The 127,768-nt window shown below is 39.7% G+C and overlaps 9 protein-coding genes across 13 annotated transcripts; 6 read left to right on the forward strand and 3 right to left on the reverse strand.

The window, feature by feature from the left end:
• Window positions 1–22,230: 22,230 nt before the first annotated feature.
• Window positions 22,231–37,199, forward strand: sncb (synuclein, beta). Of its 2 annotated transcripts, XM_014993666.2 has the most exons (6): window positions 22,231–22,492; window positions 23,546–23,678; window positions 28,558–28,587; window positions 29,924–30,009; window positions 33,862–33,948; window positions 36,299–37,199. In XM_014993666.2, the coding sequence occupies exons 2-6, from the start codon at window positions 23,558–23,560 to the stop codon at window positions 36,326–36,328; spliced, it is 354 nt and encodes a 117-aa protein (XP_014849152.1). In that variant the 5' UTR covers window positions 22,231–22,492; window positions 23,546–23,557; the 3' UTR covers window positions 36,329–37,199. The 2 variants fall into 2 exon arrangements, with proteins under 2 accessions (XP_014849152.1, XP_087865843.1); XM_088009717.1 differs by having other exon boundaries at window positions 22,231–23,678.
• Window positions 37,200–37,380: 181 nt separating this feature from the next.
• On the forward strand, window positions 37,381–38,819 carry adirf (adipogenesis regulatory factor). Its single transcript, XM_088009718.1, has 3 exons — window positions 37,381–37,629; window positions 37,740–37,802; window positions 38,445–38,819. Exons 1-3 carry the CDS (start codon window positions 37,551–37,553, stop codon window positions 38,546–38,548), a joined length of 246 nt encoding a protein of 81 aa, XP_087865844.1. The 5' UTR covers window positions 37,381–37,550; the 3' UTR covers window positions 38,549–38,819.
• Window positions 38,820–38,840: 21 nt separating this feature from the next.
• gprin1 (G protein regulated inducer of neurite outgrowth 1) lies at window positions 38,841–43,385 on the forward strand. Its single transcript, XM_088009716.1, has one exon. It carries the CDS (start codon window positions 40,577–40,579, stop codon window positions 42,710–42,712), a length of 2,136 nt encoding a protein of 711 aa, XP_087865842.1. The 5' UTR covers window positions 38,841–40,576; the 3' UTR covers window positions 42,713–43,385.
• Window positions 43,386–43,467: 82 nt separating this feature from the next.
• On the reverse strand, window positions 43,468–56,660 carry cdhr2 (cadherin related family member 2). The gene is made up of 30 exons (XM_014993663.2): window positions 56,337–56,660; window positions 56,084–56,143; window positions 55,848–55,987; window positions 55,712–55,762; window positions 55,540–55,629; window positions 55,296–55,385; window positions 55,087–55,209; window positions 54,075–54,224; window positions 53,840–53,915; window positions 53,656–53,765; window positions 52,696–52,905; window positions 52,472–52,621; window positions 52,219–52,380; window positions 52,073–52,134; window positions 51,716–51,959; window positions 50,349–50,588; window positions 49,611–49,680; window positions 48,935–49,519; window positions 48,731–48,802; window positions 48,190–48,239; window positions 47,939–48,093; window positions 47,696–47,792; window positions 47,493–47,581; window positions 47,321–47,389; window positions 46,961–47,096; window positions 46,694–46,815; window positions 46,505–46,618; window positions 44,882–44,971; window positions 44,558–44,621; window positions 43,468–44,471 (listed from the first exon to the last, which is right to left on the reverse strand). The coding sequence occupies exons 1-30, from the start codon at window positions 56,425–56,427 to the stop codon at window positions 44,316–44,318; spliced, it is 3,918 nt and encodes a 1,305-aa protein (XP_014849149.2). The 5' UTR covers window positions 56,428–56,660; the 3' UTR covers window positions 43,468–44,315.
• A 5,182-nt stretch (window positions 56,661–61,842) lies between these two features.
• On the forward strand, window positions 61,843–76,313 carry rnf44 (ring finger protein 44). 4 transcript variants are annotated; one of them, XM_014993660.2, is made up of 11 exons: window positions 61,843–62,856; window positions 65,962–66,154; window positions 66,728–66,950; window positions 67,038–67,205; window positions 68,209–68,382; window positions 68,496–68,657; window positions 69,750–69,865; window positions 70,147–70,234; window positions 71,654–71,775; window positions 71,849–71,948; window positions 72,048–76,313. In XM_014993660.2, exons 2-11 carry the CDS (start codon window positions 66,048–66,050, stop codon window positions 72,108–72,110), a joined length of 1,323 nt encoding a protein of 440 aa, XP_014849146.1. In that variant the 5' UTR covers window positions 61,843–62,856; window positions 65,962–66,047; the 3' UTR covers window positions 72,111–76,313. The 4 variants fall into 4 exon arrangements, with proteins under 4 accessions (XP_014849146.1, XP_014849145.1, XP_014849147.1 ...); XM_014993659.2 differs by lacking the exon at window positions 61,843–62,856 and adding an exon at window positions 62,887–64,588; XM_014993661.2 differs by lacking the exon at window positions 61,843–62,856 and adding an exon at window positions 62,890–64,588 and having other exon boundaries at window positions 67,038–67,157.
• A 1,792-nt stretch (window positions 76,314–78,105) lies between these two features.
• faf2 (Fas associated factor family member 2) lies at window positions 78,106–85,096 on the reverse strand. The gene is made up of 11 exons (XM_014993657.2): window positions 84,986–85,096; window positions 82,945–83,013; window positions 82,691–82,825; window positions 82,517–82,593; window positions 82,299–82,437; window positions 82,130–82,215; window positions 81,924–82,015; window positions 80,859–81,036; window positions 79,734–79,905; window positions 79,511–79,654; window positions 78,106–79,395 (listed from the first exon to the last, which is right to left on the reverse strand). The coding sequence occupies exons 1-11, from the start codon at window positions 85,046–85,048 to the stop codon at window positions 79,213–79,215; spliced, it is 1,338 nt and encodes a 445-aa protein (XP_014849143.1). The 5' UTR covers window positions 85,049–85,096; the 3' UTR covers window positions 78,106–79,212.
• Window positions 85,097–86,735: 1,639 nt separating this feature from the next.
• pin4 (protein (peptidylprolyl cis/trans isomerase) NIMA-interacting, 4 (parvulin)) lies at window positions 86,736–89,169 on the reverse strand. The gene is made up of 4 exons (XM_014993658.2): window positions 89,014–89,169; window positions 88,755–88,822; window positions 87,708–87,827; window positions 86,736–87,120 (listed from the first exon to the last, which is right to left on the reverse strand). Exons 1-4 carry the CDS (start codon window positions 89,048–89,050, stop codon window positions 86,962–86,964), a joined length of 384 nt encoding a protein of 127 aa, XP_014849144.2. The 5' UTR covers window positions 89,051–89,169; the 3' UTR covers window positions 86,736–86,961.
• Window positions 89,170–98,065: 8,896 nt separating this feature from the next.
• Window positions 98,066–99,614, forward strand: LOC148157131 (uncharacterized). The gene is made up of 4 exons (XM_088009254.1): window positions 98,066–98,765; window positions 98,872–98,916; window positions 99,043–99,171; window positions 99,275–99,614. Exons 1-4 carry the CDS (start codon window positions 98,613–98,615, stop codon window positions 99,362–99,364), a joined length of 417 nt encoding a protein of 138 aa, XP_087865380.1. The 5' UTR covers window positions 98,066–98,612; the 3' UTR covers window positions 99,365–99,614.
• A 7,760-nt stretch (window positions 99,615–107,374) lies between these two features.
• LOC106921771 (D(1) dopamine receptor-like) lies at window positions 107,375–112,029 on the forward strand. The gene has a single exon (XM_088009720.1). The coding sequence runs from the start codon at window positions 108,056–108,058 to the stop codon at window positions 109,172–109,174; it is 1,119 nt and encodes a 372-aa protein (XP_087865846.1). The 5' UTR covers window positions 107,375–108,055; the 3' UTR covers window positions 109,175–112,029.
• Window positions 112,030–127,768: the final 15,739 nt, after the last annotated feature.

Raw genomic sequence — 127,768 nt, forward strand, 5'->3', positions numbered from 1 at the left:
CTTTATAGATTTCTCCCTCTTCTTCCTCACACCGTGTCTTTAGGAAACTTTCAAAACAAAAACGGAAGATTTAGGATGTATCTTACTTTTGACAGAGTGAAAGAATATAAATAATAGTCTTTACCACCTGTGTAAACTTTGCCGGTGAATGTTATAACACATAATATAAGTTTTATAATATGTGTTATATTGTTTCATTTCTAATATAGGCCCTTGTGTCAGATAATCTAAGCCAATGTTAGAGAATAATTATTTTTTTTTAGATTTACAGAATCTCAGTTAGCCTTCATAGCGGGGCTGAACCCGTATTACACCAAGCACTGTAGCTAATATTAGCTGGTATCTCGCCGGTGGACATAAATACAGTAAAGTAATATTCTAATCACAATATATACACAATAATATGTCCATCTTACTTGTGAAATGTTGTCTGTGGAGCCCTCACATCAATAATCCATCGACCAGAACAACAATATCCCTCAGTGCTGAGGCATCTTCTGCTGTTTTGATTGAGCAAAGTAGGAGGGTATACCGCTCCAAGATGGCCGCCGTATTTCCTGCGCCGGAGCGGTCCATGAGGCGTCTATGCTTATATTATGTCTATGGTCGTAGCGCTCATGTTGCGTTTAAAGGCGGCTCGGAAAAACAGGTTACAACATGTTAACAACGGATTAAACAGTTTTAACTGCTGATAAAAGTGACAGAGGACACAAATATGGGAAGTGTGGAAGCCTCTACAGTAGGGCTGAAACGATTCCTCGAATGATTCGAGTACCTCGATTACTAAAATTCCTCGAGGAAAATTTACCTGCCTCGAAGCTTCGTTAATTTATGTTTTATTAGTTAGCGCACTGTGTTCCGGCCGGGACTTCATTTGCGTTGTGCGGAGCTCTCACTTCCGCCTCTGAGTTGTTGACAAAAGCTAAGTCTCAGCGGCATAAAGTCCAATCTTCAAGATTGGCCCGTGGGGATTTTATTGATTGATGATAATGCCCGACTTTTTATCGTTTTTGGGGAACCAATAAGCATCCTTAAAATGACTGGGGGAATGCCTGGAGTACGGCAGCATTTCTCCTCCGGGGCTGCTGGTTGAAAGCGAACGGCGGGAAGAGCGCTGAGGTGAGTGGATCGACTGAACAGGGCGGGCGGCTGAGTAGCTGATGCTTACCGTGGAAATGTAGCTTTACCGACGAACCGCACAATAAATTTCATATCCCGGTCTGAAGAAACGGGTGGCGGAGCGCATCGTACATGGCTGGTAGATGAGTTTCTGAGTGTGACCAGTGAAGGTGTCGTAAATATCCCGTATTGCTTCCCCCCGTGTTCGTCCCCCGGTCTAACGGTTCGTCAGTCCGCTGGTCTATTTCCTCCCCTCCACCCCATGTTCGTTCATTCGCCCTCTCCTCCCATTTGGGAAATGCCAAATCCAGGTGGCATTTCCCGTATTTTCAAACCCAAAGCGTGACAGGTTAGGTGGCAAGGTGAGTTTAATTAATCTATTAAACTCAGTGAAGATGAATACATAAACTAAAAGCTGGATTGTAGACATTTTTTATAAGCATATTTGTGAGCCTGCCTCTTTGTTATTACATTCAATATAATTTCAGATTTTTCTATAACTTTTCTTCTGGTTAACTTAGAAAGTGAGCTATTATTGTTACAGGTTAGTTTTCTAAACTACAAAAGAGCAACTGTTAGGGATGCTCAAATATGAAAAATTGGACTGATATTGATATCTGATTGTAACACCAGTATTATGCCACATTTACCAATATTTCATTTTATAATTTTTTTTTATCCGATTACTCGATTAATCGTAAGAATAATCGATAGATTACTCGATTACTAAAATATTCGTTTACAACAGCCCTACTCTACAGTATCAAATTGACATAGGAATAACAGAGTTGGCTATTCTAAGGTAAAAACCCAAAACCCAGCGCATACAGTGTTCATGTTTTTTTTTTTTTTCATCCAGACGGCTTCCCGCGCCCCCCACCCCCCACCCCCCACCCCCCAATGACACGGCGCCCCCCCTAGGGGGCGCGCCCCACAGTTTGGGAACCTCTGCTTTATATAATGAACTGTTGTGGATGTGATGTCTAGCTAACATGGAAAACAAATAACTGCTGTCTTCAAACCATTCATTAAATTAGATGGTTGCTGCTTTGTGGGACTAGTGGCCTTTATACAGTTTTCAGACAGGAAAGCAGACAGAGAGCGAGCCAGATGGTGGAAGATCTGTGGCCAAGTATCCTGAAGTTGTCGATCTCTGGACTCATAAAACATGAACCATTATCCAGCATGCTGGTCACCCTGGACAAACATTTGTTCACAGCTGTCTAGTAATTTCTGCATTCATCCTTTTATCCATCCAGATTAGTCTTCCAGACCAGAAAAGCTTTCCGGCAAAACCAGATTACCCTAACAGTGTGTGACGACGACATTAATGGGGTGATCTGGCTTTCCTTAAAGCTTTGTGTTAAGATTGGAGATGGTTGGATCAGTTTTGCTTTGATTGAAAGACATCCAAGAGCCAAGTTGGAGACCAAGAAAATCTGTCACAGACTTCACTGTTGAAATGATGGAGGCTTTTGTACTTTGACCACCTTGAATTGTTTTAATATTCATCTTCAAATTGTTTGAAAGGTTTAAGCATTTCGAACTCAACTGAAAAGACACAATCATGAACGTTCATGCGTAATGGTGGGTGTAGTATTATGGTTTGGCCTGGCTTTACTGCTTCAAGAAAACATCTGGCCAGCATTTCATGACTTTAACCTCAAGCCCTCTTGGACTTTAATGTCCAAAGCACATCGTTCCATCTTTGGATGGTTTAAAAACGCAAAATGTCCACGTCTGGACCTCATCCTGGTTGAGATATTGATGCACGATTTACACAGACTATTTATGCTCGTAAACCCTCCAATGTGAGTCCAACTGGAATAGCTCCTCTGAGCACGCCGAGCCAAAAGAAGAAACACAGGTAACAGCTATCTAGGGCCCAATCAGCTGACACAGGAAAGAATCGCCTTCGTCACAAGAAGCGATCATAGTGTCATGTTTAAAACCGGAGTTCAGATTTTGACTAAAACTGTGTATTCAATGAGAATACAATGTTGAATAGAGTCGTAAGCTGACCGTCTCTTCATGCTGCCGTCTACTCACCTTACACAGTTTAAATAGGTCAATGTGCCGCTTACGTCCACAAATATTTCCCACCAAGTCCGATCTTCACCACTGTTGGTTTTATTAATATCACAAAATGGAGTTAATAATCTTGCTCTAGAAATTCTTTTGGTGACTTCTGTCGAGCTATAGAATCACCAAGAGGATTGCAATGCTATCTAAAGATATCCCAATTAGGACTTTTTTTTTGTCCAGAATCATTATAGAAATAGTATTTCCTGATAAAGAGCTGTCTATTCAACACCACATTGAACCCAATGCTATGCTCCAAAACTTAGTGGTTTTTAAGAGTGATAAAATAACACACTGTTTTCGTCAGAATGACACGATCTACATTACTACTGTGATTGTCTCCGGCTTAACTCAATCACTAATAATGTTGATGCTGCAGGCTCCATTTTCGCTGACGGTCACAGATATTTTGTCTCTACCCTGGTTTTGACAGGACAGACTTTTGTTTCTAAAGACATTTCTGATGGAGCAACAGCCTTCAGTGAAACTATGCCTACTTAGCTCCATTGTCAACTTTAACATGACATTATTGCGTTGCTGATAATTCTGCAGCTTGTAGCCAAGATATGCTCATTATTTTCGAAAACCCCAACTCTTTTGCACGCAAAATACAGACAGAGATCGAGCTGCAACAGCCAATCCAGTCTCTTTTTATCTGAGAATATTGTAAAGGTAGAAAAGCATGCAGATTGTCATTCTGACAGAAAAGACTAGACTGCAAAGTCAACCTAATTTTGCAAATCATGGATACAGAAAGGTCATGATTTATTTATTTTTATATATATTTATTTATTTATATATATATATATATATATATATATATATATATATATATATATATATATATATATATATATATATATATATATATATATATATATATATATATATAGCACAGTGGGTAAGACACCAGTCTACCACCCGGGAGACCGGGGTTCGAATCCAGGCTGGGGCAAGTTACAACAGTGCAATTGAGCTATGCAGTGTGGGTCCTTAGGCAAGACCCTTGGAGCTATATAGCCTACCTCATACCATGAGAGACATTGATATGCATAACATGCCGGCTCAGACGTCGCCTGGCCAAACAAGGTCTGCGTCAGGTGCTGGGGAACCAGAGCACCTTGATGAAAAATGGGCTACTGGAACAAGACGGAAATGGGCGAGAGACGAAAACATGGATCTGTTGGAATGCTACTACTCAAGTAACCCTAGTCAGAGGGGCTACATGCAAAGACTGAGGGTGGAATGGTTACTTCGACACCCACAGTCTACAATGACTGCCAAACAACTAGTAGCTCAGTGTTCCAACATCCGCAAACGTCAACTGCTATCACAACTTGAGATTGACGAGGTACAACACAAATGCTACGGCCCGAATGAACACCAGGTAACACCGACGCCAATTACAACGGCTGAGTGAAGTACTCAGTGAGAGTACTTCACTCTGTACAAGGAAAGGAGCCACAGCCAAATACCTCCAACGAATAAGGACTAGTGAGTGTGAGAGCCACTGTCCTGGATGAACCATCATGATACCTCCAACGAATAAGGACTAGTGAGTGTGAGAGCCACTGTCCTGGATGAACCATCATGGGAAGACAAGCCCCTACATGGGATGTACCACCGACAAATAACTGAAGTGGCTGATATCAGGAAATCCTACCAATGGCTGGAGAAAGCTGGACTCAAGGACACCAGAGCAATAGAGGCTCAGATCTAGGTTGTGCTCAGGTTGTGCAAGGAGGCCTCTGAGACAGTCCAGCACATAACAGCAGGGTGCAAGAACGACATAACCAAGTGGCGGGCATAGTGTACAGGAACATCTGTGCCGAAAATGGACTGGAAGCCCCAAGGTCAAAGTGGGGAACACCCCCAAAGGTGGTGGAGAATGACCGAGCTAAGATCCTGTGGGACTCCCACAGATCCAACCGGACATTATGGTGGTGGATAAAGAACAGAGGAAAGCCGTTGTGGTGGATGTAGCAATACCAAGTGACCACAACATCAGGAAAAAGGAGCATGAGAAACTGGAGAAATACCAGGGCCTCAGAGAGGAACTGGAGAAGGCCTGGAAGGTGAAGACCACAGTGGTGCCTGTGGTTATCGGGGCCCTCGGGGCAGTCACCCCCAAACTGGAGCAGTGGCTCAAACAGATCCCAGGAACAACATCAGACATCTCAGTCCAGAAATGCGCAGTTCTAGGCACAGCCAAGATACTGCGCAGAACCCTCAAGCTCCCAGGCCTCTGGTAGAGGACCCGAGCTCAGAGGATGAAAGAGACCACCCGCGGAGGGTGAGAAGGGATTTTTTTTTTTATATATATATATCAGGGTATCAACAGTTAAGTGAATTATTTTCTTATATTTGTATATTATTATGTGTCTAATGTCAATACGTCTCTCGTTGCTGCACATCTGGTCTCCTTGGTGCTTCTTGTGTTTCCCGTGTTTCTGGATACCTGTGCTGGATTAGTCATTAAATATCTTCTAAAATGTCTGCCTGGGCCTCCGAGCGTCTTTCTCACTGCCTACAACCCCACATCATGACAGAGAGAAGCTAGTATTCTTTTAAAAATTGTTTGCCAGTTGGTTTAATAGTTAAAATACAAGAAAAGTGAAAAACCAACGGACTCATAACCAGTTTACAGGAAAGCATAGAAATGGACTCGTTTACCTCCTTCCCGGCTATCAGCAATGTGGGCTGCTGACGCTGTGCTGCTGTTAGTCTCAAGCTCTCAGTTACACAGAAAAAGCTGGAAGACATGACGTTCTGTCTATTGTTTATGTTTCCGCACCGTACAGAACAAATGTGTTCGGCAGCACCATTTCTTTGGGATCATTCTTTATTCTATTTTTATGCTAACATGTAAAATTATTAAACCAAAATTATTTCTTTGTAGCTCTTCTCCAAGCAGGCAAAATTTATTGTCGCAATTTACAGCAACAGCAAATGTTTGTAAGTTACATTTAATTTTACTTTTAAATTATTTTTAAGTCAAGTATAATTCATAATTTTAAACCTGATAGAGTGATGAAAAATCCCACTTAAATGAATGGTTTTAATATACCATCTTCAATCTAAACTTAATATTTAACCATTAAAATCCCTGTTTTAATCCCTAGCCTCCTGAAATATACTCTTCTGAAGTCCGTCATGGCGCCTCGAATGATTAAGTGACGCAGTTGCAAAGGGTTAATAGTTTGAGTCATGCAGAACTGACTTGACCGTTTCCATAGCAACGATCAGAAGCAAGACATTCCCCCAGAACTACAGTGACTCATAGTAGCTATGACCTCATCTATGACATAGATCAAAGAACATCTGAGGTTATGAATGCTTGGATCTCAAAACAGGAGGTTGTATCCAAGCATCTCTTTGGTTCGTAGCTGTGTGTTTTTTAGCAATTTTACATATGGAACAGATCGTAGCCACTGTGTTTTTCCCCCTAACTTTTAGTGCTGGATATTTGATCACCACAGGGGTAAGGACAATTTTTAATAAGATACTTCCTGGCGTAACATTTGACACCGCTAATTACAAGGACGAGTCCATTGAGTATGATGAGTTCGATGCCTATCTCTTCAACCCTTCCCCGATTGTTAAACAAACTTCCCCAAAAAGCCAAAACTCTCAGCAAACTTCCCCGGCTGGGAAAGTTTGCTGTGGCCCATCAGGCCACTGTGGGAGTTTAAAGTCAGATGGTTCTGTAAACTCACAGCAAACTTCCCCGGCTGGGCAAGTTTGCGGTGAGTCAGACCATTGTGGGAGTTTTCAGACCGATCACTCAGATCGGTCTGAAAACTCATTTCAGACAGCTCTGTCTGAAACCTCATATCGGACGACTCTGTCTGAAATGAGTTTTCAGACAGATCTGTCCCCGGCTGGGGAAGTTAGCGGTGCAAAGGAGGCCGTTGAGACTAAAAGCTCAACCTCCGCACTGTCAAAAGCGGCATTGGAAGACCGGGCCCCAGAGCAAACGTCCCCGGCTGAGGACGTTTGCTCTGGAAAGAGGAGGCCCGATTACCAAACTTTAACATCTGTGCTGCAAAAAAGGGCGAAGGAAGAAGATATTTATGGTGTTCGAGCTCTGAATAAATCTAAATATGCCGCCTGCAGTACTTGTGAGGCCAGGGCTAAATATCAGCCTAAGCGTCATGATAGAAATTATTGTTGCTCATTATCTTAACTTGATAACTTGAGCAAGATTCAGACAGACAGGCCCTCTGCCATTCCTCGACTGATATATTACATTTTAGATCTTCAGACTATGCCTTTCTGTTGGGTTCTGAGGATGTCTGGGAGCGGGCAGTTGGTAGAGCTGTTGCCTTGCAGCAAGAAGGTTCTGTGTTTGATTCCCAGTCCCGGTCTTTCTGCAAGGAGTTTGCATGTTCTCTCTGTGCATGCATGGGTTTTCTCCGGGTACTCCGGTTTCCTCCCACAGTCCAAAAACATGACTGTCAGGTTAATTGGCCTCTCCAAATTGTCCCTAGGTGTGAGTGTGTGTGTGTGGTTGTTTGTTTGTCCTGTCTGTCTCTGTGTGGCCCTGCGACAGACTGGCAACCTGTCCAGGGTGTACCCTGCCTCTCGCCTGGAACGTTAGCTGGAGATCGGCACCAGCACCCCTCCTGGCCCCTCTAAGGGACAAGGGTGTAAAGAAAATGGATGGATTTCTGGGAGCTCTCTTTGATGCTATTATCGAAGTGTGATGTTAAGCACATCTTCAAATGATAATTCGTTGCCAATTTTTCTACAGAAGTAAGAGTAGGTAATGTTAGAGATTTTTGAATACTCAAGACAAAACTTCTAATTTGCAGAAATTAAAAAAATATATATTTGGGATGTTGAATTTCTGTTTCAAATCTTTAATGCTGATCCCAATCCCTTTATCAAATAAGTCTGCGATTTTGCATAAGCCTTTAACATGTCATGTTTTAAAACCCATATCTTTCCTGCCTGGTTCAAATGACATATTGCCCCAGATCGGGGAAAATTGGGATAATATTGGTTTTTCATTTTTGAATTTATGTACATCGTACCATACTCGGATAGTGTTTTTAACAAATGGGTTTGAAGTGTTTTTTAGTAACTCTTTGTATTTCCTTGAGTATAGATATAAGTTTAGGGGCAAGAGAGTGGTGTTTATATTTTCTATATTTACCCACAACAGAACAGTTGGTGAAAACCAGCAGGATGCATTAAGAGCTGAGTTTAGTCTGTTGTTCCAAATGAAGTTGTTAAGGTTTTTTTTAATTTTAGTTTAAAAAAAAAAAAACCGTCAGGAGGATTAAGGGCTATAGCCTGCAAAAGATATAGGAATTTAGGAAGTACATTCATTTTAAGTATATTTATACGGCCAATCATAGATATAGGTAAGGTAGACCATCTATCAAGTGATTCCATTATTTAATTAATCACTGGTGTGTAGTTAGTACGAACCAGGTCATCTATTTTTGGAGTAATTTTAATGGCCAAGTACTTAAGGCTGTCTTTTGCCCCTTGAAATGCAGTGTGAATTGGCGGATTGCGTCTTTCAGCCTGATTTAAAAATAGGATGGCGGATTTAGCTTCGTTAAGTTTATAACCGGAAATATAACCAAACTTATTGATAGTTTTAAGTAGTTGAGGGATTGAGCACTTCAGTAGACAGCATTAAAATAATGTCATCTGCAAATAGTCCAATTTTAGATTCAATGCTTTTTATTCTGACACCCTGTTTTGATTGTTCCTTATGGCAATAGCCAATGGTTCAATTGCCAGAACAAAGAGGAGGGATGAGAGGGGACACCCTTGACGTGTTCTCCCAGCTAGATTAAATGAATCAGATACAATATTATTTGTTATAACTGAGGCTGTGGGTTTATTATAAATTATTTTAATCTAGGTTATGAAATAACTACCCAAGCCAAATTGAGATAAAACATTGTATAGATCAGTGGTTCACAAACTTTTTCTTCTGCGCCCCCCCAGTGGTTTCCAAACATTTTCTGCGCCCCCCCTATGGATTACAAATGGCTGTCTGGTTGAAACGACACGCATGTGTGTGTGTGTGTGGGGGGGGGGGGGTCGACTTTTTTGGGGGCAAAATGAATGTAGGTAGCTGAAAATAGACACCAACATCGGTAGCCTACAAGGTACTTGTTAAGCTAAAGGTTCTGTATTGATATTAGCTAGTCATCTTTTAGCTAACATTACCTGCATCCACCAGCTTTACTCAACTCAGTCGGTTAGTTTGGAGGGAAAAACTGTGAAAAATTCTTTGTGTTTTGCTGGTTTGCTGCCGTGATTCTAACACAAACCTACGTAGCTCCGCACAGCAGCAGCAGGTCTCCTTCACAGGTGTAAACCCAGAGCGAGCATCGTAGCGCTCATGTTGTGTTTAAAGGCGGCTCGGAAAAACAGGTTACAACATGTTAACAACGGATTAAATAGTTTTAACTGCTGATAAAAGTGACAGAGGACACAAATATGGGAAGTGTGGAAGCCTCTACTGCAGAGGTTCCCAAACTGTGGGGCGTGCCCCCTAGAGGGGGCGCCGTGTCATTGCAGGGGGGGCGCGGGAAGCCGTCTGGATGAAAAAAAAAAAAAAAACATGAACACTGTATGCGCTGGGTTTTTACCTTAGAATAGCCAACTCTGTTATTCCTATGTCAATTTGATACAGTAGAGGCTTCCACACTTCCCATATTTGTGTCCTCTGTCACTTTCATCAGCAGTTAAAACTGTTTAATCCGTTGTTAACATGTTGTAACCTGTTTTTCCGAACCGCCTTTAAACGCAACATGAGCGCTACGACGCTTGCGCTGGGTTTCCACCTGTGAAGGAGACCTGCTGCTGCTGTGCGGAGCTACGTAGGTTTGTGTTAGAATCACGGCAGCAAACCAGCAAAACGCAAAGAACTTTTCACTTTTCACAGTTTTTCCCTCCAAACTAACCGACTGAGTTGAGTAAAGCTGTTGGATGCAGGTAATGTTAGCTAAAAGATGACTAGCTAATATCAATACAGAACCTTTAGCTTAACAAGTACCTTGTAGGCTACCGATGTTGGTGTCTATTTTCAGCTACGTACATTCATTTTGCCCCCCAAAAAGTCGATCCCTCCCCCCCCCACTCACACGTGTCGTTTCAACCAGACAGCCACTTGTAATCCATATGAGGGGCGCAGAAAATGTTTGGAAACCACTGGGGGGGCGCAGAAGAAAAGGTTTGGGAACCACTGCTCTACTGTATCAAATTGACATTGGAATAACAGAGAGTTGGCCATTCTAAGGTAAAAACCCAGCGCCTACAGTGTTCATGTTTTTTTGTTTTTTTTCATCCAGACGGCTTCCCGCGCCCCCCCTGCAATGACACGGCGCCCCCCCTAGGGGGCGCGCCCCACAGTTTGGGAACCTCTGCTTTACTTTTATTTGAAATGAGGATTTTGAACCACTAAGCTACAGTCCAGTTCTTTTTTTTCCCATAGTCCAGATAAGATGCTTCTGATGTTGCCTCTGGTTCAAGAGTTGACATGATCATAATGCAATATTTGTGGCCCATGTATAGAATTCATCTATGCATATTTGGTCTTTATGTTCTGACTCCAACCTCAGTTTGCTCATTACGATCCTCAATTTTTGGAATCAGTTTTGCTGGTGCATCGTTTCCTAACACACTGTGGTGGCTTACCCTCATAGTGAAGGGTGTCAGTGACAGTCAGCAGTCTTATCCATATTGTGTAGCCTTCTGACCCAGACTGAGAGGTCATTTAGAGGCTCAGAAAACCTATGCAGGTGTTCTGAAGTAATAAGCCGATTAGAATGTGACACCAGGAGCTTCCGATGTTGAACTTTTTCCACAGCATTCACATTTTCTGAGGCACGATCATCAAAATTGCGATAAAGACTTGAAATATTTAACCTGATGTGTAATGAATTTAATATACAATTTTAATATACGAGTTTCACTTTGTCAAAGAGTGACAACAAAATCTTGAACTGTTTCGGAAACTTTGCAGTTTTTGAGATGTACCTGTAAATATAACATCACATCAACTCTAATATCACAGGAGCACAAGATATACGTGAACCACTGCAATGGGAGTTCGGTATTAGCATGTGGTTAACAAAGACAGAGAGCGGGACATGAGGGAAATAATCACATAATCACAGCCCCAATTCTACATCTGTTGTACTGAGTGAAACTCTAATATACACATTATACAAGGAACTTCATATCATAGTTAATACAGATGGTTATTGCCTGCAAGAATGCACGAGTTCAATCTGTGAGGATGACGTGAGGAGTGAGTGAAAAAGTAATGAGCAATATGCTTTTAGAAGTCTTTAAAATGAGCTGCTTACAACAGATTGCAGCTCAGATGCAATTGTGAAACATCCTGCCCTCTGAGCCTTTTTAAGATTGTATTCCTTTTGTTCTTTATGAATTTAATTTCACTGCAGTAATATCTATAATTCAGAACAAATTCTCCTGATCTCCTTGTCTTTCCCCATGTGGGAGAGAAAAAAAAAGAAAATATAGATGGGCTCTGCTTAATTTTTATGAAAAAAAATGCCATATTCTCAGGCGAACAATGGGAACACTATTACAGGCCATGGCACAGAAAAGCCTCAAAGGCCTTGGCACAAAAGCCTGTACAAATTGAGAAGATAGAAGTGCAAACTCATTAGCTCACCAGGTTTCAAATCATAGCATTTTTTTTTACATGCTGGATGTCTCAGTCTGCAGAGCTCTCATCTGATGAGGGCTGTTTTGCATGACTTCAAAGGATACTGATTTGCTTTAGAACTTGTGGCTGATGTTTTTTGGTCTGATATGTTTGGTCAGAACCTAGGCTGTGATGTCTTTAACTGCAGAAACGCTTTCATAATTGTTAAAGAGTTTGGCGTAAACACTCATCTTAAAGTTTCTTAGTGAGATGTGGTGCAGTGCATGGCCGCTTGTTTCACTGCATATTATTTTGTGTTTTTGGATAGTGTTCCAGTCGGCCCAACACTGTTTCTTCAAGGACCTTTGAGAGAGCAAAGTTATCTGATGGAAAGCACCACGGCAGATAGGTAAAGCTTGGCTTCTGTGTTTGGGTGCAAAGTCAATCATCATCTCTCCAGTTTGATCTCGCTTCAGCGTGCTCTTCCTTTGAGACGAGCCTAAAAGAAGGCCAAATCTAACAAAAAAAGGAAAGTTTCTTTTCTTCATACTCGACCTCAGAGTTTCTGTGATACCGTGCCTCCACTATGCCTAACAAAAGGCGATGTTTGATGACACTAAAGCTATAAATCCTATTGCAGCACAAAAAAAGAAGTTGCAAAGCAAATAAAGCCCCTGCAGACACTTCTAACTTCTCACATCTGAGCAAACTTGCATATTTGCTCTGATCCTTGTTTGCTCTCGGCTTGTGCTGTACCAAGTATTTAATCTGCAGTTAGAATATTATCATAGCACTTATTGCCGGATTCAATTTTGAAAGTGACTCAAGTCTGAGCTGCAGAAGCACGCACATTCCCTGCACCTCGACAATCGGCGTGCTCCACTTCTAATGGTCCCCTTGGGTGCACCGGATAGGTTGTGCTGAAAGATATACTGCTGTCATTCATAATTTCCCTTCCATTTTTTTTTCTTTAAAATGTTCTGTCTTGCACAAAGAGGATGTAGGTAAGATATTGCCCTATTATCCCATTAAGATCTCGTACTTCAGAATCTGCAGCAGTCATTTTTAGATGGCTTCTCTTCTGCACCATTTTCGTCCTGCTGCACAGGAAGCTGTTCGGTGATGCTGCACTACCATCTGCTGGGAAACCTACATGTGGAATCCATTGCAGCAAATGCCCAGCTGTCTTTCTTCATCTATGCCGCTGTGTAACAGAGATTGACTTCTCCGTCTGTCACTGATGACATTGTACGACTGCTGTGTTTAAATTAGCCGCGGCCCGATAAGAGAATATAAATTACTCCAAATCTGCCCGGCCTTAGAATCTGACAATTCATTGGGAAAATATATTGAGGCGCCGTGGATAAGTCTGCCACTGATGTGGCTTAAAATTGACAGTGCCCTGCTACGACTCCCCTTTATGATGAAACTGTTTGCCTAGCAGAGCAGCCAAGACGAAAAGCCCAAACAATGCTTGCAGCAGAACAACCAATAGCCACAGCTGTTTGACTCTCCTATGAAGTAGCATAACACATTATGTAATACAATTATGCACTAAAATTAATAGCAGGGCAATTGTGCAGGCAACCAGCCAGCTGTGATGGCTTTATGTAACTGTTAAAAACCACAAAAATAAAGAGGCAACAAGGACGGGCTTTTTTTCTCTTTTTTTTTTTTCAAGCAATCAATTTTGTGACAAAAATCTTACACGTCATACTTCTATCTTGAAACAGTTTAACACATTATTTGGCATAAAATACTCTTAATATTTCTTCCAGCTTGTAGGAATTTAACTATAAATTGCTCTGTAAAAAGATGACGGTGTATTTGTCTCCATTTTATGTGTTAAAAGACTCCAGAAAGACACGAAGAGACGAATATCCTAGAGCATGTGTCACTAGTTTCATGTGATATAGACAATAAAGATTGCCTATAAAAAGTTTATATCTGCTCTGCAATTTTTGCTACAAATTGCGTCTGCTGTAGCTGCAGTAGATAGTGAAGACTTTTGTCTTTTTGACAGAAAACTCCAGAGAATGTGACTTCTGAGTACAAATAAAATGCATCATAAATATCTGATAGTTGTGAAAGGTTAAATATAAAAAAAAAATTTAAAACATGTTTTTTATTATCTTTGGGGGGAAAAAAAGGTACTAAGTTTATTATCTCAGAGGACTTCTCTGATGTGCTCTGGTGGTAAGCTGTTATCCCCTGCTTTTAGTTAGAAGTAAACAAAACCTTGATTTTCTGATGGACAATATTTTCAAATTTTGCTGAATAAAACCCCAAGATGCATCATATTTACATATAAATACACTGTAATATTGCATCCAGTACGTCACATTGCTGTTGGGTAACTTAGCAATACATGAATATAACAATTATTTCTCTACATTTTACGGGTTTTGACACTAAAGGAACATGTTCACAACAAATAATCTACTATGTGTTTCAATAATTTAAGGTGATACAACAATTACTGCAATTGTGCTGATTAATAGATCATATCTGCAACTTTTTAAATGTTTCGTACACATGGCAGGGATGTTGGATGCTGAATTTGGGGCAGGTGAACATTTCTTGGATTTCCAACTACTAAGAGAACTCCTCTTCATTGTATTAAGTGTAAAAATCACAAAAGAGGAAAAAAAGTAATTAAAAAATAAACACTAATTTATCCCTGTTGTTTTTAAATTGCTACTTCTATAACTCCCTGCAGTGGCCAGAAATGCAGCTATGCTACAAAACAGCATAGCACATTTCTGCAGCACACAGAGCTACTGTAATATTTTCTCCAATGTTATTTTATTACATTGTGACACTATGTGAATTCGAAATTTTCACTATGTCGTATGTTCAGCAGCAATACCTCATACCAAATTCGAGGCAGCTCAGGGTGCTCCAAATGTTGGATTTCTGACTGGGACATTTAAACTCTTGACTATAAACGGATATTTTCTATCCAGTGTTTGCAAAAACAAAGAAAAGTTGGTTCAACTGAAACATATTTGTCTTTTCTCTGACAAAGTTTTAAGCTATTACTTTTCTAACTTCCCAAAGTGACGAGCTGCGCCGCATGGCCACTAAATGGACAGCCTTTTCATCAGTGCAGCAAATTTGCAGACGCAAGCCTACAAGTCACGCTTCTGTCTCAAAGCAGTTTAACAAATTGCCATGACATAATGTACTGTAATATTACTTCCAGTATGTCGCATTGTTAATCTGTGCAGCTTGGCTTTTATTCAGGTGCTGCCTATCGAGCTCCATCGCTGCTGAAAGTGCCTTCGCAAAGATTCATTGAATTAAGCCTGCGTGCATAAAGAAGATGGAGAATAGCTGGGAGCACTTGTTCAATTTACATAATGCCTTTAATTTTACTACTTTTGCTAGTAGACCCCAAGGACAGTTCAATCAGCTTACTGTATACAGAGAGTTCAATGTACAGAATCATTAAAACAAACAGATCAACAACAAATGTTACATAAATTAACGCTCATTATCAGAATATACTGTAGAGATTATGTTTCTCAAAAGACGCGTTTGAACAAAACGATAATCACGCATGCGTAACAGTAACAGAAACCCTCAGAGAGCATCAGTCATCTACAGGTGCATTTATGGTCAGGGGTTTCACCAGGCTAGGTGATGGATCTGTTCTATTTTCCTTCTGTCTTGGTTGTGCGGCAGGAGTTCATCTCAAGCCATTTTGGATGTCGGAGGTAAGCTTGCCACTCCGCCGCCGAACGCATAGAGCTCAGAGCTTTCAAGGAGGCGGCGGCGGCATCCTGCAGCGTGCGATAACGTCGACGCACTTGAGCTCCGCAGGAGGAGGGTCACACACAGGAGAACACTGCATCCTGTACAAGCCTGGTTATACATTAAAGTACATTGATCCATGTATGTCTTCACTTAATGTGCTCCCTGGTTAGTGCTGTGAATGGCGATCACAGCCTTTATGAAGATAAACAGTCTCTGCTGCCACCTAGAGGTATCAAAAGCCCCTCCCCACCCCGTCCTACTGAGCTATTCATCAGTGCTAAAAATATCAAAGATGGGTTTTTTTGTTGTTGTTGTTGTTTTTTATTGAAAGACCTGCAGCAAGCACTCCCGTTTTCCCTTTTCCCATTTACGGTAGACTAAATGCAGTCTGATGCAGTGTGTGTAACCAATCATTCATGCCCGCTTCGGAGAAGGAGTAAAACTCTCGTTTGAAGTCCTCCCCAGGCAAGGTTTTTATTTGCACTTAGCTCCAAAGGCAGATGCAGTATGTATGCACACGCCACGGGGAAATGACTTGCAGTCTAAACAGCTGTAAATTTCTGCTGTGTGGCGGCCTCAGCTTATGTCAAGATTTTATAACACAAATTGATTGGAATTATATAATGCTTGCTTTGACTGACTGAATCCACTCAATGGATCTGTTGAGGAGAAAGGCCTCGCGCGAGCGCCGGTTGTAAAAAAAAAAAAAAAAAAAGAGGGCATGATAAATAAAGACGGGTTCACTGGGGGCTGCGGGGACCTCTGCCAACCGAGGCTGAGATTCCGGCTGTGCTTGCGATTTAGGAACTGCGCGCAGAGAACATTTTATTGCACAATTTATTTCCGAGATCATAACGCACAGTGAATCACCTTTATTTTTGGCCTGCCGGCTCAGTGGAGTTCTGCTCAGCCTCCTTCAGATGTTCACGTCACTCATTTACATGAACCAGCGGGCACAAACCTGTGCAAATGCAATGTTCAGCTGTGCACCAGTGAGCATGTCTTAGCAGTTTGGGGGTTAATGGGCAGACGTTATTCCAATCCACCGAGCCTCAATTCAAAGGGACTGCAAGGATGAAAGTTGTTTACACAGGAGTTGTGCAATTTAGTGTAGTAAAGGGATATTTATTAAATGGACTGGAAAACTAAATCCTCGAAGGATGCACGCTGGACCCTTATTAGCAGCAAGCTCCTTTAATTTGAATAAAAGTAATCCTACTGAGAGCTGATTTTAGGCCATGCTGATCATTAAAACACTGTCAAGAAGAAAACGTTTTTACTGAGAGAGGGGCCCAATCAGAACCAAATCCAACTGTGATGCATCCACTGGAATGATTCTTAAGTAGAACGGATCACAAACCAGGTGAAGCAGACAAGAACTCCTGAAGCTCCAACATTAAGGGACAGCGTCATGTAAAATCAACTTTTTTGAACTTTATACCATGTTATGATGCCCTTCCTTCATCAAAAACATACCGGGAGAGTTGCTTTGATTCTATCATGCATGTTTGAGAAATCCTTTAATCTCCACCTGGTAGTTACTCTGAGTGCAGAAACGTGCGGTCTCACCGGGCGCTGCCTTCTCTCCTCGGAGCTGCAGTCTCCAGCCGAGCTTCCGCCTCACAGAGCAGGCCTCCCTCGTGTCGCGACTCCCCCGCTCGGCGCCTTCAGATGAGCGGCGGCAGCAATTAGCAAACACCTGGTGGAGCCGTGCATCTGCTGAGCTCATTATATGAGCTATTTCTCAGTGCAACGCTGGTAAAGTGTTGTTAAAATCTTAGTAGAGGGACGTTGTTGCGATGACGGGGTGAAGGGAGAGTGTCACTGATGTGCAGGAGCTTCTTAAAGAGACAGAGGCCCAATTTCAAGGCGTCAAATTGCAAAATCAAATTGTTTTCAAGTCATGTTTGATTATAAGGCAACAACTCAAGGTAACATAGTTACTTGATTGGGCTATAAAGTGGCACTTTGCCCAGAAGATATATAATACTGCTCCTTGAGCAGTTTTTTTTTTTCTCAAAGTCCCTTTTGTGTGATTAATTTGTTTGACTGCAAAATTGTAAGGAATCTTTATGAAATCCTCAGTCCTTCTCAGAATTAGGCATTATTGTTTTTACTATCTAACATCTGTAAGAGCTTTGTGCAACAATAGATTAATAACTCAATGCATCACCTGAGTATTAGGAAAATTAGGCAAATTGGTTAGTTTCAGTTGTTGCTCATAAATACTTGCCTGCTAATGTTCAGGTATTAAAATAACAACAGATGAAGCGATAAGTCCAGCACTGACATTTTCGGACAGCAAGGAACTGTGCATATGGAATAAACGCTGCTTCTTTTCAATGTAAACCTTCCTGTAAAAACATACAAATAAGAACAGAACTGATAAAATTATGCCATGATGTCACAGTTCAGTATGAGTCATTGAGAAGTGAGACCAAGATAGTTTTCAACCAGTTCAGATCTGGTTGCGCCAATTTTGAGATGCCATGTTGGCTCCAAGTCTACCAACAAGGCAGACTTGGAGAGGTTTTGCCCCTCGCAACATGGTGGCTTAAATGGAGCTGCAATAGCTAGTGTGCAATTTTAAACAATTTCTTTTAAGTCTGACATGTATTTTAAACACCTGAAATAGCAATAAAAAAAATTCACAAACAGTCATAAAAGTCAGAGAACTGCTCTGATAATCCTAAAAAGATTAGGATATAAAATAATAACTTAAATTGTGAATAAATTATGGTGCACTTGGGTTTGGAAAAGTTATATCTGGATACAACTTTTAGAATTTTGGAAGACATTAAAATGTTTGTCCCATTTATCCAGTACGGTGAAAACATATTCCTACATTAGTATAAAAACCTGATACCAGCTGTCAAGAATGGATGGTGGAGCGATGAGGAACAGAAGACCCTGTCCAGAAGATCTGCTGGATCTGGAGGGGCTAAAATAAATCTGAAAACCAGGGTGGGCTAAGACCAATAGGAGTCTCAAACAGGAGAAGAAGCGCTCTAAAATAAATTATAAGACAGATGGGTAGCCAATGCAGAAAGTATAAAATTGTTGTGATGTGAGCTCGCTTCTGATTATTATCAGCATTTGTCTAGTTCTGAAGTAACTGTAATAGAGCTATTGATCTATTGGGAAAACCAGAAAGCAGAGCATTACTGTAATCTATCCTACGAATTAAAATCATTGGACAGAGAGAGAAAACGTGTCGCCTCTTTCTGCTGTTTGGGTCAAAGACTCTTCTGTACACTTATGTTTATAAGGCAAGTTTTTGGATATAATAAACTGGCATAAAACATAATGAAATATGTAAAATAAAATAATCAGAATATGTTGTAACTAAGAACTATTTGTGTGTGTGTATATATGTATAAACCAATATTTTAAATAAAAAAGTTATTTGAAAATTGACCCAATGTAAACACACTCAAATTTAGACTCCATACACCCACGTGCACTCCCCACTGAACTCTGTACTCCCAGGTACAGGTAACTCCTTCAAAAGGGGTAACCCGTCCGCTGACCCCTGATGAGGGGCAGGCATCACCCGAGTGACTGGGCCCAGACGCTGACCTCGTCCAGAGACGGCGTCAGAAAGAGTCCATACACTCCAGATGAGCCAGGCAGCTGGAGCAGCCCCCAGAATAAACAGCCCCAACCTCCCAGGGAGTTCTTACCCCATCTAACCCCAACTCCACAGACCTCCCACCGCCCATAAGCTCCGACATGAGTTCACCCACAGAACCACCCCCAACCAGCACACAAACATCGAACATATGCCCCCAAGCAGAGACGCCACGAATCTCGCATCCACAGTGGGCACCCCAGTTCCATGATTAATTAACCTTTTCATTCACCACAAAAGCTGATGAGAGCACAGCACGAGCTGAACACACAGCCCCACTCCCCATTCCCCCCACCACATCCAGCCCCTCACCTCTCAGCACGCCGCAACAGCAAGATAAAGCAACAGAGCAGATGACACCGAGCCACCAAACCACACCGGATCCCAGACCCAACATCAGATGGCCCGATCCTCCTGCCGGAACCAGACCCCAAATGACAGACAGAAAACAGGGGTGTGAAAAGACCCCACACTGAAGATGACTTTCTTTACCATCCTTTTTTCATAATGGCCAGATTTGTAGATCACAACATATTTTGCATGTTAATGTTTTCTTCTTTTTCTATTAGTTAAGGTAGAAAGCCAGGAATTAGAGTCCAGTTGGACTCAATTCATTAGCTAGAAAAGTGTAGCACTAGATGTTGAAAGAAAAGGGATTCAATACAACTGTTCATCAAGTTTCAGAGTTACACTGCTGAAATAATGTGCATAAAATCCCCATAAAATATTTTAAAGTAGTGAGTATTTTTGCAAAGCACTCTATATGCAGAGTAATGATGGAGTGAGGAGAGTGAATTTCAGAGTTTTGTCCAGTGTTTTTTTTTTTTATGTGGATTTTGCACTTGAGTTAATTGTGTGAAAGGCATAATGAATCCATGTTTAGATTGTCTCTATGCAATTCTTTAAGAAAGAGCTGATTCAAGGAGGGTACAGAAACATTTTATTTAAAATCTTAATTTTCTTAAGACACTTGCACTTGTGTTTATCTCTTTGTAGTTAAGTGGCCATCAACAATGAATGTTTAATGTGAACTATATCTGTTCAAAGTTGCTTGGAAGAATTACCAGCTGTTTAAAGCTGCCTATTAAAAAGTAGTATAGTTATTAGGGTTTTTTTTTTAATTTTGTTTGTTTGTTTAGAGCTTCGTGGCCTCACGAAGACTTTCTTTTAACCCCAAAGAACGCAATTGAAAAATGATCAGCGTGTCGTTTTCACATAAAACCACAAGAGGGCAGAGTACGCTCACAAGAAAACAAGCCGTTACAGGACAAACCAAAGGAGCACCACTGAACACGCTTAATGCCCTTTTATGCGACAAGTAAATGTATTTTAGTTGATTAAATACTAACTAAAAAAAATACTGTCTTATTTAAAGATGTTGATTGAAAAATTGACTGCGGTTAATTGTGTTTTGTTTTCATGTTGCCCAACACGTACTCCACCGGACATGGCGGATCAGCACCACGGACAGTGACTCATTTCAGTACCAAGAAAAGCTCGCTGAAATCTGTGACTGTGATTATCAAGGGAATTTTATTTTATTTTCTTTAACTAAATTTCAATCTTTTTGGGGTGATTTCGCGAATCTGTGGCGGTGTGGTTTCAGAAATAAAATCTACACCTTTTCTTCAACCCTCCTCTTTCCTTTCTAGGTCACCTTGTTGCAGAATGTGGCACATTCTGGTCAGATCCACGCAACTGGATGAAAACTGTAGGCTGCCCACTCATGTCTGGGATTTCCTCAAACTGGGAAGGGGGGCGCTGGGGGTATTTAAAAAAAAAAGAAAAAAGGCAGGATTTCGTTTCACATGGAGGATATCGTCACTGGGCGTATACGTCAGAGATTGAGGGTTTAAAAAAAGGGGGAAGATTAGAATGGGGGTGGGGGGAATTTAACCCTTTTTCATCAACGTAGTAACATGGGATGGCAATCAGCAGGACTGACACATGTAATGGGAACTGGTCTGACTAATCTGAATAAAACCTTGTTGAATACTGCCTGTTGTACCAGATGTACTTTTTCCATTTGTATTTCATTTTAATCGATATGCTGTGTTTACCCAATTAAGGGATGCATCTGATGTGCCATCAAGTAGAATGGCTCTAAAATTGGTGTCCCAAACCATATCTTTATTTAAGAGCTAGCCCAATAGCCACCAGCATTAATCCTCTTTGGTATCCCCACATTGTGCATTTAAGAGATGTACTGGAGTTAATTAGTAAGTCAACACTGAAATCTTTCAGTTTAAAAGTATGACAAACATGAACTAGTTTGCATTATTTATTAGACAAACAGGTTGGACAACCAACTGTATTGGTAATTTTCTTAGAAAGTGAAAACTGCCAATACATGGTGCTGGTTTGGATTATGTCTCCGAGAAGAGAAACATTTCAAATATTTTTTGATCATTTTTGCATCATCACAGCAACTTGTTTTACAATTCCCTATCCATTCATCAAAATGTCTAAACTGCAGATTGTGTTTCAAGATTGTGTTCAGTCAACCCTAATTATTATTTACCCCCCCCAAAAAATAAAAGCTATTTTAACTTCTACATAAAGATCAGACAGAATTATCACCCATTTGCTCGTTTGAATGTAAAATAAATGATCGTTGTCTATTGCTCTGAATTACTTGCAGCCAGTTTACAAGGTGCATCATGTTTTTTTAGTTCAAATAGCAAGAGCAGAAAAATATTCAGTCGTTGACACAATTTTCAAACTGTGAAGTAGTGCATTTGTCCTGTGGGCATTCTGTCAAATGAGCAACTCAGAACGCTGAAAATCCCAATATTTTGTTTTGTTTTGTTTTGTTGGCTATAAGTTCAAAAATGTAAAGTTATAACTGAATCTAGAAAACACAAATGTGCGCCGCCTTCACGCTACATTTATCTACTGTGTTTGACGTGTGTGTGTATGGGGGGGGGAAGCAGACGATGAGACGGGCTTAGTTAAATTGATTTCCTGTGCAGTAACATCTGGACTGATCGATAAAGAAGGGAACCGGTGAGGGAAGAGAGATGAAACTGAAGAGGGAGGAGGAGGGGGGGAGGGCAGCGTGAGGAAGAGGAGGAGGAGGGCGGCATACGTGATATTCTGAGCCGCACTGTAAAGGGGGCCGTCCCTGTTTAGTGGAGATCTGCCCGAGGAAGGCCCACCTAGAGATCATCTGAAGATATCTCCGATTCAGACGATAGTTTCGCGTGCGGGTGTGACGGGACCATAAGGGGACAAGTCGAAGGCGATCTGCAAACGAGGTAAGGGACGACTCTCCATGTGCCCGTCTCATCGTTCATGTTGACGGCTAAGCGTATAGAGGTCACCACCATTTGATGGCCATGCCTGGGAGCGTCGTCGTACATAGTAAGGAAACCGGTTTGCGTCGTGCATTAAGCAACCCGGAGCTGGGTGAAGAAAGTGGACGTATGTAAATTTATAGACCGCGATGGATTTGGAGCACGGCGGGGGGAAAATAAAATTAAATAAAAAAAAAAAAGGGGCTCGTATGTGTGTAAAGACGGATGGAGACGTGATGCGAGGTGGACGTGGTGTAACTTGATGCATATAATTTAGGCTGCAGATGCTGGATGAAGAATGCTTGACCTGCACCATCCAGAGAGAGTCTCTGAAGGGATTGGCGCCTAATATTAGTCCAAGCTGTTAATCTGAGGCTTTACGCATGTTTTCGTTTAATAGTAGACCGTTTCTTGTATTGGTGATTTAATCGTGCCTCCCTTCGCACAGCAACGTGGCCCTTAAAATATAAATTAAGTCCAACCTCCTGATATAATGTAATATAGTATACCGTGTAGTCCCTTATGTGTAAAACGGGCCAGGTGGAGTCCTCTGTCTTCTCGCTGCCACTTGGAGTAACATTTAATTCGAGCAATAATTAATGAGCGCTTCCATGATTAGCCCTTCCATTCAAATATATTTTTCCCTATAAATATTTCATGCACTGACATGATTTTGAAAAAAGGGGGTTGAATGCATGAGTGAGCAGAGAGGCTTTTTTTTCTTTTCTTTTTTTTTTCTTTTTTTTACCACTGGCAGCTGACTGAACTGCAGCCGTCACGATCTACCACAGGAGGCGGTGCTGCCTGTTTCACCACCTCCAACTGGTGTTCCACTAAATTACATCAAGGCTTCATAAAAAAACACAGCTACAATGCAGTTAGCCAAGCACTAGGATGCAAAAAAATACACATGAGCGATAAGGATTTAAATACATGTGGAGCTGGAGCTTATTTTGTACGTGTCATTTAGTCTGTGATTGTCACTGACTGCTCATATGGTCCATCTATCCACAGTACTCGGCCAAGATGGATGTGTTTATGAAGGGTTTGTCTAAAGCAAAGGAGGGGATGGCTGTGGCCGCAGAAAAGACCAAGGAAGGAGTTGCAGTGGCGGCGGAAAAGACCAAGGAAGGAGTCATGTTTGTAGGTGAGGTGCTCTCAGAGTGATGTTTGCTGCTTAATTTCATGCAAGTGCATCTAAATGTGCTGTGAGACTGTCCTTCTACGACCAATACAAGAAAGACATGTTTCTGCATTTCGACCCTTCTTCAATATTTTTGCACAAAAAAATAAATAAATAAATACAGTAACCTTTCTTACTGAATGGGTGGAAGTCCTGTTTCTTGCACAAAGTAATCAGGAGAAAGAAGAACCCGCATGGGTTTAATATTCGGTCAAATTTGTATTCCAGCAGGAGGACATTTCCACAGCTCTTTGCGACTAATTCATCATCAGACGGGGAGATTCATCATATTCCTTATAACAGAAATATGATGAATCACCCAATCAATGCCTACGTTTAACTAATGTCTGCAGAGCAAAAATGAGTTGGAATATATTCCAGTTTCACATGAGATCAAACGCAGCAGCCCAGCACTTGCTCTAAGTTTTTAGCTGTGCCATAGTCGTAAATAATGCATCAGGTATAGGAGAGGTTTCATGTGTTTTTTTTTTTTTCTTGCATCATTTGCGTGTTTAAATGTTATGAGCAGGAGGTGGAAACAGGGTTGGGGTGGTGGATGTCAAGGGGGAGCTCTTCACCCCGCACAGCAGCAGATTACAAAAGGCTGAGCCTGCGGTCAAACCACCTAAACAGACAAAATATATATATATATATATATATATATATATATATATATATATTTTTTTTTTTTTTTTTTTTTTTTTAGTACAGGCTGATTTTCTTTAACCTTGCTCGTATTTACTTGCCCAAGTATTTGCATCTCTTTTTTTGAAATGTAGCTTACAAATTTGTAGCTAAAGTCTAATGCAATCCAAAATATTAAATAAGCATGCAAAATATATTGAAGGGAAAGTAAATTAGAAATTGATATTAGTAAAAAAAAGAAAAAAAAGAAGCTTTTATTAAGATTTTGGTGCAAGAACAATTATTTCTGCATAATATGATATGTTTTGTAGCATACAGCTTCAGTAATGTTCTTAGTGTCATATGCTGCTATGTAGTAAATACCGTATTTTCTGGACTATAGAGTGTTCCGTACTATAAGCCGCACCTACAATTAAAAAAAATAAAAAATGAAAATGTATATAAGCCTCATCGGGCTATAAGCCGCTGATATCTCCGCCGCTCTCGGTTTTTCACAAGAACACAGAAATATTAAGGACTTTATTAATATGCATGGTTCAAAGCTTGGGAAAAAAGTAGCAGCTTATAGTCCGAAAAACATGGTTCTTTCATATAGAACTATGGTAAGAAAGACTTGATCCTCTCTTTATTTTAAGATCTGTTTCTTTGAGTCATTTTTTTTTTGTTTCGGTGTTTCACTCTGCCACTTTTGAATCCAAAGAGTTGATGTTTAAAATTACATTTAAAACACAACATCATAGAGGAAACAAAAACTGATGCATATCTCTATGTAATGACTAGTTATATTAATTTTAAATACTCTGGGGATTATTAAATACATGTAAAAAGTCACAATTTTAGGGAACTGTTTTGGCTGTTTCTGCAGAGGTTTTACTCGTTCTGGAACTTTTTCACATTTTGTCACATCATAGCCAGAGACTTCAACATATTACATCAGAATTTTATGAGCTAGACCAATACCAGGAAGTGCATAATTGCTGATTGGAAGAAGAAAGATAAGTAAAAATATGCCAGGCATATTTCTTCTTATGCCTGGCATGAGAAAAAATATAATATAGGTGAACTATTTAGAAACCTCTAAACCTCTAAATAGTTCACCCATTTCACTTCAGAAGTCACCTAGCTAGTAAATAGAGTCCACATGTGTTTAAGGACAAGGACAGCATTTATAAACGAAGGAGCAAAAGGGACCCATGGTGTCTCTGGGGGAGCTGCAGACCCACAGCTCAAGAGGGATAATCTTTTGACAGGACAACTATCCATCCACAATTTTCTGCTTATCAATGACTGGATTATAGTCCAGGATCAGAGAGACACTCTCCAACTCACTCTGGGGATTCCCAAGGCGTTCTTTGGCTAGGAGGGCTATACAGCCCTGAAAAACCTCCAGAGTGAGGCGCGCCGGGATTAAAGAACAGCAGCTCTAATCTAAGCCTTCCCCGGACGACGGAGCTCGTCTCCCGATCTCTAAATCTGAGCTTGCTTCCATTTTGCAACTGTGCTCTACTTTGTGTTGGGCTGTGACATGAAATCCCTCTAAAACACATTGAGATTTCTGGCTGTAATGTGACACATTATGATGAAGTTCAGGGAGTAAGAATAGCAGTGAACCCCTCGCCCCTCTGAATTCATCAGCTTGTTCTGGTTATTCTGCAATGGTTAGCACTTTTTGTTGCATTCAGAGAACCTTGCCTATTTTTAGCCAACGTTGTCAGATTTGCCAGTCTATAGATGACATCCTACTACCCAGCACATTTAGCACAGTGCCCCCCGACTTTCAACAGGACTCCAAATATGTCAGACTGCAGTCACAACATGGGCAGACTCATTTCTATTGTGCCCACACTGAGCAGCAAGGGGGGGAAAAAAGGGGCAATTTTTGCTTCTTCTCTGTTGCTGCATGTTGGGCCTGGTGGTGCCCTGGAAAACTGCTTATGTGTTTGCTCGGAGGCTCCTCTTGGAGGAGGGGTAGCAGCGATTTGATTCATCCGAGACCTTCCTTTTGACAGCTGCTGCTACTGAAGACCACCCACCCAGCTGAGCAAAATGAGAGAGGCAAGGAGGAGGAAGCAGCATGCAATTCACGTTGCAGTAAACAGGCAAATTCACTGATTCATATACCACATATCTAACGTAAGAGTAGAAAAACTTACGTATCGCTTCTCTGGATCATAGCTGTTACATCAACGCTTGGCAATTCTTTTCTGTGCTTAAATATTGATGATACTAATTATATTTTTAGTCACAGAAGTCATAAAGTAAAAAAAAAAAAAGTACTTGCTAAAGATGTGCAAAATCCCTTAGATATAATTAAACTTTTATTGTGGCAGTATATTCTCACTCTGAAAGAATGGTCTGCCATCCTCCGCTGATGGGCTTTTAAGATTTTCTTGCCACGCTACTTTATTTGTGTGGCGGTAAGATAAACTTAAGTTCTTGTCTCGCCACATTTGTCAGAGTTCCAGTCGTTTTGAACACTTATCTTACTTAGACATTAGTAAGTTTAGGGAATTGTTTTTTTTTTGTTTTTTTTGTAGCTATTTTGAAAAGTAGCTATGAGAAATTATCCACTGAGCAATATTTTACGTTTAATTCAGGAAGACAGAGAGTCTTAGATTACTTCTCAAAAGTCCCTAGGCTTTCTGATCAACAGAAGCACTTATAATTTGCATTATAAGATGTTTTAGATGCAATTATTTTAGGTTCTTGGCATGTTTTTCTGCATATGGCTCTTGAGATTTTTATTTATTTTTTTTGTGGAAAGCAAATGTTTCTTGAAATCCAGCATTCAAGAGTTTGTGGCCGATTTCTCATCAACTCTGATTTCCAAAAGGTTGCCAATATTTTCAAATCCAAAGTTTAAAAGATTTCAACAGAGTAACTTCCTGTAATGATCTATATCTCTCTCTCCTCCTCCTCATTTTCTTCCAGCCTAAACAAGACAGATCTGTTTCCTCTCAAGATTTTTACATATCTCTGGTTCCTCACACTTCATTTAAAACCCCTCAGTGACTGGAAAAAGCCAAATTAAAATTGTCTTCACTCAGTAAGAGCATTCACACCGAAGGTGTTATCAGTGTAACCTGGCATGACTGACACATGTTATATCAGAAAAAGATATATATATATATTTGCATTAACGAATGGCGAGCCACTAATAAAATCTCATTGTGGCTTATTTTTGTTGTTAGCATGTGCAGCTGTGACTTTTAAAGACTTTTTAAGCATCTCTATCAGGAATAATAATAATTTTGGGGGAGATTACAACACATATTTAAATACAATAGTAATATATTGCAGGTTACTAAAAATGATTAGCCCTTCCATTCAAATATATTTTTCCCTATAAATATAAATAGAACTTTATTTATTTGGCCTTTGCTCAAGGCTGAAAAGCCAAATAGAAGGAGTCACTCCCATTTCTTTATTGCATTTCTTTCTAGACTTAATATTTTGTTTCAGGGTGTTTTATATAACTCTGTATTTCACATGTGTTTCCATGCATGTCGGTATCATCTTGATATTCCAATCACAGCTATGGTATGTTTGCACCACTCTGATATGTTTTCTTTCAGGGTTCAACTCTGCACTTCATCCACATTTGTCTTTTCTCAGCCCTCAGTAGCCAAAAGAAGGGTGTGCTGAGCACCACGTAGGATGACAGGCACTGAGTGATCAGTAGGCACACAGTAGATTGCCTTAATAGCTTGATGGAGTTCAGCGTAGATGAATGAGGTCTACCAAAGGTCAGAGACTTGAACAATGGCTGCGTCGTAGTTTAAACTGGCTATAAAGTTTTATAACCTGTCCCGGTATAACCACTGAGAAACCTGAAAGGTTAATGCTTCTCGTTTATATCATGCGGTCAGTGATGAAAAGTTGCACTGTTTTACTTCATTTTAAGCTAATTCTGTTTGGTAGTGACACTTCAGATGTAATCAGAATAAGTACATGACCATCATGGAAGAACCTCAGAAGTAAATACTGGAAAGCGTTCAATTAGTCAGGCTACGCGTCTTGACGACAACTGGACGTAAATTGAAATGCAGACTGAACCGGACGACTTTCAGTTCAGTTTACTGAGACAAAGTTTAGCAAATATGTTTGTTTTTTTTACCCAAGCAGACACGAGCAAAGAGTTTCCGGAGGAGTCGAGTTCATTTTCTGAACAATTTTCTTCCCTCTTTCCGTATTTCAGGTACCAAGGCCAAAGACAGCGTGGGCACAGGTGAGGTTTCCGTCTGTCAATAGCATGTTAATAGGAGATGCACAGACGAGAGGTTTTGTGGACAGTGTCTGATTGTGTGCAGCTCACCCCCTTTGTGTGGGCTAATAGCAATAAAACAATGGCTTTCACAGAAACAGTTGGACGCCACAGAGCTGCTTCTTTCTGAATCAATGAAAATGTACAAACACAGCAAAATTCATCAGGTTATGAAACAGAGGTTTCAAAGCAGCTCAGAAAGAATTATGCTGCATTTCTTTACATGAAAGATTATATCTTTGTAACTTTTCTCTTTCTGTTTTGCACATCTTGAAATGTTAAGAGCCATTTCACAGAATACTCAGTGAAATGTCTCTTTGTACTACTTTTTTTTTTTTTTTTTACAGAATCCACTCAAAATCAATATCAGCCAATTCCAACCAAATGTTTGAGAAAAAAGCTCCAATTTCTGATCAACTGTTAAGCTGATAAATCTTTTTTTGAATACATTGATCCTAAAAGGAGCAGGCTTTCTGTGAACAATCATAAATCTTTTTACCTCCTAGAGGTGGAGGTAGCAACACAATGTGCGTAAGGAGGAGCGGTCATTACACAGCTTCGCAGTTTAACAGGATTTCACCTTCAACAAAATTATCCCAGAGGTGACACCCTAAACTGTCTTTAGCGGTTTATACTTGCATTTAGCGTGGTTAGCAGGGTTAGCATTGCTAGCTGCTAGCTGTGTGTATTCCCTCTAAATAGACCCTGATACTAACTATGGGGTTTACAATTTTCTAATTCGATGTCCTCCAAGAGACATAAAACTGGACTGTTGCAGTAACATGTTCAACTTATGCTGTCTGGAAAGGTCTCACCTCTTGTTGTTACTGCAGGAGGAGTCAACATGCCAATTTAAAAAATATATAATTTACAGTTTTTCTTGATCATTGACTTAATTTCTCAGAAAGTAGCTAAATCGTCATTCTTCTGTTACAACTTCCCCACCAAAGAGTGTTGTTTCTAGCACCGCATATGAAGGCTTAGGTGTGGTGTGTTCACTGACTCGACAAAAGATTGGATTTTTTTTTTTGGTTTTCAATCGGCAGTCAAGTGTAAAATCAGCAGACTCCAGATGAGTCCCTGCTTATCTTTCATTTTAAAAATGTCATTCTTACACTAAGAAATAATCATTTCCTTATTGTAGCAAAACCTAAATCGTTTAAAAGCTCTCTCATTACGAGGCTAAGTGAAGGTCAATTATGAAACACAAGAGGACAGCATTTTGCTTTTAGTGTATCTGTAGGGTTTAGCATGATAGAGTTACATTTGTGTGTGTGTGCGTGTGTGTGTGTGTCTGCAGTGGCTGAGAAGACCACCGGAGCGATGGGGAACATCGTTGCTGCCACTGGTCTGGTGAAGAAGGACGAGTTCCCGACTGACATGAACGTGAGTGCAGCGGGTCTGTCTAAAAATCCCCCATCATATGAGACATGGATTTTTAATTTTTTTATTTATTTTTTTGCTGAATTGCCGTAACCATAGATGCTAATGGTGACCAGCATCCAGAGTCTAAAATCCTGTTATGGTTAGTTTATGGGTCGAAAAGAATCTAAGCGCAGATCTATTACCCGAGGCCGGCGTCTCTTAAGAAGTAAATTTAATTTCACAAAAACGCTAAGAGTTTGTTCAATTTTAATCCAAAATCAGAACAAGGCCTGTTGTTTGACTAGACATCACAAGACAATGAAGAAAAAAAAGTATTTGAAACACAAAGAATAAAACAAAACCGTGGATCTTAAAGGGACAGTAACACATACTGAAAAGCAAGTTAAAAAGCATGCAACCGAAGTGAAAATAAACTTAAAATAACAAAAACATAAAATGTCTGCTCTACACAAACTACTTTGTGTTCTTCCATTCAATGAAATTAATTAATTAATCAAATAAAATCATACTTGTGTTGTCTTACATTTCAGTCACACAGTTAAGCAGGAAGAATCTGTTGCCAGCAACTAAAATGGTAACCTAACCTATTATCACTGTGATGAAACCAATGAGCCAATAAAATGATACAATCGGTGAAGATGGGTTACTTTAAATTATTCCACTCTACATATTTAGTTCTCAATGTTCTAATTGTGACTGAAATTTGAGTCAATTATATTTAATGGTTTCTTCACCTGGTACACAAACTGGTCTTCCACTGTTATCAAAGTCACATTTGGCCTAACTATTCAGATTGTCTGTGAAAAGGTAAACGCTGGTCTTTTCTCCACTGTTTCACTAACATAATAAATCTGACAGCTTGTTCTCTTTGCCCACTCAGTGGCTCGATGCATACGAGTGATAAAACAGCAGACTGTTACACTGTTCACGCTGTATTGAGCAATTTACTCGCACTGACACACCAATCACTCAATACATTAAAACAACCCCGCCAGACATTTGAAAATTAACAAACTATAGAAGAGTGCCTTATTGTCAGAACGGAGTCTGAACATTTCTGTCAAAGCTAGTTATGTTTTTTTTCTCCTTAAATGTGGTTCAGGAAATATTAGTAAGTCATACTAGCTGCAGGATGGATATTGAGACGTCGCGCTACAAATTTTACAAAAACCTTTTCACATAAACAGACTTAAAAAAGTGTTTTTCACACGTTTTAAAAGCTTCAGGAATGTTTTGAGGCGCATAGCAAAGAGTAAGAAGAGATGAATGAGTTCAAAGCACCTCTAATCTCAGTCTAATCTAATCCATCTCTGAGATTTGCTGACTAACTCTTCTCAGAGGATATCCTGCTAATGTCTTGCTGGCTTATGGACACCTTAAAAGGTTTTGAGGAGTTCATACAGTTTCAGTAACAGTGAGGGACGTGGTTGGCTACATAGCTAGAAAAATGAAACGTAGAATCTTCTATTTATACCTTGAGAGCGCGAAGAAGAACTTTTTTAAATATTACGATATGAACATTTTTGTGAGCGCCTGAATGAAATGTTTCTACTGTGTCTACGTAAAGACATACAACCAATCGTAAAATGTTATCAAAATCAGTTTATATCTCGTTCACTTTTTCACAATCGGTGATCCATCTGATTAGGTGTGTCTTTGTGGTGGTATCCCATGGTGCATCCTCTAAGGCCATGTTAATCTCATTGGTGGATTTGCAGCAAAGACACTATCTTGCCAGAGCACAAAGGATTACAGCCTGTTCTTCCTCTGTGGCCTAATTGACTTGATTAGTGCTGGGTTTAAAAATAAATGACGTGTGACCCACTAGCTTTGTTTTCAGGGCCAGCCAAAGCAGGTGGGGCAAAAGCTGATGCATATTGTGAACAGTGTCCTTTTTCACAACATGCATCAGCTGCTCAGGCCAAACCTGGCAGCGCTGCAGTAATGAAGTAACACAAAAACCCTTTGAAATTATTTTCCCTCTCAATTCAAAGACAGATATTTAAAATCTTCTTTGTTTTAAAGCTACAGTGTCATTGCATTAACACAAATGTCTAAAACAAACATTGGATATGATGATTGATCCATTTATTTTATTTTGATAGGTGAAACGCAGACTTTATGGGTTGACCATGTCAACAAGTAATGCCTGTGGATATGATGAACTTTGTTCTTTTTACTCATTTTTACACAAACACTGGGTAAATTTGTGGTTGGTCAATTATTTGTTTGTATTAGCAAACAAGTAGCTGTTTGCTACTACAAACTACTACTGCGGCAGAGTTGAAAAAGTTGGTGGTTGAAGTGTTTTCGCAGCGCAACACACAAGTCAGCCAGTGTGGTTGACAAGCTGTGGTTGAGGCGAGCAGGCAGTCCATTTCGTCATCTCCAACTCACATCATGGAGGACTTCTTCGTAAAAAAAAAAAAAAAAAAACTGCAACAAATTGGATGTTATCACCTTAGAAGATAATGTTTGGTTCCTAAGAGAGGAGAAATGTGATTGCGACTGGTTGCAGAGTTTAATCTTGGGATCTTTCTGCATTACGGTAAACTCCTGTGATCACAAGTTTTGTATTTCCACTGAGGCCTTCAACACAAGCAAAGATGATTTGCATGCAATCCACATAATCAAGACTGCTGCTCAACCCATGAATGAATTGTCCTTACAAATGTGGTTTAAAAGGAAATAAAGAGGCTTTTCAATGGATTCATTCAGACTAAAGTGGTAGGCTGAGCACCTGCTTTCATAATCAACGTGACAAAATTCACTTGCTGGTGTTCATATGTTTGCTTTTCATATGCTTGACCACCCATCTTGACTTTAGGCAAATACAAGTACTGTAAAATTGAACTGTTGTCATGAAGTACAACATGGAGCTACATCTCTATTAACATCTTTTACAGCTTCTTAACTAATTGACCAAGTGTTTGTAAGTGACGCAAATTTCTAGCTAATTGAAACAGAAGCTACGGTTAAAACCATATCTGAATGTTAGATGAGAAACAGCCCAATATTAACCAATTAAAATTATATAAAAACACTTCCAGTAATATTTATGCACAGCATCAGCATGAGCACATCCTGAAAAAAAATAAGCATTGTTCTCAGTCTTCAGTCTGATATTATCATTGTGGCATTCGCTTTTTTCTTGTAAAGTGGGAACTTGGATCTGCTTGCCAACGGCTGATGGTGTCGTCCTGGACATGCATGTCATGGCAGTCATGATACTGTCCTGTCATATAGCAACCGTTTCTTCAGTCAGAGGCTTTTTTTTTTTAGATTTGTTGCAAGCCTGACTGCTTCTGGAGCTCATTCCTGCCCACAGCAATTACATCCACAACATTTAATTTCCCTTTCAAATAAAGCATTGAAACTGGAACACAGGGTCACGTGTGAGACTTTCCTAATGCAAACTGACAGAAGTGCTGAAATAAATTTCTGCAACTGTTTTAATATTTTAGGCACGAGGCAGCCATGTTGGATTTTGAGAGCAGGTTTGGTTCTTCCCAAAGCTATCTGACTTTTCATTGGGTTTGATCTGAAATTGGAGCTGACTTGTACAACTAAGTGAAATACAACATGCCACAAGCCAAATGTAGAGATTTTCATGGGTTTAGAGCTTTCCGTTGTTTTTTAGAGCCAAATGGTTGCATGTCTGTACTTTACTTTTCTTATCCCAAAGAGAAACCGAAATCGATCTCACAACGAGAGACACGGGGCTTTATGAAGAAAACATTTTACTATTTAAACACATGTCAAAGCACGTATCTTCATAAGCCAATATGTTTAATTTCTGCTGCTTCTGTGAATCTGTTCCCGCCTCATTTTCATCTCTCACCTTTCCTGCAGCCTGAGGAGTACGGGCAGGAGGCCATGGAGGGCCAAGGAGAGGCGATGCTGGAGCCAGAGGGGGAAGCATATGATGAGTCCCAGCAGGTAACCGGCACAACATAAGCCACGAATGTCTCCTTCATGTCTATTCTTTCGAAAGTCACACGTCACCGTGCTCGCATGAACCAGTGACTGTACCACAGAGAGCATTTTTTGTGTGTTATGTAAAACACTGGGTCGCAGGCGGGGACGAGTCCATTCACTTACAGTAGATGGAGGCGCATCGGTATTCACATGCGTTGCATTCAAGCTGGATTGTATTTCAACAGCCCTCCACATTTGCCCTCCACTTGTCTTCCTCTCAAGCACTGAGGTCGCAGTTCTTTTTTTTTTCTTTTCTTTTTCTAGGAATAATATCGGAAGACTTTCCCAGCCATTTGTCACAAAGGGTACATGGAGTACACTGACTATACCACCACCTACCAGCAACAGAGTGTGTGTGTGTGCGTGTGTGTGCGCGTCGTCGTTCTGTTCATAGATACAGGCAGGATGTGAGTCCGACACAGATGGTTATTTTTGGAATTTGACTGTCAGGGGCAAGACAAACTGTGCAGAGTCAATGGCTTTGAAAGCAGATTTTAAATAGCCTCAGTAGTAAATACCCCACAACACAGATTATATGGATAGTGTTACAAGTAAATAAGTCATGATTTTCTGGGAGTTTTAGTTAAGATAAAAAAAAAAGAATAAGGAAAATTAGATAAGACTTGAAGACCTTACAGTGCAGTTACTTACAGCTGTTTTTTAATTTTATTTTCTGCTAGGGCTAATATATGAATAATATTAATAAATTCTAATTGAATCCTAGAACAGGCTCCTGCAGGCATTAGCATGCATCATCCTTGCTCTCCTCTGTCTCGTCTTTCTCCCACTCCTCTGCATCTCTTTCCCCTCCCCCATTTTCTGCTACACAAGCGATGTGCGAGCTCTGTCTCAATGGGTGTGGCGATGACGCTCTGTGCCTTCGTGCATTGTGGGTAATGTCAGGGTCTCCCTGTGTTGTTGTAAATGTGAATTCTTACTGCTGCACAGTGAAAGTCGCCTTAAAACACTTTTTCAAGGCATCATCTTTTTCGTGTTGCATTAATTTTAAACCAGCAGAACTCATGTGCATTTACCGTTTGTTTTTTTTTCTTTTGCGCTAAATAGAGCAGTGTACATTACAAGCAAATAGGGAATGTGCACACAACTCTCCCACCATGCTCATGCAGGATTGTGCTGCCCTCTGTTGGCTGGATCACTGAAGCTCAGTTACAATAGAGTGACATCACTCTTGGCAATGAGCCTGTAATATATATCCCCATCTACATTTTAAGATCCCCCTCAAAGTAATGCTCCTTTCTCATCACGGGGTTTCAGTTGTGCAAATGAAACCCTAATCCGTCCATCCATCCACCATCAGTTGTGAACAAAACACCAAGGTACTTATGGGGTAGTATACAAAGTCGACTTTTTTGTGCTTTATGTGTCTCTTGTGCTATATGCGCTTGTTGTAATATTATTCCCTCATCAGAAACATACCTGGAGTGCTGTTTTTGATCCTTTCATTCGTGTTTGCGAAACCCTTTGAATCTCCCCATGGCAGCCACTGGGGGATGCCAGAAAAGCTTGCTCCTCCTTGGCACTTCAGTCTGTATTTTCCCCACTCAGCTCCACTAGACCAGCGGCGGTAGAAATTTCCAAACACCTGATGGAGCTGAGAGTCTGCTGAGCTTATCATGCAAACGCTCCTACAACTCATCCTAAATGGCATAGCGGAGAAGTACTGTTGTGACGACGGGCTTCTTAAAGAGAAAAGAGGCTAACTTCATGGTGTCAGATGCAAAGTCAAAATGTTGTTTAAGTCATGCTTGATATAAATCACATTTTCATAGCAACTTAAGGCAACAGCTCCTTGACTGTCCTATGAAATGGCACTATTTGGCTGGAAATCACTGCTTCAGACAGCGTCTGACCTCCAATCCAGAGGGGGCGGTGTGCCTTTTTTCAGTCGAGAACCATGGACTCAAACTTGAAGTGTATATGTGTACATATATATAATAATAATATATACACCTATTTGTATGTATATATTTGATTTAGACTGGCTCCACAATCCCATCTAAATTGCAAACATATAATCCTTAATTTGTTCTTTTATATTTTACTTCCATGCAGTCTAACTTTCCTATCATCATATAAAATGGATCTTTATGCGTTTTACCATTGAATCGTCAGATAAGTTTGTTGAAATTTGACCAGCTTCTTTTTTTTTTCTTTTCACACATTACGTACTCTCTCAGACACTCTTCTCAGTAAAAGCAGCTTGGCAATACCACCAGTTAAAGTCTTTATGTGCAACAAATGTGACCCGTCTATCTCTCACATTCGTCTCCTTTTTCTTCTTTTCCACCAGGAGAGCCAGGACTACGAGCCAGAGGCATAAATGCAAACGTCCAAACCACCATCCAACCAGCAGCACAATAACATTTCTAATAATAAAAGGACAAATGCTGAAACTATTACAATTATATCCCTGTTGCAAAAAAAAAAAAAATCCAACAAAAATGACAAGCATTCCCAGTGAAAAATGTTCTTCCTTCAAGACAAATCTTTTAATATTATTATATATTGTAAATGTCATGTTATTAATGTAATGTGTTGGGTGTAGGTATTTATTGAAATGTAGGATTCGTCTTCTCGGTCTCATTTCCTTGATTCCCTCCCAATGAAATGAGACCAGAGCCGGGACTTGTGACTTTGTACACGTGCGTATCTGTATCTAGAAATGTGCAATAGATGTTCATCAACTTCCAATGAGACATTGGGAGTGGGAAAAAAAATAACAATAAATGAGTAAATATGACCTGTTGCAAGCAGATATGAGAACAATAATATCTTAAATGTCGATGATGCCTGTTTGTGTTTTCTTTTTTTTTTCGTTTTCTTCTTTTGGATTTCTTTGGAGATGAGCTTGTTTTTGAAGTAAGAGTTTTTTACATCGTATCTTTATAGTTACTCGTGAAATCATTCCGCTACACTATCTGTTAGAAGCCAACAGAGTGTACATGTTTGTGTGTGTGTGTGTGTGTGTGTGTGTGTGTGTGTGCGTGCGTGCGTGCGTGCGTGCGTCTGCGTGTGTGTGTTTGTGTGCAATAAAAATTTTAACAAGTTAAAGTCAATATATTCTGTCTTGGAATCATAATGGTTGTCATATCAATATGTGCTTTAAATTGCAGGTCTTGTCACTGTAAAGGTTTCTGTGTTAAGCCAGACAACAAATCCTCTGTAAATAAAAAGTTTGAAAAACAAATGTACTCTTTGCATTCTTTCTCTGCTTGAAATGACTGTCTGCCTCATTGTTCAGCATCGTTGCTTGTTTTGTTTTTTGCTGTCTGGGGGTTTGGTCTGGATGTGGAAAATCTGCTGAGTAGGCTCGAGCCCCCTGGCAAGAATGCTGTCATTCTTAGGATGCCAGTCTGAACCAGCCTTTTTTTTGGGGGGAGGAGGGTTTTATCTCAGTTAATCCATCTGGAGCGTGCTGGCTTAGGGCTCAAATAGGTGGGTGGGTGTTTTTGTGGAGGGTGTGGGGGCTGTATTAAACAGTCCCTCCCGTCCCTCTTGGATCACACAGATCTGTGGAAGCTGCAGAGTCAAAGACGGGAGCCATGGCCTCGTTTAAGAAGTCCTTCGAGAGCCTGAAAGGAACGAGCCACTCGGCTGCAAAGGGGGTCACGGAGACCGCAGGTACAATCACACGGGGCTAATCCAGCAGCGTGTCTTATTAGATGTGAAATGCTGGACACATTTTCGGTGTTTGAGGTGAACTTCCAATAGATCTTGTGATGTGTTTCCAGTGCAGGCAGCTCAAGAGGCTGTACAGCAGGTGGCAGACTCCTCCAAAGAAACCGTTAGCACAGGTAACACATTGCTTTCGCCATGAATAGTTTTAATATGCAAGTTACTTTGAAGAAGTCAGGTTTTTTTTTTTCATAGGTTAATTTAAAAAATACAAAAAGACATCTTTCCCACACCAAGCGATTTGAGCCTTCAGATAGAAAGTCACTTGAATTATTATAAAACCAGTATTTACTTACTGTATGTCACTTGATAGTAAAATAAAAGTTTGTTAAATGTCTTTTTTAGAACTGGAGCATAAGTGAAATGATTTCTTTACACTAAGAATTAGATTCTGTGCCTTGCAAAATGATTCCTACCCCTTATATTTTGTGCAGTTTGAGAGAATGCAACAACAAAATTCAATGTACTGTATTGAGATTATATAGACTCAAACAAAGTCACTCATAATTGGGAAGTGAAGAGAATATATACTTCACTTCCCAATTATGAAAAATTAACTCTGGAGGAGCTATAGAAATCCACAGCTCAGGAGGGAAAACTGGCAGACAAAACATCTACTATGAATGTTTTGTCGTGAACAAATGTTTAGTGAAATTTTGCCTAACTTTATTTATTTTGTTATAATGACTTATTTAACATCCTGAGGATGTTTCTTCATGTTTTCTTTTTTTTTTTTTTCTATATGTTTTGACTTGTTAAAGCTGCACAAGAAGCCAGCAGGCAGACTCAGGCGGTCATCGGAAAAGCTGCCGACAAGGCCACGGACACCATCAAGGAGTTCGGACAGAAAATGGAGCCCAAATGAACAGTTCGAGCTGAACGTTTGATGATCCACGATGACTCTTAACACAACCAATCACTTGTGGGATAGAAAATCTTAAGTGTTTTTCACACACACACACACACACACACGCACACACCCCCACACACACACGAGCGAACATTCCAGCAAGGAATCTTTTACGAAATGTGTTTTCTTCCAGTTTTCTGCTTGAATTGATTTTCACTCTTCATAACACATTCGAGGATGTACATTTATATTTGGCAAATAAACAGAGAACAACTTCTCCCCTAAAGTTCATGAAATGTGCTGCTGCCCCCCCCCCCCCACACACACACACACACACACACTGTGCAGCTAGCACCGCTGCTAACTGTATTAGCACTCGCTCTGTGGCGGTGCTGCTGCTGTGCGCTGTTGAAAGCACTCATCAATGAATCACCACGGTCATCATTACCGGCACATTGCTGAGGAGATTGGCCTTTGGCGGGCCGATCGCTCCTGATGGGAGTGCGATCGGAGCTTGTCTACCTTAGTGCTCAGCCACACACCTCCCTCCGTCGCGCTACATCGTCGCTAGGCAACAGAACTCAGGGCCGGTGTGTGATTGGTTGTGGCCTTCGAATTGAGAGCGAGCCTCCTTTCTGCCAGTACATGCTGTTCCTGCCATGCTCACAGCGATGGTAAAACCAAGACGGAGGAGGGTTTAATCCAACATACATATACATCCAAAATAATACATGAAACCTTCATGAGAATTACAAAAGCGATTCTGCTTGCAGTGCTGGAATAAAAGGATAAGGGCGAACAGGATGAAAGCCTTGGTTTTAGAAGTGGTTCGCTGTGTGGGAGGCTCTTCTTCACTGCTTCCTCCAGGCTCCTTCAAGCTGAAATTCTCTTCTGTCTTATATTTTGGAAGCAGAAGAAAATTCCTCGTATATCTTATACAAAATGTCCAATGCGAGTGACTTTTTCTGGAATTTTTGCAATTAATCTTCTCATATCACATCGAGAGCTTGCAAGCACACGTGGCCTCGCACACATTCACAGATAAATGTTTTACTTGAACACACATGTAACACACTTTTGCGTCCCACTGGCTTTCAACACTTAATCCCGTTGATACGAGCGTCTCGTCGCAAGTGTCTTCTCTAATGTGAAAAGCCACTTCTCCCAGATCAAAAGTTTATCTATCTGCTCGCCGTCTGCCATTGTGTGGCGGTGAGAACCTGCGGTTAATTACAGTGATTTACGTATGATTAGAGAGCAGAGCACAGATTTTGTCATTACATTCCCACTCGGTTACCAGAGCTCAACGCTGGTTTCCAGGGAAACTGGAAATGTGAAGCTTCTTCTTTTTTTTTTTTTTTTTCCTCTCTCTCCCATAGACAGCCGCAGCCTGAAAGAGCGAGGATTGCCTAAGATAGATTCTTCTAGAGACAAACCTGTAGCCGGTGCAATCAGAATCAATCAGACTTTGGGGGGTGGGGGGGCGGAGAGATGCACAGACAGATGTTGCTCTCACTCAGGGGGTTGCGATTTTTGCCATGTTTGACCCAGTTCTGAAGAAGTGTTGCAGAGAGGTCGGACTTTGCTGCTGAGGTAGGTCTCCGCGCTACATTTTCAGCCGTTTGCTCATTCTTTCTTCTAGTTGGTCATATTTGGATTCCTCTGCATGGTATGTAGCGTTTTGTGACGAGATACAACTAAAACAGAATTCAAATGTGAGGTATGTTGATGTATTCGTAAGCTGAAAGGCTTAGTATCGAATCAAGCAGTGGGAGAGGAATTCATGGTATATTAGTAGTTTAAATAAAGAGTTTACCAAAAGTACCTTTTGTGCTAAAATAACCCCCACATTTCCAGAAAGTAGCAACAATGATTTCCTGGCAATTTCTGTATCGCAGAAAATGTGTTTTTGTATAAAGATGGAGCTATTGTTTTCTCCTCCGCTCATGCGTGGGTTGGTCTCTGGTTACAGTTTGCACAAACAGTGTGTCTGTGCCGTGTTATGCCCCTCAGGTTATCTCACCACCTTACCGAAGAGACAGAATGGGAAGCCTTAAGGACGAGAAGCGAGCTCTCAGGGAGGACCGCCAGCCCTGCGAGAAGACAAATAATGAAGGACTTTCTGAAGGCTCAGACAGCAGCGCTGCCGCTGAGGGACGTCCCTTACGCACATGTCAAGAGTCAACAACTTCAGAGGACTGTCAGTCAAAACTCCACATGGACGCCAGCTCTGTTGGGAATAGAGAGAAAACTCTAAAATCCAGAGATCCAGAGTTTTGCGGAGTCGATAGCAAAAGCTCTGAGCCGTCGGCCTCTGAGCCAGTTAAGGACTGTGCACAGCCTGGTGACATGCCTGTGACCCTGCAAACTGTAGCTACGCAAAATGAAGCCACAGTCTCTACTAACAACCAGGGTAACGGAGATGCTGAAGGGGAAAACGTGGCTCTTGACAAAGGAGACGGAACAGATGTTGTGAACATCTTTGTTCCTGTGCCATCGACTCCTGACCCCTCCGACCCTCGCTCTCCAGCCCCTTTTGGGCAGCAGCACATGCGCACGCAAGTGAGCCTTGAAGTAGTCCAGTGCTGCTCGGCTGCCACCAGCCCCATGACTCCTCCGGAAGGAGATCATTCCTTCTTCTTCCCAAACAATTTTGGAAAACACGGAGCTGACCCTGTTGCGTCCGCTGCCGGCACCCACGATGCAGAACTGCAGGTGGGTCAACAAGTGGAGTTCTGCTCCATCGCCACATCCCCCATGACACCAAAGACACCATCGAGCACGGCTTTCCCAGTGCTCATTGGAAGAGGGACGGGGAAAAAGGAGGAGAAAATAAAAAAGGAGGAGGAGCAAAGGGAGACTGGCCAAAAGAAGAGTTGTACAACGACAAAATGTACCGAAGAAGTGTCAAAAAACGACGAATCTTTGAAATGTGCCAAGGGCTTGAGTTCATATGAATCTGTAGGGAGTTCCACCAGTGGTCTGGCTACTGCTGTAACGCAGGGGACCTTTGAGGACAGTACCCAGCAATGCACGCAGCAGAGGATGGGGAGCATGGATCAAGACATTACAATCTTGGTCACTCACTATGGCAACAATGACGAGGAAGCTGAGTCACATTTTCAGACCCTGGAGCCTGACATGGTGAAAACAGAAGAAACAGAGAAAGGTGAAGAAAACATCAGTAATATGAAGAGCGAGGACAGAAAAGAAACGGCCTCCACAGTAGCTCCTGATCTTGCTCAGGAAAAATCGAGCCCAAAGCAGCCACAAAAACTACCTGGGAAAACAAACGTTTGCACTGAACCCGACAATTCAGAGGTCGTGGCTCACAAAGGCGCACGAGTGGACATGAGAGATGTATCCGTGCCAAAATCTCCAGTCCCCGAATCCCCAGCTCCATTCGGCTGCCACAACATCCGAACACAAGTGAGCCTGGAGGTGGTGCAGTGTCAGTCTGTGGCCACCAGTCCCATGACCCCTCCTGAGGGGGACCAGGCCTTTAACTTCCCCAGCTCCCTTGGGAAATGTGGAGGTGTGGGCACAGAAACAAAAGACGCTGAGATGCAGGTGGGTCAGCAGGTAGAGTTTCGCTCTGTCGCCACAGCGCCCATGACCCCGAGAACTCCAGTCGCCACAACTTTTCCGGAGATAAAGAAGGAGGTGAGCATTGAAGAGAAGATAGTGGAGGAGAAGGAGGAGGAAAGTAGAGAACAGCTCGTAGAGAATACGAAGGAAGTACCCAAAGAGGTGGAGAAATTAACCCAGAAAGAAAGCATAGGGGAGGACAGTAAGGATGTGAAAAACTGTAAGGAAAAAGACGAGGAGAAGTGCGAGGAGCCAGTGCAGGAAGTGAGCTGGGACGAGAAAGGGATGACCTGGGAGGTGTACGGTGCCGTGGTGGAAGTGGCCGTGCTGGGCTCCGCCATCCAGAAGCACCTTGAGAAGCAGGTACAGAAACAGAAACAGCTGTCCACCATGCCTCCGCCACCTCCACTCAACCCAGCGGCGTCCCCACTGCCTTCAGAGCCGAGTTGCGGGGGTTCGGGCAAGCGCCGGGGGCGGAAGAAAGGGGAGCACGATGGGAAAGCGAGCCGGCGCAGGAGAAACCCCTTCCGGCTGATGATGGAGAACGTGCAGCAGCCGCACTGCTGCTCCAAAGCTCACACTACCGAATGACGGAGGAGACGGGCTCTGATCACAACAGCTGGCCGGAGAAAATAAATGCCATCTGATCTGCGTGGCTGTGATACTCTGATTTACCACAGCTTGAGTTTAGTGTTGGACGGGGTGAGAAACGAATCACACCCTCACACGAGACAAACAAGCTCAAGAAGCATTTACGGACTGAGCCACGGAGCATCAAGAAGCAGCCATACTATTTTATTTTGTAGTCGTTCTTTTAGTAAAAGTCGCTGTGACGTCACTTTAACAGATTGTCGGGTTTAATGGAGTTACTATGAGTGTGATGCATCAGTGTCATTGTTAGCTTTGCTCTTTTTATTTTTTTATATTATTTTTTTTCCTTCTCAGCCCATTCAGTCATCCAGTGAGTCATTTGAGTTATTGATATTTTTTAATGCACCTCAGACAAGTGACGCCATGGCAACAAGCTTTTCCTTCCTCTGGCTCACAGTACTGAAGCTGAGAGAGGTGAGGAGGACGGTTTTTATGTCCTGTCAGTTCAGTGCAGAGGTGATTTTTATGACATTTATGAGAATTTAGATTACATAGTTAATATTGATGTATGTGCATAATATTTCCTAGGCTTTTGTAGTTTAATTTAAGTATGAGTATGCTTAGCCATCACTCATTACTGTGTTAAAATACAATGAAAAGTATTTCAGCTGTAAAATTTGCTTTGAAAATTGATTCTAAGTGTGTTTTATTTCAGAGATGAGTGTCGTGTTGGTGTTCTCACACTGAAATTCCTAATGAATAAAGCATCTTTATTCACAGATTGCACATGTAATACATTCATTAAGTTGTCAGCAAGAATTAAAAAAATTTTTTTTTCCATCAGCAAGTTTGCAGAAAGCATTTCGTGAGCGAATGTGTCAAACTCGAGGTAAACATCGACAATCAGAGAAAGATTTCCACTGACTAATAAATAACAATTTCAAACATACACAGACATTGCATTATTTGTATTTTCTTGCTTTTCAATTGGATTCATTTTGTAGCATCAGCTGCGAGGAAAATTAACATGGTGTGTTAAAAGTGATTCAGTGTGCAACAACAACACAAAAATGTTTTGCATGCTTTGCTGTATAAATTGCTTATCAGAATATTAGCATTTTTTGGAAGAGATTTTGCTTTTATCGTTACATGCCACGAGTTTCACATACTGCCAATGCCTATGTATTTATTCATTGTTTTTCTCTGGTGTTTTCTGAAAAAGAAACCTACATCTTTAAAACTGAAAAAGAAACCCTTATCAAATAAACAATCTAGAAGCTGAACGTATTTGTCATTTATGTGCGGATCTTATTTTCAACACCAGAGCTGATGTTTGAAATGTCTGGAAAGCAGAACTGATTCAAAAACCAAAGTGAAATCCAATCCTAATTGTTCCATTTATTTGTTTTTTTACTGAGAAAAATGTTTAAATATAGCCATGAGTTCTGTGTTAAGCCTGCTGCTTACAAGTGTATTTATATTATTCCTTACAGGCTTACTTAAGTTTACGTTCCAGTTTTCATATCAAAGATCTTTTTGAAGGCAGTAGCTGTGTTTGATTTGGATTGCGTGATTTTGTCCATCGCCGTTTCTCTACTTAGTGTTACAGATCTGTCGTGTCAAACATCGGGTTGTTAATCCCAAGGTCGGTCTTGGCTATGCTACTTTTCTTATTCTGACCCAACTGGGCGAGCGCTGCACCCAGGGGCTCATTGTACTCCGACGACTCATCGACATCTTTGTCCCACATGGCCCCCTTCTGTAATATAACAAGCAAATTGGATAATTAATCTACATTCCAATTGATGAGTCCAAGTGAAAATAGACTTTAAGGTGCAAACTCACCTTGTCATCATCTGAATCATTTCCATCCATGATTGTGTCATAGTTGTGATCCAGGGAGCTGAGGCTTTAGGGGAAAAAACAGTAAAGCAGTTAGGAGGATATGTTTTTAGCGTTCAATTTAGTTTTTTAATTTGAACATATGTCTCATAGTATGGCTGGAAGCAAAAAGCCAAACATCATGTCCAAATATGCCGCTGGGAGCGCACAGTGACAATATGTTCACCTGGAGGACATCCCAGCTCAAAATCCAGAACTGCCACAGATTAGAGGTCAAATTCTGATGATAGAGTTGATTTATTTATGTATTTATTTTTTTTTTTTTACCTGGATTTTTCTGCATCTGAGGTTTCCTCATTTAAATCCATGTCCAAGGCTAGAGCTGAGGAGATGTTCAGGTTTAGCACTGGGTTGGCACTGCAGCAGAGTAATGGTTAGCAGAGGAAAACAGAACAAAGACAAAAATTAAGAGATATAAACCACATTATGTACAGTCAAATTGCTTGGTAGTAATTTGTAGCAATTAACATATTCGCAGCAAAGCATATTAGTTTGTACATTTCAACAATATTAGCCATGATATTTTTGTAGCAAATCTGATCTAAAGAAACATTAACATTAACCCCCTAAGTTTAAAAAATGTAGTTTGTTAATGTTTATGCTAAGAATATTCAAAATGTAACTACATTCTTCTGTAGATTATTCATTTTCTTAAATCTCTCCGAACATCTTGATAAGAACTTAAATGAAGATATTTGTTCAGTCAACTTTTATCCTCATTTTTCACATTGGATTCAGAGAGCGGTAAGGGTGACACGTTTTGATGAATGTCTACCAGAAATAATCATTGAAGTTTAATAGCTGCCGTGGGGTTTGAACTGAAGCAAGCGAGGAAAGTTTGCATCAAGCTTTAGCCACAGTCACAGCGCCAACACAAAACGAAGCAACCAGGACAGAGCAGAGACGCCTTTTGGTCTTAAATGGTTTGTGCACAGTAGTGACTGCAACACTAAGCTGGCATATTAATCTGGCGTATTTGGTGTTGACTGATTTTAGTTTACACACTGCAAATGAAAATAGTTTATTCCACTGGCAATTTTAGACAACTTCAACCAGTAAGTTTGTTTTTGATAAGAAATGAGACAGGCGTCTCTCAAATATAATCAACAATGGAAAAGGAGTATCAGTTTCATTTACATTCTGATAGCAAAATTGTACTTATAACCTTCTCAAATGTTAACGGAAAATTGTGTTTTGATATTACACCAATCAAACATTTCCCGCTGAAAATTGCAGAGCAGATTTTTTTGCATGTTTTTTACTGATTTATCTTTCCTGATGAGCTCTAAGTGCACGGCTGAAGGGCCTTCTTTCGTTAGCTCTTTATCTCTCTCTATCAGATTCAATTCAGATCTCTGGATTCCACGAAATGTTGATGCTCCTTCCAGTCAGAGTAAACAAATTGCTAAATTTAAACGATTACTTTTATCTACCAGAGGTATGGATAATCATTAAGTCAGGGAAGACGTTTCTGGACTGAGAACTTTAAATACGTGCCGATATCCATTTGTTAAGAAACTGTTTGCAAAACTGTTATTTATTTAATAAAAATGTAAATGGGCAAGTATTGCCTGTTGTCTTCAAAGTGTATATTAACATAAGAGTACACTGTCAGCAGCTAATTAATTAAAGTGATAAATTAATCAAATTTCACCATCTTAAACATATATCGTTTCTACTCAAAAATTCTACCCTCTTTAAATAAATGTACGTTCTTAGCCAATATGGCTTTTATTTAGTCAACTCAATTGGGTCCCACACAAAAAGCCCTCTTTGTTTGGCTCATTCAAGGCCAGAAAATCCCATATGGGGCCCCAAACTGTACGTACGGTGACTCCATATATTTTGTGGTAAACTGGATATATTTCTCCATCCTGTTAATGGGCTCACCCTTCCATGGTGTACTTGTTGGTCCCAGGCACGACAGCGCCACCTTTCTGGTTGTCAGAGTTCAACATAGTTGTAGATTTCATGGCATTCGCTGCTTTCAGCTTCCTTCTGAAGCTGAGGTGCGAAAAAGTTGCATTGATATCAAGTTTTACAGCTAATTATTCACTCTGCTAAATGTCTTTCTCTTACTTTCTGCGAGTGCACAAAAGCGAGGTCGTGAGTATGACCAGTACAATGATGAGACCTCCAACGATGCCCAGCAGACCGTATACCAAGGGATTCGTTTTTGTTTCAGCGACGGGAACGCTGCCCTGAAACAAATTCAGGAAACTCATCTGCATTATCTGTAGCGATTTACACTTACATTTTTTTTTTTTTTTTTACTTGTTGCTCATCACTTCAGGGAAAAGCAGCATCACTTTTAGAAAAGCAGACTCTGCAGCTGAACATACTTACAATATTGACCAGGCCCACTTCATACAGCCCAGGAAAATGTTCTTGATCAGAAAGCCTCTTTTCTACTTCTGAAGAAGTAAGAGCGGTTCCATTTGAAAAGATGAAATATGCCAACATGAAAGACTGTGCGGCGTTCCTGAGAAAAGAGGGGGGGGGGGGAATCATATTATCACATTATTTCATCCAATATGAATCCAATATGAAAGCTCAGTTTCTTAAATTATTATTGCATGTTGTGATGTGCTTCGTTAATAGGATCTTTGTCACCACCTAGTGATCGATATGTATATGAAAAGAAAGCATTTTTTTGTTTTGTTTTTTGCTGGTTTTTACTAAAATATTAGCTGTAAAAAAATTTACCTGGATATTGAAGACTGGTCTTTGATTGAAACGATGTCAACTGAAGCGCCAGTGGCTGCAGAGAGTTTCCTGAAGGAGATTAAGTAATTACATCAAAGGTTTTTTTTAATATATAATATTACAGTTTTCATAGCTTTCTTAAAAAAAAAATGTATGGACAGAAGAAATTCACCTTTTGATCTCATCGAGTGACTGTTCGACCTCACTCACTGTAGTTCTAAACTGGAGTTCAGTTCGGAAGCCCTCGTCAATGGTGAAAATCTTCAAAACAAGAACAAATATCACACACAAGTGGAAACACAGACATTTTAAACCCTGTGTCGTGTTTGCACGATGTTTTCTCGGAGAGTCGTGAATTCACATCCAGTCCCTCACCTCCAGGATGGTGGTGTTGGAAAGGTTGCCTGTGTCCGTCGCGGTCACCGTTACCAAATATTTCCCTTTCAGTTTCAGGTCAAGACCTTCTGTAGTTCTGATGGAAGAAGACAAAACAAGTACAGCAATCAGCACATCACACAACAACGAGTTCCAAGTCATCAACAAGTAACATCTGACTTAATATGTTGATTTGGAGTCAAAAGGCTCTGGTAGAATTTTATTTATTTTTTTTGCACTTACTGAATAATCCCAACATAGATATTTTGTTGTTGTGTAGTGACGGCCTCAAACAGGATCCTGGTGTCGGTGACAGCGTTTGTGACCCTGTCCTCAAATTGAACTTTTCTTACATCAAATTTGATCACACTGTTCTTTCCGGAGTCCCGATCTGAAGCCTGGGACAAGAAGCAGAAGCTCAATTAAGCATCTAGAGACAATTGCTAACTTGTCAGAAACAAGTTGACTATGACTTGTTGTTCAACTTTACTCACTGTGACTCCTGCAACTGATGTTCCTTTGCTGGCACTTTCTGACACCACAACTGAGTAGCAAGAAAAGATGGAGACAATCTGTTTTATAAAGTATTAACTATTAAAAAAATAGCTTGAACCTATGACTTGTACACAACTTATGTACGTCAGCAAAGACCAACATTTGGATGCCTGAAACTCTTTATACATCTTTGTCCAAATATGTGATGTATTACTTAGTTAAACATGTTGTTTATTTTTTAATAAAATTAATTACAGCAACATTTGCAAAAGTATATAAATCCATCCGAGTTGTTAATATCAGAGTGTAATGAAAAAGAAAAAAAAAAAACACATAGGAACCAACAAACCCTAAAAAGCAATATGAAAGACATTTCTTGTGATATTTTTCTTACCACATAAATGATCAGGTCTAATATTCTGTCTCCTCCTGATTCATTGTGTGTGATTTATTAGAGACTAGCTATTTAAATATGCTTACTAACTTTCTAACATTTGAAAATAGTAACTTATAATCATTTATTCTCAAAGCGTTACTCACCAAATACAGAGTTGGAGTAATAAAATTCAGGAGTGTTGTCATTTACGTCTCCAATGTTGATAACCATTTCTCCTGAGAAGATCCAGCAGAAAATATTTGAAAGATTTTTTTTTTTTTTTTTTTTAGGTTTTATGAAATAAACATTGGACTATAATTTCAACTTTCTGCTACTGAGATCAAATTGAAAAACAACTCAGTCCTGACCTGGCGTCACACTGTTGTTCTCTCCCTTTTCCGTGAACAAGTCCACCACCTGAGCCTTTATCACAGCTTGGTCACATTCTTCATAATCCAGAGGGTCTGCTGGACCAACTCGGACATCCCCATTCGGGTCGAGGGTGAACCAGCTGCAGGGTTCCAGTTCGCCACTGCACTTGCAATTGACAGATTCCAGCTCGTAGACCAGCGAATGGTTGGTGTCTTTGTCCTGACCTACGAACGTCCCGACAAGCGCATCTGTGACGGCGTCCTCGGCCACAGAAACGACTTGGACGGACGTGAACTCTGGTCTTTCGTCGTTCACGTCCAGCACATTCACCTCCACCACTGTTTGAGCTTTCTCCAGCTCCAGATCTGTAGCTTCCACCCGCAACGTGAACTTCTTGGGTGCCGACTCATAGTCGAGCTCGATGTCCGGGTCTACCATGATGTTGCCGCTGTAACCCTTCTCCTCTGCCGAGGTTCGAACAATGAAGCTGCCAAAGCTCCCATCGATGATGCTGAAAGAAATGCGGTTGAATTCGGGGGTTTGATCCAGATCCTCGGCGTGAACGAAACCCGCAGATGCGCCTGATTGAATGAATGAATGAATGAATACTAATGTTATAATCCTGCCATGTAGGTGGGGATGAAGCAAATGTTTTTAAGCCGTAATACTTGCCCTTTTCTCCTTCTTTAACAGAAAAACTGTAGGATGGTGCTTTGAAAGTTGGGGCGTTGTCATTGATGTCCTGAGGTCCATCAGAGAGGAAACGTGAGCGTTCATGTTCTGTGTCTTGCACAATTATTCATACCCACTGAACTTATTCCTCTTTTAGCATGTAAAATACACACACTTTGCTGTATTTTATGGAAATGTAAGGATAGATTAACACAAACCAGTGCATAAATGTGAAGCATTTATGAAATGTGTGGCACTGTTTCCACATTTTTGTGTTTGTACGACTGAATTAAATTGACAATATTTCTATGTACTAGACGTAAAACTAATCTAGTTTTGTGGTGGGGGGGGGGGAGAAATCTGGCCTGCAATCTATTTACTGTATGTTTGTGTACAGTAAATAAATTAATTGCAGCATTGACTATTACTATTTACAAGTGAGGTGACCTCTTAAAGCAATCTGTTTTCCTGTATTTCATTTAGAGGTATTTTAGTAAAGCAAGCTAAATACAAATGCAGACCACACTTTTCACAATTTTTGTTTATAAAAAGATGAATCTGTATCTTTCTTTCGCTTTACAATTACGTGTGACTTTAGGTAGTTCTGTCAAATGAAATCCCAGTAACATACATTTAAGTTTGTGTGTCTTGATAAAATGTGGTAATTTGAGAGGGATGAACACTTTTGTGCAACTATCTGCTGGTAGTGGGCTGGACATAAACGATTACAGCACCTACCTCCACAGTGATAATAACCGAGACAGAGGTTGACAGCGCGGGTGTTCCCATATCAGTGGCTATTACAGTGAGGTTTATCCTCCCATTCGATTCTGGATTCAGTGCCTCCCGATCCAGTTCACCGCTATTTGTTAGCACACCGGTGTTCGGGTCAATGCTGAAGCTGCCGCTGTGTGTACTCGGTTTAATGCTGAATTGAATCTTGCTGTTTTCTGTGCCAGCTTCATCTCCATCTGTAGCCTGGACAAAACAAAAGTAACTGTTAAGGAGTTGTATATTTTAATAATCTATGGACAAGTATCAAACGCACCAGATATAGACATATTTTTAAAAGATCACCACATGAGAATGTAGTTCAGAGCGCACCTGATTATCAATCAGTCAAATCAATTTTGTACTTGTATAGGCCGCACCGGATTTTAAGCCGCAGATATCTCTGTCGCTCTAGGTTTTCCACAACGATGCAGCAGAGGGGACCAGACACCCAAAATTTGAGTCATAACAGGTCAATTGAATATCACATTTATTACGGTTGAAAAAGAAAAAGTTGCCCGGTTTAGATTTAACTGAACTGATTACGGTAGTTTCCGAACGGTAACTGTAACAGTAAAAGTGCTGATCCTTCGTGTCTGCTACTAGCAGGTGCTAAATGAAAATGGGCGCCTTCTTCTTCTTCTTCTTCTTCTTCTTTAGATTTCAACGGCAGCTTGCATCCACTGTTGTTGCACTACTGTCATCTATTGGGTCCTAATATCTATACCTCAAATTCTCATAATAATCCCAGTATTATAAAAATAAAAAATCTTCTTTTTCCCCTCAATGCTATTTAACTGATCAACAACATTCTCAAATTTCAATTGCCTATTAAAACCTAATTCTGTTTTAATGGGCGCTTTCTTCTTTTATTTCCAATTATTCCACTTCCTGCTAGAGAGCCCCCTGGTGGTTGAAGAAAAATCCACATATAAGCCGCACCGCGCTATAAGCCACAAGGTTCAAAGCTTAGGAAAAAAGTAGCGGCTTATAGTCTGGAAAATAAGGTACTTAAAAGCTGCATCATATAAGTTTGAAAACATTTCTCCATCGTGCCTGCTGCTAGCATGTGCTTGTCCTAAGTGAAAATTAGCGCTTTCTTCTTTGATTTTCAATTTTGACTTCCAATGATTCCACTTCCTGCTAGAGAGTCCCCTGGTGGTTGAAGAAAAATCCACAGAAAAGCCGCACTGGGCTACAAGCCGCTTGGTTCAAAGTGTAGGAAAAAAAGTAGCACCTAATAGTCCGAAAAATACAGTAAATAGCTTAAATAAGAAAAGAGGTTTGTGATATTGTGACCTACATATTAAGAATACCGTTGGCTTTCTATTTACCTCAATCGGAAATTCAAGCTTCCCACCCTCACTGACAAACTCTCGGTACTCTTGTCTGTTGATGATTGGTGTCTGGTCATTAATGTCCGTCAAAGTGATCTCCAGCACCGTAGTGCCGGGCTTGCCATCCGTGTCTCTGGCCTGCAAGGTGGCTGAATAGAGAGATCTGAGCTCGCGATCCAGGAGAGCCTGATTTTTCACGTAGACTCTTCCCGTGTTATTCTCAACGTCAAAGTACTGCAGTCTGAAAGACAGGTTCAGTGGGGTTGTCTAGATCAGCCAAAGTTAAATTACAAAAATAAAAAGCTGTTATATAGATTAAACTAAAGAGAATAAATGTGATTAGGGTAAACGTACATGCTCTCTGGAAGAAGACTGTAGGTGATTTTGCCTGCATCCATTGTGTCAGGATCATCTGCCTGTAAAAACAAAGGGAATGCTCCCAAAGTTAAATTTTTAACAAATTTTGATTGATTAAAATATCCAGATGGTTATGGTCTTACCGTGACTGTGGCCACCTCTGTCTCAGCAGGAGAGTGTTCAGTCACATTTATCTTGTACGTGTTCTGTGGGAACGTGGGGCTGTTGTCGTTGGTGTCCTTTATGGTTATTGTAACTGTGGCAGTGGTCTGGAAGGTGGGTTTGCCCTTATCTGTAGCAATCACCTGCAATATGGAATGTGCTCATGAAACAAAACTCAGGTTGACGAACGCCCCATTCCTGAATGCCGTCCTCTGTTTGATTGTTCTCTGTTACCTGAAGAATCATTTGCTGCTTTTCTTCAAAATCCAGATTCTCGGGCTGCCTGACAAGAAGCTGAACAGTGCTATTTGGTCCAGCAGTGGAGGGTTCCACAGAAAACACGTCTTTGTCTTCTCCTTCCAATGTTAGCTCGGTTTGCGCAAACTGTAAAACATAAGAGCAGTCGTTGTCACTCTGAACTCACCACTTTTTAAAAAGGCATTGGTTTTGTTTCTCACCTTGTCTAGATCGTTGACTGTCATGCCAATGGAAATTGCCCCCAATGAGTGTTCAAAGACCTCTCCCGTGAATTGAGTTTCTAGCACACAGGAGGAGCCTTCACATTTGTAAAATTTAGGCTCCTCGTCATTGATGTCGTTGATGTTGATCTCAACGGTTGCTGTTGCAGTGGCATTTTGTCCGTTGACGTTCAGTTTAGACTCGGTGCCCTAAAAATCAAACAGCTGACATTCATTTCCTTGATATGTGGTCTCCTGTGCTGAGCTATCTACCTAAAGAGTTGATGCAACTTGTGATGAGAGGTCAGAACCCTATAAAGTGGAAGGTCTCACCGGGTCTTAACAAAAGAACACCCTCACTATCACTATGCATCTTTCTTTTCCTTCCTCTTATCACCTGGCTAGGTATGTTTGTGTTGTCAGGCTTTAAACATATCTATAAATGTTTGCTGACCATTGGATACATGATTTGACATAAATGTGACATTGTACTGTGGCTTCCCCTTTTTTTCTTTTTTCTCTTTCTGTTTTGTTTGTTTTGTTTCTCTTCTTCACATACTCATGTAAGGTTATAGGCAGAACAGTGTATGATGTTCTATTTTCTTTGCTTGTGAAAACATAAAACTAATAAAAATGTTTATTAAAAAAACAGCTGACATTATTTTTTTTTAAATCATATTTCTTGCCCAATTTGTTAGTTCAGCTTTGTTCAAACTGAATGGTCTTCAACAACAATATAAAGACATTACATTTAATATTATGAAATCAAACACCTGTCATGGTGTCCCTGTTAATTCAAATACAAACAACCTTCATGTTTGGCCCCAAATTTTGTCTTAAATGAATTTCATTAATCATCATGACTGTCATTCGAATTCCTACATTTCCCTAATTCCCCGCTGATGTTAACTTTACATATGCTAAAAAGAGGCTAACAAGTGGTTCTTCTTGGTTTGTTACCTTCACAGTCAGAATTACTTTGTCACCAGTAACTTCTCTGTCAATTCCCGACAACACAGATATGATGCCGTCATTCTCTGAGATTTTGAACAAGCCTTCAACTGAGGCAGCTGTAAAACAGGAAGAAAACCCATTACTTCATTTATTCCCATAAATAATGAGGTGTGACATTCTTTGCAGCTACCTTCAATGGAGTAGAGGATGTTGTCATTGATTCCCTTGTCCTCATCAAGGGCGGTCACTCGCAACACAGACGTGTCCTGATAAGTGGGGGGGAAATAGGATTTATAGCATCAAAGCATTTCTGACTTTCAAACAAACTTCATTTTATGGCTATTTAAATCAAATTCACTGTAAAACAAATTTATGCTATTTGTTGCTGTAATGGATATATTTTTTAGTCAATAATGAACACTCACTGCAGGAGAACTCTCTTCAATGCTTCCTACATATGGACCACCGACGAAAACGGGGTCGAGGTCCGGGGCATCCACAACCGTCACGAAGGAGAAAACTCTGGATGACTGGACAACCTTCTCCGGAGCTGGAGGACAAGTACCTCCAAGATCCTGAAGGAGACATAAAACACCAAAGTGACTATAACAGTTGAACTGATAACTAACAATTTATTTTTAAATTGAAACCAAATAAATTAAAGTATAATGAATCATTGTGCTCATTTCATAAGTATTCACACCCTTTGGGCATTTTCACATTTGGTCACTTTGGAAACACAACTGTCATGATAAAACATGGTGGTGGCAGCATCATCATATGGGCATGATTTTCAAGTATTTTTTGAACTGGAAGACACTTCAAACTCGGGTGAAGGTTCACATTTTAACCAGGCCAATGTCTGTAAACCTACATGCAGACACTAATGTACTCCACAGCTTCAGATTTATTATTTCAGATTCATATTTATAAATATCTCCAAAAGACACTGAAACCTTTGCAACGCTTGTGATTTTTTTCTTTCATGTGGGTGAAATGTTTACAGGAAATTAAATAAAATGAGAATAACCAAGTTGTCAATAACGACACAAATGATGATTTGAAAGTTCTTTAGTGAATCCTCTCTAAAGATACTTACTGAAAATGTAAAAAGGAAAAAGCAACTGGATTACAATTCTGGAGGTTTTAAGCTTTAAATACAACCATAAATGCACAAATAGGACAATGCTTTCTAATTCTGTTTTTCATTGTAATGTACTGTATTATCATTAGTTCTTTTAGCTAAAGTTCTCAGATCCCAGAAGCCTGTAATCATGTTTTACTCACAAAAATATTTTATTGTCATTTCAGAAGGAACGTCTTTTGGAGATACAGACAGATGATTGCAACATTTGAGTCATTGTGTTTGGATCAGTGGTATGTTTCATTTTAACTGTTGGAAATATAAAATTAAATATCTTCAAGCATCATACTCACCCTCGCTTCAACCTGGAGCCGATAAAAAGTGCTCAGAGTGTTGTAATTAAGCTGGCCCTTTAACTTCAGTTCACCAGAGACTTCATTGATTTCAAACACCTCAGATCCTTGTGACGGTATTATCTGGAAAGAATGCAAAAATGTTACTTTGAAGCATATTAAAGACTAAAATTAAAGATGCAGTCAGGTGCTTCACAGCAGAAACTTACCTCAACGAGAGAGTATCTAACAACGCCGGCATCTGCTTCATCACGATCACTTGCTGTAAATTTAAACACTGACGTTCCTACAGTCGTATTCTAAGAGCAGAAAGAAAACACCAAATTAAGCAAAAAAAGTGTCACTTTTCCTCAGAAGTAACTCCAAAAACTTAAACTAGACTTAAAAAATTTATTTTTTCATCAAAAAACTACAACTTCAATCAACTATAATGTTTTAATGTAATTTACTTACTTCTGCCACTGAAATGTCAAAATTAGTGTTTTCAAATACAGGGCTGTTGTCATTGGCATCGTCTAATATTAAAGTTAACGTTCCTGGTGTCTGAAAGAGAGGATGCACACTTAGTACAAAAATAAAACTGATGTTTAGGAAAATAAGTAGCAGCAACTTAAGTTTAACTTACAGTATTGGAACCATCTGAAACTGTAACACCAAGTTCCATTGTGACGCCGGCCTATAGCAGATGAATAGATATACATGTTCAGTCTAATGGATTGTTTTTCATCAAGTAAAGTCTCTCTTCTTCTCTAATATCTCACCTCTCTATCAAGGGGAGATTTCACAGTCACCTGCCCATTTGCTGGATTAACTTGGAAGAATCCAACATTGGACCCAGTGAGTCTGTAAGTCAGAGTATCTCCTTCTTCATCATATGCTAATATAGTAAAAGCAACTGAATCTGTGTAAGAAATAAAAAGTGGATGTGTGAACACATAATTACATTCACATGTAAAAAAAAAAAAGAAATGTTTCACAGCACCAACACAATACATACCGACAGGAACATCCTCACAGATTTCAAAAACCTTTTGGCCAATTACAGGACTGAAATTGGCTGCAAAGAGAGAATATGAAGTGGGAGTGTCAATATGAAATTTATTAATAACAGTTATAAGAATAACTGTATTTATGTGGCACATCATTTGATAATAATTATGAAATAATTCACTAAGTAAAAATATGAAACAAAAGTTAGAGGTCAAGATAAAACAGAAACATAATCATTCAGTAATAAACTGAACGCCTACCTTTGCTTGAGCAGACCAGGCACAGTAATAGCAGCCATCCTGTTAGCCCACCCATGACTGTAAATAAATCATTAAATAAACAGGAAATCATTCTTTGCTTTAGTGCTCGTCAACATTCAAGACAATCTAAAAACTAGGACAGATAAATTAAAGCTGGTACAGTATTCAAGCTAAATGTTACATCATTCAACAGCAACACCTGACTTTCACATATAGTTAGAATGCAAATGAGCTAACCTTATACTATAAAGCTTATAATATTTCAGAAATAAGCTTAGCATGTTATACATTCGAACATTCTGCAAGAAAAACTAGAGTTGGCATTTAAAAAAAAAAAGACAATGAATGAAAGAAAAAGTTAGCTTTTGTGGCTGTCAGCAAATATAGAGTTCATTGTCAACCAGTACACTTTGTATAATAATTAGAGGTAGGAGAAAAGTAAAAGTTGTAGCCAAAGTCAAATGAACTCCAAAAGAGTATATTTATACAGAACAATGACATATAATCCAATTGCTACATAGACATAAAACACTGCTTTCTTCCATCTCAAGATTGCAAATCTGAGGTTGAAAGATGAAAACACATCTCTATGCCACATATCTGCATATACTAATGTCTAAAAGTGGTTGAAGGTAAATACCTGCCTTAGTTAAATAAAGAGATGACAGGTCAGGATGGGAACAAAAAAAGTGTTAATGGGTCCTAACTGTATTTTAAAAATGGAAAATCTCACTAAATTGATCTGAGTCATAAAGAAGACCATAAATTAAGCAGCTTATAGTTCTGAAAAGGCAATGAGGAAGCATCTTACTTAAAATACTGGAGGCAGTTCCAACTACTTGCAATAAGAAATATTATTGCATGATAAGAAAATGACCTTTCACTTGATTTCTGACATCAGTAAAATTATGTCTACATAATTTTTCCTTATTTTGGTTTGTTTCTAAGTCACTAAAATAGGGACTAAAATGTCCTGACTTTGTACTGAAAAACATGGCTATTATTTTGACAAGTTTTCTTAAAACTCTTATTGTTATAGTTTTCTGAGATAATAGTAGGTAGGTAAATCTTTTTGTCGCATTTTATTTCTTAGTTGAACAAACAGATTCACCTCTTCTTTCTTCAGACTAAAGAAAGGTCAAACCAAAACCAAAGTGGAGACCAAAAGTAACTAACCACTGGGCTACCGAACATCAGGGTTTAAATCTTATAAATCACGTCACAGTGACTGTACGCTGTCACCATAATTTCAACAGTGAAAGACTCAAATATCATTTTGCCTTGATTAATATAGCTTAAAAATTAACAGCAAAATGTTTGTCTGGCCACTCCCAAACAAATGACAGCAAGCAAATGGTTAAAACGCCTCAGAGGGTTTATGGCAGTGAAGCTGATTTATCGGTAGCTTCTTCGAATTCAGAAGTATGACGTGAAAAAGAAACATTTTCTGACTTCATGTGGAAAACAGAAAAATATCCTATTGTGTATGAACCGCTCAATGTAGGAATTTTGACGATTACAAGACTCGATATGAATAATTGAATTCTGAGCTTTTTAACACCTCCGACCGTAGTTAAGCTTTCCTCTTGTCCACTGAGATCAGAGTTAAGAATCTAATCTGTCAGCATTGAGGTGTTGAAAATAATATGGTTCAAAAAGTGTTTACAAAAATAAGCTGATTTTGTCTCGATATCTCCAGAACTACACAGGGAGACGTGAAAACAAAACTCTTTACGGTGAAAATAAGATCAGCAAGCTAGTATTTTAACAAAATTTAAACAGATTTAATTTGTGGAGCTCCAAGCTTACCTGGTGAGATTGGCAGAGGGCTTGCTTGCAATGATGTGTGGATAAGACCTTTGGTTCTTGTTTCTCCCAGTTATGATCCTGTCAGAGCTGTAAACATAAATGATTAACACGCATAGACCCACACAACCAACATCACCGCTTCTGGTCCACTCCCTTGTTTTAGCGATGTCAGGTTAAGCGTATTAAAAAGTAGTCAATGAATTGAAAAAGAAAGTTTAAAATAACTATCATATCAAACCTACGGTACCTATGGCTTGATGTTAGCTGTATATCCTGAAATATTCATTAGAAGGACTAATGTCCATACAGCAAAGCTGCAGCTCCATCTGGCTAAACTCGTCTCTAGAACATTCCTGGCTCTGTGTTCATGTTGGTCAACAGAACCACATGGGGCTCTGAACGGGTCCCTCAGTTGTCACTGAGCAGAGCCAATGAGACCAGAGGGTTTTCTAAATTGTGTCTCTTCAGAACCAATCAGTAGGTCCCCGTTTTGTTCAGAAACTGTGGATCCATGTCATAATGAGGGCTCCTTTCGGCCCTCCCCCTCTAATTAAGGGGCAACACACAAAGGTCTACTGTACTCACCAGCTTCGTTCACAATCAAATATTTGTCCATGCACAATGGGAGAGGATCTCAGCTTTTAATGAAACAGAAAACACTCAGCAGTAGAAATGCTGTTCACATGATCACACAGTTCTGCGCCTCTACATTTTGCCACTTTAAAACGACACAGTTCAAAGTATTTTATTTTGGTTTTAAGCTGTTCTTCTATCAAGCTGTTCTGTGAAAGCCGATGAGAGGTGTGTTAGAAAACATCAGTGAACAAACAATCTCATAAAGACCAAGGAACGCAGACGACAAGTCGGAGATAAAGTTGTTGGGATGTTTAAGGCAACAGCAGCTTTAAAAGTCTTGCAGTCTTAGGTGGAGATAAACACAGAGCAATCCAAAAAAATAACTTCAGACTGGGATGGAGGCTCACCGTCCAAGCAGGTCAAGAACTCCTATAACACACAATCAAAGTTACAATTGAATGGTTTAGTGCAAAACATATGCATGCTTTAGAATGGCCTAGTCAAACTCCTGACACAAATCCAATTGCAAATATGTGACAACACTGGGAATTTGATATCAACAGACAATGTCCATCCAATCACCTACTTTCCTACTTTTCAAAGAAATTTAGATTTGAAAAAAGTCTTAATATGAAAATGTCTAATTTTCCCTGTAAATATTAGTTTTTCTATTAAATTCCCCATCTTTTGAGAAGACGGCGATAGGCATTTATTGCGTAAAACAAATAGGTACTAAAAGATGACGTTCCCTTCACACAGGACGTTAATACTGAGTTTAAAATGATGCCGTGTCACTTAGCAACTCTGCGGGTCTTCATGTCATATAATGTGGACACAAAATCCTCAGCCAATTACTGCATACACGGCTGGTAACTTTGCGTCTGTGTGGTACACACACTAATCTGCAGTTCAGGTCCGACTTTATTAAAGAAAAAAACATGAGTTCCATGTAAGACCATCTAACTTCATCAAATTAAGCAAACTCATCTCATTATTATCCAGCGTGGCAACCAAATTGATAAAGGTTACTTATTGTGTCAAGAAATAAAGTCAAGAAATAAGGTTTTTAAACAAGGAGGTGATTGTACAAGACACTTCTCTCAATTTATCAATAAACCTGGAGGCACGTTTAAACAGTGAGTAACATGGTGACTTGCATAATGAAGATAGTCAAAACTTGATCGAGAAATGATTCTGATTGGTAAGCGCAATGTGCCGTCACAAGATAACATGTTGGTGGATATAAAATACAGTAATTGTTTCAAGACATGTAAAAGATCTCAAAGTACGTGTCAACGACAGCAGTCAGAAAAAATGCTTCCTTCTGCCTTATCCGAATAGACTTTGGTTTATGACTTACAGTTCTGAACACAACACTGATATAAGTGGGTAGGGACCTAATAAATCCTTTGCTAAGATATACCAGTAAACAGAAACATACAAAAAAACCTTACAGTTAGTCCTTGATTATGACGTTCCAAATGGAAAATATTTTACGTCACCATAATAAAACAGTGGCACTAGTTTGAGATATGTGCTGTGCTGAGGAGTCCATCAAGATGCCTAAAGAAGAAAAGGCATCAAGTTAAACAGACCTTTACTGAGAAGTTGATCTTTTCATGTTTTTTTTAAAAGCATATGCCTGTAACATTCTTCTTTTAATCTAATTTTGCCATGTTTCTTTTCTTGTCTGACTTCTGTTCTTCAACTAGCATTCTGATATATTGTTGTTGTTTTCCTTGATATTGTCCCCTAAGAAAATAAAAGACAGAAAAAGAAAAGAAGAAAATAATCCTGGCCTGTGTTTTGCTCTCCTCCTTAAATCAAAGTCCATGGTGCTTGTCTCTCTGTCAAGTCAAATGAAAAATGATAAAGAAGTCATATTTAGACATGCTTATGAACAACTTACATTCCTTATAGAAGAACAAATAATATTTATGCAGGTGAATTTACTGTTATTTTACTTCACATCACAGAATAATTCATTGGCCACTCCTTTGTCAACTGAGGATGATGACAAAAGAAAATGTTGGATTAGAGGACTTTTAATATTATTTTTTGCCCCCTCTTGTGGCGGCTAAACAGCATAACTTGTCCTAAAAAAGTGCTATACCTAAAACCTTGAGATTCAAGACCTTGAATCGCTGCTATGGTTCGATTACAATACCATGTTATAAGACTGTAGCTCTGTGCAGGAACTGAAAGGAGCCCCAGAGAGCACAAATGTCAATGTTTTTATTGATTCTGAAGTAAACCAAGCAGTAAGGGAAGGGCAAACCTTCAAAATATTTTAATGAAATGAAAGATCTATGAAAGCCAGAACAATGAAAGAAGTAAGTGATTAGAGGGGATTTTGAGGATGAGTTGGGGCTTGCAAACACTATGAATGATTTTTATGAAGATTGTAATGACGAACAGACTTTTACAAAAATACAAAGGAAACTGTTTTTGTTGTCTCATCTTCTGCGAGTCTGCAATCAATGTTCAGTTAGATTTATTTTCTACAGCTGTAAAATCAAGGAAAACTCCAGGCCTGGCAGGACAACAGTCAGACTCCTTAAAGTTGGTGCAGACCAATTTTCCTTAAACCGTTTAACCTGTCTCCCATTAAGCTAAAGGTTTACAAGCTCTGGAAGGAATCTAGCTTGTACTAGTGGCAAAAAACAAATACCCAAGAGAACTTAGTGATTCTGAGCTTGTGGTTTTGACCTCTATTCAGTTTATTTGAGCATTTTACTTGAGCGTTTAATACGATTCAGCAAATAATGATGGTGTCTTTAAAATCAGACATCAACCCAAGTTTGCAGAGGGCAATGTTGTAGTTATTCTGTGCAGGATGGAGAGATTCAACACGGACCTGTTGTTTTGGAAAGTGTTGTTATGAGCATTACCTGAAGGTGAATATCATCAAAACAAATTATAATATACATCAGGAAAATTACCCACCCTGCTGTACTGACAATAATCAAAGAATTTCTTGTGGAAACCGAGGACAGTTGCGTTCCTCTCAACTTCGACCAACATCCATGCAGAGACGTTTGCTATAGGTCGAATCTTTTTAACATGGATTTAAAAAAAAAAAAAACGTGTTTTATTTTATGAATCTTTTATTGAGTTTGTTTTGACATTTAGTTTTATTCAAGACATAGCAACTTGTCCTTGAAAAATAAGAGCTGTATGTCTGTTGAGAGAATAATTGGCATTCGACAGTGCCCCCTCTCTGACATAGAATGGAGTGGAAGAAGGCCAAAATCATCCTAGTCAGCAAAGATCATCCCCTTTAGAGGAAATGGTTATTCTTCCCTTAGGTGAGGGTACTGGTTGCTATCTGTGAGGTGCAATTGTACAAGTAATATTTTGTTCCAAGGGCTGTTAGAGCTCTTGACCAAGCATGGCACAGTTTAGAACATTTTAGACTGCTTTATTCTTTACAAATGTCCAATAAATCAGTTGAATGGTGTTTGACATTTGAGTATCATTAAGCTAACCAAAGGAGCTTACTTAAAGTCCATTGCCATTACCAGCATGGTCCTGCTCCTGTACAGCATACATACAAATAATTTGTCATACCTCTGAAACAACATAAACGCTTGAAATAAGTGAACAGCATGGCTTTCTGAAATACGCCTTTTCGTCGGTAAACCTGTTTATTTTAATTGTAAGACAGATATCTTGCGGCTCTCAACAGAAAGCGAATGTCTTTCCTCAAGGTTCATCAGTGAAACGAGCCTTAAACTTTCAAAATCAGACTGAGACGCTTTTCTGTCCATTACGGTAAAAATGGCCGCTCGCCGTGCGCTCCCTGCCCTTGCAATACGCCGAAATGGGGGTGTAACTGACAACTGCAGAAACCCAAAACATCCGCAGGGCTGGTTTAGCACTGCCTAACCAAAAATGTGGCTTTTACGGGTATAATCTTGGAAGTTGGGAAGCCATAAGACGGCACAATCCATTCTCAGTATGTGCCGATAACGTGGGACGCTTGTTATTAGGACCTTTTTCCCCAGCAGTGGTGAAATCCACGGAATGTTCCACACGGTAACAGCTCGACCAGAGGATGCCGCACTTAGCCTAACGAGATGAGAGCGTTATAAGGGAAATATTACAGATCAGATGGTCTCACATTAACAATCAGGTAAATGCACTCTTCCCTCTTGCTGCTGCTTTGGCTCTGCGAAATTTCGCAAAGTTGCGCGACATTTTGTTGCGGAAGGCGGCTTGATTGTTAGCTGTCATCCTGCTCAACCCCTCCAGCCCCTCCTTGTTTTGCTGCTACCGAGAGCGATGTTGTAATGTTTACATTTAGTGCAAGCACGGCGGCTCCTCTCTTTTTCACCGTCATCAAATAGGTGCAGAAAGTTGGACGCGTTCAGAACATTGACGTAGTCGCTCCAGCGCTTTGGAGTTTAGATTAAATTACACAACATAATTCCATAAGTCTCTGTAGACAAAACGGGCCTCGCACATGACACGGAATCTACTTCGGTGATTATCAAGTGCAGCATCAGATTTTGCAGCTGGAGCCGACGTTGGCCTGCAAAAGGCATAGATGAAAGTTTTCTCCTGACATGCAGAGAGCTGACTAGATCAGGAAAGTGCAATGTTACATAACCAGGACGCTCTGGCCTCCAGTGAGAGTCAGCACAGAGCTCAGTGAAAGTTTGGTCAGGATTTTAAAAAAGCATTACGTTGTCTGAAAGCTTGCTGTAACTTGCATAAATAAGTTTTGAAATGTGAAGTTAGTAGTTAATGCGATGTTATTAGTGAAGTAACTTCTCTTAAAGGAAAAGGCGCCCAAAGTCTTTGTAGGTTCACTAGATCTGTTTGTGTTATGACTGTTATATTCGCTAAATCACCGTAAACCTGTCCCATAGTCGCTGTTAACCTGTTCAACTCTGCTCCGGACAAACAAAATAGCTGTTTGCATTTGTGTTGTTCCTTGCACGGATTAATTTTCTTGCACGAGTTTTGCAGAAATATACAAAGCATAAATTGAACTGATATTCTAGTGCATGTTCTTTATTTAAGATCGCATTTCCTTTTAATCCACAGTTAATTCTAAACCTGGATTTTTACAGCTGTTAATAATAGCATTGTCTTCATTGTGAGCTACTATGTGACCATCATTTTATTTGCTGCTGATTCTCTGGAATCTTTTTCCTGTGAAGAATAAACTAATAATTTTTTCCACTCTGTTCTATTCCAGAAGAAAACAAAGAGCAAACAAATGTACGCTAAAGTTATATAGTGTAATTCTATTTATTTACTTTTAGGTTTCCTTGCCACATATGAGGGAGCATTTCATTAATAAGCCAGTAACAACAGGCGCCGCTTGTTTTGATACATTGTAGCTAAGACTCTGTCTGGGATGTCTGCTGTCTGCGATTTCTCTGCCCTCATTGGTCGCCGACATGAGGGGGGCGGGGCTTTATCATAACAATGCACTTCAAGAATCATACACGCGCCAACGGGATGTTTTCTGTCGTTGGGGAAATAACCTTCGCTTAGAACGACTGTTAACGGCGTTTCCCCTCTCAGGTAGACGGTGTCGGTAACGGTTAGCGTTTCCATGGTTTCCGGGGAGCACGGCTCTCCTATGCAGCAACTGAGAGCGTGTGTAAGGTGGCTAACGTTAGCAAGCTAGTACCCTCTCAGTCGGGGGTGGGGGGGCACGTTTATTGTCAGATATCTGACGGAAGAAACGGCAGTCTGTTGATGGCCTGTTACCACTACATTCTGTGTTGGACAAGGAAATTCGCTTAGTCGAAATCCTTTGAAAATAAACAACTCGAATGGGATACGAGATTTCGGAAGCCGAAACACCTGCAGCCCTCTCCAATCACCAAGGAAGCAAACTAGCTAAGAAAGTAAGCTGTTGTCTGTGTTTTACTTAAGCTTATAGTAACATGATGATATGGACGTGCTCTTTCCTTGGTGTAACATTAAACTGTGCTGTAAACACAGTAAAAATGCGCGTATGACTTCGCTATGACTAGCTTGCTGGTCACCTGAAGCTGGGGAGTGTTGGACAAAGCATTAGCATAGCTTCGCTAAGAGGACACATTAGTTTTTCACAAAATGTAAGACTTAAAGCTGGCTAAAGCGTAGTATCGCTATCTACTTCGACAGTCTCCACAATGCTTTGCCTTAGTCTTGAAAGAAAACTCTTGCAACGTAGCAGTGGTCTCAGAAAGTGTGCACTAGCGAGCAGTGCTTCATGCCTATCACATCTTTTGTTGTTGCTTTGTCCTATGAGCACATGGCATCCCATGTTTTTGTTAAGGCAAGCCACAGCGACCCCTGTTTATTCCATGGTGTTCACTTATAAACAGAAATAAAGTCAGCCCAGGTATTAGCCAATTTATCATAAAATATACAAATTAGTTCTATATGAAGTGGAGATATGCTGGCTTCCTTTTTTTTGCACTTCTGTATATGCAAACTATTTGGGCTTCATGCATTACTGGGAATAATACCATGGTGCCTGCATGTGCCATAAAGATTTTATAAAATCATTAAAATAAGTCTATGAAATGTATGTTTGCTTTAGTTGAGCAGATTTCTTCAAAACAGCTGAAGTCATACACATGTATTTAGTTGTTTAAATGATTTGACCTTAAACCTAATAATCATTTAAGCTTCTAATTGGATTAAATTTAATATGTTTAATGTGTTGGACTTTATTTAGACTTTACGTTCCCTTTATACTTATTTTCTGCCATATTGGCCCTGTGTGGGGATCACACTGCTACTCTATGTGTGGCAGAACACACTGCAACTCCTCAACCTTTGAAAGACTGTGCAAAAAGAGGCTCTTTTTTTTGTTGTTGTTGGGAACATTAACACATATTACCAGGTAATAACCTGGTAATGGAGATAACATATATTTTGGACAGATAAAAGATTTAAACCAAGCGGAAAATTTATTTTTTCTAGAACATTTTTACGCAACAATTGTTTCCTGCCATCTGCACTAAATCTAATATGTAATAACATTCTTCTACATTTAGCTATAGGACATAATTACTTTCAAAGTGGGGCCCCTGCTGTGTTCAAAAAGTGCCTTTTTCTTTTTTTTTTTTTTTTTACTACAAATTGTGACTAAATGCAATTTCATCCCTAACTTTTGGTGCACTTTTTTAAATGGAAAAAAAAATCTTTACAGGTCATAATTTTCTATGCTTAAAGATCATATGCATACAGCATTGTTGATTTGATGTTTGTTTTTCCTCTCCCACAGGGTTAAGACAATCAGAGGCCACATACAAGTGCCTCCACTGTACACTTTCTTTCCCCAGAGTGTGACTCGTCTGCACGACGTCACCAATGCGACCATGGGAATTAGCAGTAAATAGGCTGCCACCAACAGCCCCCTTAAACCCCAGGAGGTTCCTCGGAGAGCCCTGCAACGCCCCAGTGCATCTCAGGAGAAGGTGACGTTTCTTCACATCTTTTTATTTTATTTATTAATTTATTTGTTTTTATTTCAAATTATCTTCTTTGAGAATGTTTTACATTGAAACTAAATCAAAACCTGAAAATATATGAGCTGTTCATTCACACATGGATTTTACGTGTGCAGTCAAGGTTTGTTTATAACGTGTGGAAAAATGTGTGTGGTCTGGTCAGATCGTCATGTAATGATTTTTGGTGCATAATCACATTTCCTCCTGTTGAACTTGGTTGAGTTAGTGTGGCCACATGATGATCTGTAAATATGGTTGCCTATACACAAGCAAAACATAGTAGTCAATGAATTCATGAGAAAATGAGAGAATAAAGTAGAAAAGGTGCTCCGTTAAATTTGTAACAAAACAAGACATGATAAAAATCAGCAATCGTTGCTCTACACTTCTTTTTTTTATCCATGTCGATGTATTTGTGACTGAACCAGTGTGAACAGGGCAAAATGTTTGCATGTTTTTTTTTGTTTGTTTTTTTTTTTTTTTTTTTTTGCAGCCAGCAGCAGCAGGGAATAAATAAGCTTTTCTTCTTTTTCTCCATAGCCCACCAGTGAGACGGCAGTGGGGGAGACGAGACAGACCTGTACTGCACACTTCCCAGGTCCAGGATGAGAACTTCCACCACCTGTTTTTCTCCCAACACCCCCAACAGGTTCCTTTAGATGAGTCCAGACAGTACAGCCACACCAGCACAGCACCACGCATGCTTCACCCTGCGACCCACCTGCCCCAGCAGAGCCCCATCATGGTGGATCTACATGACCAGGTAACGCAACGCCAGGAAAAGACAGAATTTTCATTCGCTGTGCGAAACCCTCTCGCCGACCGCCTTCGTTGTCTCTCGTTTTAAAAGATGCACCAGGGATCCGTTCCAATATCTTACACTGTTACGACGGTGACGACCCATGGATTTCCCATTCACACTGGGCAGCCCCTTCCAGGGTGCAACACTCAGCAGCTCCCAGCATGCTCGGTAATGTTCAGCGGACAGCTCTCTCTGCTCTGCTGCCTTCCTCCTCCTGTGAGTTTGAAAAGGAAGAGCTTAAATGTCAGTGGCATCCATGTAGCACACCATACCAGCCATGCAATCTGTCACTGTTCGCAGCAAAAAAAAAAAAAAAAGAAGCGAGTTGCTTGGTTTAAAAATTTGTCTCCACATTTGGACAGTAATTGGCAGCAACTCAGTAAAATACACAGTAATTCTTTCTGTGGAGAAGTTTAATACATTGCCTTGCAAAAGAATCGATAACCCTTGAACTTTTTTGCACTTTGTCACATTACATTCAGAAGGTTGGGTCTGCTTTATTGAGATTTTATATTATGGTTTAATCAAAATATCCTATAATTGTGATGTGTAAGCGAAGTTGTGTCAATTTCTATTTACTCTGACTTTTATAAGCAAAATTCCTTTTAGACGTCTGCTAAATAACGTGTAATCATAGAGCACAGGATCGCTGTAAGCATATCAAGACTTTGCCATCCACCTAAACTGACAAGCTAGAATTTAATTAGAGAAAGGTGTTTCTACAAAATATTGATTTAGCTCAGTTAAATACCAATCACGTCGCATTGTTTAGATTTCGAGTTGTAAGAGAATTTGTAAACAGTGTGTCGTTTTCTTCAACTTCACATTTATGCGGTACTTTGTGTTACCTGGAGAGAAAACTTAAGTTAATTAATTTCTATTAACCTAATTGGAGGGTTTTGGTTGTAGTGTGACAAAATGTTAAAAGCTCTAAGTCCTTTTGCCAGACACTGTATGTGCTGCTGTAGAAATTAGTCATTTTGTTAGACTGTTGTTGTGACCGTACTGTCAGTGGTGTGTTTTTTGTTGTTGTTGTTTTTCTTAATGCACTGTGTTGCCTCTGTTCACTACATGCTTACAACATGCTCTCATTCAAGCTGGCTTGTTGTTAATATCAGGAGAAAACTACTTTTATTTCTTATGGAGGATTCTTTAGCTATGGGTTTGATTCCCTGAAAGTCATGTTTGGTTCTTTTCCTCTGCTGCCTTTTCTCCCCAGCTCATACAGGCATGTACCATGCAGCATATACCTGTGTCTTATCAAGCTTTTCCACCGCTGATGTCCAGCGAACATTTTGTATTGCACCCGACCCCATCTGTACCCCCCCACCAGCCGCCGCACCTTACTCCTTTGAGCCAGTTTGTCCCTTTACAGCCTCAGCACCCACGCATGGTAAGTCTTATTAAACACTTATTAATATTAACAGAACAAACAACAAGCCTTGGCTTGTGTGTGAATGTCTTCTGAGCCTGAGAGTCTGACGATAAGACATTCTGTCCTTCTAGCCTCTACAGAGGGTAGACAATGAAGTTGACCTAAGAGGGGACCAGCACCCATTAGGCACCTTCTCTTACCCTCCCTCTCATCATCCACCAGCGCTGCCTCCTTCACTGCCCCTACAGTATCTTCCTCAAGAGCCTCTGCATCAGGAGCTTCCCTTCGGAGTGGTAAGATGGCTTGCCAGTCCTTTTTTTTTTTTTTTTCTGAAGGGGAATTGACGGTGCCCTCATCACTTTTTTTTAGCCTGACCTATTTAACACTTGCTCAGAAACCCACATTCACAGCTGGAAAATATTCATTACATCCACGGACTCATAACGGGGTCCTCTGAGCAGCTGAACTGGTGCAGTGTTGGCAGAAGCAAGTTGCTTAAAAGCACCTTGGTAGTTGTTCTTCTTACCCATAATGCAGCTTGCAATAAGCAGGTGATGTGTTTAGTATGGTTAACAGGCAAACATGGCCTCAACTAATTATGGTTTTCTGCTTTATGAAGTAGTTTGCTTAAATCAGTAACAAGAGCCTTCTTCCTTACCACTTTTATTTATAGTAATTATTGAAGGAGATTAAAAAGGACTTGTAACTTATTCATGGCTTCTGATGGTTTTAAGTTTGATGTTGAGACGAAAGAGTCAGAGCTGTTGATGCTCTCAAGCTTAACGCATCCTAAAGCCTATGATATAAGATGAGTGAGCAGCAGTGGACGTATTAGCCTGGCCTAGTTGTGCTTATGTATGGTATTTCCATTTGCTGCTGGCTGGGGGGGGGCAGATTGTATTTCTGAGATTCTGACGGGTGGGTCATCGGTCAGGGCTGATGGAGCTGTAAATTAGCCAGTTCTGGGCATCAGCAGGTTTCTCAGATCTAATAGTTCTCTTCTTTTAGCTTCAACAACACCATCTGGATAATGTTGAAGATTCTTGTTTCGTTGCTTTTATAGTCTTCAGTGTTTTTTTTTTTGTTGTTTTTTGGTGTTTTCTGATAATTTTGTAACAGATTGGAAGGTATTTTTTGCACAACTGCAAATTCTTCTTATTTAAAGCATAAACCTGAGATACACTAGGCTACTGTTTTTGCATTAGTTTTTCCACATTACTGTAAAATGATGCCAGGTTGTTTTTGTACGCCAAGATACTTTAAGTTTCTTATGTTAGCTTGTTTTAGTTTGATCAAAAAAGCCCCAAAAATGGCAGTGACAGGGTTAGGTTTTACCTGAGCTTAGTGATTTGTTTTTTTCTGGGGTTTTTTCATCCGTTTTGCAGCCATATCCCCACATGCTGCCACGGCGAGTGAACGGACAAAGATTTCGGTTGCAGCAGCCTCTCCCCCCTCCTCCTCCACCTCCGTCTTACTACCCTGGCTTCCTCCCTTACTTCCTGTAAGTACCTGCAATAAGAGCACTCTGTTGATGAAATTTAGAGAAACGCTGTTTACATTTAGGACCCAATCAGTTCTCGCACATATCTCACATGTACAAGATCACAAATAAGCTTTTCTTCTAGAACAAAAGAAGTGTGAGGCTGATAGTTTTGCTTACATTTATCACATGGGTTGATGTTTTTCACCCGGCTTGAATTTGCAGAGCGTGTGGTGGTACACTGAGGCTGATACGACTGGTTCAGTTTGTACACATTGGTTAATACCTCTCTTTCTGTTCAGGTCAATGCTTCCTGTGCCTCCAACAGCAGTGGGCCCAGCCATCAGCTTAGACCTGGATGTGGATGACGTGGAGATGGAGAACTATGAAGTTAGTGGTTTTTGTTGAATGTTTCTCATTCAACATTTGATGAAGGAAATGTTTTGCCTAATATAAATCTTTGATTCGTGTGTATTTTTGGGTAGTTCAAACAAAATAATATCAAAAGAATAATGAGATTACACTTCAGAGGCCATCCATTGCCTCTTCTCTCATCTTCCATGTTAAGTTCTTTTTGATGTAGACTGAATTTCCTATATAAATCTATTGACTACTTTAAAGGTTACATTTAGCCACAAGTTACATTTAGCCATTTATACATTTTGAGGTTTTTTTTTGTATCTATGAGATGTTAAAGCAGGTGGATATAGTCGTCTGTTTATTAGGAGGACCAGCAACACTCTGGGGCTGGCTAATTATGTCTGCTAAGGCAGCAAATCAATAACTTCTCACTGCTGTGTTGTTTACTTTGTTGTCAGAAATGTAGTAATAAGGTGCAGGAAGTTTCCTCTGAATGATAGACCAGCACCTTACAGCATTCTTAAACACAAATTGAACATGTAGTCCTTCAAAATGGCCACACTCAGCTAGCACCCGTTAGCTTTCACCCTTGTATAATTTTCGGACCCTGCCTGCTTTGTCTTTAAACGCGTCTTTATTTCATCTTTGAACAAACCTCTTTTTTTTTTTTTTTTAAAGAAAGTTTCTGCTTGAGTCATGTTTCTGCATGTCCAGAATATAAGCAGGGCAAACTTATGAAGAAACTCGCTCTTCATAAGTGTAATGGCACATTGATTGCTACCAAGAGGTCAAAGGACATCACAGGTACATGCAGTCAAACAAGTACATTAGTACCAGCCAAAAACAGGACTGCAAGAGTCGATATTAGCTTGAGGACTTACCTTCTAGTTTGAAATGCGCAGTTAACAAAATTGTGAGTTTAAGCAGGAGCAGTGATTGGCAAATGTTGGAACTAAGGAAAGATATTTTATCATATATTCTGGAGCTTTGCAAGCTGTCATTATTTCAGATAAATATACTTCCAGAGATTAATCACCCTAAATCATATTGCCTGGCTTTTGCATAAGCGCCATCTTGTGGCCTACCCCCAGATTTAAAAAATGTCCTGTGTGGAAGTTGAACACTTGTGGATCAACTGTCTTGGAAACCAAGGCGAACGCACCTGTGATGTGTCATGGATAAATATTATTCAGGTGATGGAACATCTAAAGATGAGGTTAGGTTTTTGTTGTTTTTGTAAGTTATAAACAGCAGAGAGGTTGCGATTCATGTCTTTTATGTATATTTATATGTTAAAAGTTTAATTTCAGACTTTACATTTCTTTGTTAAATCTGGCCAGAAAAATCATCCAGATAGATCTTGAAATTTTGAGTGTGGGATTGTTCACTCTTTGACCAAACATGGCAGCGGTCGCATAATGGCACCTTTTTCCTCTTTTGTCTTTTAAGGCACTACTGAATTTGGCAGAGAGGTTGGGTGAAGCAAAACCACGTGGACTCACAAAAGCAGACATAGAGCAACTTCCGTCCTACAGATTCAACTCAGAGAATCATCTATCTGAACAAACGCTGTAAGCCTCTCCTCAACCTTTCTGCAGATTCATCCTTTAGCAATCCCTCACCTATATGATTTTCTCCCCACAGGTGTGTTGTGTGCTTTAGTGACTTTGAGTGTAGGCAGCTACTTCGAGTGTTACCTTGTAACCACGAGTTCCATGCTAAATGTGTGGATAAGTGGTTAAAGGTAAGTTGGGATTTTTTCAGTAAAGCTTAGTTTTTAGCACACTTTTTTTTTTTTTTTTTTTTTCTGGATGCTAAAGCATTCTTACTTTTTCTCCTCCAGACCAATCGCACTTGCCCAATCTGTCGAGCGGATGCCTCGGACGTCCACCGGGAGGCGGAGTGAGACAGGTCTCTGAGTGTTGAACTGGAATGCTGCACCCACCAGAGTCTGTCTCAAATGCTGGGGACACCTGCCACATAACCTGCGTCCTCCAGTAAATATAGCTTAACAAACCCTCTACTCCTGCCCCTCAGTTGACGATAAGGAAACCCAGGATTGTTTCTGGAGCGCGTTGTTCCTCCGCTGTGCTTCGTTGTGCGAGTGTCACGAAACCCACTGCCTACAGCCAGAGTTCTGGGATTGCCAGCCACTTCTGTCTCTGCCCCCCATACATTGCAGATTCCAAAGATTTTCCCCTACAATGCATTATTTGCTGCTTTTGTTTACAGGGTTTCCTCTTTTTCATTTGTGGATTTTTTTGGTAGTGTTCACAAAAAAAAAAAAAAAAAAAGTAGGAGTCCTGGCATTGGAGGAGATGAGTCAGGAAGCCTGGAGGATGGCAGGCTTGGACGCCTTGTGCAATTAGCAGAAGAAAAAAAAATATTAGGAGTACTTCAACGTGGGTTTCTGTGTTCAGAGGCGACGCTTAACCATCGGAGATGCATGTTTGTGTTGGTGTATGGCAAAGTGACTTGTTAATAATGTATGTTCTGCAATAACGTATCGATTGTTTTTAATAGATTTCCTCCTTAATTGTTTTAAACTTTGCCAATGCTGTTGTGAAAGTGTGATTTGCTGCGGTGGCATACAGAGTCGGCTAAGCCCGAGGTCGTGGACTGCAAGCGGACAGGACGTGCATCTTGTAGGGGCGTCTCCGAGCCCTCCTAATCTTCTCTGGAACACAGATCTGTACAAAAGCAGTGATGGATTGATGGATTTTTTTTTTTTTTTTTTTTTTTTGGTGGGGGGGTTGTGGGGTCGTCCGCCGTTAACTGCACAAGTGCTACAATCCTCTCTCCACGTCGGCATTGTTTCCCTAGCAAGTGCGTGCGTATGTGAGCACGTTTGCGCGTGCGTGTGTGTGTGTGTGTGTGTGTGGATGTTTGTCCTGTTCACAGAGCCAATGCATTTTGTGTAACCACTGGATACAGGGCAGCATGCTAGGATTTGCATGAACTGTTGATTCAGACTAGCAATATTATCAAGCATTGCCACCAAAATGATTCACTTTTAAGAAAAGATGAGACATAGAAGCATACTAAAAAGAACTGCTTGCTCACCCAAAAAAAAAAGAAAAAAAAAAAGAAAAGAAAAGCACCACTGGGGGGGGGGGATAGCATGTGGTTACACTCTGGTTGTTTTAAAAGAAAGGAAGAGCTCGTCTAAAGGCGCCGCCGATGCCGACGAGTTCTGGAAGCCCGTGCAGGAAGCAATACGTGCTGTGAGCGGACATTTTCTTCCCCTTTTAGGAAGACTTTGGCTTTTTATTTCTTTCTTTGTGAGCCAAATCCAATATACGTATTTAGCCTACTGTTAAATATTTCAGATCTGCCTTTTTATGACGTTGACAAGCACAAACCTGTTACTAATCCTAAAAAAAAAAGTACTTTGTCGTTTCCACTTCTTCGAATAGTTTTTAAAAGAAGAAAAGAAAAGTGTTTTATTTATTGGTTTTATTATCCTCAAGAGAAAAATCCATTGAAGGAGACCGTTGAAGCACTAATGATGTTTGCATTAGGTGTCTGTTCTAATCTGGTAACTTGGTCAGGTCATTGTCTTGGGCTATGGTTAAACGGTGTTGTAAAAGAGCAACTGTGTGTGTATAGCTTCAGTGTGGATGCTTTTAGATAAATGTTTGAAGACAGACGAATGTTAGAAGTCTCTGGTGACGCCCCGTGTGTTAACACCAGCTGTCTTGTTTTCCCACAGTCAGAAGATTCAGCTGCAGCGTTCAGTTGTGTAGAGACACTGTAAGACTTCTGGTCCCTTCCTCCCTCCCCCCCCCCCCCCGCTCGTGTTACGCGTGAAAAACAGGACGTATAATTGGGGTTAGGGAGGGAAAGAGCAACGAATTAACTTTTGCTTGGAATTCACTCTTGTCTCTTTAACTGCCCCGGTGAGCACTAACAGGCAGTCGTAACCTTTGCTTTGACGTGTAAAGGATTCTTGCCTTTTCTTTACTTTTGTTTAAGTGAATGTGAGTCTTTGACGTGTGCCACCTTCAAGAGAAAAAAAAGCCATTTAAATGAGTTAAACCCACAGCTTTGAGAATTAACCTATGTGTACATATCTATTTGCTGGCATATATTGTAAGTTTAAAAAAAAAAAAATCTCTCAGGGCCTCTCGGTATATATATATATATATGAAAAAAAAATAAACAAAAATAAAGATGAACAGTCCATTTTTTATTTTTTTTTTTTCACAATGGAACGGATGCCATGAAAAGGGTGTATCTGAATTCAGTTTGGTTGGTTTTCTTGGACCATAAATGATTTATTGTAACCGATTATACTATTGTTTTGTCTGAAATAGTAAATATTACACCATTTAAAGACAGGCATGCAAGAAAAGATCAATACGTATGTTAACAATACTCACTGAAAAGACAACTCATTACAAGTGTATTATTCAAACCTGTTAGACTTCCGTTCTTGTACTCCGACCATATTTTCACACATAGCAGTTGTGATCCCATATTTAAATGTGCCACAGTGCACTCTTATCCTACCTAAGTCACTCCTAAATCGACTTCAGATGTGTTTTTGCATGATTTTAAAAGAGAGAAAAAAAGAGGGCGAAACAAATGTTACAGTGGAGGATATCTTAAAAAAAAAAAAAAAAAAAAAAATCTGGTGGGGGACCTATTTAATGGTGCACAATATGCATGCTCGTCAACCAGATCCCAACTGATTTTTTTTTTTAGCTCTAGTTGGCTCGGGTTCTGGAAGTTTGGATCTTAACGCTCAGCTGATAACTGCCATGCATTGTACTGCACACATTTGTAATAGAACTGAATGACTACAAGATTTTATTGCGCTAACTTCATTTTATATAGGGGGACATATTTAAAAGTAAAAAAAAAAAAAAAAAACCCGAAAGGAAAAAAAAGGTTAATTCTTACATACATTGTGTTACTGTTATTGCCCTAACGACTGAGAAATACACGCTCTGATACTACTGTAGTCTTATCAAAAAGCCATAGTGAAAAGGTGCTAGATGTTCTGCTTTTAGGTATGAAAACTCACACGCGTGAATGCAATAGTTTGTCATGGATCTCATGTATTCTTAAAGCATGTTATACCAATACCCCGAAACAATGTCAGTGAAAATCAATATAGTTTTAAGGGATTTAAGTAAAAAGCAAAAAAAAAAAAAAAAAAAAAAGAATAAAAGTGTTGTCATACTTATTTCAGTGTAGTACTGTATCTGCCTATCAGGCTCTTGCTCTCAGTGTATGAATATCTTTAAAAATGTATTGTTCACATATAGAAGATACCTTAATTCATGGTAATGTTAGCACTATTCCTTTATGGGGGAAAAGTATATTTAATTGACAGTATCCAGCAACCTTGTTAAATAAATAAAAAAGAAGAACCTTCCATTTAAGGCCTAGTTAATGAGCTAATTTTAATGATAACTCAAAATAGAGTCTTGTAGTCTTTCTGTTAAGAGTGAATAATGAATAATCTCACAGCTTGTGTGGTGCAAAAAAAAAAGTATAAATAAAAAATTAAAGGAATAAAAAAGATTTTCCAATAAGCAGCTAAAGTTTATTTAGGAATTGTGATTGATTGCTCCGTAGATGCCATTTATTGTTTACCAATGATATTTTTTGCTGTGGTGGGTTAGTGGTTTACTGTTATTACTCTCGGCCTCCAGGGGTCCTTGCCTGAACTTCAGATTTAACCCACCCACCCACCCACAGAGCCAGGGGGCATGTGTTCTGTGTTTAGGCAGATAATTTTTATTTTTATTTTTTTGCTTTGGTACTTGCACATTTACAGTTACCTCATTTGTTTTCCATGTTTGTATTTGCGAGGGTGGGCGGGAGAAAACTACTAATATATATTATATATAGGAAATGGTTCTTATTAATGTTATAATTTTTTTTTTCATTCCATTGGAATCATATTGTTTGTAGCATTTAACATAACTAGTTAGTGTATTATATATACATCTGTATACTGTTTGAAATTTTTAAGATTTGTACTTTTTTTAAATGAAAGTTGCTAGTTATGCTTTACCAAGTAGTGCAATCATTTTTTTTTAATTGTTGTGGCTGATTTGAGAGGGTTGTTCACTAATAAATGTATGATGTATACCAACGTGGCATTCATCTCACCTGACTTGCAGTCAAACAGTTTGAAGTTACCAACGGCAACTAAGTGCAGAAGAAGTCTGGAAAAGGATGGAATTTTGATTTCTAGACAACTTGGGGGCGAGGGGGGGATTATATATATATAATATTGTAAATCCATGATTATAATTATACAGATATGCACAAGTCCATAGATGGACACCCACTTCTATTTAATTAATTGTTACTTAGCAGGTTGCACCTCAGTCACACACTTGTACAAGCTTCTGGTTTTGGATCTATGATTACTGTATTTTCCCGACTATAGAGCGCACCTCACTATAAGCCGCACCCACAAAGTTTAAAAAAAAAAAAAAAAAAACCTGGAAAGGTACATATATAAGCCGCTAGTATCTTCGTCGTCCCTGCTGCTAGCATGTGCTTGTTTTAAATTAAAATTAGTGCTTTCTTCTTTGATTTCCAAAGCGCCCCCTGGCGGTTGAAGAAAAATCCACAGAAAAGCCACACCGGGCTAAAAGCCGCATGGTTCAAAGCGTGGGAAAAAAGTAGCGGCCTGTAGTCCGAAAAATATGGTACATTTCTTCAAGTTTATAAATTGGTTAACGTTGAGGAAAAAGCCCTCAAAAAATGTTTTAAAAAATTTTAGTCTTGAGTTCTGGCAAGTATTTCAGAAGGCTTAACATTAGACTTTAATTTCAAAACCAATTTTCATCTGACTTTGTGAATATTGTCACGTTAAAACATCAAATTGTCCAATCTGACCTAAACAGTACACAGTTACACCTAACCCTAACCCTTTTATTAGTCACATAAAACATGTAACAAATAAATAAAAAAAAGTATGTTTTGGGAAATCAAAGCTAAAAATTCCAAGCGCCTGACATGGCTGCGGCAGCTGTGGGGCTGTTTAGCTGCAGGTTGCAACACAGTAACAGTTAAATAAGAAGGAGGTGGAGTGCTCTGAAATTATTATTTTTCCCCACAACAGTTACGTTGTTGAAACCTGGGGACAGCTGAGTGTTTAAACAAGACAGCAATCCAAAGCAGTTTTAGTAAGCTTTTAAAACGGATAGAGCAGTTTGGGATACATTAAGCTTTTATAATGGTCCCAATCCCATTACAAAATGGATGGATTATGCCTAAAATCTGGGCCTGTGTCAGGAAAGAAACAAAATCATATCAATGACAGCATTCCAGTTAAAAACTTGTTAATCGTTCAATTCAGCTCCTTCAGCATAGAAAAATCCCAAATTTTGTATCTTGAATGTTGATGTAGAGGTGCAATATAAGGTAGGGCTGCATGAATGTATTCAAAACTGTCGGCATAATTATGACTGTGGATAAGAAAAGTTTGAGAACAATTGTAAATTCGCGAATCGAGTTCCTCTTAAAGAAAAAGGACGTTAAAAATCTTTTACCACGGAAAGTGAACTGCTGAAATAAATATGACATTCTGACTGGAATGTCTGGAAACGGAAGCAGAGAAGACGAGTATGGAAAATCTCACAGTCACACCGTCGACGTGCATAAACTTAATCACTCATGTTTGTGGTTGTGTTTTTAAACCTGATCCTAGTAGAAAAATCCCAGCTCTTTTGTCCCAGCAGTTCTGCATTTCTACTTGGAAAATATTTCTAAAACTGTCAGAATACTAGAAATCCGAGTCTGACAAACATATGGAATCACGACAGTAAAAAGTTTGACACGTGAACCATTGCTAAAAAAAAAAAAAAAAGGTTTTTGAAAAATTTTCTCAATCCTCCAGAATCAGTGAAATAAGACACTTACGCCACACAACGTTGCTGTACAATCTCAATAAACCCACATTTTTAAAACGTTTTTAATTTATAGCTGGAAAATTACATCTTTTACATGAGCCCATTGTGGCGTTACAGGCAAAAAAAAAGAAAAAGAAAAAAAAACAGGCATCTATGAGTAACCACAGGCACACTATGGGCAGACTTTTACTACACTAGTTACAGCCACATGTAAAAGCTGTGGCGTCTGTTAAATATTGTGTTTAAACTTCATACGATTGAGGCAGTCTGCTTTACATAGTAACAAACCTGCATTTGGTCGTTTAATGACAGACTGAAGTCAAAAAACAAACAAAAAAAAAACAATAAGGTCAATTTGAGGGTTTTAAATATTGAACTTATGTACAGGTTAATGGCTCGTTCAAACCAGGGTTCCCACGGTCTTCCAACGCTAGTTACACGTCCGCCCCTCCACCGCACATACCAACCCCCCCCACGGCGTACTCATCTTGAATAAAATTAGTTGTGCTTGTCAACGAATGTGGAGAAACTGTACAAACATTTGGCAAAATGGGTTTTGAATTCAGACGAATGGATCAAACAGGAATATTAGCAACAGATAAAGCCAAGGCATTCACACAATCCATTCTTCTCCATGCTGAATCTGCTGTATATATTTAACACAAAAAAAAACCTCTTTGTTGCCCAAACAGATCATTTGAAGATATGAACGTGAACAGTTATGCTACTGCTTTTATGTCAGCAGGTATTAATAAGCTACTCAGACAAATTATTGTTGAAGAGGGAGAATTGCTGACAGCTACTGAAAGAACAGAATTTAAAAAAAAAAAAAAAAAAAGGATTTTCAACATAAGATGAGTTCAAGGAACAACTTGAAGAAATATTTATTTGATAAAATTCAAGACTTTCCAGGCTATCGGGAACCCTGTAAACAACTAAATGTGGACTGGATGCAGGATGGTTTAATCTTCCAAAGGAAAATTTTATCTCAATGATCCCTTACACATAATGGCCATTTAACAGAATATGAAAAAAAAACAAAACAAAAAAAACAAAAAAAAAAACAAAAACAAATGTGGGTGGGTGTCAGAGGAAATGCGTTTCCACGTGGAAGAGGTATGTCATTTATTAATCGTCCGTCAGGTCCTGAACAAAAAGGACCTCGGAGCGGCTGAGTCCTGCCTCTTTCAAGGTCGGTGGGTTGGACTGCTCCTCGGTCGGAAGGCAGGGCAAGACTCGGCGAGGGAAGTTTGTAACTATCTGGAACTTCTCCGGAGTTTCTTTCAAAGAGAAAAGGAAGTCGTGTATTACCTGTAAAAAGAGGAAGAGCTGAGTGGGTAACCCGGAGCAGCTAAAGTTTTGAGCGTTTCGAGTTGACATGTGCAAGTGAAAGGTTTTGCTGGGCATGGAAACGGAGTTTACTCACCGTCAGAGACTGACCGAACAGGAATCGTCTCTCTACTCTCGTGTCGTTCGGCAGCTTAAACACTATTTTGACACTTTCTGGGTCGTCGGCCCGCGGCTCCGGAGGAAGACACTCCGACTTCCTCTCCTTCTCCTCTTCGAGTGTCTGGAGACAACGCGGATTAGAAATCGGGGGGACGTACGAGCGCGGAGCAGTTTCAAAAACAGAAACCCAAACGACTCACTCTTCGTCTGATTTCCTCTGCAAGAGCGCTTTGTCGGACCTTCTCCTCCTCTTGCTTCCGTTGCTCCATCTCTGCCCGTTTCTTTCGCTCCTTCTCCTGATCGGCACGCAGGGAGGCGAGGTAGGCCTCGTCCTGCTGCTGCCTCAGAACTTGGGTCTGGTTCCTCTCTTCCCTGAAACAAAAATGTTTGAAGTCCAGTGAAAAGGATGCATTTGGAAGTCAAGATTTGCTAACAATAAGGTAAGATAGTTTTTTTTTTTTTACTTTTCAAAAGTGAAAAATACATCTATTTTTCAAAAAAACTAAGAAGAAAATGCAGGGCATGCCTTCCTTAGTGAAAGAATGCAGGTGATCTAGGACACACCCTGGACTTCTGCTACGACATGCACCTTGTGACCTATGACCAGCGGCCAATAATCCTGCCAAGTGTCTGCGCTGGGCGATAAGACTGGGAAATAAAATCTCAGCATTTTTCATATCAGATCTGACTTCCGATTTTAATAAAAAATAAAAATAAAAAAAAAATCCCTCACTTACTTTTGTGAAAAAATATTCCAAATGTCAGAAAATATTTTCAATATTTTCAGTTATCCCTTCTGTGAGCTGTACGACTGCGTATTCAGGCTCCAAGAATTTAATTACAGGATCGTAGTCAGAATATTAGCAGGAGGAAAACTCAATTTTATCAGGAAAAAAAGCATCTTAAAATTATGTTGTTTCTATGAAAAAAAAGAAGCTTTGATAGAGTTTTCCAGATGTGTTGAAAGAGAAAGTATTTATGTGAAGTAAAACCTATACCAAGGTATAATTTCATAAAATGCTCAACAACTGTTTTTGTTATTTTGGAGAACTTTAACTTCATTTTTACGTTTGAATTCTCTGAATTACTAATTCATTCTACAAGTATTACAACTTTATTTTGGTGATATAATTAATTTTTCTCAGACTTAAAAGAGGAAGAAGCTGTAAAACACGTTTATGAAAAAATTTCATCTCCAAAGCCCAAAAATATGATTAGTTAAAGCCACAGTGATACCCTGGGGACGAAACTGTGAACTTACACTATGAGAATAAATTAGGAAAATGCATCCCTTCAAACTCAAGCAGATTGGCGATTTGTTGTACCGTTCAAGACGCTCCGACATCAGATATGTTTGGTTGGCATCCATGATGTAAGTAAGTTGATTGATGAGGTCCTCTGGCTGAATGACACCCTCCAGCCGTCCCACCACGGTCATCTTGCGGTCCTTCAGCATGATCATGGCCAGGAACGGGTAGGTGTTCTCCCGCAACGCCTGGGACACTAAAACACGCCAAAACACGTCGCGTGCGTTTTAAATCGCCTCGATTGAACGCTTCAAACAGACGTTTCTGCAGTTATTTTAACTCTAAGGTAAATGTGCTTTAATTTTCCAAAAATTAAACCACTTGTGTTGTTAAAAGCAACAGGAGTCTCAATAAGCATGTTGAGTCCTTTTCTAATAGAACTCTAAATTATATCTTTGTATTCACACAATCATTACTGCATTGAATTAAATATTACTTAGAACACCAAGAGGTGAAATGTAGAACACAAAGAGCCTCCAAGTTGTAACACCGCTAAAGGTTATATATTTTTGCACATTGTGACAAACATTTCTTATTTCTTATGCGATCGCATAACGGTCACACACTGACGAATGATTGTTAGTTTCAATCCTTAAAACTGCAGCTTGTAACTTTTATAAAACATGTTTATTAAATATTTGTTAAAACTCTCACTGTGTTGAGAGTTTGATAGGACAGATAATCTGTAAAAAAAATAAAATAAAATAAATAATAATAAAGGCTCCTGTGGTCCTACTGCCCTCTGCATAAATATACTAATCATTCAGAAACAACCAATCAGAGCCAAGAGGAGGGTCTTAGTGCAGCCAATCATATATGTGTATGCGCTGCTCATGCCTGCTAGTTAGCATGATGACGACAGAGAAGCACCTGTAATGGTAAGTTGTTTCTCGTTGAGCAGTGCGCACATGAGCATGTCAGATAACACTAAAACCTTCTGACTGGTTGCATCTAACTGGGAGCGGTGCATTTCTGCAAAAGTCAATAGTAGTGCTGGAAGGAACGCAGCAAAATTGTATGAAACTTACAATTATGTAAATAAATAATTAAACATGTATTGATCATAGGAATAACAGTCGTTACCTCTGTAACCCTCTGGTTTGCTAGTTGAGCATGCCCAGAAGAGCATTCTTGTGTTGAGAAAGGTTATGACCTCTTCCGTACATAACGTGGAGCTAAGAGACAGATAAGAAATAAAACCTTCAAATAGACTGACTTTTTTGTAAGCTTATTTCAGTTTTACATTTTTGACATTTAGATAACTGACTAAAAAACAATAAGTTCTGTACCGGCAAAACTCATCAGTGTCTTGATGATCATTCCCATGCAGATACACCAATAGGTAGCGGAGCTCCCGTTTGGCATCATTCAGTGCCTGCATGAATTACAGTAAACAATGTATTAGATTTTCTTCCAATCTTTTTTTTTTTCTGTTTGTTTTCATATCTACGGACTCACCTGGCTGTACGTGCCCTGGTAAAACACGGGGTGCGACTGACCATATTTTTCCTCAAAACTATGAATGAAAGACACAACGTCTCCGACAGGGTCGGTCACGCGAGCCCTGGGGTCTGGTCTGATGAATCGCAGGGCCAACCTTGGAGCAAAAGACAACACATCACCCAAAGTCCTCTTCCTGATTTGTGATAGCTTGTAATTAAATCCGCTATGATTACCTGAATATATCCAGAAGTGTGTAATAAGTAACTCTGAACGGTAGCATAATCAAATAGTAACCCCATCCTAGTAATCCCTTGGGAAAAGAAAAAAAAAAAAAACAGCACTGATTAACTCTATTCCAACTGAAAACATGTTTCTTGGTATCTATTTCTTAAATCAAAAAGACGTACCCTCGGCTGAGGCCTTGAGACGATGTAACTATATACTCTATGGTCTGCTGTGTTGACCTGGAGAGGTCTGGATGGTGGAGGGTTAAACACACTGGGAACTCCTTCCTGCTCATTAAGTCTGTCCTGAACTGCAGCCTGCAACACACACACACATGTAAACCCATCAAAATTGAGTTTTTTTTTTTTTTAGCATTATGTGCAACAACAACGACAGAGCGACAATAAAATGCGACTGCTTTGTCGTGCGACTTTACCTCTATGTTCCAATTATGCTGCTCTAATGTTCGGCGGCATTGGTCCATTGATTCCAACCCAGTTAAGTCCTGTTGGACACAAACAGAAAGTCAGGAGGAAGTCAAAGTAGAAAAGCTGGTTTTAGAACTAATTGATTTTCCTCCCACCCCCACAGCTACAGCTTCGAGCTCCAACTAACTCAGGATTGGAATAAATTTTTTTTTTGTCCCTGATAACATGAGGTTAAATGCTGCTGTGTGTTACCTACACATAACTTGGATTATACTAAACGGGCTACTATCAGTGTTTGCTGAAAAACAGCTTATAGGTCGGGTCGACATTTCAAATGACTGAGGGTCTGGCATATTTGAGCTCCGCACATTTGCAGTGTTTTGAAAAGCCTGATCTTTGTTTTTTAAACCTTACATTTGGTGCGGCTCACGTCAAGCACGGTCATCCCGGGCACGAGATTAAAAACTAAAATGAGTCCAAAATGTTTGCCTTCAACAAAGACACTCAATTTCTTGCTTTCATTTTTTGTAATCTCTTGTTTGTTTTGGTGATTTCCATACTTGCGTACAATGGTGGCCGAAAGCCAGTGGATTTGTTTTATCTTTTTAAAATCGATTTTGGGGCATTTTATATTGATTCTGAATTGTAGTAAATACGAATGGTGATTCCTATGTGAATCGACTTTTCGTCTTTATTTAAGCTGTTTCTAAAACCTTTGGTCGGCCAAAGGCCTCTGGTTTGCCTGAAGTTTTTCTCTTTCGTTAAATTAAAAAAAGGTAATTTAGTTTTCAAGTACCTGCACACCAAATATCAAATGAGAACATGCAAAGTCCAGATGTCATCATAGATGGGAAACTATTTGTTGGTTAATATCTTAAATTTAAATATTATGCTGAAAAAAAATGTGGCAAGTTGAATGCCACTTTGTTCAAAGGATTTTTTTTTTCCCTTTTACTCTTTTTAACACTGAAAACATTTCTTATACTAATAAAAATCAGACAACTTTTTTTCCACAACTAACCATATTATTTAGCTAGTATGACAAGGTTTTGGTTAGAATTGAGCAAATATAGAATAATTTGTGACAACGATAAAGCAATATTAACATCAACAGTAACTTAAGTTCTCTAGATGTGTAGATTATTCTGGTTTTACATTCAGATATGAATGAGACTTTGGTTCAGTTCAGTGCAATGAGTTGGGATCTGTTGTGAATTGGCGATATAAAAAATAAATTGAGCTCAATGGAATATGTCAACACCTTATTTGAAGGCATAAGTCAAAATAATTGCAAAAATAATAAAGAAATCCTGTCCAACCACAATAAGTCTTTTCAGCTTTTAACTTAGCTCCCAATATGATTGGATCTGATAAAAACTAAAGTAATCGTTTTGTAAATAGTTACCTAAAGATGACTACAGCAGTTGATCGCCTGCCATAACTAGATTACTTAAACAAATAGAATATACATTTGACTCGAGTATAACTGAGCTAAATATGACTTGATTCACACGACTAGCATACAGTCTCCTTAACACACATCAGATTAAAGGGACAACATTACATTGCCAGATCTTACTGTCACATCCTAACACGTTGAACAAACGAATCTGAAACACTGAGTCGTCATCAAACTTCAGTGTCAGTCTGAGAATGACAGCTGTGCTAATGTTGACTTAGCAAATGTTAAGTAGCCAACGATAAATGGAGACACAATCCAAGATTAATATTCCTAACAGTCGAAACATTGATGTTTCTGATTCACAGAGTTAGGCCGAGTTTGTGTCTATAAGAACAATACGGCAAAATTGACGCCTTTTTAGCCCAACCACGTCCCAGAAAGTCTGCTAACTTGTTGGTTAGCTTAGCTCCTTTTTGGTAGCTCTGCTTCCAGTTGCCGTTGGGGATCGTTATCGAAGTTAAGTGTATGAAAAAAAGGCTTTCCACACAACCCTTCGACCTGTTCACAACGACCAGCTGTGAGTGGAAACGTATCGACATTGGAGGTTTCAAATGGAAGGGTGTTAACGAGGATTTTTGGCTGTCTACCTGAAATTGAAGGAGTTTTTCAGTCTGCGCCTGGGATAATTCTGGCTCCTCTGGCGCCGCCATCTTACCTCGCCAATCATCTAGCCAGGCGTAAGAACGTCAACCGTCTTTTCCTGCTGCTGGTTGCGTTACCGCACGCCCCGAGCGCTGCTGCCGCCTAGTGCTTTGGATATTGTATTACAATTGTTTTCTGGATGATTTCTATGTACTCTATACTGTTAATAAATCACTACGTTTCACTAATTTTGTTTTTCTTTCTTATAGGTAAATTGATAATACAACTTTTATGAAGTTAAAACTAAATAATGGACTCATAATTTTAAGTATATTGTGTATCTAATTCACACAGGCTCAAAATGACAGTTCCTCTAACACTTGCTTCTGGACAACTTTTTATCATTAAGAGGAGTTAAATATTAAAGTGTCTTTAAAACAACAATTGCAGATTAATCATATTAAACTATGCAGAGCTCACTCACTGAAATCTAAACCATCAGCTTCAGTTTGATGCTTGTCTACAGTTCTTGAGTAATATCTGTCTGATGATGTTGCTGATAAGACAGTTCTGGGTGAGGTTAGTCAGGTTTTGTATTCACGTCTTAGTATTAATAATGGATGTAAACAGGAAGTCTCTACAATCTTTTAACGGAACTGAGTAAAACTGTGATTTCATTTCTGCCCCCGAGAAATGATGAAATATTAGAAAAAAGCCTGTTATCTAAAGGGATAACATTATAGTCATGTTTATAACAAAGCTATAGTAATAGAGTATCGGATCTAGATGTCGCCAATAGTTGACAGGTTTTATACCATTCAGGGTTGTATTAACTTGTTTCAGCACAACATCCATCCCCACAGCTCAGTTCAAGACCGACGGGCATTACTAAACTGGAGGAACACATTTTTATGACTTCTGTTTTTGTTGTTCCACCTTTCACTAGATGCAAACTTTTCTTTGTCCAAAATGTTTTTTCACCAGCAGAGTGAGTGAGAGTTCGTATTAAAAGAATAAATATTTCCTGAGAGTATTGCTTAACAAATTAAACATATTTTTGATCCTCCTAGCTAACTTAATTATACCATATTCTAAACAAAATCTGTGTATATAAGCAGAAAGTAATAGTTGCATTATCTAGACACTGACCCTACTTTTTATATCTTGGAGAATTGAGGACACAAAATATCAAGCAGTAACCAACTGAGCACAAAAAAGTAATAATATAGGATAAACTGAATATTTTCTAGAATTAAAAAAGGCACAAAATTAAGAAGAAAATAAATTCATCCTTAACATCTCGTACATTAGCATGTAAGAGCACGAAATGTTGCAAAACCATTTGACTTTTTGTGCACCACCCAGGGTAGTAATCATGCTTTAAAAAAAAAAAAAAAAAAACCTTGCGTAATTGCTGTCTGATTATCTTTGTGGTAACCAAATAACATTTGATGCGTCATCTTGGGCAAGTTCTAGAAATTTGAACCAAATATGGGCTTGTGTGCCATGGCTTTTGAAAGTTTCAGTCTGTTAAAATACAACTACGACATAAGATGCTAATATATCGTTTTTCATCATGCGTATGCTGTAAAAACGACAAGAAACAAAGCTGTGAAATGTTTCAATATATGTTACGAATCTGCATAAGTCTTAGGTTTCACTTTCTGAAATGAAAGACAAAAAAAATATTTAATCTTTCGTAATATTTTCATTTTTCTGTACCACCACTTTTCACACACAAATCAATACTGCAGATTTAACACAACATAAATGAAATTTATTAATTTGCTTGCGTTGGCATTTGCATTGCAGAAGTCTTAAAGTCAAGTTAAAAAAAAAACAATAAATGAGAAGGTTTATTTTGAGAAAACAGACCTAGAATAGAAGTGAACATTTTAATAGATTAACTGGACAATATCTTTTTTCCCTCCTCAATGTTTCTGCACAAATGTGATATTTATTCCAAAAGAGCTAGCCTGTTCTACTTTTTCCCCTCGACCATAATGATATGATATCCAAACTTCGTCTTGACAGGTGGGTCTGTGTAGACGGGTTTATCCATCGAACTGACGGGTAGAGCAAACGCTGCCTCCTGGAAAGGTCCGACCATGGAGCCTCGCGTCATCCAACCCAGGTCACCCTGTCATGGAAGAGCAATATTCTTGATATGAGTAAAAGCATGATGCAAGCATTAAGATTTCCAAAACTGGACACATACATTATACTATGCTATATACTATACTATACTAAGATAACCACTTCATTGATGTTTCTTTCAATTTCAGAGGAAACCGTGAGTGGGTGTTCTGGTCTCTGATGCAGGTGGAATAAAGATGCTAAATAAAACAGCTATCAGCATTGACGCAGTCAAGAATCTTAGATTCATGGTTTGATCATGACTAAGAGCTCATTGTAAGGTCACTTAGTACTATTACCTTGCACTTATTTACAGAAGGTGATGTTTTCCAGCAAACAGTGACACAAACAGAAACTTTGCTAAAAGATGTGATGCGTCAGTTCATTCAGGTATATCTGACCTCAGTCAAACAATGAATGAGGTCAGATGGAAAATTAAAAAAAAATAAATAATTGTGAGCTCAACTACAAGAAGGATGTATGCGTAGCACTTACTGGAATTGTGAAAATCGAGATGCAAAAATACGTAGCTAGTAATAAAAAATAAATTTAAAAAAAAGAGAACCGACTGGGATACTTGCACATACTTACTCCTTGTCTTGCTTTGTCTTCACTGTATTGTGTTGCTACTTCACTGAAACGAACTCCAGCTTTCAATTTCTCCATGGCCTCCATGCATTTTCCGTGCTTTTCACAGAGAATGTGTCGGACCTGGGGAGAGAAATATGTTGGGAGGTTTACAAATACAATTTGCTGAAACTGATGATTCTTCAGCATTACTGACACCGTACGGCCAGGTCAACATTTCCTACCAGATGACATTTTATATGTTCCCCTCATGCCTCAATTTTGTGAGAGACCAACACCAAGAAGAGGCCTAGGATTCTTCCTATCCTTTTCAAACAGAAAAATACTGGTAAACAAATTATTTTGTTCTCGGTTATGTATGCACATGATTACTCTTTCGTACCGATTGCTTTGTTTCTTGTTTTAAAAAAAACTGTTTGACATAAATAAATCAAATCAAGAACTTAATTAATAAATGTAATGAAAATGAAATACATAATTTTCATTCCATGCTATGGGAGCTGAGAAAATCCACAACCATCCACCCCAAATTGATAAATGGAGGCAGAACCATGTTGTGGGGATAATGTTTTCTTTAGCAAGGACAGGAAAGCTGGTCAGAATTGACAGGGAGATAGATGGAACTAAATACAGGGCTATCCTGGAAGAAAACCTCCTCGTGTGTCAAGGAAAGTCCTAGTCAAAGTCCACACCTACATTTAGATGAGACTCTGTGGCAAGAGTTGGGAACTGATCCAAACAGACCTTCTCCCGTTTGGCTCAGCACTGCAAAGGTGGTTCTAGAAAGAAACATCTACGCATTTCCTACCACTTTACAACTGATGTGCTCCTTTGTGTTGGTCTTTCAACCAAAATTCAAACATAATACAATTAATGTTGCGATAATAACATTGGAATATGTGCAGGTTTTACACCAATGCTCCACAAATAAAATAAAATGTTTTAGAGGTCAGACAAAATGTGACAAAAACCCTCAATAATACCATCTATATTGGCATGTTTTATTTTATTTTATAGAGTTGCTGGAGTTAAAGTGTATTTAGTGAATACCTTAACAGCTGTGCCTCCCTTAGGTGTCTTTTCCTTTTTGTCAGCGTCCGAACTTCCTGAAGCAGCTCCTACACAGATAACACCACAGTACAGGTCACACCGGAGTGGAGAGCCACACGTTATTCAGAGTAATGTTATTGTAAACTCTCCCATTACACTGAAGTACATCAGTGTATGCTAACTTAAAGGCTAGCGCCTGCAGCTGACAATATCAGATTAAAACACATCATAAACAGCAGCTACGCTGTGGGACACTGACCTTTACCACCCTTTCCACCTTTTCCCTTCAGTGGCATTCTTTCTGCTAAACGTGGGTTTGAAATTTAAGCAAAAAACGTCCAAATGATAACGTGGTTTCGAGTGTAGTAATAAGCATGCGCAGTAAACTGCTGCACAGGACTGTTTTGGTTTCTTCTTCTTTGACTTGTTAGTTAGTAGCGAAGTAAAACAAGCCACAGCCACAGCGCCATCTCGTGTTCAGCATCGTCTTTGCAAACTCACTTGGCTGGTAACTTTTTAAAAATGTATGTATTTATTTTTAATTATCTTACAGTAACATTAGCCTGATATTATTTTTAAGAACTTGTCTAGTTTTTTCTGCTTTGAAAAATAATTATGTATTTACCATATGAAACCCTGCAGTCCCACAGAAGCAGTCCACCAATTGGATGTTCTGCTTAAGAAACTACTGCATCTATGAAATGTATTCAGGTGTATAAATCCTGAAGTAGCAATCATCCTACGATCTCCAGCCAAAGGTTGATTTCATCTGCTGTAAAACACTAGGGTAAATAACATATTCAGCATTTTCCTCATGTACTTTAGCCTAATGTAATTCCACTTTTCACCATCTCAGAACCTTTGGGAAGGTTTGTCCTCCAGACCTGGGATGAGCAAGCAGAGGCAGCAGCTGAAAATTTCTACAGTTTTCCCTGCTGAACCTGTGTTTTCTTACTCAATTCCTCTAATCTTTCTTTTATTTTGTCTTATCGCCTGATAATACAGATCAGAAAGCTATATCTGGTGAGAGCATTTCATTTATGATTTCAACAGTCATATTTTGTTGTGCTGTAATCAGATCCAGTTTTTCCTATTGTATTTTTCTAAATATACTACCCGTTTTTTGCTGTGAACTAATCAAAATACACCGATATGGACAAATGTTTAAGACATCTTGTTTTCCAAACACTTTATTGAATCACTGTTGCATTTTTGATATGGTGTTATACAGTTCAACAATAAGCAGAGACTAATTTACAGGAACTGCTGCTGCTAACTGTGAGTTAAGTCCATCACAGAAGAAGTGGCAACAGAGTGGCTGTTGATTAAATACACATCCAATATCCTGCTGATCAAACCTGGTGTCATCTCTGTGTCTGGTATTTGCTGGACTGCCTCTGGTATAAAATATTTTCTCTCATAGCAGCCATTGTGGCTCCAAACCTCTAGAGTGTCACCATGGGATAGTATGACCCTCTACCTCACAATGTTTCCTTTTTCATCCACATTATGCTGTGTCTCCATACAAAAGATAAAATTACTTAAACATGCTGAAGACCAAAATCAGTTTCGGTGCGTGTGATATTAAGGTAGAAATGAAAAAAAAAAAAACATTTCCAATTAGCGGTAAAACTGGTACAAATAAAAAGTCAAATGTGAGAGCTTGTAATATTTAGGTCTTTTTTTTAACAAAGTTGCATAAATTTCCCTGTTAAAGGTCACCTTATTTTTTTCTTCCCTTTATGCTTTTCAGTTCATGAAATGTCATACAGAGACATATTATACCACATATCACTGAAAAAAAATGGGTACACTGATAAAAAAAAAAAATGTGTGAAGTACATTAATCTTTTATAACTACAGCAATAATTTCACATTCAATAACTTGTAGCAGTTTTCAAGCTGTGACTCATTGACCCCACGGTAGCAATCTTCTTCACCTTTACATCATTACAACTGATGTAAGTTGTTCATCTTACATCAGATGAACAACTTATGTCATGAAGATAACTGCTATTGTAAAATCTGAAAAGAAGTCCTGCCTAGTGTTTCAGCAAATTTCGCTCCAAAAGGAAATATACAATCTTTACTTTTAGAACAGGGCTTTGCTTTTCTAAAACCGTTAAGCTCTGTGACGTCTTTACTTCTCATGATCGCACGACTTCCTGTTTCCCTGCGTATCGAGAAGACATGACACAAAGATCTATTCCTGTTCATCAGTCTTAAAAGTGAGAAAGGGAAGAGAGCGCAGAACTTTACAAAGAAAGAAAAAATGTCCGCTTCAAATGAAGTAATAATTGAAGGATTCAAACCGACTGGAAATGAGAAAAATAATTTTTTTAACTTTCTTTTTTTTGTGCAGCTTACCTTTCACTCTTATCTTTGTCTCAACATGATGTAGAAGAACAATGTTTAGAATGAATTCTCATTCATGACAGACGTGCGGAATGCATAAAAAGTCGCACAAATGTTGCCGTTATTTTAACCACATGACTCAAAGCAATAACAAAACCAAGACACCTTAATTAGAAACTGGTGCGATGAGATAAACTAAGGTGAAAATGCTGCCACCTACACACTGTCACATCTGACAAACGGACGGATGATGTAGGCTTACAGTATGTCTGACAACTGTGGCCACCTACATTGTTCACAAGGTTGATGTCTTGTCTACTTGTTTCACTATGTGCTGTGCAATGACCTGTGGGGTGCAAGCACACTCACTAAACGCATTCAATACATTAGAATATTACTGAAGTAGCACCAGTGCCTTGCGACAAGAAGGTTCTGGGTTTGAATCCTGGCCTGGGATCTCTCTGAATGTTCTCACCGTGCAGGAATGGGTTCCCTCCTGGTACTCTGACTTCCTCCCAAAACCATGACTGTTAGTTTCTCTATAGGTTGTTCCTAGGTGTGTGTGTGTGTGTGTGTGTGTGTGTGTGTGTGTATGCGTGTGTGTGTATGTGCGCACGCGGGTTTGTTTGTAATACCTTGTGGGGACGATTTTCCTGACATATACTACAATTGCTCCTTGTGGGGACCAGAGCCTGGTCCCCACAAGGGGAAACCCTGTTTTTGGGTCTGGGGTTAGATTTAGGGCTAAAGTATGAATTGAGTTTTGGTTAGGGTTAGGAAAAGGGTAAAGGTAAGGTTTAGGCTGTAGAAATGAATGAAAATCAATGGAAAGTCCCCACAAAGATAGCCACGCAAACATGCGTGCGTGAGTGCGTGTGTGTGTGTGTGTCTGCGTGTGTGTGTGTGTGTGCGTGTGTGTGTTGCTGTCCTTTGACTCTGTGTAGCCCTGTGATGGACTGACCACCTGTCCACGTTGTACCCTGTTTCTCGGCTCTTTAACTGGTCCCCTCAGCACTCACCATGCATCACCCAACGCTGCATAATTTAGTAGCGATTCGGTACCAAGTAAATAACAGGGCCAGTACTGGCGATGCCTATTCTGATGTGGATACTTTTTATTTTAGTTCAATATATCATCAAACTTCTGACATTTGGGTGTTTTTGTAGTTTTTCTTTGAATTATCTTAAAACCTAATGCAGAAGTTGGGCAAAGTTTGTAGGCGTCCACAAAATACATTAACAACACATTAACCTGACAAACAGATAGCAGAGAAAAACAAAACACACTTTTGCTGTTTTAAAACGTAGTGCAAAAAATATTTGAGAATATTTAACCACTTATTTAATGTATTTTGTATTTAATTATCATTATCTTGAGCAAATCATTTTTTACTTTGACATCAAAGAGCTTCTTTCCTTTTTTTTTTTTTAGTTGAAAAGCACAATTTTGTGTCTCATGAATAATTTATAAAAGCAATGTCAAGGGTAAAACATCCAAAGGTGTGAATACTTTTTATATGACTTATACAAACAAGAGAGACAGAAAACCTTTTTGGTCAGAGCACACACACTGATGTGATTTGAAATTTGACATCTTTATGCAAGAGCTTTAAGAAATGTGTTTGATCTCATCATCCATACTCTTTAATAATTATTTCATAGCAATCACCTTCAAAAATGTCCTAAAATGCATAAGTGGGAATTTATTTTACAGGTACAAAATAGAAGGATATTAAAATGAAATGGCAATGTGTGTTTATAATATGGTTATTAATTGACAAAGGGAGAATTAACCCATAGCTATTTAAAACACTCAAGGACCTGTGTGACATGCAAACAACACTGAAGGCAATGATCTGAAAAATAAGATGATTTTTCATTCAAAAACATTAAGCAGGCCACACATTTGTGTTTATCTGCCTTTAAAATAGCTACTAGATATCTAATAATAATAATAGTAATAGTAATAATAATAAGTGTTGTGGTTTGCACTCCAGTTTGACTTTTAGTTGAGAGGTTTCCATGTTTGCCTACGTGGTTGTTGTTTGTCTTGTTCTAGATTATGATTAATAAAAAGATGGAAACTTTTTATGACTCAATATAAATATTATTATATGCATGATGCATTATTTGTTGATAGTTCTTTCCAAAGACAGAAAACTATATTTATTTTTAGAATAAATGTGATTTTTCTAATTAATTTTTTTTACCGTATATGTAAAAAACAAAAACATTCCAACTTGTATTTTTTACGTGTTACTGTATATATTCCCCAAATAAAAATATATGCATATATCCTCTTGTTACGGTTAAATAAATCTGTGCTTCTTAATAAATGAAACCCTATCTTTCTGTGACTTTGCTGCTGAAACCGGTCAAACTGTGGTTTGTGATTATTAAAAAATAAAATGAGTTGAATAAAAGTCAACTTAAGGTCACTTTACTAAATGTATTGTGAAATAAAAGGTAATCTTATGTCTTGATGACAAATGTAAGTGGGCGACCAATCGCCTCTCTTATCTGCGTGGCAGCAAAGCCTGTGACAGCAGTTTTCCTGCCAGCAGTCAGTGACAGATCATCCCCATGAGCTGTAAAATTCACGAGAAGAAATCATGTTTGCCGTTAGGTTGCTGAACTTACATCATGATGATGATGGGAGCAAGGTAGGCTTTGAAAGTGCCACGCTCGGGGCTTAACGTTGTCTCACGGAAATATCAGATTCAGGGCCTTATCATCACACCATCTTTCATGAGTTGACCAAAGTTTTTCCCTTTCTTGTAGTCAGCAGTCTCAGCTTGCCTCGCCTTACCTCCGTTAGCGGTTCAACACAGAAGTCTCACTGAAAGAGACACATCAGGCCTTTTCCGTGAACTAATTATCCACACACAATTGCGAAAAAGACAATACTTTCCTTCTCTGTATCCATCACAAGTTTGCAAATTGCCCAGGGTAGACGACTACCACGGTCAGAAATTCCAACATGGTGGAAGAAGACAGAACAAAGTCCCAGAATATGTTGGTTAGGGTAGGGTAAGGTACTCTAATCCTAATCTACTTTATCATTGATCTCATAATCTGTTTATCAAGATCTTTGCCAGAATTAACTAAGCTCTTAACTAAGACATGGAGTGCAGAAAGAATCCACACCCTTTCACTTTTTCTTCTTTTGCTACATTACAGACCAGTTAGGGATTTTTATTTTATTTTTAATCTACACAAGGGAACCTATATCGACATGGCAAAAATGTGCTCAAATAATCTGTGCAGGTTTATGACCTGCCTAATCATAGTGGTGACTGGACTGGCGGTTCGATGAATCCTGGACATTTTGTAATATTATCACTGTACAACACATGACAGATATCCATGTATCTGGTAGAAATCGTCCCTACGACGTGATGCAGCCATCTCCAAACCTCGTGTTCTGTAGACGTGTAGCTCAGACCAAACGCGTGTGTCTTGCTTTCGTCATTTTCCTGGTCTGAGAATCTCTAAGGTACTTTTCTTTACATGGAAACGCTGGAGCTCTAAGGTTGTGTCCATTGTGTCGTTGATCACCTCTTTGACCGAAGGCCTTCTTCCTGAAAGGCTCAGCTCAGCTTTGTCAGTATAAGGTCAGAGTTTTTCCCTGTTGTTATTAACCAAATATCTTTTTATACTTTCCTAGTTTGATGGTCCCTTAACACAATCTGGTGTCGGACAATCCCTATGATTTCACTGCTTGGTTTCTGTTCCAGTTTGCTCTGTCAACAGTGAGATCTTGGATAGAAAAGTGTCTTATAGTACAAATTGTGTCCAGGTAATTGAATTCACATCCAAAGGACACCTTTAGCTGCAGAAGCCTACCAAGGAGAATGAGTGGGAATCAGATGCATTTGAGTTTTTAGAGTGATTGTGCAGCATGTGAATATTAATGCTGGTCACATCTTTGTTCATACATTCACAAAATGTCTTTCTCTTTGCCTTTACAGCCTATTTTGTATAGATTAATTGAAAGGCAAAACACATTCAAACCTATTGACGGAAGAAGTGAAGAGGTACACCTGGTTTCTGGTGAATCTGCACTTTACCGAATAACTGAGAAAACGTTCAAACTTAATGTTTGGATTTTGAATACTAAGCACCGGTTTTTTACCTTCTTGTCAGTGTTTGAAGATTTCCCCCGGGGTGCAAAGAACAGCTGCCTGGTTTATTACAGTGCACAGTCATCTCATTCATAACCCGCTGATTGTGTCAAGACAAACACAGCACATGTTGACAAGTGCAACACAAGAACCATCCCCCAGATCAGATAAAACATGAGTCATGTTGAGATCTTCAGAGATCAGATAGGGAAGATTTAAAGGAAATAGATTTGGCTGATTACTGTTTTTTTGGAAATTGGCTGAAGAAATTTTTTTGCCTTAAATAGAGTATAAGTAGTTCTTTCAAGTAGTCTGGATACACATTTTCAGGAATCAAATCATGCAAGTAGTAAAGTTTGGTTTCCTCAAGCAAAAAGGGCCTGATGTGCGTATTTCTCTAAGCATAACACTTTCTTGTTACATCAAGGGATTAGACATGTCTAGAGTCTGTAACTCTTCAATAGACTCACTCAGGTGGCCATGAGAGACGAGAACTAGGTCATAACTCTTTCTAGAAAAACACTCTGTAGGGTGATTTCCTGTTTAAACCCCGAGTGCATGTTCTTCAATATGCTCTTGAAGTTGCAACACTCCTACAGGTGTCCTAGAAAAGGGTTTTCCCCTTGACCTTTCTTTGGCTGACCAGTGGTATTGCCCATTCCCTACAAGCATGGGGAAACTCCCACAAGCTCTTATTATTATTATTTTTTACATCTTTATATAACACATCTTTATCACCTGTTACTAGTTACTCTTACAAGAAGAGTCAGCACACGCTGTCCCGCTATATTTACACATCATTTGTTTCATGAGTTCATGTTGCAAAATTTAGTCTCTGACCCTATGACCCCTGTGTTATGTGACAGCAAAAGAGCTGTGACAAAAACTAATCTAGAATGAATCTTTGAAAGTCCAAAAAGGAAATGACCATTGTGTGTCGGCTCTGCACAGTTTCGGTGTTCTCAGTTTTTCTGCTGCCAAGGTGGCATCTGTTTTTAATCAACTGTTTATAGAAACACAATCTAAAGCTCCCTCCCACCACACTTTTCTGATGTAAGACAGATTTCACAGGAATTTATTTTCTGCCCGGGAGAAGCCAGCGGATTGCCTCCGTCTTATTCGCCCACATTACGAAGCAGTATGTGTTCGGAAGTGTTTGACTCAGATGCTCCTATCGATTTTCACATCTGCACGTCGTATTCAAATGGTAATTGCGTAAAAAGGATGCACTTCTTTCTGTTCGTTTAACTCAAAATAGTTTGCATTTAAAAATGCTATTGAGCTAGTTTTTGAAAAAAAAAAAAAAAAAAAAAAAAAAAAACATTTGCTTTAACAGTACAACCCCTGTCAAGCAAACACTAATATAATGTAAAAGAAAGGAAATCTGTTATTAAAATGTTCCATTTATTTTTCTTTTTTTGTAATTGACTATTGTCCAGATAATTTGACATCCAGGCTCTGGAAATGTAGTTAGGTTTAACATTCAAAACTATGCAAAGAATGGCAAAAGAGATTTGTCATTTGTCATGGATTCACATATTTTTACCCAAAACATTTAGAAGAAAATGCATTTTGGGAGGCTGAAATACATGAGCACAAGGCAAGATGACACACTTTTTCCAGGCGTCCGCATAGCATTCAGTCCATGAGCACCGCTTATTTTTTGTGGCGGGAATTTGCTGCACCTCTTTTGGCTGTACCAAGAGAGGAAATAAAGAACACTGCAAATGTTAGCTTCTGTAGAGCTTAGACAGTTTCCGCTGTGCGTATAAATATTTATTAATTATTTGGTATTTAAACCATTAACATAGGCAGTGAGTAAAGGGTCATTATCTAGCTCAGGGATATCAAACTCCAGTCCTCGAGGGCAAGAAATCAAAGATGGAGGTACGGTGTTTAAAAATGATTAATTTGTCGCTGGAAACTCCATGACAGGCAGCCGGCACAACAGTAACACTTAATTATCAATAATTATAATTAAATGTCAAATACAACAGAGATTAATTTAAGGAAATTCATTTCAGTTACATTTATTTATAGACTCAATCAATACATTACAAAATGAACAAGTTCAGGTCATTTTTAATTGTGTAGCACTCAATTGGCTCCCAGTGTCACATCGTTCTTATTTATCGTTTCTGATTAACGCACTTCCTGCTTGGCCTGTGTCCGTGGACGACCATGTCTTGGTAGGTTTGCAGTCGTGCCATTCTCTATGAGCTGAACAGTGCTCGCTCCACATATTGCTGCATTATATTTCAATGCTACGGTCAAGGCCGGAACAGAATCGAAAATGTTTCTTCAGATGTGCGATAGTTATCTGGAAGCTGATCGATGATGAATAAGATAATTATGCAAGTAACTGTTCACACTCTTTGACGGGGTTTCCTACAAAACTTTTTTCTTTCGCCAACACTGGCCACACACTCTCTCCACCCACGCTCTGCAGTGGTGATCCCGCTCCACGTCATCGCTTCGGCAACCTCCTGTGCTTAACTGTGACCATTTAAAAAAAATTTTTTTTAAATAATCGTCAGCGGCGTTGAATCGAGATACATCACAAGTTGGAAACAATTTCAAAATCAGCTTTGAGGTAATGGTTGCTGTGGGTTCGTAGCTGAGCTGCGTTCATATGTGAGAAGAAAATGCAGAAGAATTGTTTCTCACACTGCATTAATACTTGCAAAGTAATTTCCTTTTTCTGACAAACTTTCTATGTTAACAGTCACTCACACGGCAGCTCAGCAAAGTCTTTCTCCTGTCATTAGTGTGGCACTGAAGTGTCATTTTTAATGTTCTCACTGACATGAGATGCACCACATTTAAATTTCCCTGATGTCACTCAGCATGAATGAATGGATTGTAATGAGTACACTATGAGATTGAGGTTATACTGCATGAGTTGTGTGTTTTTTTTTTTTAACAACTCTTAGAGGAAAAGTTTCTAATAAAGTCATTAGCGAAGAATAAAACTCCTGTCCGATCACAACAGCAACCCATCCGTCAACGGATCTTCATATATTAATATATTATATTAGGATTGTGTTCAACAAATGCAGCTAAATTATTTGTGCATGCCTGTTGGCTTTAACATGAGTAACTTGTTTCGGTGGTTTCCGGCTCTCTTCCAATCTCTTTCTTCAGTTTTTTTTAATATTATTATTGGCATACTGATAACATGTAACTTGCATTCTCAAAAAAAAAAAAAAAAAGTGTGATTTGGTTTCCATTCGTGAACAAAGTGACATCAGAATCAGACTTCCTTCTTGCTTCTTCTTCTATATATAGCGTAAGGGCAGACTCAGATCATTTCAACGCTCACCCTTCATACAACAGCAAAAAAGAACTGTTGAGAAACAGAGAAAGGCATCGCTGCAGAATGATGAAATGCATATTTGTCGTGGTCCTGCTGCAGGTCTGCTACTGCTTTCCTACAAATACGACCCCGACCAGCTATACTCCAGACTTTAACCTGAACAATGAGATTATAAAGGAGCTGGAGAAACTCAAGAAGAATGTCACGCACAACATAGTAAGTATAAAAGATTATTAATGTTTCATTTACTACTTCACTAGTATGACTCTGTTTAAAGCATTTTAGCTAATTAATCACTTATGTTATTTCTTTCTCCTCACAGCCAAAGTTCATTTCTGTTCCTGGAGAGTACATGTCCAATAATACTGTAAGTTTCACATCTTTTCTGCATTTTGTTTTGCTTTTACTAGTCAGAATGAAACTTTGTTGTCTTTGCTATCAGCAATTTTGATGCGTGTCGTCTCATAAAGCCAATATTTTGCTTCCTCTATAGGCCAAATGTGTGGCTGCCTTCAGCAAGGGGCTGAAACATGTTCTTGGGAATCTGACACAGAGAGGCATAGTGCAGGCTAATATTGAAGGACTTAACTCAAAGTTGGACTTGCTAGAAAAACAAGGACAGGTAAATGTAAAAAGGAAACTATTTAAGACACAATACTACTTTTTAAAATGCAGTCCCCAAAGCTGATACCCAAATTAATTCAACCTCTCTTTTTCTTCTACAGAAAAACGACAAGTGCACAATGACCAGACGAAAGAAGAACCCTTTCAAAATTTACATGGACTTCATCAAGCAGCTAAACACCAGCAGATGAAGATACACCTCTGATTTCTGCAAGGCAACTCAAGAGTTTTGGATATTTACTATTTATTAGTTGTTATTGTCATTTTTTTAAATTTATTTATTCACGTCAGTTTTCCTGATGTATTTATTTCAAATTCGTATTTATTTGAGTTTGCAGTTAATGTCGTTTTATGCAAACATTTGTAATTTCAACTGAATATTTCAGTTCAACGGAGATGTGACGCTGCTTTGAAAAATAAATTTCCTACTTTCATAAGACACTTCTTCTTTGGTTCGATTCATATAATCATTGTGAGCTTTTCTTGCGTTTTACCTTCATTTATCAGCCTTGTGGGTCTTTTAATTAATGACACAAACTCGAACGAGTTAAAGTAACTTTACACGTCAACATGTCCAGAGTATTTATTTTAGTGGTGGCACTTGATAAAAAATTTTTTAATGGAGTTAATTGGAGGGTCTGTAATTAATTATTAATTCTGCTTTAATCAAAAACTGTACATCAACAAATCAGCAACATTTTCAATTCAAAAACCCTTTTTTGCTGCTAAATTATGGTTTAAATAGACGTGAGGTCAACGACAAAGATGTTCGTTGTTTCTAACCGTCAGATTGGTCTAAAGTGCTATTCATCACACCCAATCAGCTTTCAAGAGTTTCAGTGTTTCAGGCTGGCGATAGCGTTGGGGACATAAGTCCTCACTGCAACATACTTATCATTGAGATGACATTTTATTCTTTGGCGATAGGCTAACTCCTTCTGGCGCAATGTGCACACAATAATACACTGCTCAAAAACATAATGGGAACACTCAAATAACACATCCTAGATCTGAATGAATGAAATATTCTCATTGAATACTTTGTTCTGTACAAAGTTGAATGTGCTGACAACAAAATCACACAAAAATCATCAATGGAAATCAAATTTATTAACCAATGGAGGCCTGGATTTGGAGCTACACACAAAATTCAAGTGAAATGTTCCCTTTATTTTTTTGAGCAGTATAGTATTTTCCAGCAGCCCATTAGATCACTTTTTGAAACAAATATAAACCCACCAAGGGCCAAGACAAGCAGCTTTGTCATTCATCGCTGCTGTTTGTGCATCCAATCTGGATTTGTACTTTTCCGTGCTAGAAAAGTAGAAAACCAGAGACTCTGGCAGGAACTTTTGTATTTGTATCCATGTAACTATTTAACGTATTAAGGTCCCAGACATAATTTATTTTTTATCACAGTGTCCTAGACAAAGAATTGGGGGTAGGACCATCCTTTTAGTACCATTTCAAACACATAGTGGAACTTTACATTTCTGAAATGTAGGCACAAAAAGTGTCTCTCTATGGGCGTCATATGTTGTACACAAAAAAAAATTGAGGAAGAATCTAACAGTCTGTAAACTTTTTTTATGGCCCGGATTTAATTGACTGTGTTTGCTTTTTTTGTTTCTTTTAAGTGACAAAGAATAAACGGATCAAAATGACAGGATCGGCATGAAGGAACTGCCTGCACGCTGCATGAACTGAACTTGAAAACTCTAAAACGGGACATTTAAGTCACAGTGTGAACAAACGTTGCAAGAATATAAAAAAACAAGCCCTTTCTTGATGTAACGCAGCGATTTGTGCTGTCAAACCTGTTGGAACTAAAGCCGTTTGTGTTCCTAGAAAAACTTGCATATTACAGAAAAACTAGACTGAGACTTTGGAAATTCAATTGATCGGAATAACAAGCATTAACGAATTTTCTCAACGTAAGCCCCGAAGAAGACTCGCAGATAGATCGGAACGATCTCTTACCTGTTCATCGTCAAGGCATTGCATCCAGAGCCCAGATAGGAAATGTTTGTGAGACGTCTGTACAAAATGCTGCAGGCCATACTTATTCTGCAGCAGAGGTTTGATAATGCCTTGTAGGTGATGGTAACGTTTGATAAGAAGCTCATAGATCCACACCTTTTATTCAACCTGAGCGCAGAAGAAGAACTGAAAGTAGCAGAGAGCAACAGTTATCTGCGTTTGTCATCAAATGAAAACAAAGCGACTTTTTCATATGTTAACACAAAGACTACCCAAGCCTGCAACTGTCCATGACAGACATACACAAGTCAGTTATCATTTTTCTTAAAGTAATGAGAGATGGTGTGCTGTGGTAGCGCAGGGGTTAAGCATAACCCACATATGGAGGCCTCAGTCCTCAATGCGGCTGTTGCAGGTTCGATTCCTGGCCTGGTGACATTTGCCTCATGCCTTCACCCTTCTCTTGTTACCCGCTTTCCTGTCAACTAACTATCAAATAAAGGCCACTAGAGCCAATAAAACCTAGAAAAAAAAAAGTAATGAGAGATGTTTCACTCTTCCCTGATCCATTTTCCCCATCAAACCTCTTCAGACTTTGTCTCATTGCAGCTGCAAACTTCACTCTGTTTCATGATTTGAAGTAGGCCAGACAGTACAAACCAGAACAAAGTGGAAAGTAGTACTATACATATTTAACGAATACAAATCTATTTCTTCCTAGTCCCTCAGAGGCAATACTTTTGAGAACATGAACATGTTTCTGTAAATCTATTGCTCTCTTGTTGGAAGATGAACCTCTGCCTCAGTCTGAAATGTTTTGCAGTCTCTGTTGCTTTGTCAGGATTGATTTTCCTTTTAACTCCGTCCCTGTGGAAGAACAGCATCTCCACACACACAACAATACTGCCACCACCATGTTTCAGACTGGAGATTGTTAAGCATTTTGACTGTAGACGAGAAAGTTCAGTTTCAGTCTCATCTGACTAGAGCACACTCTTATAAGTTGAAATGTTTTAACTGGGAATTATGACGGTGGTCTTTCTTCTTGCCACGTTCCCATAAAGCCCAGATTTGGGAGATGCATGAATAGTCAGCCTATCATTTTATTTCCATTCATCTGGACAGGCGGACAGCTGTGTGTCGGTAGGTTTTCAGCTTTACAATTATTCTTTTCTACCGCCCCTTCAGTCAGAATGTCCAATTGCTCGGAAATACTACACTATGTAAACATTTAACACCCTCAGTGAGAGAATCCTCGAGTTTGGTTGCTTTTAAACAGTATCTCACTCTGTGACTTTATAGAAAATACTTTCATTTGTAGCTACTTATATATATGCAATATTGAAATGTAATGTATTTATTGGACTTATTTGTGTTCCTGATTGTTTTATTACAAATGTTCTGGCATTCAAAAGCATGTGTTTATGTTTTTGAATGTTGAGATGAGAGACTGTAATATCCAAATGTTTTGGTTTGTTTTGATGTCAGTCTGCCAAGAAGCTGCAGAAGGAATTTAGCTTTTAGCTGGACACCGTTATATTTCCATGTGAACATCCATCAATATGCAGTGTCCCAGCATATAAGGAAATATTTAGCAAGTTTAAATAATACATTTAAACCAAGCTGCTCTGGTGTTTAAGATGCTGTTTGTTCACTGATGTTACCTATTAAACTAATGAGGTGAACTGATATTTATATTGAGATTAACTTTCACACAGCTTCCTCCAACACAACTTGCACTAATTATGTAGTAATTAGCTGATCGCTGAAGGCAGTTTCACTAGCTACATACACTAAATACACTAAAGTTTCTGGTTGTCATTTGACAAATTGTGGGGAAGTTCAAAGCGTATACGAGTGATTTCTTGCAAGGCGTTCTGTATGAAAAGGAAAAAAAAAAACACCAACTGTGGAGCATCTCTGTGCGGTGTGAAAGTTGGAATCAGTAACACAGAGGCAGCTGCACCTTTGAACACAGAAAAGCAGCAGCGCTCTAAAATATAGGGCGGCATTGCATTTCAACTCTGAGACCTTTCCACTCTCAGCCCCGCCCGGCCTGCTGTGTTTTTCATGTCCCTGCAGCCAGGCAGCACTCAGAGAACAGTCCCAGTGAATTACCGTGATGGACCAAAGGGACAAACTCCTGCAAAGAGATGCAGGAAGGAGTGTTTTTTTTTGTTTTTTTTAAACGACCGCACTAGCCAAAACCACCAATACGCCTCGTTAAATATTCATGACTTGAAACAGTCATGAGTCATTTCAGTTTAAGATTATTAATGATTGGTAAAGAGGTTGGCTGCGTTGCACCAATCGGCGATGTGCCGTTGCCCATCTAGCAGAGGGCATATTTGTGGAGGAAATGGGTTAATGCTGTTCCACTTCCTTCTGTCAGAAATATTCACATCAACGCAAGGTGACGGCTGACATGCCATGACGTGGTTTTGCATCCCTCTGCATCTTTCATGCGGCACACTCAGGGACCACAGTGCAGAGTGAGAGAAACCAGGGCTGAGCATGATTACGTTTTACGGTTGGAGTGATACAGTCTAATTTTTTTTTCTCTCTACAAGCTCTACATGATTTATCACTCAGATGACCTCTGCACATGACAAGTCTGGCAGTAAACCTGTCTGACTTAAATTGTGACTGAAAGGCGCGCTGCTGTGTAATTGCCAGCTTCCTCCGTTAGGTGGAGTCATTGAGCCGATTTTGAACCTGAAGCTTGACCCTTGTCCTGGTTTTATCACCTGTCTTTGTTTCATTAAGCTCCTCCAAAGCGCAGCCCGAACCGGGTCAGTTGACAAGGAAAACACGGCTTAATTATGATGCCTTTAACAGCCGCTATTCACAGGTAGGACCCAAGAGGAGATTACCTGTCGCAGAGAGACTGCTCGGGGAAATGCCACAGTCATGTGCCTTTCCTTCCTACAGTGAGCAGGCAGCGCTTTTTACTGAATGGGAGCATCATGTGAAACTTGAGGCGTCTGGCGTAAGGATTTCTGCGTGGACGCCGCACGTACTCTGGCTGCAGCAGGACGCAGCGAGAGAGACATTTCATTCCTGTGGTGTCTGTCTTCAGTGTCGCGTTTTTGTGTGTGTGTGTGTGTGGTTGTGTTTTGCTTTGAATCAGCACATAGAGTAATGTAAACATGGAGGACATAATTCGGGACGTTGTTTGGTTTGTGTTGGTAAGATATGGAGACCGGACGCGCTCTGGATGGACCCTGCGCGGTGAAGTTTGCGTGGAAGCGGTGAGACATTTGTTTTTATGGGTCATGTCAAAAGACCCTAGCATCTGAGCAAAGAGAGCAGTCAGTGTATTAGGATGTAAAGCAGGGAGAGGATGATATATTACTCTGGCATGTTTGAAAAAAGCAGGAACGATCTGTTTTAAATCGGAAAGATAAGAAATAAAAAATAAATAAATGTATAATTAAAAAAATATATACTTTTATTAAAAAATAATCCAACACTAATGCACATATTTTTGTTTTGTTTTTGTTGGTTCGTTCATTTAAATTGTTTATCTGCAAAGCGGTTTGTAAATTCAGCTTGTAAAGTGAATTTCTGTTGACCAGATTAATTTCCATAAAGGGTCAGATAATCAACTATGACTGTTGCTGAGGGTCAGGACCCCCAGCCGACATGTATATTTGGGCCCTATAAGGATTTCTGCATGGGATGAATGGATCATAAGACGGCCTTGACCCACAATGGGCTTCTTATATACAGTTAAGCCAAAAATTATTCATTCCCCTGGTAAATTTAGATTTTAAAATATTTTTAATTCAACCAAGAAAGTTATTTCTGATAAGACGTGAAACTGAAATCTTAAAAGAATAAAAGTGTTAGTTTACAACCTTGACTGTAATTTGGTGCATTTATCTTTACCTTCTCAGCAAATAAAATAAAAATGAATAAATAAAGTGAAGAAGATGACCGGTTTTGTATAAAAGTATTTTCTGTTTTAATTGAGATTGTATTTTAAATATGGCATATTAAATATGATGCATACCCTTTTCTGTAGTTAGTTGGTAAATCTTTACTGGCATTAAACCTTTTTTTATAATTGTTGACCAACTTTCCTCAAAGCTTCAGTATGTAACTTTTATTAAAATATGTTTGTTTTTTTTATTTGCTTTTTAAAACTGCTACTATATCAAGAGTGGAAAAATAAAAATAAAAAATCAAGCTCCTCTGCCTCCTCTCTGTGTTCCTACTGCCATTTGCAGAAATATGCAACTCAGAAACAACCAATCAGAGCTAGGACGAATGTCTTACCGCTGTCAGTCACCCTTGTGTACGCGTTGCTCAATGTTCCAATGGCGGAGAAACAACTTATTGTTCCAGGAAAACCGTTTATCCGCCATCATCGGTGACCATGCTAACAGTCAAGTGCATTCATGACAGACTTCCCTTTGGAGAAGGAGCCGGGGAGGGAATGAGCAGCATGAACAGAAGGATGATTGACAACGCTAAGACCTTCTTTATGGGTCTCATTGTCGTTTCTGACTGAGTGGTGTCTTTCTGCAGATGGCAGTAGGACTATAGGGAGCCCTACATATTAACCTGTCAAACCGGTTTAACAAATATGTACACAATATATATATTTTTCAGAAAAAGTTACTAACTGTAGCTTTAATGTTTAGAGGTGTGTTTGTGGAAATTCTGTACCATTCTTCCAGAAGCAGTTTTTTTTTTTATTTTGTTAGAATGCATTTTTATTTTTCAGGTCAGACACTGAATTTGGACAGGAGGACTGTCACTATTACACTCTCATAATGGTGTGAAATAGAGTGGAGGCCATGAGCCAGGAAAGCCTGACTCATGGCCTCCACTCTATTTCACACCAAACATATTTTATCTGGTTGAGGTCAGTGCTATGTGAAGGCCAGCCAGGTTCTTCCATGTCAAACTTGCTCATCCATGTCTTTATGGGCCTTGCCTAGCGCATTGGTGTGCAGTCATGTTGAAACAGATGGGGGCCATCCCTGAGCTGTTCCCACAAAGGTGGGCGCATGAAAAATGGCCAAAATGTCTTCCCTGAAGTTGCAGGAGTTACTGCTAGTGAAACATGTGTATCGAGGAGAGCTGCAGAATACATTGCAAATTCATGATTATCACAGTATCACGATCGCAAAAATTTGTTTGGACAGCAGTAAAGATCGGCTAAATCAACAATTACCATGCACTCAGACTACCCATGTCAGCAATAAATTAGGTAATGCTTGTTTAACAAGAAATATGTCATAAGTGCACTCAGTTGTTTTAATTAAGTGATGGAAAACAGCAACAAAGTTGTTTCATGGACAAAACAGCAGATGTGGCCAGTTCCAACGTTTTAATAGAACGGTAGAGATGGAGATTAGGAATTTGTTTTGTTTTGGGGTTTTTTGTTTTTTGCTGTCCGTTGAAGCTACAATTTTTTTCTTGAGCTAATCTGAACATCTCATGATATTTGAATACCAGTAGCTGTTAATTCAGCAGAAAGTCAATGAACTCTGCACACTACACACTGGAGCGTCCCGTGAACTTACGTATGCCGTTGAATTTTTACGGGGCCTACCAGTTTCAGGCTCAGTTGCTTTCATTTCCACCCATTTTCACTTTGTTAAAATTGCACAAGCACTAAAGGAAATTTCATAACTGGATTTATTGCACATGTCATGTTCTCAAGGTGTCGCACTGGATTTCACTGAGTTCCTGAGCGTGACAATTTATTTACACATGTTTGCGGAAACAGTCTGCATGACATAGGTGCTTAATGTGACCGTGGAAGGGGCTGGGACACCGAAATCAGTGAATTGGAAGGATGACCCAATATTTTGGACAATAAAGCATATATTTAGCATAGGGATAATCCTGAATGAGCACTATTTTTTCAACCCACTTCCTACTTGCATGGGCCCAAACATTTAATGTGTGTGAATGTTGCCAAGATTATTGGTTCAAATGGATTCTAAAAATATGTATTCAAAATAAAGTGATAAAGATTTTGCAGGCTGCTGGTAGTCATTGTGAAATGTGATGTGCCAACTGGAACATAAAAGTAAAATATTTCTGTAGATATTTGTCTTTTAGACAACTATCAAATGGTTTTGTCTGCCACTGTATGTTCAGCCTGATTACTTTAATTGACTGTTCTCCACAAACAGAGCGACTTTACATCTGACTTCAGCAAATGAATGCAGAGTTGAGCTGCGTGATATTAGGAAATGGGATTAGGCTGTTATTGCTTCCATCACTCTGCAATTTGACCATCATTTGTTAGTTGTGGCCATCTCTTGCAATGAGACGCCATCCAGCGCTCAGAACGTCTTATTCGTATGCAAAGCGAGTGCTAACAGGAAACAACAACAAACAAATATTGCATTCTGGACAGCTCTTTGTGATAATATTGATGCACCCACTGATATTGAGGTGATAATATCTAGAGGTCTGTGTATTATTAAAACACATTTATCAATTTCTTTTCATACCATGAATCTCTCATTGATGCACACAAGGTGCTAACTTACACATTCAGATGGCAGCAATTACCTTCAAAATAGAGTTTTCTTTTTTTTTTTTTTCTTTTACAGCAATTTCCTAGCAGCCACTGAATCCAGTCTGGGATATCTAAATGGAAGAATGTTGCCTGTGGGATATAAAATACCATCTGCAGTTCAAATGAAGTGTAGTCTAATTTACAGGATCAGGGGCCAAAAGTCTGTTCCAGATCACATTTGCCTCAAACATCTCATCTTTCATATCGCGGCAAAGACAATGATGGAGATTTGTTTTCCTTTTTGCTTGCAGGGTCGACAACAGACATCTTGTGCTATTCATCCCAGAGGAGATGTAGCAGGACTCTTCAGTATGACATAGACCTCAGTCCCCCCCTCGCCTACTCATCTTCAGGGATGGATCTCGTGAACTTCACGACCGTCATCGACAATGGCTTCTTAGACGAGATGCCTTCGAGCCGCGTGCTGACCGGCTGCTTCCTCTCGCTGCTCATCCTCACCACGCTGCTGGGGAACACGCTGGTCTGCGCTGCCGTCACCAAGTTTCGTCACCTGCGCTCCAAAGTCACCAACTTCTTCGTGATCTCGTTGGCCGTGAGTGACCTCTTGGTGGCCATCTTGGTGATGCCGTGGAAGGCGGTGACGGAGATCGCGGGCTTCTGGCCGTTCGGCTCCTTCTGCGACACCTGGGTGGCTTTTGACATTATGTGCTCGACCGCGTCCATTTTGAACCTCTGCGTGATAAGCCTGGACCGCTACTGGGCCATCTCCAGCCCCTTTCGCTATGAGAGGAAGATGACACCCAAAGTGGCCTATGTTATGATCAGCGTGGCCTGGACGTTATCTGTCCTCATTTCTTTTATCCCTGTGCAGCTGAACTGGCACAAAGCCCAGAGTAAACCTTACAAGCCGCTCACTGAGGCATTAGTGTCACTGGGATCAAACACTACATCCCTCCGCACTTCTGAAAATTGTGACTCCAGCCTGAACAGGACCTACGCCATCTCCACCTCACTCATAAGCTTCTACATCCCCGTTGCCATAATGGTCGCCACGTACACGCAGATTTACCGCATTGCTCACAGACAAATCAGGAGGATCTCTGCCCTCGAGCGTGCCGCAGAGAGTGCCAAGAACAGACACAACAGCGTGGGCCGAGGCTCCAGCATCGCAGAGTCCGAGAGCTCTTTCAAAATGACGTTCAAGAGGGAGACAAAAGTGCTGAAGACGCTGTCGGTGATAATGGGGGTGTTTGTGTGCTGCTGGCTGCCATTTTTCATCCTAAACTGCATGGTACCCTTCTGCGAGCAGTCAAGCGGAGGAGAGGCCTTCACTTGCATAAGTCCCACCACCTTTGACGTATTTGTGTGGTTCGGCTGGGCTAACTCCTCCCTCAACCCCATCATCTATGCCTTCAATGCCGATTTCCGCAAGGCCTTCTCCATCCTGCTGGGCTGCCACAGACTGTATCCAGGAGGCCACAACGTAGAGACGGCCAGTCTAAACAAGAAATGACTCATGACTCTCCCGGCCCTGACTCATCCCTTTATTCTAGGAGTCCAGGAGCTTAATGTGCATCCGGACTGGCTGAGAAGAGGACGCTGCTGTCTGCGCTTCTGAGCTAACGCTTAGTGTGACTGAATGGTACTGTGACACTGTGTGCACATGTTTGCATCGGGTGAGTGTGACCCTGCTGTGTTTTCTGTGGCTGTTACACAACCTTCCGAAGTGAGAATCATGTCTGGGAGCAGAGTGGATTTGGGATTGAGATTAAGATGGTGCTGGTTGGGCCAGGGGTCTGAGCGTGTACCGGTCCTGACATGGCTCCAGGATGGATAATCCACAGGATCGGGCAGCATGCACTGTGTCAGACGCTGCTGTCCTCCTTGACATCACTCTCAACAGTAGTACTCAGTGTCATGGCGTCCTCCGCCAAATAAAGCGCAATCGCTGCACAACTCGTGCACTTTACCAAATCACATGACAGCTCACACATCTACTGGTGCGTGCGATTAAAATTGTCTGCAAAGAGTGAGGTCATGCATCTAACCAAATCACGTTTTGGTGTAGGTTGCAGGAACACAATACACCCAAAAGTGACTTAATATTACAGACTGAATGCAAAACAGAGTGGATGAGATGCATTTATGTTTTCTGTGACGGCTCTTTAAAGGGAAACTGTGGTCCTAATTTATTTTGAAAGTAACATTAAGCTGTGATGATGTACTGTAGCCTCGTAGGATCTTCCTTTACCTCTGCCAGCTGTTAGATTATTATAAATAGATATGATATTAATGCGTAACACGTTAAAACTTGATGTGAAAGTGCACCAAAAATTGCCTTGTGGCTGGACAATTTTCAACTTAATCAACCAGTCTTTTCCCAATCGGTGAAACTACATACCAGCAGGTCTCTGTACTGATAACACTCTTCAAAGTAGAAACTATTACCGCAGGAAATAGAGTCAAGACTAACTCAAATTTGTCTATTTTCTCTATTAGTAATATGTTTTAAACATCTACTGAAAATTTAAGGACCACTGCATTTTCCCAAATTTGAGATTTCTCTCTGTTTTATGTGGGCCTTTTTTTTTTTTTCATTATCAGAAAAGCTGAACAGTGTCCTACAAAATTGCTCTGTTTTATAATTTGGCTGTTTCTGCATCTGTCTTACATACTGGAATTAGAAATGTTGGCCGGCTTGGACAAATCGCAGACGGGTCTCCTCTTCCCGTGAAAGTTGTTTTGCTGCTACTAGTGCTGATGATACACACATCAGTACTGGAATAATGGATTGAAACTTTTCAATATTACCTCAGATCATCTCTAAATGATTGAAGCTTTTGACAAAATTGGATGTTCCAACAGACCAGTAAGCCTAGGAACTCATCCAAACTGGTTTTGGAGTGGATGGAACAGGTCTAACAATCTTCTGGTTTTCCAAAGGCCCAGAGCTAAGAGTAAGAGTATTCCTGCCAGAAAATCACCAAATTAAAATGAACTCTACCAAAAAGAGTGGACAATTTGCTGCTAAATCTACTACAGAAGCTTCTGCAATTTTGTGGATTAAAGAAAATTTGGGCACCAAGTTGCTTAAACAGATTGTTGTCAACAGAAACTATCATGACATCCATGATATATGAGTGAATGTAATCTTGTGGTTGGAACTACATTATGTTGTGCATGATGTTGGGTTTTAGGCAAAGAAACCGAATAACTTTGTCTGCACAACAGGATATATACTGGATTAGTGCTCATTTAATGAATATCCACACTAATTTCCTGCTACGATTACACTTTGTGAACTTTTGTTTCACTGTGCAGGCAAGTCAGATTAGCTTTTTTTTTTTTTTTTTAAAGTTTGTCTTATGAGATGAAATGAAAAAGCCACAGATTACATCAATGAGCTGTTTGAAGCTGAGGAAAGTACAGAAGCAGCAGAAGTAAAGCCTTCAAAATTGTCTAAATCCTGTACCAGGGGAAAACTGCAATTTGTTGCTTTCCATTCTTAAGAAAGAAAATATACTTTTGTCTCACAATAAGTGCAGATAATAGGTTATTACTTCTTCTTGAGTAGCAGTGAACTTATTTTTTACAACAAACAATAACAAAAGATGACCAGTTTGAATAGATTAGAAAAATTAAAAAACTTGTGCTTTTTTGGTTTAACTATTCCTCCCCCTTGGAGATTATACATTCACAAACTGTAAAAAATGAGCATGTTGCTATTTGTAAAAGGAAATAAAAAGCACGTAATTAGAAGAAAGATTTTTCGAGTGGATGAATTTTGTCGACAATCTGCAGTTTCTGTCTGACATCCACCCAAAATCATGACTTTTAGTTCAAAATGTGATTCTAACTTCAGCCCATTTTTAAACTGAGCGTTACCAAATGGATTCAGAGTTGCACACTGAAACCCCGTTTTAATGTATTATGCATTGTTGGTTGTTTTCTAGTTTTACTTCTCAGTTTAGACGTGGAAGGAGTTCATTCTAGTCCTGTAACAAAGATAGAGACGTTTCGCATTTCTCCCAAGTGTCTCTTTGCATTAGAGCCCAAGCAGATGTTTAGTGAACTTGTTGATGCGAAGGTTATTTTTCATCAGATCCACTGTGTTGTGTGTTTTTTGGCTTGTTCAGCTTTGAACCCTTTACATCAAAAGCCCTGGGGCTAACTTCACACCAGCGCGCGAGGAGGTAAAACCTAATGGGAGCAGCTGTGTTTCATATCTACCATCTCATATAATTCTGGTGTTCTTGCGTCTGTCGAATCTGGCGATGTATCGCCATCATTAGCAAAGTGAAGTGTCCCATCTGGTCCTGTGAACAGCTGGCAATAATAAAGCGGTGCAACTACTGTGGCACCTCTGGATCTGTTGGCTGAGTGTGATTTTATTGTTCCACTAATACTTCGCTCTCACACTTAAACAAAATAAAAAAATATGACGGATAAGCCTGGATTTTAGAGCGTGGACGCTCCCCTCTCCTTGTTTACCTACTGTGCTGAAAAAGGGAAGTGAAGGTGATAATAAAGCTGTGGGTAAAGACTGTGCTGTTATTTATTCACATCCTTGACAGAGGAAATTAAATGGTGTACCTGGAGTGTGACGGCAGAGTAGAGCAGTGGCATTTGGTTGTAAAGATTTTTTTATTTTTTTTAGGAGGAATTATTGTAGCGCTCTCTTTTTGTCATGAGCTACACTAAATTACCTTAATAATCAATTTAAGGGGGTTACAGCGGCTTGCAAAGCATCTTAAACTTTTTCACATTTTTCTCACATTAAGACCACAAACTTTAATGGATTTTATTAGGAATTTCAAGATAGACAAGCAAAAAAAGTTGTGGATTTTGTGAAGCAGCAAAAAAAAAGTCTTAAAAAGGACAAATCTTGAAAATGAGAGTTTCAACCATAATTTTACATACATCAAATGAAGAAAAAAAAACACATAGACCTTTTTTCTTACTGTCTGAAATTAAATTATATGTAGTTTAACGCTATGAAGCTGAAAACTACCAAATACCGAGCTGAATGAGAAAACTGTTGATGTTAATTCAATATTTGGAAGCGTGGTCGACCAATGTAGTTTGCCTGTAGCCAAAACTACAGGCAAACTACATTATAACTACAACTTGAAAATTGACGTCATAACTTCTTCTGTCCGCTGATTGGCCCAGAGGCATCCGGGTTAATGGAGGAATTACGCAGAAGATTGTGGCCAGGCTAAATTAGACTAAATTTATCTTCTTCTATGATTGCAATGGTTCTTCCAAAGCCCTCTTTGTTGTTGTCGTTTTAATATTTAATTTGTGCTACGCCCTTTGCAGTTTTAAATGGTGGATTCCTGCCTCACTTTGCATATTTTTTATTTGAAAAGACCTTTGAAAACAATGTATCACCTTCCTTTACAATTATACACCATTATATATTGGTTCATCACATCAAAAAAATACCAGAAAAATACACTGAACTGTGTAGTTGAGATGTTATAAAAAAAAAATTACAAATACTCGTGCAAGATACTACATGCATGTCAAAGTGTAGGATTTTACACCCACGAGAGTCTAAATCTGATTAATTATAAAAGTGAAATTGGTGTTTTGTCAAATAATCGTCACTTCCTCAAAAAAACTACTCCAAAATAATCTCAGTTCAAAAAAGATGTACGTTGTTTTTACAGAGTGAAGCTAATCCTCGTCATTAGGATATCAGAAGCGTGTCAATGGCGCTTTCCCTCACGCGGAAAACGCACCAGCACAGTTGTGCTTTAAAGTCAGCAGGACTCGGACTGTCCTTGCCTCTGAAATCTCCTCAAGCATGCCACAGGAAGGGAAGAGCAATTAATTTGACTGACATCACTCAGAGTGATGGCCATGATGGCGATAAGACTGAGCATGTGCGCATGTGTGGGTGAATATCAGTCTGTGTGTGTGTGTGTGTGTGTGTGGGTGTGTGTGTGTGTGTGTGTGTGCGTGCGTGTGTGTGTGTGTTGGAGTCACAGAGCGTCCATCACCTGCTCCGTCATCCTTACAATGTCTTTCACATGTTGCAACAACATGAAGAGTTCCTTTTCCCTTCTTTTTTGTTTTTGTTTTTGTGTATTGTAACATGGTTCAAGTAGTGTGCTTGGATTGGCACATCAGAAGAACCGATATCAGATGAGGCATCCTTAGATGATGTTAATGACATGCCCCGAGGAAATGATTTACTCAGACACGGAGGAAGAAATAAAAGCGTAACGGAGACAGGCACGGTCTTACGTAAGAATCAGGCGATGGCAGAATAAACTAAAACAATAATAATAATACAAAAGAGCTAGCGATGAAGCTTTGTAAGCACCAAATTATACTGGAAGTGTCACACTTCTAATTATTGAATTGTCACAGTTTCGCTTGTTTACTACAGCCCCACATTTTGCTCCCGGTGAGATTACTTTCTCACCTTCTTTCTCCTCAGCTCAGGATCTCGGGGAATTAAAATGCAATTAAAACTGTCTGTAGCTACCTGCACTGCTCTCCTATAAATATGTATAACTGACAACAGGCTGAGCTACTGTAATTACACCTGAGTCTGAGGCATTTTAAATGCATAACCCACACCAAGATGCTCATAATTGAAAGTGAAAGTGTTGGTTACTCGACTCAAACCGCATCAACACAGTTTAGGTCTGATAGATTTGTGTATATTGTTTTTTTTTTTTGTTTTGTTTTTTTTTCCCTGCCTGCTCCTAACGCAGAAATGAACAGATGTTCCTCAAAAAAAACAAACAAAAAAAACTCTATAACAGCAAACACAAATTCCTTCTTCGAGGGGGGCGTTTCCCTGGAAACCACAGCATAAATTAAACAAACATGTGAACTCATATCTGATCTCAACAAAGCGATATTGTATCCCTTTTAAAAATAGCCACACAAGCCATGGCCGGCACTTGCACTGCAAATCTTTTGACCTTTTGTGTCCATCATTTGCGGCGAGCCCCCCTTCACTGCTCTTCCTCGTTTACTCCTGCTCGTCATTTTTCGTTCCTAGCCCTGCCTTTTCGCACTCCTTCTCCTTCCTCACTCCGTTTACAGCTTTGAGCCGGGGGGGCTTCGTGCAGCGTTGTGTTGCTATTCATCACTCCAAGTGGCTCCAGTGGAGAGGACAGACCATGCAAGCCACCCCTGTCTCCCTTGACCTCACCACTGGGGAAGAAGCAAACAGAACGAGGAGAAAGGGAAGGAAGAGTCACAGAGGAGACTTGGTTGAAACAAGAGATTATGAGATGGTGGAGGAAAAACACGCTAGAAGCTTCTTGACTCTTAGTGAAGAATCGAGACGTTTGCTTCACATGAAACTCCTAATGAGATCCAATGGATGGGTTGGTGAGGTCTGGAGACTGATTTAGCTGCTATACTGCCACACTGACTGACTGAATGATGAGGTTTCCGAATTGGTCATCGGCTGTTAACGTCTCTTTTAGGCAAAACTCTCATACTAGACGAAAAGTTTCTATTTTTGTTTTTAACGCCTCCTTTCTGGCCAGTGTGGTAAATCAGAATTGTAGTCTGAGTGTCAAGTTAAATCCCAACAGATTTACTTTCAGCATAATCCTCCACTTGATATGTTTATAAAACTTTATTAGAAATTCATCTGGGTTCATTTCAAATGTGATGAAGGCAGAAACTAAAAAGAACAGAGGAAAGAAAAGGAGAAAGGTGGGGAAAAGGTTTTAAAGGAAGAGAGACAGGAGTAGAGAAGAGAAAGAGGCATAGAGAGAAAACAAATGGACACGCTTGAAGTCTGCCTCTAAACCTGCAGAAAGAGGAAAAAACAAAACCAAGAAACCACAACAGACCACATGTACATATATTACATATATATATATATATATATATATATATATATATATATATATATATATATATATATATATATATATATATATATATATATATATATGATGGTAACATTTGTGACATCATTACAAAGTACACAATACATGATTATGCGAGATATATTTAGTGGCAACCGCAACCCCACTGAGAGCATCTCACAGACACCTGAATCTAGACACATGTGGCAGCAAAACTTAAACGCACACATGACACGCACCCACATGCACACGCTCATTCGGTGTTTTTCCCCTTTTACTCTATGCAGACGTGTTATTCTCGCAGAAGCACCAACATGCATAGTGATGCGGCTGAGTGTGCTCCTGGCGGACACTTCAGCACGTGGCTGGGTTCCAGATTGGACACCCAATCTCTCGTCGTGGACATTAGTGAAGCAGTCTATTATACAGCCATGAGCACATCAGGCCCAATCTGCTTTGCACAAGAACCCATTACCTTGTTACTTCCTTCCATTATGTATTAATAATTGCTTAGCGTCTGTGTAAAGGCCTTTTTTTCCCCCTTTTCTCACATACTGTATTTCTGGATGTTTTTCTTAATGGCCAAACTGCACAAGGAATATATTAAAGGAAAATTCTTAGTCGTGACCATAAGGGTTTATCGTCCCAAATTATTTAAGAAAGACTAATGTGTTGTGTTTAGCATTGTACAGTTTGTGTTAAAAAATAAAATAAAAATGAATATCGTTTACATAAGTTGTGTTTAGAAGACTGAGTTTTGTCAGAGTATAGCCACAAGCTCCTGAGGAGGTCAGTAAGATTCTTGGTTGTCCATTTTCAGAAAAAGTCCAGGGGAAAGCTCGAGCCTTTCAGAGGTAGGTCAATGTAGATCTCACAATAGAAGATGTAAGGAACAATTATCTAATCAATGGAGGTTTCGTCATTGGATGACATAATAAACATGTCAATGCATTTACATGCTGCTCTAAAATCACATTATTTTCTTTTTCCTTTATTGCTAATTTAACCCAAATCTAAACTATCCGTACAACAGAGAACTTGTTGCCTGGTTTTTGTTGCTATTGAGCTATTTCATCTTTTCATGTCAGTAGCACAAAGTGTCCACGTCTTTTGCTAAGCAGATCCGGTGTTAAGTCTATGAAAGTCCGTCCCTGTGTCTCCGAGCCCCGGAGATAACAAGTGTGGTGTTTGCCTCTGGTTAAACAAAAACAAAACAAACAAAAAAAAGCTCTTTTTAGCACCGTGATGGTTCTGAGCGTCTTAGAAGAGAATCGAAGAGGAACGAAGAATCAATAGACTGGTTTCGGTGCAGATACGAGGTAAGCTCCAGGTAGGAGATTCAACAGCAAAAAGAAACAAGGAGTAAATCACAAGATTTCACCACTGTCTGAGAAGAGACAGCAACAAATCTTCAACAGCCACAGTCTTGTGTTTTCGTCAAACTAGAGGTATTCTTAGCGACTATCCAACAAAGTCGCTGAGCGGCTGAATAGGGGAGTGGTTGTTGACGCGCAAGCTGATCAAAACGTAAATCCAAGCTGCAGTTGCAACGATTTTATTGTCCATATTCAAGCAAAACAGTGTTCAAAAGCAGCATAAAAACGGATCCGTAGAGTCAAACAGTGATCAAAAAACAAAACATAGCGGTCAGAAAAAAGTAAACCTCCCCCATCACCCACTCACTGAAGTCACCAAGTGAGCAACAGGTGATCTACAATCACTAATAACACCACGTGATCCCGTGCTACACCTATCCACAACATTCCGGCCCCTAATTATTACATCATTACACAGTAATAATTACTCAAACACCATAACCTAAGATATACAATACATCAAAACACACAATGAGATAAACATAACACATTCAAACTGTCCATGAAAGTCATTTGCAAATAGTCAATCATTCTTCTTTTCTTCAAAATAGTCCATCCATAGTCAGTCAGTCATAGGCCAGAGGTTACCAGCACTTAGCCTAAATATAGTCAGTCTGCGATGTACATCTAGTTATAGTAAAGTCTAGTCAAAAGTCACGTCGAGAGTAGAATCAAATGTGTTGTCTTCATTGGTCGAGAGTCTCTTGAAGAAGGCATATCTTCGTGATGGGTCTGCATAAGTGACTGGTTGGGGTCTTAATCCGGACCTGGCGTACAAGTCCATTTTTATCAGGCACAGTTTCCGTGATTCTACCGATGATCCAGGAACCACGAGGTGCAGAGTCATCCATTATAAGGACCACATCTCCAGGAACAAAGTTGCGTCTAATCTTCATCCACTTTTGGCGCTGTTGAAGTTGAGGCAGATATTCTTTGATCCATCTCTTCCAGAACAGGTCAGATATGTATTGGACTTGTCTCCATCGTTTTCGTGCATAAGTATCTTCTTTCTGGAATAAACCCGGTGGCAAACTTGGATTAGACTTGAGTAAAAGAAGATGGTTCGGTGTTAGAGCTTCCAGATCATTTGGATCAGCAGATTCCAAGGTAATAGGTCTACTGTTGAGGATTGACTCCACCTCACAGAGAGCAGTTTGGAGTCCTTCCTCATCCAGATGCTGTGTCTGCAGAGTGGAATTAAGAACTTTTCTGATGGAACGGATCAATCTCTCCCATGCTCCACCATGGTGTGACCCAGCTGGAGGATTGAAGATCCATTTCACTCCCTTCAGAGACAGCACATCAGAGATCTTTTCTTGATTCCAATCTTCAATAGCTTGTCTCAGTTCGCGCTCTGCGCCCACAAAGTTGGTACCATTATCGGACCGCAGCTCTTGTACTTGGCCTCTCCTTGCAATGAAACGTCGTAAGGCGTTAATGAAAGAGTCTGTGTCAAGAGATGAGGCAACCTCAATATGTACTGCTCTGATTGCCAAACATGTGAAGATAACTCCATATTTCTTCACAAGACTTCTCCCACGCTTCACTTCAAATGGACCAAAATAGTCCACTCCAACAAAACTAAAGGGGGGTTTCTCAGGTGTCACTCTGCTCTCAGGCAGGTCAGCCATTTGTTGCTGGCCTGCAGCTCCATGAAGCCGTCTGCAGATGACACACCTTGACATGATCTTTCTAATCAGTGCACCAGCACCAGGAATCCAATATTTCTGATGGAGCTTTGAGAGTATGTGGTTCCTACCACCATGACCCACCTCTTTATGGATATATTGGAGAATAAGATAAGCAATATGAAGATCTTTAGCAACAATGATAGGATGTTTAGAATCTTCAGACATGACAGCTCTGCTGAGACGTCCTCCAACACGCAGCACATCATCCACCAGAACAGGATTTAACTTGTATATATGACTGCTTCTTTTGACGTTCTCTCCTTTTTGGAGATAGGAAATTTCTTCAGAATATCTTTCCTTCTGACAAAACTTGATTATCTGCATCTCAGCATCCTCAATCTCTCCCAATGAGAGAAAGCCAGTACATAGCTCACCCCTCTGATGAGCACTTTCAGACTGGGTTGTTTCAGATGCAGGCTGAAAATGTGTCTCGTTTCTTTTGTGATGCAAGAGCAATGTTTTGAATCTTAGAATCCAACCCATCACTCTGACAAGACGAGTCCAGGATGAAACACGATGAATCAGAAGAGCCAAAGGATGATCATCATCTTGTGCAGGAAAAACACCAACAGAAGCAGACACTTTGACTTCAGGGTCGTCATGTAGAGGTTCCTGTAAGTTCTCTGGGTTTACAGGCCAATCTGTCTCTGGCTGTGTAAGAAATGCAGGACCAGATAACCATGTGGTGTCATGTAGAAATTGTTGTACCTCCATACCTCTCGAGGCAAGGTCTGCTGGATTATTTGTTGTGTTCACATATCTCCACTGGGAGACGCCAGAAGCCCTGAGAATCTCTGACACTCTGTTTGCCACAAAAACACGGAACCTGGAAGTCTTGTTATTAAGGTATTTTAATACAGAGGTGCTGTCTGTCCAAAACACTGAATCTAGGAGAGGTAGCCTTAGTTCTCTTTTCCACAGTATGTCCATGCGAACTGCCAGCACAGCTGCCGTCAATTCCATACGGGGAATTGTGACTGGTTTTAAAGGTGCTACCCTGGACTTCCCCATTATAAAGGAACTGTGCATCTGGTAGAGACTGTTCTGCAGCAGGAGGTAGGTAACAACACCATACCCCTTCTCACTTGCATCTGCAAAATGGTGCAACTGAGCAGTGGTTGCTTTTCCAAAATCAGTAGGTTTCAAACATCTTTTGATGCTGATGTTGTCTAACAATTGCAATTCCTCCATCCAGCTTTTCCACTCTTGAGCAACGGCTGATGGAATAGCATCATCCCAACCTATTCCCTTCTGACACAGGTCTTGAAGGATTCTTTTAGCTACAAAAATGACAGGAGCTAGGAATCCCAATGGGTCATAGAAGGTGCTAACAGTAGAAAGGATCCCTCTTCGGGTCCATGGTCTATTTGGGATGGATATACAGAACTTAAACGCATCCGATTGTAGACACCACCATACTCCTAATGCTCGTTCAACAGGCAAAAGGTCACAATCCAGATCTAGGTTTTTAACCTCTTTGGCTCTTTCCTCCTCAGGTATTACTGCCAGGACGCTTCGGCTATTACTTATCCACTTTGTTAAGTGGAAGCCACCTTTGGCGCAGATGAGTCTGAGGTCTGAGTAAAGAGATATGGCTTCCTCTTCAGTGCCTATTGAGGCAAGGCAGTCGTCCACATAGAAACTGTACAGAATGGTGTCAATCACCTGTTGGCTAAAATCTGCTTTGTTGTCTTCTGCACATTTCCGCAGGGCATAATTAGCACAACTCGGAGATGATGTTGCTCCAAATAAATGAACACCCATGCGGTACTCCTGCATGCTCTGATTGAAATCACCATCAGGCCACCAGAGGAACCTCAATAGGTCAGAATCTTCCTCTGGCACATGCACCTGATGGAACATGGCTTCAATATCAGACATCAAAACAACAGGCTCTTTTCTGAACCTAGTCAGCACGCCAATCAGGCTATTTGTTAAATCAGGACCACTCAAAAGTTGTGCATTGAGAGAAATGCCCTGGAATGATGCAGCACAGTCAAAAACGACCCGAATCTTTCCCTTGGTAGGATGGTACACCCCATGATGAGGGATATACCAAACCTTTCCATCACTGCGCTTCAAGTCTGTGATTGGCACTCTTTTTGCATAACCTTTAGATAGAAGATCTTTCATGAAGGCAGTGTAGTCTTTGTGAAAGTCTTTATCTCTGATGAACCTTTTCTTTAAGCCTAAGGCGCGTTGTTCAGCGATTGCTCGGTTATCAGGCATTCTTATGTCTCGGTCTCTCAAAGGCAAGGCAATGTTGTAGTGTCCATCACGCAAGGTTACTGTCTTACTGGCCAACTCTAGAAACTTGGAGTCTTCCTTTGACAACCCCATTTGTTCATCATGGCTGCTCTCAGGAAAATCTATCTTGAATTGTTGCTTCCATAGACTATCCAATGTAACAGCAGAAATTCTGTTCATGGTGACAGCTGACAGACAATTTGGTCTTTCACAGCATTCCCGGTCAATTGGCCCATTCACTGTCCAACCGAGCACGGTTTTAATGGCAAAAGGTCCATCACTTTCACTCCTGATAACCTCTAAAGGTTCTAGGGCTCTGGGCATGTTCATGCCGATCAAAAGCTCCACCTGTGCTTTAATCTCTGGCAAATGAACACGCTGCAAATGTGGCCAAATATCCAGATCTTGTTGCTTTGGGATATTATTCAGATCTACAGGCATTTTATGCTGAGTAAAGAGGTCAGGCATGTCATAATACAGTTCGCTGTCCAATCCGGCAATTTCAAGTTCAGGTACAATGAAACTGTCCACAACTTTCTCTTGTCCCATGGTACGCAAGAGAATCTTTGTTTTTCTCCCAGTGAGATTCAGCTTATCCAAAAGACCCACTGTACAAAAGGATGCTGAACTCCCTTGGTCCAAAAAGGCATATGTTTCCAGTGTTCGTTGGCCTTTCTTTGATTTAACTTTGACTGGCACGATGGGAAGTCTACAGTCCTGTTCACCGGCCCCAGTAAGACCACTAGTCTGAACTGTGACAGGAGATTTCACTGCTTCCGCATCAAGTTGAACTCCATTCTTCATCTTGTGGTGGATATGGAGTATGCTTGCATGTCTGAAACCACATATTTTACATGAAAGGCGTTTTCTGCATTCTTTGCTGATGTGCCCTTTGCACAGGCAACCAAAACAGACGCCATTTCTCCTAAGAAATGAAATCTTCTCATTATGAGGTTTCCTTTCAAGCAGAGAGCATAACTCCAATTTGTGTCCACCTTTGCAAAACAAAAATCTTCACATCACTCTGATGGTCTTGAACCTCTGACGGATTATTTTTCTCAACAGCAGAAGTAGTGATGCCAAAACTACTTCCTGTAGTCCTTGGGCGAGAAAAACGTTTCCCTCCGTCTGTGCCCTTGGCTGATGGATTTATTGATGGAGCATCAGTTAATTTTCCAAAAACAGGATCTGTAGTAATTTTGACTTGACGCTCAATAAAGAAAACAATGTCCATAAATGTTGCTCTTCGATGCTGCTTCTCCTGGATGTCACATGCTACTGTTCGCCAGTTATCTTTTAACTTGTATGGCAATCTTTTAATCACAGCAAGCATATTAGCAGGTGTGTTTAATTCAGAAAGATCATGAATCTCCTCCATCGCATTACAACACCCACGTAAGAACAAACAGTATGCCTGAAGAGCTTTTCCGTCTTCTGATTTAATCAATGGCCACGAATGAACTTTATTCAGGTAAGCAGATGCAATAACATGTCCATTTCCAAAATGCTCATACAGCATAGTCTTTGCTTTTACATATCCACCACCATCAGACATATGTTGACAACTTTTGACCAGTTCGTTGGGCTGCCCCTGGTGTACTGTGCGAGGTAATGCAGACAATCGTCAGGATCACCAGTCTTTGATTCAACGACCTGTTCAAACGAACGCATAAAGGCCTGAAAATGAAGCGGATCGCCATCAAAAGGTTGAATTTCTCTTTTAGGTAGTGAAGAGAGACTTTGTTGACGAACCAACATGCAAGTTAATTCATTTTGTTTCTCCATAATAGATAACAGATTTTCATTGGTTGCTGATTGAGGAGCTTGCTGCAGATGCATATTTGATATTGTTCTGCTTACAGGATGAGAAGATCCAAGTAAAGGTAGAGACCTTTTCTTTGTCACATTTTGTTGCATTGGTTTTATTTGAAGATCTGCATTTTCATTAATTTGTTTTCTCTTTGTCTGTAGAACAAAAGTATTCGCATCTGCATTAAGAGTTTCAACAGCATTTCCTTTTGTTTTAAAATATGATTCCATTCCATCGGATTTCCGTGAAGCTAAGCTTCGCACTGCAGATCCAGTTTTCAACACTTTTACTTTTGCAGCAGTTGCAGCTATTTCTGCTTCAAGTTGAAGCTGTTCTCTTCTTTTCCTAAGTTGCTCCTCCTGTTCTTCAATAGCATGCTTTTCTTTCAGCATAGTTTGACGTGTGAGCAAGGCAGCCATTTCAGCCTCTGCCCTGAGACGTGCAGATGAAGTTGATGAAACTTTGGAGCTTAACTTGTTTCCTTGATTTGAAACACTGTCAGATGGCAACACATCATCTTGAATGTCATGCTGGAAATGAGCAGATAACTGAGACTCCATTTGTTCTTGAACCTCCATTTCTTCACCAGTTGGAGTTTCCTGTGACCGTAACTTGTCAGAGGATGGTCTGCTTGAGCATTTACTTGTCTCAGAAAGCCATATTTCAACATCCTCAATAAACCCTTTGTTGTATTTAATGATACTTGAAAACCATGTATTTTGTTTATCTTTCTCATCAAGCGGAATTAAATGCAGCAAAGATTCATGCAACACAGTAGCATCCTTAAATAGGTGCGTTAACTCATCCAGCTGTGACTTCACTTGTGAATAATTTTTATCATCTTTCATTAACTCTTTAAGAGATTGTATTACATCTTTCATTTTCTTCACATGCTTTTTCCGCTCTGTTTGGATAGTTTCAATTTTATTTGCGAGAGCTTTCTCAGTGAGAACAATCGTTCTTTTATCCTTTTCAGGATTCTCAACAACAGACACAGCAGATGATCCACTCATTTTTAATCCAAAATAAAGGAAGCTTCCAAGTAACAGCGAATCCTTAAACTTTATTGAACGCACGCAGAGCCACAGCACACACTCGCACACCAAATCCCGCAGCCACAATCCCACAGCAAAACATAGCGGGGGGGGCGTGTCACAACAATAGCTTCACATGGGAGAACCAAACTGCGCTTAGAAGAGCGATACGCAGCACCAAACATTCAGGTTACATACCACTGTCGTCTTCTACTTCTCTGTCAAGAGATCCTCTTTCGTAGGTGCAGTGGCGGTGGTGTGTGGGCTCGCGTTGGCTTTCCAGCTGTGCGAGAAACTCAGTTGTCGTGCCTTTTTTTTTCTGACAAATCTTAGCGACTATCCAACAAAGTCGCTGAGCGGCTGAATAGGGGAGTGGTTGTTGACGCGCAAGCTGATCAAAACGTAAATCCAAGCTGCAGTTGCAACGATTTTATTGTCCATATTCAAGCAAAACAGTGTTCAAAAGCAGCATAAAAACGGATCCGTAGAGTCAAACAGTGATCAAAAAACAAAACATAGCGGTCAGAAAAAAGTAAACCTCCCCCATCACCCACTCACTGAAGTCACCAAGTGAGCAACAGGTGATCTACAATCACTAATAACACCACGTGATCCCGTGCTACACCTATCCACAACAGGTATGGACAACATTTCTGATGAAGATGCTGGGGGCTTATTGTCTTGATGATGATCTCAGGTTCACATGTTTTGACCCATATTTTTGCATTCTATTTCGATGCTATTCAGCTGCTGGATGCAAACCTGGTTAGGTGTAATAATAGAACGGAGCACTCTTAAAGGGGCAGCACACTTGTAATATGTGATCATGATGGCAACAGCAGGACAAAAGAATAGGTAAACCCACTGTGCTCACAGATAAAAGAAGCAGAAAAGGACTTCTTTGGTGAATGAAGATAAGACAAACAGGACTTTTATTTAATCTATCACACTTTTTAGTTTGTGTTTATAAAAAAAAATAAATCCTTTTTTAAAAATATGATTTTCTCAGCCAGTGGAAATTAACTCCGACTGTAGACGAGTTAACCTTTTTTTTTTTTTTTTTTTTAGCTAAATTCGACCCGGTCACATCTGCTGGAGAAATTGGGACAGATGTGATGGATTGGCTGGATATCTGCTCACATCGCCCTCACCTCTGGCACAAACTGACCCATGAAACCTGGGAGGAAACTCTCCCTGCAACGCGCCAGTTCAGTGATAAATTATGACAGCGAATACTTACCAAATTACACAATGAATGATAAGCCGGGGCGCTAATGAGATTGGCAGATGAATAGTGATCTCAACAGGGGTGATGTCCGCTCCAGCCGCAGAGAAGTGCTGTCTGCTGGAGACGGCGCTCGGCAGAGAACATTGTATTAATTATGCCAGTGTTAATGTTCATGCTGGAAGCATGCCCTATTGATGAAATTAAAGTCTAGCAGCCTGCTTGTGGAGTTGAACAGATGTGTCAGATCTCTTTAAGAGCGCGTAATTAGTAGCAGAAACGTGACAGAGAAACGGTGATTTCCGACATGTTTGCTTGTAAAACTTTGAAGACAGTTCATCCTTCCGCAACGATTTGCATTAGGACCCCTGAAGCTTTTGTCTACACGTGATTTCTTTTTTTTTTTTCCCACAGTCTTTCCAAACATTCTGGTTGGTCAAAATGATACAGGAGGTGGTGATATATGATCTTTCTGCAAAAATCCTAAGTGAATATATAGCGCCAGGAATGTATAGATTTAGATTTTTTTTCACTCTTAAATATTTTTAGTTCAAATAGATCTATCTATTAATACAATTTTAATAAACGAATAATATATTTCTATCTGCTGTGGCAACCCCACTACACCAGATGTGCCTTTTGGACTCTGCAGAAATGGTGTACTGTACCTTTTATTTTTTTTTTGTGTTTGCAACACAAAGTATCCGGTTCCTCCAAAAATAGATTCTGGATCAATGGTTTTTCTATACTAAACCTTACTGAGTTGGTTGCATCTCATCAAAGGTTTACAAAAAGTTTTGTTTTTTTTTTATTGAAGATTTTTAACACAACTGCTTATCAGAAATTAACGACAATTAAGGATTTAACACATTTCTCTGTGATCCCTATAGGGCCACTCTGGTTCATTTTTTTCTTCACTTGGTATTTATGTCGCACCTCCCGTTCACAACCAAAAACCGAAGCAGTATAAGTAAACAAGATTCATTCGGTTGCAAATACTACTGATCTTTGACATTTTGCTTACTTGAGTTTGCATTTAGAAATTTCAGAGAATTTAAGCAACACGCAACAATTTTACACTTAAGGTTTTACTAAACCATGGATACTGATGGAGCTGAAACAGGCTGCAGCCTCACTCTCATTCAACACGCCAAATGTCACACACAGTTTCTTATTACACTGCTTTTGATACACACAGTCCTTCTTTCTTTCAACATTTACAAGAAAGCTCCTCTATGGAAGATGAGTAGTCTTTTTTTTTTTTTTTTTTGAAAGTTGCAGGCATCCTGAAGAAGAAGGGAACAGAAAGATACTGGAAACTGTGGCACAAGCTATAATCATTGTTTGCTTCCCCCAAGGGAGAGAACAAATGCCTGGTATCATTCTTCGCTTCTGCTCACTGCATGTGAAAAGGGGATTAAAAAACTGGGAGGACAGTCCAGAAGGGCACTCAACAGCACAACATCCCACTTGAGTGATGGCACAGGGACAAGCTGAGAAAACATCCCCAACAGAGAGATGGAAGGAGCAGAGGAGAGGAGAGGAGAGGGGCGGGAGGGAGGGAGATTAAGACGAAACGAAAACAGAACGACTGCTTGGGAGTTAAAGAATAAAAAAAATAACAGAAAATCAGTTGATAAAAAATAAAGTTTTAAGGGTTAAAATTTGCAAATCCAAATAAAGAACGATTGCCATCATCAACCTTTTAGTGTAATTCTGAAAGTTGGATTTAGACCTTTTTTCTTTTTTTTTTTTTTACTGATAATATTCAGTTACTGATATTACAGCACAGATTGCTCGGTGGCTCAGTCGGTAGCAGAAAGAAGGTCTTGTGTTCAAATCCCGGCCTGCGGTCTTTCTGCACGGAGGCCGCAGGTTCTTCTCATGCATGCGTGGGTTCTCTCCAGGTGCTCCAGCATTACATATCCTCCTCCACAAGTGTCAGTGCTTCATGCCAACAAGGGGCATAAAGTCCTAGACATTTGTTGCTTCACCTGGAGTGGTTGAGGTCAAAAGGTCGAGTCGTAGTCTCTGCGTTATGTCATGCTTGTACGCTGAGGCGCTCAAACATTGCTTTTGTCTGCAATGTTTTGACTATTGCCCTGACTGTTGATATTGGTAACACTGTATGTATTTTTCTATATTCATCTCCTAAAAAAAACGACCAGCACAAAACTGCCTCTCTCAAATATCTCGTTCCTTTGCCTTCCCCAAGAGAAGTGAGCCTCTGTGTCACATGAAATTTATCCCCCAGTGCAACAGGAAGTCAAAGTGAAAGGTACCTGGAAACTGATCAATTTAAAATGAATACTAATTTTCCATTTGCAAACTTGATTATTTGAAGAAATAGGAATAACACATGATGTTAATATGACGGAAATGTCGGGTTCCGCCTCACCCCTGTGGTTAGTAAATGTATTGAAATTAAATGATTGGTTTATTTTTTATTTTTTTGTCAATTTCAAGATCATGCCACTCCAGCAACAGGTTAATTTATATGAAGACTTCTTGCTTTACGTCTGCTGATAACTGTACGGAAATGAAAACACTGAATGAGTTTGGAACGCCACGTCAAAATGATGATACATTCAACCTTACTTTTGAATCTATTTTTGTACTAAGCAGTATTTTCATACAGATCAATATAACTTGGAAAGATTAAAATGAGTACAATGGCAAAAAGAAAGTTTAAAAAAATAACGTTTCCATGGGAAAATTATTCTTGAAAAACTATTTGAAAGCCGTCAGAACTGTTTACTGTCCTTTCGTCAAATTTACGTGAATAATTGAAACAAAGAAAAACAAAAACAAACAAGCGAGCGCGGTGCAGACAGGAGGACTTCAAACAATGAGTGTTCCAGTGTTGAGGTCTGA

The sequence above is a fragment of the Poecilia mexicana genome, unplaced genomic scaffold (genome assembly GCF_051168715.1).
Source record: "Poecilia mexicana isolate PSO_F unplaced genomic scaffold, ASM5116871v1 scaffold_10, whole genome shotgun sequence".
Classification (NCBI taxonomy): Eukaryota; Metazoa; Chordata; class Actinopteri; order Cyprinodontiformes; family Poeciliidae; genus Poecilia; species Poecilia mexicana.

Coding starts and splice junctions, on each gene's coding strand:
- gprin1 (XM_088009716.1), top strand. CDS start 40,577: ATGGGAAGCCTTAAGGACGAGAAGCGAGCTCTCAGGGAGGACCGCCAG.
- sncb (XM_088009717.1), top strand. CDS start 23,558: ATGGATGTGTTTATGAAGGGTTTGTCTAAAGCAAAGGAGGGGATGGCT. Junction 23,679..28,557: donor GGAAGGAGTCATGTTTGTAG/GTGAGGTGCTCT, acceptor TCCGTATTTCAG/GTACCAAGGCCAAAGACAGC. Junction 28,588..29,923: donor CAAAGACAGCGTGGGCACAG/GTGAGGTTTCCG, acceptor GTGTGTCTGCAG/TGGCTGAGAAGACCACCGGA.
- adirf (XM_088009718.1), top strand. CDS start 37,551: ATGGCCTCGTTTAAGAAGTCCTTCGAGAGCCTGAAAGGAACGAGCCAC. Junction 37,630..37,739: donor GGGGGTCACGGAGACCGCAG/GTACAATCACAC, acceptor ATGTGTTTCCAG/TGCAGGCAGCTCAAGAGGCT. Junction 37,803..38,444: donor CAAAGAAACCGTTAGCACAG/GTAACACATTGC, acceptor GACTTGTTAAAG/CTGCACAAGAAGCCAGCAGG.
- rnf44 (XM_014993660.2), top strand. CDS start 66,048: ATGCGACCATGGGAATTAGCAGTAAATAGGCTGCCACCAACAGCCCCC. Junction 66,951..67,037: donor TGGTGGATCTACATGACCAG/GTAACGCAACGC, acceptor TCGTTTTAAAAG/ATGCACCAGGGATCCGTTCC. Junction 69,866..70,146: donor GGCTTCCTCCCTTACTTCCT/GTAAGTACCTGC, acceptor CTTTCTGTTCAG/GTCAATGCTTCCTGTGCCTC.
- LOC148157131 (XM_088009254.1), top strand. CDS start 98,613: ATGATGAAATGCATATTTGTCGTGGTCCTGCTGCAGGTCTGCTACTGC. Junction 98,766..98,871: donor AGAATGTCACGCACAACATA/GTAAGTATAAAA, acceptor TTCTCCTCACAG/CCAAAGTTCATTTCTGTTCC. Junction 98,917..99,042: donor AGTACATGTCCAATAATACT/GTAAGTTTCACA, acceptor CTTCCTCTATAG/GCCAAATGTGTGGCTGCCTT.
- faf2 (XM_014993657.2), bottom strand. CDS start 85,048: ATGGCGGCGCCAGAGGAGCCAGAATTATCCCAGGCGCAGACTGAAAAA. Junction 82,826..82,944: donor AGCATAATTGGAACATAGAG/GTAAAGTCGCAC, acceptor TGTGTGTTGCAG/GCTGCAGTTCAGGACAGACT. Junction 79,655..79,733: donor CAGAGGAAATCAGACGAAGA/GTGAGTCGTTTG, acceptor CGTTGTCTCCAG/ACACTCGAAGAGGAGAAGGA.
- cdhr2 (XM_014993663.2), bottom strand. CDS start 56,427: ATGATTTCCTGTTTATTTAATGATTTATTTACAGTCATGGGTGGGCTA. Junction 52,906..53,655: donor AAGTAATTCTGACTGTGAAG/GTAACAAACCAA, acceptor TTTGATTTTTAG/GGCACCGAGTCTAAACTGAA. Junction 48,240..48,730: donor TTACTCCAACTCTGTATTTG/GTGAGTAACGCT, acceptor CTTGCTACTCAG/TTGTGGTGTCAGAAAGTGCC.
- pin4 (XM_014993658.2), bottom strand. CDS start 89,050: ATGCCACTGAAGGGAAAAGGTGGAAAGGGTGGTAAAG. Junction 88,823..89,013: donor AGGTGGAAAGGGTGGTAAAG/GTCAGTGTCCCA, acceptor TTATCTGTGTAG/GAGCTGCTTCAGGAAGTTCG. Junction 87,121..87,707: donor AAGACAAAGCAAGACAAGGA/GTAAGTATGTGC, acceptor CTTCCATGACAG/GGTGACCTGGGTTGGATGAC.
- LOC106921771 (XM_088009720.1), top strand. CDS start 108,056: ATGGATCTCGTGAACTTCACGACCGTCATCGACAATGGCTTCTTAGAC.